Below are 124,965 nucleotides of genomic sequence, written 5' to 3'. Positions count from 1 at the left end.
CTTTGCAGGTGGAGGAGAACAGGGACACAGAACGCGAACGAAACAAATGCAGATGCTGGAAATCCGAAACAAAGGTAGAGAATGTTGAAAGTGGTCGGAATGGCCAGGCTGCATCTCTGGGGAAAGAAACAGTAGACTTTCGGGTCAAGGATACTTCACCAGAACAGGAAAACTGAGAAGACAAACATGTTAAGTTGCAGAGGGGTGTGGACAGAACCAAGGGAATGGATGCATGTGGCAGGGTACAGAGCAAAGGTGTCAAAATAAAATTAATTCAAAAACTTATCGTTGGGGAAAAATGGAGGAAAATGGAAACAAAAATCGACAATCACATGGGTGGAAAAATACCTTACCTGAAACTGTTAAAAGTTAATATTAATCCCGACGTTGTAATACGCCTAGAAGATGAGGTGCTGTTCCGAGAGCTCAAACTAGGCATTGCTGATGGGAGGGTAATTCAGAAGTCAAAGTGGGAGTGGGAAGGAGAATTAGAGGGATCCCTCCTCAGAACTGGTTTCTGACTCAAAACGTTTCCACAGAGGCTGCTAGACTGCCTGAGTTCATCCAGCATTTTGTTGTTGTTTCAGATTCCAGCATACACCTTTTTATTTGTTTTGTAGAAGACTTAGAGTGACCAGTGAATGGAAGCACAGAGATACCCTTGCAGACTGAAAGGAGGCGTTCTACAAAACGGTTACAAAATCTGGAGGAGATTTTGTCCGTGATGAGAAGATGCAATAACAAAACTGGAAGAAATGCAAGTAAATTGCTGCTTCACCTGGAAGGATAATTTGGGGTTCTATGTAACGGGAAGGGAAGTCATAAAAGGGCAAATGTTATGTCTCCTGCAGTTGCATGTTGAAGTGTATTGTGAATGGAGCAGGAAGTGACAGAGGGAACAGTCCCTTCAGATTGCTGAAAGGGGAAGGAAAAATGCATCTGATAGTGAAATCCTGTTGGAAGTGGTGGAATGTGGAGGCTGGTGGGATGGGATGCAAGGACAAAGAGCACTTTATCCTTACTCCAGGCAGGACAGGGGCGAGGGCAGATGTGGGAAAGAGAGAAGATGCAATTGAGAGCCCTGTTAACTATGGCTTTAGGAAAGTCACAGTTAAGAGGAAAACATCTTAAAAGGTACTGATGTGGAAAGTCTCATCAGCAGAGCAGATATAACAGAGAAACGCCGAGAATAGAATGGAGTCTTTACAGGGAGCAGGATGGAAGTAAGTAATTTGTGGACTCAATTTATGAGGGCTGGAATCAAGCTGATGGAGAGAAAATGTGTCCACATCTAGGAATCTCAAATTAAATCCAATAGGAATTGAGGAGGAACTTCTTGTGTGGAACAAGGTAGCTCAATGAGTAATTGAGGGGAATGGCACAGATGCATCCAGTTTGAGGGAGAGAAGAAAGCATCAACTCCACAAAGATTGTTGACAGGTCAGAAGATTGAACAGAATATAAAAGCAAAGAATGACATAAAATAATAATTAGGAAAAAAAATCAGACAGATAAATCTAGCTAGAAATGCAAAGACGTGAAAAATAAGTAGATGACAGATGAATTAAGTGGGTATTTTGCATTGGTCTTCCCTATAGCGGATACAAGTAACATCCCAGGAATACCACTAATTTGGGAATTGGAAGGGAAAAGCAAACTCAGGAAAACAGCGTAGTAGTACTGACAATCCCACATTATGGGGGGGGGGGGGGGGAGAGAGAATAACATCCCTAGAAAACAGTCCATGATCCAATTTTCCATAACATGCACGTGTCAAGAGACAAGTTGGGGAAGAAAAAAAAATTTGTTTGCTTCCCCCCCCCCCGCATAAATATCATGAGTACAAATTTTATTTCATATTTCAAATTTTTAGGGAATGAATTCTGTAAGGGCAAATTTCTGTAACCCAAACAGCTGTAATGCAGGCGTCATCTGTAATGAGCAAATTGTTGGAGCTGTGACCTGATAAAGTCTCCAGGTCTCGATGGACCTCATCCTGAGGATTAAAAAGTGGCCAGTTAGATAGTTGACGTGTCAGTTTTAATTTTGCAAACATCCCCAGATTCAGGAAGTGTTCAAATAGATTGGAAACTAGCAAATATTATTCAAAAAAATGATGGAAGCAAAAAGCAGGAAACAGCAGGCCAGTTTGTTTAACATTTGCCATAGGGGGAATGTTAGAAGCTATTAAAGACATTACAGTAGGGCAGATGGAAAATTCAAGATAGACAGAATTAATATGGTTTTGTGAAAGGTGAGAGGGAGAATAAAATGGGTTAGGGTAGTATAAAAGGGTGCTTGATGGTTGGTTATGGACTGAGTGCGCTGAAGGGCCTGTTTCTGTGTCTCTGGAATTCAAGAAGGAAAAGCAGGATTATTTGTTATCTTCAATTTTGACCTGGAAAGATCACAATTCTGAATGGCTTAAGACTGAAGAAACAAAACTGAGGTGGTGAAAGAGGATTAAACATTTCGACGGGAGGAAGGAAAAGAGACAATATTGTGAGGTTGAAAAATACTGTCAAGAGTAAAAGCTAAATGAAAGAAAGTTGCCCAGCTCATGGTCAATGCTGAACACGTCTTTCTTTATCCTCAAATCTTTGGAGCAAAAGAAACCGATGATAATAATTATCCATTTTGCCAACACAGCATTTAAGTTGTTACTCAGCTAAAACAGGACATTTGAAAGTACAGCGAATTGAAAATGGGAGAAGAACCATAGAATGTCCTAGCAATAAAATTCACAAGAAACCACCCAAAACTTATATTTGAACTGCCAAATAGCCACCCATACTCCCTTTCAAATTTTTATATTGTTTGAATGTGATGAATGCATCAATTTCACATATGAAACTCCTTCTGAATAAAATCTATTCAGAGTCTGTGTGCCTTTGTTCTTAAACAGAATTTGATCAATTAGTTCCTTAGAATTCTTGAGTATTTGGATAATATTCATCCAGCATTGCCCTCTTGGCTTTCGCTCCACCCCACAGGTTAACAACTGCTGGTTCGCAACCTCTCTATGCAGTTTAAGTCATGTATTATGGTATTAATTCAGATATCCAAATATCCACACTATAAAATACTGCAACTAGAAACACACATTATAAAGTATGTCGACTGGTCACATAAATCCTTTCTCCTAACCTTAAGGCCATATAGCCATCTGCAGTTTAAAATGCAAATGAAATATTGCAGTTTCTGGAAATTAGAATCAGAAACTACAGCAAACATTCAATTGATAAGGCAAAATGTGTTGAGAATTTAAGGTGGCAATATTTAAGTGTACAGCTCTAGTTTTCTTTACCTTGTGTGTTTCTTTCTTATCAATTTTCAACATTAGTTCCAACTAGTCTGGTAAAAACCATGCATGTTCAAAAAAAAAACATGATTTTGCTCCAATATTCTTCCCTCCACAATACACAATCTCCATTCCTGTATATTTATCCAGCTTGTGACTTGGTTGAAAATGGACCCCTTCCCACCTGTATCATTTTAATCCCAGGATTTCAGCATTCAAGGCAGGATTTTCTTTTCTCTCTTGACTGAGGTTTACTTACCTATCACTGCATGTATGAAGGTCTCATGTTGAACAAAAGTAGTAAAATGCAAATGATAGAAGGGCAAGAACTAAATGTGGATTTAATTTTTAAAGACATCAATATTTCAAAGACTGAATGATGGAAGATAACAGGAGGACAGCACATTAACCACATTCTACAAAACAAATTTCTTTTGAGAACTCAAAAGATATGAAACTGGCAGTGCTCTTATTTAGCTATTTTACAAGATTGGTGTTGAGATTAGTTGAATAAACAAACATACAATATTATTTTAATACTATCTACAAACCAATAACACCACACTATTCCAAGTGATACGTTCTAGTCTCTTCCATGCTTTAGCTCATTTTCTCTAACTGCTCCTATTGACCCAGCAGATGACTGCTACAACCTTATTGCTATGTCAGGTCTGGCCTCACACGCAATCACAAATGTCCCTTTTGTCCTATTCATCTCCTCCATTTTTTCTGCAACTTAAAACTAACTTGTTTTCTCTTTATTCTGATAAAAGTTTTCAACCAAATACTGCCCAACCTGCCAGGTACTTCCTAATATTTTCTGATGTTATTTCAGGTTTCTAGCAACTTTTTTTTATTTTAGTTCATCTGAATTTCTATATTTCCCCAGAGTCCACCCATCACCTCAAATTTATGTTAACATATTACATAGACTGTTCATATTTGTGTAACCTTTAACATATTTAATATCGAAGCCAGGCAGCCTGCATTGATCTCAATCTCTCATGTCCTAAGTTGAAAAACTATCAGCTACACAAGAACAGTGCAGAAGATGTCTTTAAAATGATACAAAACACATACACTACTGATAAAAAGTGCTGGTAAGTTAATAAATATGATTATAGAATTGGAGGCTATGCTCCATTAATGTCAAAAATCTCTCATTTGAATAAACCCAAGTTCTACTCTTCCCGTATTCAATGATATTGGGGAAAGTAGGTACACCAAATGTTTAATAATTTATTTAATATATCATATATTGGAGCGATGTAGAACAAAAACCATTACTATATTAATGGCCACATTGATTATAAATATAACATGCAAGATTTTATATATTTAGTTTTACACAGCAGTGATTTTAGTTTTGTTTTGAAAATACATTTTTAAATAATGCCTTGAGAGGTTTTGTATTCATTCACCTAATAATGTCAGTGCTGAGAAGAACACTTCAGTTTTCTAACCAGAATTAGCAATTAATCATAATACAGCATTGCTAGCTGTGCCTCGGAAGACAGCTTTCTCTCAAAAAAAAGTTCATTAATCCTCCCAATCAGAAAAGAGCCACCAATGTCAATGGTTCCTCGTTTCAGAGCAGCTCGTCTAGGCAGTCTGAATTGAATTATCCACAGCTTTGTACATAATCGCATATCTGCCAGGAACTGGGGTGAAACTTCCAAATTCATTTTAAATAAGACTCTTAAAGGATTTTCACACAGGCTGGATTCAAGCTGGAAAGGTAAAAAAAAGTGGCATTCTTGCTTTTGCACAAAAGTTTCTGTGACACCATTCCAAGAACGAGGGAATTATCCCAACATTCTAGCCAACATCTATCCCTCAACCAACATCTACAAGCATATCTGGCTGTTATGATATTGTTGTCTGTGGAACTTCGCTATGAATTGAATGGCAAATTTATATTATTGCATGTTATTTCGTTAGCTGCAATATATTCAGAGGTCATATAAATGCCCATGGATGCAAGCTTTTTTTCTTTACACTCACATTGTCAGATTTCAAGGTTTCCAAATTAACACCTTCAGAAAGACACTCAGCAAGATCCCACACGGAAGTCTGCAGGGGACACAAACATTGGGAGTGTCATTGATAGCAAGCAGGATAGTCTTGGGTTACATAATGACACTGAGCAATTGGTAAGTTGGACAAGGCAATGGCATGTGGAATTCAATCCCAATAAATGCGAGGTGATGCAGTTTGGGAGGCCTAATCATATAGCATGAATGAGAAACAACAGGACCTTGGCATAAAAGTACATTGATCCATAAATGCTGCAGCACACGTAGACAAGATGCTGAAGGCATATGGGATGCTGGCCTTCATTAGTCAGGGCACAGAAGATAGCAGCATGGAGGTCATGGTCCAATTTTACAAAACTCTGGTTAGAGCACAGCAGGAGTATCGTGCACAGTTTTGGTTGCCACACCATAGGAAGACTGATTGCACTAGAGAGTGCAGAGGAGACTTACCAGTACATTGCATGTGGTGGATCGTTTCAGTTACAAGGAGAGACTGCATAGCATGGGTTTCTTTTGAGTGGAGGAGGCTGAAGGGCAACTTGCTAGAGGTAATCAAAATTATGAGGCACAGAGATGGGTGGACAGTGAAAAATGTTGCCCTTTGGTTTTTAATGTCTCCATTATTGGGAATAGGCTTAAGGTGAGGAGTCAGAGAGCCAAAGGAATTAGAGGAAAAACTACACCCCCCCCCCCCCCCAAAGGGTGGTTGCAAATTGGAAGGCCTCCCTTATTATACCTCCCAAACTGCATCTCCTCTGCACCCTCTCTAATGCAATCAGAGTCTTCCTACGGCGTGATGACTAAAACTGCGCACAATACTCCAGCTGTAGCCTAGAGTTTTAGGAAATTGGACCATAACCTTCATTCTGTTATCTTGTGCCCAGCTAATGAAGGCCAGCATCCCACTGTCTGAGAAGCTGGTGGACAGGTACTTACAACATTTATAAAGTCTCTGGATTAGCACTTGAACCACAAAGGCATAGAAGGCTATAGCCCAAGTGCTGGTAAATGGAATTAGTACAGAGTGGTACTCGATGGCCGATATGGGCATGATGGGCCAAAGGTCCTGTTTCTGTGCTGTATGATTGTAACCTTTAAACACACCACATTTGAATATAAATAATCTCAATCAGCAGTCCAATTTCAATTACAATCTTTGAAACTAATTTTAATAATACAAAATATTAGCCATTTCTTACTACAAAATGGATGCTACATAAATATTCCATCAAAAAGAGCACCAAAAAGTGTCCCATAGTGAAGGATTAAGATAAGCAGCTGTTGCCTCACTTATAACAGAGAATGAGCAGATCAAAGTCTTTCTGGAAGGCACATCCACTTCACAGAAAGCTTACAGGACCGATTGTATGATTTATGATACATGCACCAGTATCCAATAGGGATCATCTCTTTTACTGATTATACTCATATCTTCTTAAATTTTGTATTAGTCCCATTTTTTCCCACAGATACTGTAAATAAGATTTTCCTGCCTGCATACACCTTGTTTTTAGTAGGTTGTATGATTTTAACATGGCAGGATCAACTGTGATCTTCAGTGATTTTTTTTTAAACCATCTTCCAGCAAGAGTTAAATCCTCATCTCACATTTTCAATCAGCCCACATTAACTGCATCTCTCTCCAAAGATGCTGCTGAGTATTTCCACCATTTTTTGCTTTTTTTTTAAAAAAAGTTTACCTCAGAACTCTTGTTTGAGGATGAACATTGACCACCACCAACTTTTAGAATGAATAGGTGGCTCTGAGAGAAATATGGTTTTGTCAGTCTTCTACTAGAAGATCGAATAATATATTCCCCAGCACCACACCCCTCCCATCCCCTTCTTCCTGACTTGTGCTTCATGATCAGCAACACAGACAAAGTTTGAGCACTGGATTGCTCAAAAGCACACTTGGAGGAAGGCACACACTTCCAGCATGTGCCTGGTTTGCATATATACAATACAAAAATTGATCATCACTTCACTTAGATTTGTGCGTTAGATTATACAATAAAAAAAATTAAGCACTTACCATACCTTAAGATGTAGAGGTTTGAACAATTTAAACTCAAGACCAAATACCAATGCCAAGATTGCACAATTGCTACATTATCCTGGTTTGTAAAATACAGTAACATTTCACTGCAAATTTGAAAATATTGTTCCAAAGGGTTATCGGTAAGGTAGCCATGAATCCAAATCAGATCAAGTTGGCCTGTTCTAACAAGGCTTTAATGCTCAACTATAGCATCTATATGGCACAACAGTTTTCCTCAACATCCAAATTATAATGCAGGATATTCCTCCAGCTCTTTAAATGGATAGATAGCCATTTATAAAAAATTATATTTAGTATGATGTTAGAAAAATATTGTGCCTGATGAGACCAAACAGACTGCAGATTGCAAAACAACTACCAACTGTCACATGGCTTGCAATGGCTTGTCACACTACCAAGGCAAACCAGAAACTGCTGATAATGTACTAAGTCAGCAAGGCATACAAACAGCTTTCTTTGGATTAGTGAAGTTGTTTCAAAAAAAAATCAATACACAAGCACAACATAATTGGTGTTACTAAGCTTTATTTTATCCCATTTGATGTCAGATATAACCTGAATGGAGGAGGATACAGTCCACTGTAGTGCCGTAAGTGGACACTAAAATATGTATTAACCCTCATTGTAGTCTCAATATTCCTCCATACAAAATGCAATGTTAATTTACCATGGATGTAAAAATAGCCCATGGCTACAGGAAACTGAGTGCCTCAATAATATACTTACATAAACCACTGATAGCCTCCACAGTGACTAGTGATAATAACACAAAGTAAACTGCAGAGCCACTGCTAATTAGTGAAATTTATTCACAATTATTAAAAGTGAAGGCAGTGTCTTTATCACCACCAAGGAAACTGATATAGGAAAAGGCACTGTGATGATCTTCGCAAGAGTGGAGCGCATTCAACTTCCAGGTGACACAGGAGAAATCAGCTTCAGCTGAAAATATGGTGGCACTGGGGAAGACAATAAACAAACCTGTTTGTATATGCACTCATTAAAAACAAAAGTAGCTAACAAGTGTCACACTGCAGGTGCACTTTTACAGTTGCTGTCTTTCATGAGATATGGAGGTCCCAATTGCTCTCTCAGTTAGAGAATTAAAGATTCAACGGCATGATTTTGAAACAGTAGGATGTCTCTCTCCTCCCCCCCCCCATACCCGGACCAATACAGATTCCTTAATTGATGGGACTAAAGGAGATTAGTTCAACATTATCGCATTGCTGTCTCTAGGATCTTGCAAATTAGCTGTCATATTTCCTATACAACAGTGATTCAATTCAAAAGTACTTTGTGACTGCTTCTTGCTAAAAATTCAGTTAGTTTGCATTAACAGAAAACTCTACTGGATTGTAATTTAGGTTAGAAGTGTTAGGAAGTACAATTGCTTGCAATGCTTATTGAAATCTCCAAGTTCAAATGTTGCAATTGAAGAAGTTTTATTTAAATACAAGTCATAGCAGAAATGTCTGTAGCCACAACCAAGACAGCTTTCAAACTCTGAAGTGTATATTTTTACCTATAGTGAAATAAATTGGGTGCTCCATCAGAGCAATGAGTAGTCCATTTGGCCCAAGCTTATTCTGCCTTTCAATAAGAACATGGCAATCTTCTACCTCAAGTCCATAATCCCCATAACTCAGTTGATTCAAAAACCTATCAATCCCTGACCAGATTATACCAGGCATCCAGAGCACTCCTGCTTAGAGAATTCAAGAAATTTCTTGTTTCAAATCCTAAATGACACCTTAACCTTGTGCTGATGCACCATCATTCTAGACTTTCCAGCCTTGGGCTATAGTTCCTGAACATCTAACTTATCAACTCCCTCAGAATATGGTACATTTCCGCAAGGTCATGCATTTTCTTCAAAACTCCACTGCAGTGTAGGTCCCTACTTGCTCATTCAGAAGCAATGTATGCTTTCATGGATACAGAGACTAAAACTGCATTCAAGGCGTGATGTCAATGACCCAAGACTTGCTTACATTTGCATTCCAAACAACTTGCAATAAAGGCAAAATGCTGTACATTCTGCTTTTCATGTACCAGAACTTGTATCCTTCATTACACCAGAATTTAATATTTGGCCTTTCTAAACAAAAACTTTGCTGTGCCTTATATCAAGATGAATAATTTTCCCCAAGTTTCTTCCCCACTACTTAATCCAATTATTTGTCCTCTCATACTGTTCCACCAGCAAATCTGGATATATCATCTTCAGTCCTTTCATTCATTATTACTTGAAAACCACTAGGGACTCAACACTAATCCCAAAGGCAGTCCACTAGTAACAGATATTTATACCCTACTTATTTCTACTCCTTTATTTTTTAAACTCTTTATCCATACTACACATGCTATCCCATACATCTTAACCCACAAACTAATGTAGCATTTACCAAAATACCTTTTGAAAATCAGATAAACTACAGCATCCTTATCTACCTTGCTACTCACATCCTTGGGGAAAAAACAATAATCAGACTAAGAGATTATATTCTATCAGATTCCCATGTCAAACAATTTCTTTCATAAAACCATACTAATCACCCCCATTGTATAATCTCCCAAGACCCCTGCTACTATGTTTTATTGGATTCCAGTATTTTCCCCAACAACTGATATCACACTAACATCGCTTGTGGTTCCTCATTTTCCTTCCACCCCTTCCTTGAATAAAATTGCTACATTCTCATTCACTGGGACCACCATTCCAAGACATTTTGGAAGATTACCACTAACGTATCCACTATCTCAGTAGACAACAATTTTATATCCTTATGTTATCAGTCATCTGGTCTAGGGAATTTACTCCGATAACTAATATCAAGATTCCTCTAAGTTGTCCTCAACTTCTCGTATATTCTTTGCACATTGTTATGTCTGAAGCAAAATATGTGTTTTAATACCGCAACCATCTCTTTACTTCACACTGTAATTTCTCCTGCTCTGTCATTTACTTTTTCTCTTAAAAGACGACATTTGAACTATTTCCTTTCTTCATATTACACTTAATAAAGTGCATCAGGTCGTGCAATATTACAGTTGCTCACCTGTATATGACTACTCCTGATCTCCAACAGGGATAATTTCTTCTGTCACGAAAAATTCAACAGTTTCTTCCTCCCAATCATCAACATTACTGTCCAGCTCATCAGTGTCAACACCTACAAGGCAAAGAGGAAGAATTTTCAACTGCAAGGAAATGGATTTTCTCAAAGGAACATTTGAACACCAGTCTAATCTGCTTTGTTCTGGTAAAATGTTGTTTTTGTTTTACTGTTAGAAAATGAAGTATTTCCTGATTTAGAGATGGTATGCAGCATTAAGCATTATCTAATCAAATTAAATTGTGCGAGGCTCATGCACCTTTGTTATAACCCAAGAGTTTCTACCCAAAGTGGTATTTCCATTTAGTTCTAAATGAAAATGTTACACTGGAGTCATCTGTCAGGAACCAAGGCTGCTCATTGCATCTAGGTTTCTTAACCAGACCAAAGTAGCCTCCATTTCATCAAATAAATGCAAGCTATTCCAAGATGCTATTCCAAGGAGGTGCAAGGTGGCTGCAGCCACAGTGCATCTAGTCCACAATTTGTTCCTGCCCCACCTCAAATTTATTCAAAATGTAAAGTTTCTTAATCTCAGAATCAAAACCCCAGTAATTAACCTTTAACTATAAATAGTTAAGGAAAATGCTAATTGTTTCTTTGATGTGGAACGGCCAATTTTCAAATGGAACTTTACATGTTTTAGGATGAACTTCATATTACATATTTCCTTATAATGCAGGTGGACTATTAAGTTTATGCCGACTTTCAGAGCATGCATATCAGCCCCATTTCCCCACTTTTTCCGTGACCCATTCTCTCACACGTGGCCTTTAACACCCTTGATTCTTCTACTGGCCACATACCCCAAGTCAAATTTACAGTAGCAAATTAACTTAACAACCAGCACATCTTTGGGATGTGGGAGGAAACTGGTGCACCCCTGGGAAACCCACATGATCACAGGAAGAATGTGCAAATTCCACACAGATGACACTAGAGGTCAAAATCAAAGTCAGATTGATGGAGCTACAAGACAGCTGCACTACACGACTTAAAATAGACATTTTAAAATGAAAGGCTAGTTTTCCTTTTAACATAGAACAGAACAATGGAAAACTAAATGACCTTCCATATCACAAACACAAGCTTTATCACAAATATTTTAAATAAGTTTATTCAGTACACACAAGTGATCTGTGTGGTTAGTTTGCCCCAAATTGTATATTGCTTCTTAGAAATTTATTTCATTACACCCATAGAAATTTAGTTCTTAAACCTGCCAATGTCAGCACTGAACAGTTTAGCCAGAGATTCATTACCTCCACGGAGCTCTAAACGTTGGGGCTTCTGCTCTGCGTAAATTTGGATGGTCTTCTCACGATACTTATGGAATTCTTCCATCATTTTACGTCGCTTATCTACCAATTCCTTTAAAGAAAAAGGAAGGATCATTAATGTAAGAAATGGATCTTAACAATGGGGTATTTATTGAAAGACAGGGATAAACAGTAAATTTCAAATATTCAGTCTTCAAGAAATTTAATGAGATGGTAATGGTTTTGCTTGGAGACCCATTATATATCCATCTTAATTTTCACGTGAAGATGGGTTAACCAGATATTGTCCCACCAAACTGATACCAACCACTGTTAATTTGACTGTTGACCATTTTGAACACTTACCCGCCTACAACCAGGATAAAAAGAGATTTCTAAATTGCAGCTTATGCAAGAAAGCTAACCAATTCTTAACCAAAAATCTTAATTTTTAATCTTGGCAGAAATATGTTGAAATTGTGAGTGTTTAGTGACAAGCCTGACAGAACTACACACAGCTACTTCTATTAATTCAACAAACTGAAGCTATTATGGTTAAGATTACACAGATATTGACTACATGCTGTAGCAGATGGCATACAGAATGTTAGTCCTCAGACTGCTCAAGGAGAGAACATAAAAGGTTTAACAAAAAACTCCCTTAAAAGCTCTAAAACCTAATGCCACAGCACAACAACAGACTGATTCAATACAACTAAAGTTACAAAGACAGTCATTTCTAAAGGTAACTTTTACACCCGAATCAAAAACAGCACTTCTGGGCTATAATTATTCACTATGGACAGAATACAAGTTAAGAAATAACAAGCTCCTTTTAATAAAGTAAACAATTTTAGAAACTATTTCCTGCAGTGACTAGGTTCTCAGTTTTGGATTTCAATAATGTTTCATTCAATATAAAACACTTACCTTGGAAGCCTTGGACTGACTCAAACGATCTTTCTGCTCAAAGATTTTTGAATATTTCTTATAATCTTTTTTGATTTGCTAGAAAAAGATATACATACACACAATATTACTAGTAAATAAAAATTGTGAAGTGCATCATTAATATGAAGTATTTGCTAACAACTTCGCAAAAATCATCTTTCACATGCAGAAACCTTTACCTGATTATTCTGTTTCAAACAAAAACTTGGAATTCTTAACTTCAATATATATTTTGTACATAGAGGGAATATAATTGAGTCACATAGATAGGAGTAACCAATGGGGACAGAATCACCCAGTTCTAAAGGATGGCCGCCAGAGGTGTGATCTCATCCTAGGAGAGGTTCTCTCTCTCTCTCTCTTCAGGAAAGGAATGGGAAAGAAAAATAACAAAATAATTAGGTTGATAATAGCTGTAAATAGGCTAATGCCATGGAGTAGTGAACTGTTGAAGTCTGAATTTCCACACTACCAAGAATGCTAACAGGAAAAAATTGTTGGCATATCAAAGTACGTCACCTCCATAAAATGCAAATTCAAAGCTAGGTGTATGTATAATATACAACATATTGAGAGAGACGGACAAAGTACTTGTCTTGGTAATTGATCAACTATCAAAGAAAAATCCCTAGAATCCAATTTCTTTTGGTTTTTTAAGATCTATGTTTACTTTGTCTAAAGACATTTTCTTAGCCTTCTCCACAGATACTTCATATCCCATTTCATCTCTCTCCCATGCCTTCTACCTCCCCCACTGTCAAGATATACATTCACACAAAGTAACATCAAGTATCGCAAGATTTAACAAGTAACACTGGGGACTTCGCAGACTTCAAAGCTTTGTTGGTGTACTAATGCCACAATTCATGCACACTACTGCCCTAATACAAACAAGTATCCAAGACAATTACGTTTGAATGCAAGGTTAAGTCAGCAGTTCAGCTGAGATAGAATGGAGCTTTAAGTAGACCAACATTAAATTTGAAAGCCTCTCTTGTATTTTGTTTTGCTGCAATATTCAGATTCTGAATCTGACTAGCAGCACCACAGGTATTAAGCTGTTTTGTAGATTTATCCATCACTTATTAACTTATTTACAGTACAGTACAAGGCAACTTTCATCTGTTTCTCCAAATTAACTCTCACCCAAATGATACAACCAAAGCAGGAATTCAAGGCAATTATTTTATCAGAGAGAAAATTTCAGTCACACCAAGAACTTTTTTTTTGGAAAAAGCAGTTGATACATACCTTAAGCTGATCCTGAGAGAGCAGGGTTGCAGGTCTAGGTCTCCAAAGCAATTGGCAGAAACGATCCTTGGTATTCTTTTGCAAGAGACGTCCTTGGAACGTCCACATCCAGTACGCATTATCCACCTACAGTGCAAAACACATGGCAATATCCATGACTTTACAGAAGTGCCCTGGATGCCACAGAAATACACCCTTCTCAACATAAAGTTTGAAATTTATTTCCTGCAACACCTTGCACAAAAGCAGGTGCGATTTGCTCCTTTCTCTACTAACTGCAACATTAGGAACCAACAGATTCTTCAAGGGAGATCAGCTTTCCCTCTTATACTCCAGGGAAACACTGCATTTTCAGAATGCAGAACTCACAGATCCTGTCACTTATCATCTTAGAGTGGATACAAGATTCCAGTGCCACCAATTCTTGAATACACAATCATATATCAATTACATTACTACACTTCTAGCTCTATGTAATATAAATTCACAGTTAGAATTACTGCTAGTCTACAAGTGCTAATAAGAAATACGACATTTGAAGTAAGTATATCAAGCTTACCTTGTGACTCCACCACGAGACTGAAGTCACTACATAACGTCCAGTTGGGTCCCATTCAACGTCAGAAGCCATGTAATGCTCAGCTACATTCATCAATGTGCAATCTGATGTGTCATAGAATGCTAAAGCACCATTCATGCTACAGATAAAGAATACTTTATATTAACCAATTAACAGATACTTACTCAAGTACAAACAACATGAGTCAATGTATTGCCTTTTCATCAGTTTTATATAGTGGAATTTCCCTCAAACTCACAAATATTTCACTGACCATGAAACAGTTTCTAAGACCCTCAGATTAGAAAAGGTATTATACACAAATACAATTTTTATTCCTTTCGAGGTGGATATGTCAACTTGAATTGATTGGTGCTTAATAACACAGCCATCAATTTAATCTTTTGATGTGACTCTTTGATGCAAAGATTAACAAATGCCAAATAGAGTATTCTGCGAATTACATAACTGTTGTGCGATGGTCAATAAGGTACTTAAACAAAAGTGAAAAAACAACTTCCAGCAGATCTTCCAATACAAGAGTACCTTTCTCCAAGAGTACCTATGAAAACCTCAAAAATCAGCTACATATCTGTGCCCAAGACAAATCTGAATTGTACCACATTTAATCTTTTATTTTGGTGTTGACCCATAACCCTCCCTTCTCCACTCACTCTTCCACCTGGAAAATTTCAATAGCATGACAAAGCTGATGCAGAAGAGTCTTAATACCATAATACCACTCACCTTCTCAGACCAGCCAGTACCACAAATTGGCCTTGTGGACTCCAGAAGATACTGTTAGCTTGCTGTTTATCAAACATTTCTGCAGAAACAGATATTAGCTAAATACATTTTATCATCACATAAATATCTTCCCTTGCTACTTGACCTTTGTGCACAATGCTAGCAGTTGAAACAGATTGACAAAAGCCAATCATTTGCAGCAACCTATTATTAGCAGATTAACAAAATAACCATTAAAAACAGCAACCAATCTTATATTTTATACCATATATCAGTACCTGAAGGTCATCCATCAACAAGTGTTCTTGTGCATTATTTATTATGCACCTCTTTTTTCCCTACAACTTGTCATGTTATCTTTGGTAGGTACCAATGACATAGGTAGAAAAAGAGTAGAGGTCCTGAAGGAGGAATACAAGGAGTTAGGGAGAAAGTTGAGAAGTAGGACGTCAAGGGTGGTAATTTCAGGATTACTACCTGTGCCATGTGCCAATGGTAGAAAGAATAGAAAGCTCTGGCAGATGAATGCATGGCTGAATGACTGGTGCAGGGGGCAGGGCTTCAGATTTCTGGATCATTGGGACCTTTTTTGGGGGAAGCATGACCTATTCACTAAGGATGGGTTACACTTAAACTTCAAAAGGGTCCAATACCCTGGCGGGAATGTTTAATTTAGCTGTTGGGGAGGGTTTAAACTAATCTGGCAGGGGGATGGAAACCAGGATGTTAGGATAAGGTAGGAGGTTTATAGAAACAAAGCCCAAGACTGTGTGCAGTGAGGATGGCAAGGAGGACAGGCAGGTGAAAAGTCAGGATAATTTGCTGAACAACAGAAGTACAACAAGTCAGGATGTTAGGATACAGGATGAGGTATATAGAAACATGTCTAAGATAGTGTGTAGTGAGGATGGTAAGAAGGACAGGCAGGTGAAAAGTCAGGATAATTTGCTGAACAATGGAAGTACAACAAAATCAATAGCAGATACTGGACTAAATGTACTATATTTAAATGCACGTAGCATTAGGAATAAAGTAGCTGACCTAGTGGCACAACTACAGGTTAATAAATACGACATTGTGGCAATCACTGAGTCATGGCTTTATGACAGATGTGATTGGGAACTGAATGTCCAGGGGTACACAGTGTATAGGAATGATAGGCGGGTAGGCAGAGGGGGAGGTGTGGCCATGATGGTTAGTAGTAATATAAAATCAATAGAAAGGAAGGACATTGGGTCAGAAGAGGTGGAATCCTTATGGGTGGAGCTAAGAAATAGCAAAGGTAAAAGGACAATAGTAGCAGTTATATATAGGCCCCCTAATAGCAGTCAGGAAGTGGACGATAAGTTGCAGTTTGAAATAGAAAAAGCGTGCCAGAGTGACATCGTGAAGATAATTATGGGGGATTTTAACATGAAGGTGGACTGGGAAATCCAGCAAGGCAGTAGAACTCAGGAGAGGGAGTTTGTGGAATGTCTACAGGACGGTTTTTTGGAGCAACTTGTTGATGAACCCACCAGGGGATCAGCTGTTTTGGATTGGGTGCTGTGTAATGAACCAGAGGTGATTAGGGAACTAAAGGTAAAGGAACCATTGGGAACTAGTGATCACAATATGATTGAGTTAAATTTCAAATTTGAGAAGGAGAAGCTGATAACTGGTGTATCGATATTTCAGTGGAACAGAGGAAATTAGAGTGGTATGAGAGAGGAGTTGGCCCAAATTGATTGGAAGAGTAAGCTAGCTGGAGGGACGGTGGAGCAGAAATGGAAGGAATTTCTACAAGAAATAAGGAAAATGCAGGATAGATATATTCCAAGAAAAAAAGGTTTTGAATGGAAAAAAGGCACAAATGTGGATAACGGGAGAGGTGAAGGCTAAAATAAGAGGGAGGGCATACAAGGAAGCAAAAATTAGTCGGAAAACAGAAGACTGGGAAACTTTTAAAAACCTTCGGAAAGAAACTAAGAAGGTCGTTAGGAAAGAAAAGATGAATTATGAAAGGAAGTTGGCAGATACAGTCGAAAGGATACTAAGTTTTTTTTTAAAAAGATAAAAGGAGTAAAAGAGAAACATGGGTTGATATAGGACCAATCGGTAATGGTGCGGGAGAGATTATAATGGATGATAAAGAGAAGGCAGAAGAACTAAATGAGTATTTTGCATCTGTCTTCACTGTGGAGGACATCAGTAATATACCAGTTAGTCAGGGGTCTCATGGAATGGAACTGAGTTCAGTTAAGATTACTAGAGAGAAGGTACTAGGAAAACTAAATGGCTAAAGACTGATAAGTCTCCCGGGCCGGATGAGGTGCATCCCCAGGTTCTGAAGGAGGTGGCTTTAGAGATAGTGGAGGCATTGGTGATAATTTTCCAGGAATCGATAGACTCCGGCATGGTTCCGGAGGACTGGAGGGTCACAAATGTAGTTCCACTGTATAAGAAAGGTGGGAGGCAGCATAAAGGAAATTACAGACCTATTAGTCTGGCATCAGTGGTGGGAAAGTTATTGGAAATCGATCCTCAAGGATGAGGTTATGGAATACCTAGAGGTGCAAGGCAAGATAGGTCCTAGCCAACATGGTTTTGTTAAGGGAAGATCCTGCCTGACCAACCTATTGGAGTTTTTTTTGAAGAAATCACAGGTAGGGTGGATAAGGGAGAGGCAGTAGATGTTGTGTATTTAGACTTCCAAAAGGCCTTCGACTAGGTGCCACTTAAGAGATGGATTAATAAAATGAGAGGTCATGGAATTACAGGTAGGATAACAGAATGGGTGGAGCATAGGCTGGTTAGCAGGAAGCAAAGGGTGGGAATAAAAGGATCTTGTTCTGGTTGGTTACCAGTTACTAGTGGTGTTCCGCAGGGGTCGGTGTTGGGGCCGCTTCTTTTTACCTTGTACATTAACGATTTGGATGATGCAGTAAGTGGTTTTGTGGCTAAGTTTGTGGATGACACCAAGATAGGTGGAGGAGTAGAGAGTATTGAGGAGACAGGAAGGTTGCAGAGAGACCTAGATAGTTTAGGAGAATGGGCAAGGAAATAGCAGATGAGATTCAATGTTGAGAAATGTGCAGTTGTACACTTTGGAAACAGAAATAAACGGGCAGATTATTATTTAGAAGGAGAGAAAATTCAAAATACAGAAGTACAGAGGGACTTGGGGGTACTCGTGCAGGATACCTTAAAGGTTAACCACCAGGTCGGATCGGTGGTAAAGAAGGCGAATGCTATGTTGGCATTCATTTTGAGAGGTATAGTGTATAAAAGTAAGGAAGTGTTGATGAGGCTCTACGGGGCACTAGTGAGGCCTCATTTGGAATACTGTGCACAGTTTTGAGCCCCATATCTTAGGAAGGATGTGCTGATGTTGGAGAGGGTTCAGAGGAGATTTACGAGGATGATTGCCAGAATGAAAGGGCTTATGTATGATGAGCGTTTGTCGGCTCTTGGACTGTACTCACTGGAGTACAGAAGAATGAGAGGGGACCTCATGGAGACATTTAAAATGTTGTAAGGACTGGACAGAGTAGATGTGTTCAAGCTGTTTCCCTTGGTGGGCGAGTCCAGGACCAGAGGGCACTTAGAATTAGAGGGTACAGGTTTAAAACAGAGATGAGGAGAAATTTCTTTAGCCAGAGGGTGGTGAATTTGTGAAATTCCTTGCCACGTACAGCAGTGGAGGCCAGGTCATTGGAGGTGATTAAGGAAGAGACAGATAGATATCCAAATAGTCGGGGTATCAAGGGATATGGGGATAAGGCCAGAAATTGGGGTTAGAATAGTATGTATTTTTTTTGTTCTTCCCCCCCCCCAAATTTCTCATTTCTTTGGAGCAGACTCGATGGGCTAAATGGCCTACTTCTGCTCCCTTGTCTTGTGACCATCCCTGGGAAATGTTATTTTATGTGATTAAAAAAAAACCTTGCAGAGTGTTTAATAATAATTAAACTGAACACTGGTTAATAGTTGAACAGTAATTATAATTACAAAATCCAGATTCCACAGGAATAATAAATTGAAATTACATGCCCATGTTGGTTAACATCCTAATATTATGCTCAATACACTTAATGAATGAAGGGAAAGCAAACAAAATGTATTTCATGTAATAAAGCAATGTTTAGAAAAGGACGGAGTTTAAGCTGCAAGTCTCCACTCAAACTAAGAACTATATCCTTATAATGTTGGTGTACGCTGATATTCTAGGGCATGCTGATATCATGGAGGTGGTTTGAAGAACATTAAGATGGACAAGTCTCCAGGACCTGATGGGACGTATCCCAGGTTATTATAAAAGAGGCAACAGAAGAGATTGTTGGGGCCTTGACAGATTTTTTTTGTATCATCTTTAGCCACAGGCCAGGTCCCAGAGGACGGGACAATAGCCATTATTGGTCTTTTGTTTAAGAAGGGCAATAATAAGGAAATAAACCAGAAAATTATAGGCCAAACCTTAGATCAGTGGTAGGGAAATTATTGGAGATCGTTCTTAGGGATAGAATGTATTCACATCTGGAAAAGCATATACTTAAGAATAGTTAGCATAGCATTGTGCGGGAGAGGTCATGTCTTACAACTTGATCTGAGCTTTTGTTTTTGAAGAGGTGACGATGGTTGATGAGGGTAGGGCAGTGGAAGTTGTCTACATGGACTTTAGAAAGCATTCAACAAGGTCCCTCATGGTAGTCTGATCCAGAAGATTAAGACATGGGATTCACGAAGACTTGGTAGACTGGATTCAAAAATCAGCTTGACCAAGGGCAGTCTAACAGAAATATACAAGATTATGACAGGCACTGATTGGGTAGATAGTCAGTTTTCTCCCCCAGGGTGGAAATATCAAATACTAGAGGGCACAGCTTTAAGCCAAGAGGGGGAAAGTTTAAAGGAAATTTACAAGGCAAGTTTTGTTTCAAAAGCACAGAGTGCTAGGTGCCTGGAGCGCACTGCCAGGGAAAATGGAGGAATCAGATTGAATAGCAACATTTAAGAGACATATAGACAGGTACATGAACAGGCAGGGGATGGAGGGACACAGACTGTATGCAGGTAGATGGAATTGGTTTAAACTGGCATCGTGGTCAGCACAAACACCATGGGCTGAAGGGCCTGTTCCTGTGCTGTACCGTTCTATGTCCCTACTTCTATTTGCCGAATCAGAGTAGAACTGTAATATAATTATCTAACCTAATCTTGTTTTCAATAAGCAAAGATTAATACGCTGTAGCATATATCCAGTTAATAGACCTAAGGCGGCACATAAAAAGGCACCCAATGTAGGTCTTAAGAGGACAGAATCAAAAAGCAAAAATGTTAGTCAAACTTAAATCACTTGGCAGAACTCAGCACAGTTCACATGATAGAGGCACTGGAAAATTCATCAGGCTAAACATAGAACTGCAAGGACATACAAGGAAAATTGGAACAGGCTGACACTTTAGATGCGAGAAAACTGAGAAGTAACCCAACAAAGGTCTTCAAGATTATTAATATTTAAATGTGGGACAGGAGAAATCAAAACAGGGTAACATTAAAGCAAGACAGTCAGCAATAAATTCAAAAAGCAACTACTTACTGATGAGCTCAATTTTGCCATTATTCTTCACGTGGTAGAAAGATACCGATATTCTAGGCGTTTCTCCGTGTAGCACAGCAAACTTGCTTCCATTTGGCTCCCAAGCAAAAGCTATAATACCCTCTAACAAAATATGGAATACACAAAGCCAAGTTATTTTAAATAAGGCCTATAAAAGTTGCTTACACCCTGAACAAGGACATGGTCACAGTTAGGTAACCACCCAAAAACTTCCCTCAAAATTGAGATTCTCAAATATTACATTGATATGCAGCCCACTTACATTAATTCTTAAAACATTTCCCACCCAACAGATAAAAATAAATAACTAATGAAACAGACTGCTTTTAAATACCTCCAAATGTTCTTTAGACATACTGACAAATGGAACACTACTAGCTGTTTTCTCCACTCACAACAACATTATCTATTATGTAATTCTCACCAAGTCAGCTAGCATATATACACAAAATGTCAGGGAGCTAAATATGTAATTAACATTTCTGAATTAGTTATGATTGTCCTCTATCAGATGAGCTTCATTAAAACAGTACTTTTACACTCACTGGTGATGCAAACCTATTTGATCATGTGACAAAATGAGGAAAATTCATATAGTGATTTGAACAGGATGTCTAACCATAATCCTCCCTACCCTGAGAAAATTTTCAATCAATTCAGGCAGTGCTGTAGACAGCATCATCCTCAAAGAGGATACAGACATATGCAGATGAAATTTAATGCTGGAGCCATGGAAGAACGAGGAGAATCAATATATATTACATGGAACAAAAGGCAGTGCAGAACCAAAAGAGGAAAGAGAGGGGATAGGTCATTGAAGATGGTAGAACATGTTAAGAAGGTTACTATGAATGATATGACCTCACCAGCTTTACAAAAATACAATATAACTATAAGTAGTAATTCTAAAAGTTCACAAAGGTTGAGTAAGGTGGCAAAACCTGGCCACAGAACTTTAAGAAGTTAAATTCCAATGATGAAAGACTTTGGAAATTTGAATTGAATTAAAGCACAGAAACTGAGATTTGGTAGTGGTGATTTAAAAATCATTGATGGGGTTTGGCATGGAGAAACCTTTTCCACTAACAGATAGTTTAAGAAATTTAGCAAAATAACAAGAGGCAGCAGAAGAACTGTATTCTTAATGAGAATGATTTCTTATGATCTGTAATGCACTGCCTGGAGGCAGATTCAATAACAACATTCAGATGTGAATTGGATAAATGCTTGAAGAACAAACATTTCCATTGTCACAGGGAACAATCCAGGGTGTGGGATCAATTAAATATCTTTCAAAGAGCTGACACAAATAAGGTGGGCCTCCTGTGCTGTATCATTCTATTAACTCATTTCCAAAGAATAGATTATAAAAAAATGCAACACAAATTCTGCTAACAAAACATCAATTAAAATTGTTGACTATAACACATGAATTTCCACAGCAATGTGAAAACTGATGTTTTTACTCAAATGATAAGAACATAAATAAGTCAGTCACAACTCACCTTTCATTTCCACAACATCTACAGGAACCTGTTTTTCCCTCATTCTGAAGATTTCAAAGTTAGTCACAAGACCCTGTAAACAAAAAACTTAAACATTATGCATGCAATTTCTTTCACATCAGAATAGTTAACAGCAGTAATTACTGTCATCCCCCGAGGTGGATTAATTGAAATAAAATGTCAAGACGCTAATCCCTACAAAAAAAAATCTGCTTTACACAAATTTGGACTCTGCATTTGAAAAGGTGTGCACCTTCCAGTTGTTAAAACCATGGATGGGAAACAATGCTTAAAATAATTCCTGAACAAAGAAGTTCCAACTGTGGCTAACTTGTTACATTGTAATTACAAGAGAACATCAGCCACATCACAATCAGAAGTTGCTACAAAATAATCTGGCACAAAAAATCACCACCGTCTGAAAAGATCCACAGTAAAACTCCAATAACCCACATCTGGGCCAACAGCTGCTGTTTCCCTTGTTCCTTTTAAACTCACCAGGTTCTGCTTCCCATAATCCTTTTGAACACACCAAGTCTACTGAAGATTTATTACATTACTGTGTAACAATAATAAAGTAAATCAAAAATGCACTGGGTTATTAATAGGAATAATATCCAATAGTTCAGAAGATCTGCCAGTTCAGCACCACCAACTCCAGAGGATGCCAATTGTCTACTGTGCAAAAACTAAACACACTTATTAACTAGGGAGTAAAGTCACAAGGAATGATAGCCTTTCAAATTGTGGATTAAATTCAGCATTTCAGTAGTCAACTGACTGCCATTTATTCAGTCCTAATCTAAGAGATTTTACGGTAAAGGAGGGCCACATCGTCATAGATGGCTCTTTGAAAAAAATCAATGTAACACTAATCCCATTGATCTGCTCTCCAAACTTCAAGTATATATGCAATTTTGTTTAAATACAGTCTTAGTATTAAACTCTTTGCAAAGGCATTTCCTCCATCCTTTCCCTTCACTCTGAATTACATTTTAAACTGACTACTCAGCATCAATTAACCCTCTCCAACCCCAATTACTGCTTTTCCCAATTTCCTCCTCAAAATTCAAGTTTTTCTTCATATTTATTAAAAGACGTATGCTGTAGATCCTCTGACAATGAGAAGTTAGACCTTACATAAAGTGGCATACAGTTCTTTTGTTGTAATAGTTTTGTAGACCATTAACCACAGGTTAAGCACATACCTGTATACCTTTCAGAGTTCTATCTACTTTCACACAGAGGTAATCTCCATTTTTCTGCCAGTGTAATTTACAGTCCACCACATTGAAAAGATTGCGCACTCTCATTTCTTGCCTTGTTGGAAACTGCATTAGAGTGACTCTGGCTGGAATATCTTTATCCTCTGGTACCCAAAATGCGATAACATTATCACCTGGAGACCATGAGAAATCCCTGATGAGAAAGCACAGTATGGTTAAAAACAGCCCCTGTGCACCTCAGCAAGCCTGAGGAATAACACACAAAACTGACTGCAAAGAAATCAAATAGTAGAGTGGCATCAGAGATTCAAATTCAGCAGAAAGAGAATGCATGAAGGGGAGAAGGAAATAGTAGAGAGAGAGACTGTGGTGAGAGGTATAGAGTGAAGAAAAGGGAGCAGGATGGGTGTGATGCGGGTTAAGGAGCAAACTATTACTCCCATTTGCAGAGTGCCCTCCAGCAGATTATACTGATACAGATACCAGGAGAGGCCAAGAGGGCAAATGCTCAAGAATTTACACAAGGCATCTGTGGCACAGGTACAACTTTGGCAAAACTCACAAAAGCTAGCAAATGACTCAAAGTACTTACTTTATTCCACTAATCTTGAGACTCTTTTTATCTAACAGACCCATTGACTGGAAAAGAAAATTAATTTTGTTAATGATCTTCAAATGTAAAGTAAAAGATTACACACATTCAAGAGAAAGCAATTGACAAAGTGCAGTTGAATTTAAAAAAGAGTACGACTTCCTCCATCGTCGCCAGTTTAACCCAATCCCATTCAGCACTGCTTATACTTTGATTTCTCCATTTTTCTCCACCAATCTGGCAGAGAACCATGACATTGGACAACCAACAGCTCCTCAAATGGCCTACCTTTACAAATTTTGACAATGAATCATAATAGTTCCATGGAAGATCCAAAATGCAGATCAAAATTAATTAATTACATTGTTAAAGGACATGGTGGATCTAGAAATTCACCTGCAACAGTGGAGAAGAGGTAAACATTTGCTGTGTAGTCCACTAAATAATATTCTTTTGCACTAGCTCATCAGCACCCAATTGGGCCTCTTTGTGTCCACATTGCAGCAGGGTTGGTATAGTCTTAGAAGCCCAAGAGGGGAATTGGGCTTGGTGGAGATTAATTTAAAAATCAGAGCCCTAGGACTGATGGGCATCAAAAGATTGAAACCCCTTTTTAATAATGTAGATGGAGGAGAAACAAAAAGGGATTTTTATTGGGGATGGTATCAGCTGAGTGCCAAGATCTTTGGCCAAGAGTATCTGGTAAGTAATTAAAGGGGATCTACCCAAGCTAGGTTCCCAGCATTGGTTGGAACCTTCTAAAAAGAAGCTTCGATTAATCAGCACTATTAAAAAAAATGGTTCCCTCAGGTTCACTTGTCATTGGGCACTCCTTGGAACATCTCTGGGTAACAGTTGATGACAATAACTTAATCCAGGTCATTGCCGTTAATAAGCATTGCACACGAAATAACATCACTTTCTGTGCATCTGATATGGAAATTGCATCATCTACACATAGGCAATTTGTAACCTGCAGAGAACAGGAAGAACAAAGGGAATTGCTGTAATAGGTTGGAGACCAAGAGAGACCAAGTTACACAAGTGGCAGTGGTGTCAACTGAGAGAGGGTGGTGAAGATGATATGCACATGGTTTACCCAATCTGACTACCTTGTAAAGCATCTATACTCAATCTGCAAGGGTGCCCCTATTTTCCAGATATTTGGCACTTTAATTCTCCATCCCAGTTGCATTCTGTCCTTTTTTTTTAAATGGGCTCCTACACTCTCAGACAGAAGTCTAAGGTAAGCTTAGGAGGCAAAGCATCTCATCATCTGAACTGGCAAATTATAGCCCTCAGGACTCAAGTTCAGACAGCCAGCCTTTCAGTAACTATCCAAATTGGCCAATTCTGATCAATTCCAAAAACATTAATTCAAATTTTCTTTTTCCACAGATGCTGCTTGACCTGTTGAGTACTTACTGTACTGCTTTTTTCTCAAAATTGATTTCCAGCACATGCAGTGTTTTGCTTCTACATGTACCTTTTAGTTCCAGCATTTTTTTTTGCCTTGCTCCGTTTCCTCCTATTTTCGTTCATCTTCTACTTGCATCTCCTCCAGGCATATCATTCATCTTCTTCAATCCCCCTCTCAGCCAGCACCACCAGCACTTGTGCCAATCAGTCCCTTTTGGCCTTCACCCTACCATGGGCATCCCCATTCTTCTCTCCACCTCTGCCCATCTTCTACAACACCAATGTTTAATTCTGGAGTTTTCTCATTATGATGAACAGTTATTAACCTGGAACGTTAACTACAAATACTGTCTCACCTGCTGAGAATTCAGTTTTAATTTCATTTGCCAACTAGTCATGTGATTTTGTGGAATTTGCAATATTTAGTACTCAAGCAAATTTAATTATTATTTTCATATTTTGTTGCTGCCTGTACATCAGTAATCAACTTTTAAGTTTTTGTGCTGAAATTACAGGTTTGAAAACAATATGGTCCCCGTTTTTCCCTATCACCAGTTTCCACAGCAACCTTCTTAACATCAATTCTAGCTCATACTTCTATCACTGATTATAATCAAATCCCTCCATTTCTGCTCTTGAGAAACATTCTTAAAGGAAAATGTTGGGACATGTTCACCTCATGATGACTCAGGCATTAAAAATCTAGCATTTAGTACATATACTCACAGGTGTTTCATAAATACTAAGTGTATCTTGTGTCATTCGTGCAAAAAACTTGCCATCATGGCTCCACCTATAGAAGAAGAAACATTTAACATGATATTCACATGAAGCTCTTTACAGTCCATAAACACTGATGAAGGGCCTCCGCCCAAAATGTCAACTATTCATTTCCTTCCATAGATGCTGCCTGACCTGCTGAGTTCCTCCAGCATTTTCCGTGTTGCTCCAAATTTCTAGCATCTGCCATCTCTCGTGTTGCCATAAACATTAGTCTTGATTAGTGAATGCAGTACTATGGTTGGCATCATACAACATTCATTTCAACTTTGTGCAAGAGAAAAATTAGCACTACACTAGAAACACTGCTCTGTCAAGTCAAAATAAAGAGGATAATGCTGAGTTTATTATACCATCTTAATCAAAAGGAAAGACTAATCAAGCTGAGTAATTGGGAATATGTTCTTAATGTGTGAGCACCAGCAAAAAAGGGGTGGAGGATGGGAAAACAAAAAAAAGAGGCAAGGCTGGGTTATATCTTGCACATTTATTTTAATTATTTGTTGTCTTTATGCTACTGCCAACATTTCTGTCCATGCCCAATTGTCCTCTGAAGTGAATGGCCTGCTAACTTTGGTAATCAACCACACTGCCTGGGGTGTGGAGACACATACAAACCAGACTAGACAAAGTTGGCAGAATTCCTTCCCTAAAGAACAAGTGAAGCAGATGAAGTTTCACGACAATCTGATGGAGTTATGGTCATTATTAATGAAATTGACTTTAAATGTTCAAACAAAGTCCAGTTTAATTGAATTGTTTGAGTTTAAATTACCCAGTTGCTCCATAGAATTCAAATACGTTTTGTGAATCAACAACCCAGGCCTCAGAATACCAATCCATAATGGTTTTCTATATACCGGACAGAAGGCTTACGCGCTACAATTGAGAAAAATACAACAATGGAACTTTGTTAGAAACGAAATACAAATCACTCATGGCAAGAGCCAAGGCACTCAGCAAGGTTGTGAAGGCAACAGCAAGTGCAGCAAAGGAAAAGAATAAAAGGATGATTCTACCTTTTCCTGTCCAAAGGTTTAACAGTAACTAGCTTTCAGGAGTGATATAAAAAAAAGCTATTCTTATGGAAACTAAAATAAATGACAGGAAGCAATGCAAATGTTTAATCGTGCACATTTACAAGACTTTAATATTAAAAAAAAACAATTACAGACTTACTTTCTTCAGGATTAATTAACTACCTTCTGGCACAAGACAACAATCTTGAGATCATACTTACTTGAATATTGGCCAATGGGCTGAGCTTTCACAATGAAACCCTCGCTTCTTCTGGCCTGTTAATACATCCCAAATGATAATGGCCTGAGGGTCATCTTTTGTGTCCATTAAAGGACTAAATGACACCATATATCTGTGGGGTAATTAAAGAAAAAAAATTACCGATGTTCAAATACATCCTTGTCCTGTTCATTTTTTTATTTAGCTTTGATGGCACTAACATCCACAGCACTGAAACAATCGCAAAGCGGTCAGAAACAAACTTCAACAATATAGTCAAACAATGCTAAATTAGGGCAGTTACAAGGAGATTGAAAGGAGGAAAGAAAATTAAAAGGATATCTAGTTTTCTGTACTAATCTAGTTATGATGAGTTACAAGTTCAAATAGAGGACACAGACAAAATCTGCTGTTGACTTGTTCATGCAGTCTCATGAAACCAGCCCTAATTCTTCTAATGAATTGGAGATCTAGCTCAGAAATGCCTTGCAAGACAAGCATGGTACTTTCCATACAAAGTTTTTGATTATTTCTTGACAATACGTTTTGCTGGGTAGTAACTTAGCTTGGACTTGTGAGTGCTTGAGGTGGACACAGGGTACCAGAAGCACTTCTGATCCTCATTATAAATCAGTCCTTAGAGTACATTCCACCCTAACCTCAAACTTCACAAAGAGACTATAAAAATCACTAAACTTTTGCCTTCAATTCTTTTATTGATAAAGACTGTATCTCAGCTGATGAAAGAACAAATTGCCTTGCAGAATGGATATCACATATGGCCAAATATACACACCACAACTACATCACCATCGCAGAAATAAATCTTAATTCCATGTGCTCATAACCTCATCCCAAAAAATATTGCGACAGTGTAATCCATATTACTTGGCTGCTCAATAAATAATTTCAAAGCACTGTACATGAAAGTGAAAATTTAGGCATCAATAAAACATAATATCTTTAAGCAGCATCCATCATTAAGGACCCTCACCATCCAGGACATGCCCTCTTCACATTAACACCATTGGGGAGGAGGTACAGGAGCCTGAAGACCCAAACGTTTCAAAACCAGCTTCTTCCCCTCCACCATTAGATTTCTGAACAGTCCATGAACACTACTTCATTGTTCCTCTTTTGCACTATTTATTTTTGTAACATAGTAATTTTTGTCCTCATGTCTTGTACTGTACTGCTGTCACTAAAATTTCATAACACATTAGTGATAATAAACCCAATTCTGATATTTTACTGAAGGATATAATATAGGTAATCTGATTCAAATTTTACAGATAGATTATTGAAAAACTTACACACTTTGTTTATGGAATACAATATAGATAGAATACCTTGAGCACAAATGCAGAAGCATGATTAAGGAAAACAGACCGTGGAGACTCTTAGCCCTACATCTAAATAAATACCTTTCACACGGAGAAAAATCAATTAGCTGGACACCTTGGTGGCTAAACCGCTGAATTTGCTTGAACTTCTCCCCACCCCAAAGAGCAATACCACGTTGATGGAATGTCGCTAAGTATGTGCCTTTGGGAGACCAACGAACATATGTTTCTGTCCAACGCTGTAAACAAAATAAAACATAATTTACGAACCTGAACATTTTATAGCAGGTACACCAAGCTCCGTGATTACTCAAAGCAGACAGGATGGTTACTATTACCAGTTAAAATGTGATTATGATAGGTATGGCTGCTATAATAGGTTATCAATAGTTGAATGTACCAAGGTACACGTGCAATAGCACTTACAACTGTTCATTCTTTGCCTTACTGAATTTCTGATTGAAAGCATTAAAAGATCCCAAAAGGAATGCCTCAAAAACACAACTACAAAAACTAAAGTTTGATAAGAGACTCAAGCAACATTTGTCGGATCTTTGTTTTCCCCCTAAGATCTCAATCACAGATTTCATAGTGTCATTTGAGTCTGATAGGCTGATAGAAATTAATTGTAGTGGTAGTCAACACCTCCTTCATAAATTGTAGCATGCATTGACCAAGATTATGGAAGGGGAAACTAGATGAAGTTGCTAGTATCATTAACAATGAGCCAGTAACACATAAATCTCTACAAGTCATGCAAACATTTATTTTTGACAGGTAGGAATTTGTAAGTTAGCTTTAATCAATCCTTTTCCATAATGTTCTCTTAGGCAATTTTAAATCCAATAGTCCCAGCGTGAATTAATAACTCACTACAAACTATGATACTACAATGCAATGCAACAAAAGAAAATCATTAAACGGGATGTGAATCAACTTCATCTAGTTCCCCTTCCATAATTTTGGTCAACGCACGCTACAATTTATAAAGGAGGTGTTGACTACCACTATAATTAATTTCTATCAGACTCAAATGACACAGTGAAATCTGTGATTGAGATCGTGGAAAACCAAGTCCAGAGTAACCTACTCCTCCCAAAAATATACCAGACTTACCATGTCTCAATAAAATCATATACTGTATTGTTAAATGTTACTTTCTGAAAATATAATTTGTATTGGAATGAATATTAACTTTTTCCACCCAGGAACTTGCTCACACAATATTTTAATTGTGCATGCCCACTGTTATTATGCACTATACAGAGATTATAGGTACAAGTAAAATAATAGACCAACTTAATTATCAAAAAGCAAACAAATACAGATGAACATAACATTTATAACAGGGTTGGTGAATTAATGGCACAAATGGAAACTAATGGGTATGATCCAATAGCCATCACAGAGATGTAGTTGCAGAATGACAAAGGGAATTAAACATTCCAGGATACTTAACTTTTAGAATAGACAGACAAAATGGAAAAGGAGGCAGTTAGCTCTTATATTACGGAATATGAATAGAGGCAATAGTGAGGAAAGATCTCAGCTGGAATTAATTACATAGAACATTACAGCACAGTACAGGCCCTTTGACCCACGATGTTGCGCCAACCTTTTAACCTCATCTAAGATCAATCAAACCATTCCCTCCCACATACCCCTCCTTTTTTCTATCATCCACCTGCCTAGCTAAGAAATGTTCCTAATGTATCTGCCTCTACCAGCACCCCTGGCAGCGTGTTCCACGCACCCACCATTCTCTGCATCAAAAATACTTACCTCTGATATCCACCCCCCCCCCCCCCCCCCCACTTTCCTCCAATCACCTTAAAATTACACCCCCCCCCCCCCCCCCCACCGTGTTAGCCATTTTCACCCTGAGGAAAAGTCTCTGGCTGTCCACTCGATCTATGCCTCTTATCTTGTAAACCTCTCAGGTTACCTCTCATCCCTCCTTTGCTCCAAAGAGAAAAGCCCTAGCTCACTCAACCTATCCTCGTAACACATGCTCTCCACTCCAGGTATCATCCTGGTAAATGTCCTCTGCACCTTTTCTAAAGCTTCCACATCCTACCTATAAGTGAGTGACCAGAACTGAATGCAATATTCTAAATGTAGTCTAACCAGTGTTTTATAGAGCTGCAACATTACCTTGCAGCTCTTGAAATCAACCACTCTGACCAATGAAGGCCAACAACCCTATCAATTTGCGCAGCAACTTTGAAGGATCTATGGACTTGGACCCCAAGATCCCACTGTTCCTCCATGCTGCTAAAAATCCTGCCATTAACCTTGTAAACTGCCTCCAAATTCAACCCTCCAAAGTGAATCACTTCACACCTTATCTGGGTTGAACATCTGCCACTTCTCAGCCCAGATTTGCATCCTATCAATGTCCCATTGTAACCCTAGACAACCTTCTACACTATCTGCAACACAACCAACCTTTGTGTCATTGGCAAACTCACAAACTCACCCTACCACTTCCTCATCCAAGTCATTAAAAAAAATCAAAGAGCAGGATTCCCAGAACAGATCCCTGCAGAAAACCACTGGTCACAGACCTCCAGGCAGAATATGCTCCATCTACAATCACCCCTTGCCTTCTATGGGCAAGCCAATTCTGAATCCACACAGCCAAGTTTCCCTGGATCCCATGCCTCCCAACCTTCTGAATGAGCCTATCACGGGGAACCATATCAAACGCCTTATTAAAGTCCATATACACCACATCCACTGCTCTACCCTCAATGTGAATTCTTTGAGGATGTGACAAAACAATCAGGCTCATGAGGCATGACCTACCCCTCACAAAGCCATGTTGACTATCCCTAATCAGACTATGCTTCTCCAAATGCTCATAAATCCTGTCCATAAGAATCTTTTCCAATAATTTTCCCACCACTGAAGTAAGACTAACTGGTCTATAATTGCCAGGGTTATCCCTACTCCCTTCCCTGAATGAAGGAATAACATTTGCCATGCTCCAATCATCTGGTGGTACTTCTGTGGCCAATGAGGACGTAAAGATCATCATCAAGGGCTCAGAAATCTCTTCCCTTGCTTCCTGTATTATCCTGGGATATATCCCAACTGGCCCCAGGGACTTATCTATCCTAATGTTTTAGGAAAGTTCCAGCACATCCTCCTTTTTAAGATTGACATGTTCTAGCTTATTACCAAGAGGCAGAAAATATCAGTAGCGTTTGTATATATGTTCCCAAAACATAGAATTCATGATGGCCAATCTACAAATCAAGAAATTAGAGGTGCATCTAACAGTGAATTCAATAATCATGGAAGACTTTAATCTACATACAAACAGGGAAAACAAAATTAGCAGTGGTAATGTAGAGGATAAATTTATGGAATGTAGAAGAGATGGCTTTCAACAACGGTACTTTGAGGAACCAAGTGAGGGAGCTGACAATTTTCAGTTTAGCACTGTGTAATGAAAAAAGGGTAAACCAACGATCTGACAATTAAAAAGCCTTTAGGCAATGGTGATCACAATATGGCAGAACTTTATACAAAGATTGAAAGTGACTCAAGTTCAATCTAAATCTAGGTCTTAAGTCTGAATAATGTAAACCACAAAGGCAAATGACATGAGCTGGCTACGAAGACTCCAATCCTACATTGCAAAGATGTGACAGTAAAGAGGCAACAAAGTTCTAAACAATTAACACACATCTTACAAGTAATATTTTATCCTTTTCTCCCAGAAAATCTCTCAGAAGTGGTGAAAGGCTAAAGGTTCAGAGCAAATGAGTTCAAAGAAATTAGTATTAGCATCTAATGGGAGTGAAGCACAACAAATCCTCATAACCTGTTAACCCTCATTCTAGGATTTAAGGAGGTGATGATGGAGACAGTGAATGCACTGACTGTTATCTTCTAAAATTAGATTCTACAATGGTTTCCACAGCCTGAAAATGTAGCAAACCTATAGAACACAAGGAGATATAAACTAGTGAGACCAACAGTGGTAGGGAAGAATGCTGAAATCACATTTGACAAATCTGTCACAGATTTTAAAGCACAGAAATAAGAACAAATCAGCTGATATGATGAATTTTGACCAGAAGGCCTTTGATAAAGTGATATTCAACAAATTATTGAAGAAAATTGTCATCCATTATGAGGGTAATACATTGGTGTGAACTGAGGATTGGTTAACAAACAAGATTAAAAATAAATGGGTCAATTTTAGATTGGTAGGTTGTGACCAGTGGGGTGCCACAGGGATCAATATCAGACCCCAGTTGTTCACAAACTATAATCAGTAACTTAAATGAACGGATCAAGAGTAAGGCAGGGGGTATGGAAGACGAAATATATTGTGGAAAAGTCATCTATATTGGTAGAAAGCAAAAAGGTAGATATTTCTTCAAGTGGCGAAAGATTGAAAGATGGTGGTGTTCATATGGACTTGTGTACTCTTGCACATGAATCATTGAAAGCTAACAAGCAGGTTCAACAAGCAATTGGGAAAACAAATATTAGACTTTATTGTTGGATTTTATTGCAAGATTTAAATCCAAGAGTAGAAACATTTCTCTAGTAGAAACATTCTGTTCTGTTTTACATACAGATCTGGCAAGACTACATCTGGAAGACTGTAAATGGTTCCAGGAAAGATACACTTGCAATTGAGGGTGCATTGAAGTGTCAGCAGATTTATTCCTAGGATGGTGGATTTGTTGTAGAAGATTAAGCAGACTGGCCCCATACTGGAGTTCAGAATAATGAGAAGTCACCTCATTGAAACAGACAAATTCTTAGAGGTCCAAGCAGGGTACATGCAGTTAGCTTTTCCCCTGGTTGGAGAAAATAGAACCCCCGAGTCACAGTCACAAATTATGAAGCAAGGCATTCAGGACAGAGAAGAGAAAAAAATGTCTGCAACAAGCAGATACTGAATCTCTGCAATTCTCTACACAAGGCTGTGGCAGCTCAGTCCTAGGGTATATTCAATAGAGAGATTGTTTTTTTAAGATATTGAAAAGTAATCAAGGGATATAGAGGTTAATGGATGAAAGTGATGTTAATGCAAAATATCAGGCACATTATTGAATGGCTGAGCAGGTGCAAAAGGCTGAATGGTCTACTCCTGCTTCTCTTAATATTCTTAATCAGTAGGCTAGTCACAGAAATTTATTTCTAATCAGTAGCGCATAGTACTCACAATACTCTAAAAGGAGGCATCTGTGATTGGCAACACAAGTGTTTCATACAACATAAAACAGTATAGCACAGGAACAGACCCTTCAGCCCACGACGATTGTGCCGACCATGATGCCAACCTAAACTAATCTCCTCTGGCAGTACATGGTTTATGTCCCTCAATCCTCTGCCTGTTCATGTGCCTGTCTAAATGCCTTTTAAACGCTATTGTATCTGCCTCCACCACTTATCCTGGCAGCACGTTCCAGGCACCTCCCACTTGCCCCACACATCTCCCTTAAACCTTCCCCCTCTCACCTTAAAGCTATGTCCTCTAGTATTTGACATTTCTACAATGGGAAAGAGACTCTGACCATCTACCCTCTCTATGCCTCTCATAATTTTATAAACTTCGATCAGTCTCCCTTCAACCTCCAAAGCTCTAGAGAAACCAGAGTCTGACTTCTCCTTATAGCTAAAACTCTCTAATCCTTGTGAGCTTATTCTGTACCCTCTCCAAAGCTTCCACATCCTTCCTCCAATGTGGCAATCAGAACTGCCCACAGTACTCCAAACGGGGCCTAGGACTTCAACAGGACTTCCTAGCTTTTATACTTAACAACCCAACCAACAATGGCAAGTATGGCATATGCCTTCTTTACCACACTATCTACCCACGTTGCCTTTTTCAGGGAGCTCTGACTTGCACCCCAAGATCCCTCTGTATATCAATACTCTTGGGTCCTGCCATTTATTGTATAGTTTCCTTGTGCATTTGATCTCCCAAATTGTAACACCTCACTCGTTTGGATTAAACTCCATTCGCCACTTTGCCTATATTCCCAGCTGGTCTATATCCTGCTGAATCCTTTGACAACCTTCCTCACTATACACAACTCCAATTTTTTCTTCGGTCTGCAAACTTACTACTCAGCCCACCTAAGTTTTCATCAAAATCATTTAATTGTAAATTACAAACAACAAATATCCCAGCAGAATACTATTGCTTTGACAAAAAAATGTCTAAGATCATCTTTGCAATCAATCCATTTTACTTAAATACATACCAAAGCAAGAATACCATAAACTTGTTATCTTGGTACAACTATTTTATTTTACATATTTGGTTCCCTAAAACTTCCTTCAGCCACCGACAACTTAATGAATATTGAAATCCAAATGATACTCACTGCACGCTCTTCAATGACGACAGGTTCCTTTATATCATTCCACAAAATGGCTGTTCTGTCTCCAGACTCGTAGATGATACTGCATTGATCTCTGCAGTCTGGATCTTCTATCCAGTATCGAAGATTCCCCTGTATAACATACAGGTATTAACAACTTGACATTAACTTTTAATGGAGTATATAGAAAAAATGTCCATTTTGAAATGGGATAATCGAAAACAGAACTTTGTTTATAATTGACATGTTCCTAGTGACAGAATTTGCCCACCATATGCAGTCACTTAAAAGAACAAGGGCCTTCATTAGTGAAAACAGTTGTTTGAACTTCCTGAAATAGCACTGCTGTTTAATATGTTTTAAGTGGCACCTTAGTAGTCAACATTTGATGTATTAAAATCATCAGTACCATTTGCCCAATACAGATGGTTGCTGAGATCTTATAGTTACTTCTAACACATCCTCTAGGTTGGATTTCTATGTTGCATCTCAGTCACGTTACACTTCCCAATACTGAAGGATCCCAAAGCCAAATCTTGGTACATTAAAAAATGAACTTCCAATAATAATGTCATAACAAATATGTCCCAACGTGGTTGATTTAACATATCACAATTACTTACAAAATCTTTGAAAGGCTGTTTCTCTGGAATTTCCCAATCATCACTAATGTTCATGTATCTGGTAAAGAAATACAATTGAACATAGCTGTAAAAAAGTTCTGTACAATATTTAATACTGCCAATGAATGTTTCAGCAATAAGCAGGTTCTTGGCACTTTGAAGTAAAGCAATATTGATAAATTTACTTCACAAATCATCACCCCCCACAGCCCCACTTAATACTCCCAACCTCGGCCCATTTGTTTCTTAGCAGCCCTCTGTGCAAAACAATACAATACATCAAAATATCAAATGCTTTTATTCCCAACAGAAATAATAAATTGACATAAAATACCATAACTTCACACTTACTTATCAAAGTCAGTGAAGAGATTGACACGAAAGGTATGCTGTTTGTCTAACTTGTATCCATCTGCATTTTTTACAGCATCCACAGCACAAGCTGGTGAACTGTATTCCAAGAAAATGTACCTGGAAACAAAATTGAATATTAAGAGTGTTGCCACAAAGTTTATTGGTTACATACAAAGCCTTTTAATACTTAAATACTTTGTTACAAAAGATGGATAGTCAAGGCAAATCACAAAAAACTGAAAACCCAAATCTCAGATCAGAGACAAAAATATATACACAATTCAACAGTTGTTTACAATTCTCTCATTTGAGCACAGGGAAAATGTTATATTTCCAAGGTGAAGTATAATGGCCCCCTGCATAGCATGTCACATCATTGAGCTTTGTGCTGGCATTTTCAGAAAGGATGCTTCTGTACTTCAGACCTCCAGTATTTCGAAAAGATTCCTCAGTTCTACAATTGCACACAAGTTAAATTTTACTTAAAAGAATTATTTTCAAATTTCACTGCAGCTTTACAACCCGTTATCTACATAATCATTTCCAGTATTACAATCCTAAGATATTTGCACTCCAATTATGGCCTCTTGTATGTTCCCAACTTTAAGTGCTTCATGCTGATGGCATGTATTAGCTGCCAGCCAAATTCAAATTGTCTTTCTAAACATCTGCATTACTTTCCTTCTTTAGGATTGTCCCAAAACCTAAAGCAACTGCTCTAACTTCTATCCATGGGTCATGTTAAATACAGTTTCTTAACAATCTTGTGAAACAGCTTTAAAGCTTAGGACACAAGTTTTATTATACAAAACAATAGAAGAAATGGCTTTCTAATAGTACAGAATAACACTTCAATAAAAACTGCAAGTTTGCCAAACTTAGCCTAATTAAAAGGAAACAACCTCAATATAAATTCAGAAAATCTTGGATATGCTCAGCAGGACAGTCTCTTCAAAGAAACAAAATTAATGGCCCAGATTTTCCAGAGTGGAGACCAGCCTCCTCTCCTTGGACTCTCGTTGTCTTGGTGTAGCAGCCAGCATAATCAAAGACCTCACCCACCCAGCACATTCTCTCTTCTCTTCCATCGGGTAGAAGATACAGGTGCCCGAGGGCACATACCACCAGACTTAGGGACAGCTTCTACCCCACTGTGATAAGACTATTGAACGGTTCCCTTATACAATGAGATGGACTATGATGTCACGTCACTTGTTGTGACCTTGCACCTCATTGCACTGCACTTTCCCTGTAGCTGGGACACTTTACTCTGCACTGTTACTGTTTTTACCTGTACTACATCAACGCACTTTGTACTAAGTTAACGCAACTGCACTGTAATGAATTGACCTGTATGATCGGTTTGTAAGACAAGCTTTTCACTGTACCTCTGTACAAGTGACAATAATAAACCAAAACACCATCTGCTCACATTCCCTGCTGTCCCAAATTTGCCTTTACGGCTAGGAACGCCTCAGTTCAGCAATGAGGCCAGATGGTGGCAGGACCTCTATCGAATGGGGTGACATAGGCAAGTCAGAATAAACCCCTTCCAGGAAACTCCTCTGGCTTCTGTAAAAGTTCCTAAGGTTTTCCAATAATTCTGAATATCTATGATATTCAAAATATTTATAAACTTAACAATAAAATGATTTGAAAAAATACAAAACACAGGCAATTAAAAAAAAGTGAACAAAACACAAATAACTTATTTTCACCTTTCACTCCCACAGCCACACAACTGTCATTCAAATGAATGGGCATGTTGATCCTGGGTCCAGTCTAGCCAACGAGCAGCACAGCATTACCAGAAAGCCAGTGCAATTAGACTGCAAGATTGGGACTTTCACATCTGTATGAGTGTTCCAAACTTATGCAATTCAGTGTGGAATTGCCTGCATTTACCAGCAAGGTTCAGGCTCATGTCTCAGTTCAGTGATTTTTTCACCAGAAAGATAAATGCTGCTCAACCATCTGTGAATTTCCAACATTTTCTGTTTTTGTTACTCATTCCCAGCATCTGTAGCATTTTCTTTTTGGACATACAATATCTTGATGCTTTTACTCAATATGCTTTAACAGGAATATAGCTAATGCTCAAGACACAGAAGTGTACATTAAAAGGAAACATACCCTTTAGTCTTCCCATCTGTTTCTGGGTAAAATTCATTTGTAATTTTCCCAAACTTGGAAAAGATCTTCTGGATGACATTTCGAAGTTTCTCTAGTCGATCTGGTCCAACTTGTGGTACATTATCCACAACAATAACAGAATCTATGCCATCAGCTTCTAGAGGTTGATCCTTCAAAATATCACCCAGCAATTCTATAGCAATTAAAAAAATAATAATTACTGTCATAGTATTGATTTGTTTATATGCACAACAAAATGCTCAGAAAGATTTTTTTGGGAATACTGTACTCCTGAAAGGATTGAAAGAAATAAGTACAAATGCATAACATCAGTTTATGTGATGCTTTTAGAGCTTTAATTAGGCTTAAATAAGATGCCACTCAAGAGATTATAAAACAAAATTAGAGTGCACCATATTCGGGGTAATAAACACTAATGGATTAAGGATTGGTTAACAGGCAGAAAACAGAATAAGAATAACCAAATAATTTGCTAATTGGGCGGCTATGAGTAGTGGGGCAGCATTGAGACCAGTGACAGGACCCCGGCAGTTCAAAATCTACATCAATCGGTTCGATGAAGGATTGAATGTAATATATACAAGTCTGTTGATGATACAACGTTACACTAGTATGAGCTGTCAGGAGGATGCAGAGGGGCTTTGGGGGCAAGGGCATGGCAGACAGAATGTACTATGGAAGAATTCAAGACTATGCGCTTTAGGTTTAATAAAAGGCTTTTTTTAAAATGTAGTCAGAGGTTGAAAGAATGGTTTTCAGAGGGACTCGCGTATCTTTATATTCAAATCTCTGAACGTTAGTACGTAGGTACAACAAACAATTAGGAAAGCAAATGATATATTAGCATTTATTGCAAGAGAATTTGAGTACAAGAGTAGAATCATTTTGCTTCAATTATGTACAGCCCTGATCTCCATATCAGTCTTAGAACAAATGCTTGCAAAGGTTCACCAGATCAATTCCAGGGAATGCAGATTTGACTGGGCCTATACCCACGTTTAGAAGAATGAGATTTCTTTGAAACATATGAAAGTTCTTGAGGGACATGCCAAAATAGATGCAGAGTTGATGCTTCCCCTTGCTGTGGTGTCTTGAACCAGGGGTCAGTCTCAAAATAAATGACTGGCCATTCAGAATGGGAATGAGAAGAAGTTTCTTCTTCCCATAGATCTTATGCTGAGTTAAGATGTGGAGCCTTATGGCCTGTTCTGACTACTACTTTTATTTTTTAAATTCAAACTGATGGACAGCAGCAAAAGTAGAAATAAACTACGCACAGCATTATCAATAAATACCACCACAAATTGACATCAGAAACCACTGATGTGGTAACAATGTTTAGGGTACAAAATGCTGTCAGTGCACTGACTATACCCATGAGGCATTAAGTTAATGATAAAAAGGGGCCAAAATTGCGTACACATTAGGTAACTAAAGGGAACAAACAGAAATCATTGTGGCAGATACGCCCACTACACAGGAGCAGGACAAACAGAACTAAGCTTTTGTAATATGCCGATCCCAATAACAGTTAACCACAGCAAAGAAGCCATGACAGAGAAAAGTTATCAACTACATAGCAACAAAACAGAAAGAACAACGCCACAGTTGCAGTTACAATGGTAACTATGATTTGATAAGGAAGTTTTAGTGCTATAGGCATCTGACTGAAGGGTAACAAAAAAAAGCAAAGGGTCTGAAGACATTCCTTCCTCCACAACATAAATCTTGAAGCCAGTAGCAGATGCACAATTTCCCCAAGGCCTCCACCAAAGCAAACAAATGTATGTGTTGTCCAAGAGTCTTTTACTGTGTGCTTATTGGTATGTGTATCACCTATCTGGAATAATAAAACAGGAAACAAATGAAGCTCTAATTAATGAACCACAATATACAGTACATTTGTATTATCCAAAACAGATTTTTCATTTGCTTGATCAATCTTGCTGCAAATTTTAATTAGCTTAGTTCAGATTTTTTCCACTTAAATCTGACCGATTATCTTATAATTGCCCATGAAAAGAAAGGTTGGTTTAATGATAGAAAACTAAATCAACTTTTTCCTCTTGTATCATTGCAGGTATTGTGCATTTATCCCAGTTATGAATGGCTCCCATTTCTAAATTGGGTTACAGAAGAACATATTCCACTTAAAGTGAAATTAGTTGAATAATTGCTTGTGCCTTTGCAATTAAGTTTACGTTATAGCAAATATACTGACAATTAGTGTATTTGACAGTATTCAAGATAGTATTTCTTACCCTAAAGCACTGGTGCTTAAACTTTGAGGATCCTGTGGAATAACACTACAGCACTCCTGTCTCATGCTCTGCACAGCAGTTCACCCACATGCATTCTCTCAGCCTCAAATAATCACAGATGTTGTCAAATATTATATGGAGGACAGACAGCTACAATTTTTGTGAAGTAACAACAATGTAGCCCAAGGCATAGGAACAGAATCAAATAAAACTGACTCAAGACCACATAAGTATTACAGTAATTGACCAAAAACTTAGATTAAGAAATCTCCTCAAAATACATAGAGGAACAATTTACAGGGAGAATTCTAGTGTTTAGCATTTTGGGAGTTGAAAGCACAGCCAACAAATGTGGAGTGATTAAAATTCAGGAATCAGCAAGAGGTCAGAACTAGTGGTATAAATATCCCAGAAGATTAGAAATTTGTAAATTACAGAGACACAGGGGTTAGATCATGGAAGGATTAAGACAAGGATAAGAACAAAGTAGATGAATAACAGGCGGGACAGGGCAGGCAAGGATTACTCCTCAAAAATCACCAGATAACAAGTGCTCCTATCCAGTTCAACAGTTGGGTTGGTATTGTAGGGAAAAAGCAGGATAGCTACTAGATGAGGATGGTGTCAACTATGTCAAAGATTACAGGCTGGTTTAGAAGTTAAAAGTCCAGCTTATCAAAAACCATATATGATTTACTGATCTTAAACAGGTGGCATCTATTCAAGTTATTCAAACACAGTATTCCTGGTAAAGTGAACAAGAATTTGAGAGGCTGGAGATGGGGTTGTGACTTATAAAAGGAAAAAGAATCTATTGTCTTTACTCAAAGAAAATGAGGATCACAGTAAATTTGAAATTTCTGTTTCATTAATGTATAGTGTTATATTTAGATTGGGTGCAGAGGGGTGGGAAAGTTCTGTTTACTGATATATTGAGTAAAGAGTCCTTTATCCAAAAAGGTTTGGACACCAATAAACTAGAATACATTGCAAAAGAACACAGCAGGTGGGTGGTACTAATTTAAAATTACACGTAGTGGGATACAATCAAATGATAATCCAAACAAAATTCATGAAAATATCTCCTTACAGTTCGTCTCTGGTTTAAGAGGAAGAATTCTTATTAGTATCACATTACACATTTTACTAGCGGATCAAACACTTTGCTGCATATGTCTTTAAAAATTAAAGATGCTTCAGTCTAAAGACAGACTAGGCAGTTAGTTGCAACAATTAATCAATGGCACGCCAGATAAACAATGACAAAGGCCACACAGCCTGGTTGAAATAATCTGCAAGCAACCTAGTCAACGTAGTATAAAATCTACAGCAGTTCTGCCTTCCGAAAGCCGGCTCTAGACACACATTAGGCCGCGGGCTCCAACTACTCCCAAACGCACATGGACTCAGTGCTACCAAATGTTCCACCTCTGCGTCAAAATCATCAAACGAAACGGATTTTTTCCCCTTTACCCTCGTCGGAGATATCATCCACGAAGCCTTCGGGATCACTGAAGCCTTCCTCCGGCTCTTCCAACTCTGCAACTTCATCTTCAGCCTCCCGGGCCTCGCCGTCGCTCGTTTCCTTCATTCTCCTCTCGATCGGCGGCCGGAAAAAGAGCGAGACAGCGCGCCCGCGCGTGCACGTGCACGCGTACGCGTACGCACCACCACCACCACCACCACCACCCGGCGCGCGCGACCGAACGACCGCGGGAGCGCGCGTAAACCGACTGCGCGTGTGTTTGAACTTTACCTCGAGGTCAGCGCCGCTCCCAAGCATCCGGAGGGGTGAATCTCTTATCATGTAGTGGGGGAACAAATTCAAAGAGGGGGGAAATCATTATTGGTTACCAGCATCGTCACCGATTGAAGAGTAAAATTGAAAAAAAAACTCTGATTGCGGCTGATGGTTAATGTCATGTAGAATTATTTGTTTTGGATTTTCCGCCCACCCCCCTGAGCGTTACCGGAGGTGGCGGATGTTCGGCCGGCGGTGGGGGCGCGGCCGCTCCGCTGGTTCCCCGCACAGCGAAGGAGCTCGGACGGCGGGGCGCTTGGCCGCAGTATTCGTTAAAGTTTAAAAATTAAAATCGTCGACATTGCCTTAGCCCCGCCTCCGCTGTTGGTCTTCGTGGCAGTGGGTTAAAGTTCGAGGTGGATCTAATCTCTGCCTCAACTGTGTGTTGGGAACTGCTTGACAGAGTCTGTTACAGTTCAGTCCTACATCGTCCGGTAATTCACTTTCTCTTATGTGGAATTAGCTAGAAAAAACAACACAGAAACTGTCCTCTCTCAATGTTCATGCTCCACGGAAGCCGCCTCCCATCCCATCTTCATTCTCACCTTACCACCTGTACACCTTGTTTACTCCTTTTACCTTGGAGCAGAGCAGGGCTGTGAGGGTCCTGATCAAGGTATGCATAATTATGAGGTGCATAGATAGGGTAGAGAGTGAAAAGGCGTTTCTCCATTGCATGGATGCCCGACAGTAGCATGTGTTTAAGGTAAAGGATAGGAGGTTTAGAAGGGATCTGAGGAAGAACTTTTGCACGCAGCTGGTGAACTGGAATGCCTGGGGGAATGGTGTAGGTAGAAAGTCTCACGTTTACTTAGATGAGACTTGAAACCCCAAGGAATATAAAGTTACCAACCAATCGCTGAAAAATTGGATTAGGGTAGATGCGTGCTCCATGATTTGACATGGACGTGGTGGCCGAAGGGCCTGTCACTGTGCTGTATGACACTAATGCTAGTTCTCTTGCAGTTATCCAGTTGAAATGCATCTGCTTTTCTTGTGGTGGTCATTCCACATTTTAAACAATCTTTGAGTAAATGAAATTCTTCCTGAATTTCCCATTAAATTTGTTAGTGAATATCTTGTACTTTCTCCCTTTTGTGATTTTCCCAAAATCTTTGTGTTAAACCTTTTAAGTGGGGGTGGACCTTGGAATCAAGAACACAAGCTTAGCATAGTTGTAAGTCAAAGGAAAGGCATCATTTTGTTCACAACCTGGACAATACAGCATGTTATCAAAATGGTATACTTTGTTTTTGTTTAGAAAATTTGTTTACAGTATGTGGATCTTGCTGCAATGTTGGTATTCATGGTTCATCCCTAACCGCATCTGAGGCAGTTAGATCAATCATCCTGGTTGGTCTAGTGTTGCCACTAGGTTGGACGAGAATGACAGATTTCATTCCCTGAAAAGCTATAGTGAGCCAGATGGGTTTTACAACAATTTGGTGGTTTCATAGTTAACATTATTGAGAGTAGTTTTTTGATACTATCTGTAACAAGTGTTTGAGGCTAATGTTTGTATTCTAAAAAAATGGTAATTGAATAATACAAAACACTGTCTTACAGATATTTTCTTGAAATATGTGCATAACAATTTGGAATGGAGGTCTTCTGATGGAAGCCTTACAATTACTTTCATCTATCTGAGGACATGAGCTGAATTTGTCACGTAACATTGACGTTCTATTTTCCTCTTAGTTACTTCCTAAAATTTTGGCAATTTACCCCCCTACTTAATGCACCTGTTGAAACCACTGTCTCTGCCTTCATCTTCTCTAGTATTTTTTTTCAATTCTCTCTTTGCAACTTCACTGCCTTTGTCTTTAGAAATTTGAATCAATAAAGAACTCTGGTCTGTCTTTTCCTGTACATTTAACACCCAAGCTGATATCAAGCCTCAATAAGTTTGCCCCTTAATGTTCATTCTTTTCAAGTGGTTGCATGGCCACTTCCTTAATTCATTTTTGTTTTGTGTTGTGGGCATTTCTAGAAAGGTGTATTTATTGCTCGTCTCGAATCGTTCTTGAGGAGTGGTGGTGGGCTACTTTTGTGAACCTGTGCAGTTTAGGGGCAGATGATCTCAAAGTGCTGTTGTGGAATGATTTAAACCTGGCAATAATAAAGGAATGTTGAACTATTTCCAAATCAGTATGGTGTGCAACTTGGTTGGTTTGTGAGGTACTTTTGGAGTAACTGAAGTGCATTTTGTAAATGGTGCTTGCTGCATCCATGGGTGGTGGAGAGAGTGGATATTTGGGGTAGTGGATAGGGTGCCAATCAAGGGGGTTGCTTTGTCCTGGATGGTGTTGAACTTGCTATATCCTGTTTGAGCTCCGATCTGTAGAAATATGCTTTGGCCTACAATCTTTGCCCCTTGAACCTGGATTAAAATTTATTACTGTGTTTCTGTCCCAGAAACATCATGTTATCTCACTCATTGTCTTGGATGCTCCATGAAACCCCTTTTCTACCCCTAGGATTTTCATAATTCCTTTCTCCAAAAAACCTCTTCATTTTCCTGCTTATCTACCTATTCAGGGGTGCTTTGTTGTGAGTTTTTATTGTGGCTGTTCTGTATACAAGAAAACATCAGCAATATCATTTAAAAATTAAGCAGAAAATGAAATCTGGTATTGAATATCTAAAATCTTTAATATTCAGCAAAATAGACATAAAATTAAAAAGAGCTAATAGAAGGTATAAAATGGAAGTACATGTATAATGCCTTACTGTATACGAACTTTTTGGAGCCTGTAACTTGTTCTCTGCTATTTGATATGCTAAGTAGCTGAAAGCTAACTGTTGTGAGATATGTAACAATCTACAGCCTATTAGGGAGATTCTTGGGTAGGCACATGATATAATTATATACCAGCAAAAAGCACAAAGTATTATATCTTTGTTTCTTTTTACAGAGAATTTGTAGCATAGTTGCACAATGGAAAGTGACTATGCAGAGCTACTGCCCCGTGTTTGTGCTGTGTTAGGAGACACCAACAAGTCAGTTGTTGATGATACCTGTTTGGAGAAGCTTCTTGATTGTTTCCAAGCAATAACAGGAAATGGTAATCATTTTATTTAACCTGGTTAACGAGGCCAGCATTGGTTATGAAGAAATATGATTCACATAATTTTAATTTTTTGTACATCAGTAGTGAATTAGTATTGGAAAATGTTGCAATTTTTACTAATGAAATTATTGTCATTTATTCTACAGCAGTAATTCCCAGCAGTGACATACACTCCAAAGTGATTTTTCACCCAAGTTCTCACATTAGTCACCCTTGTTGTCCTTGAGTGCACTGTGATGTACTAAGAATGGGTTGACAATGAAAGATTTGATTATTGATGAGATCTGCTTGTCTTACTTACATGAATGTAATTTTGATCTAATAATCTGGATTATTATTCCCAAAAGCAAAAAACTTGCAAAGTATTTGGACTATCAAGATTTTATTTCCTTTTTTTCTGCACTCTCTTCAGAAACTGAGCTCTGTATTCTGCAGAAGAATCCATGTCTGGCAAATATTGTAAGTGCTTCCAAGCATAAGGACCTTAATCCAAGCATTTTGTCCTTCATTATGCGACTGACTGGACTACTTGCAGCTTCAGAGGAGCATTTTTGTAAACTTGAGGTAAGTAATCATGGAGTCATAGTGCTGTATAGCACAGATATGGGCTTTACAGCCCAACTCATTCATGCTCACTGTGATGCCTATTTATACTAAACCCATTTACCTGCATTATGCCTGTTTCCCTCCTTTCTTATCCAAGTACCTGCCCAAATGCCTTTTAAACATTATAATTGTATCTGCCTTTACTACTTCCTTTGTGAGAAACTTGCCCTTCAGAACTCCTTCTAATGTCTCCCCTCTTATCTTAAACCTATGCTCTCTAGTTCTAGGCTCCCCTACCCTGAGAAAAAGACTGAATGTCTATTCTATCTATGCCCCTTACAAACTTATAAACCCCTGTGAGGTCACCCCTCAGCCTCTCTCACACCAGTGAGAACAAACCCAGCCTATCCAATCTCTCCTTGTAACTATGGCCCTCCATTCCAGGCAACATCCTGGTGAATCTCTTCTACATTCTCTAATGCTACCACATCTTTCCTGTGGTGTGGCGACCAGCACTGTACATAATACTCCAGTGTGGCCTAACTGATTTTTTTTTACACAGCTGTAACATGACAGAAAATAATTAATGTTCAACCTATTGATTATTTTATTTAATGAAAAATTGTTTCCATGTGATAATCAAATCCAACCCCTAATTGTAGTTATAGAGATCTCCCAATTTAAAAGAAAGAAATAGTAAAACATGTTGGAAATGTAAAATAAGAGTACAAAATGTTGCAAAGATACAGCACTTCCATGACCATTGAAAAGGGAAATGACAGGTGTATATTTTGGGTAGATATTTTTTTTGGAGAAGTGGAGTGCACCTTAAATGTTTAATTTAGGTTTCCTTTTTTATTTGCTGACCTGCTATGTATTTCCAGTATTTTCCGTTTTAATTCTCCACTTTTCTAATACTTTTGACATTTTGAAATGCAGTGAATTCCATCTTAGTTTTTATATTTGTATTCACTACATGTTGCACTACCCACCTTAATTATACAATGACACTGCAGACTGCTAAATGAGCATGCTATAAAATGAGCAATGCTTTACATCATTGGTGTGTGTGTGCACGTGCATGCGTGCTCATATTTGATAACATGATTAAGTCAAGATGGTATCTGAAGTAGCAAGTATTTTGTGCTGTATTCCATTCTTTCTTAATCTCTCCCTCCACATAAACTCTAGAACTCCTAGTCATTGTCACCCCTTGACAATATTACATGGACACACTAATCGCATCTTCTGAATCATGGACAGTGCCATAATTGATGGCGTCATTGTGTCTCTACCTTTGCTCTCCATTTACATCTCCTTTTCCCTCCAAATCCCACTCGATAAAGCCTATCCAGATAAAAAGAAGTGTGATATCCATCAATATTGAGTAACAATAGATGAAAGATCTAGGCATTGGAACCGGGCATCAGACGTCTTGAGCTAAGACCAGCTTCAGCATTTCTGCAGCTACCAATCTGCTCAACAACTCTATTGCCCCCGTCTTTCAGATCATGACTCCTCACTGCAATCATTATTCTCTTACCCGACTTGCTCTCCCCAATCCAGCCATCATCATTGCTTCATCCAATGGATGAAGACTTTATCCAGTCGGTAAAATGACAACTGCCAAATTCACAGCCAGGTCTGACAGCATGATATAAAGCATGAACAGGTCTTCCTCTCATCTGACAGGTCAAAGCAAGACCCATCTGTACCTAATATGGCCTAGCCAGAGCTGGCCGTGAATTTGATAGCTTCACTTTATACCCACAGGATAAAGTCTTTATCCATTGGGTTTAAGGGAGCAGAGAGAGCAGTTAGGGTAAGGAAGAGTACTCAGAAGGTCAGGAGGCATCTGAGGAGGGATTGGTTCTTTGTCCTTAGATGCTGAATAACATACTGAGTATTCCCAGCATTTTTTATTTTATTTCAATTTAACTTGCAGTCTCTTGAAGTGTATGTGGTAAAATTAATTTTAATTTGCAGAGGGAAAGCCAGACGATAGAGGGTTATCAAAGGGGCATTTGAATTTTTGAATGTAATTTGTCTGAAGTAATGCTACAATTCCAGTACTTTTGTTATTGTAGGCTGATGGAATTATGAGCAGTCTGTTTGGGAATCCTGCAAACCTTGAAACAAAAGCGTGGAAGGATGCAACTGTACGCTGTGGATGGCTCTTGGGTATCCAGAGTATGCTGCAGCATGAAGCTGTGATTCATTTTCTCTGTAAACATGGTAATTACTCAATCTCTCTTAAAAACTATCTGCTTAGTGATAATAATAATGCTAAGGTATAAACATTTTCTATCCTAAGCATCTATTGAGATCATTGAAAAAAAATCAGTTGAGTGCATAGGTGTTCATGCAGCTTAAAAACGAACAAGAATGATGTTTAAAGAGTATGTTCTTTCTGCAATTTTGCATATGTACAAATTATCAAGGCTCCCTTGATATATCTGGTCACATGCAGTGTTCCTTGTTTGTTATTTAGATTGTAAACTATAGCCCACCTTATATTGGGGACTTAGATTAACTGTTTCTAAATGTTCATGAAGACTAATTATTTGGGCTACTACATTAGCTTTTTAGATCAAAATTAATCTGAGTGAAGAAATTTCTCCTCACCTCAGTCCTAAAGAGCCTATCCCTTATTCTTGGACTGTGACTCCAAGTTCCAGACTTCTTAGCTAGGAAAACATTCTCTCTGCATCTAGCCTGTCGAACCCTTTAAGAGCTTTGTAAGTTTCAATGAGATTTCTCATTTTTCGGAGCGCAAGAGAAAAAATGGCAAGTTTGCTCAATCTCTCCTTATAGCAAACCCTCCATCCCTGAAAGCAAACTAGTAAATCTGTACTATGCTCTTACAGCAAGGACATCTTTTCCTAGGCAAGGAGACCAAAATGGTATACAATGTTGCAATTGCAAGGATGCTAATATGATTGTAACTTCAATGCCACTTTTCTGCCTACCTAGGGTGACCTTATGCTCCCTTACTTAACAAAATCTGTCTACTTCCACCTTAAAATAGTCAAATACTTTGCTCCTACTGAGGAAGAGCCATTTGAGGATGAGAACCCAATGAATAAAAGTTTTCTGAGGGAAATTTTTTGTTGCCTCATCCTTTCCTTAAATGGGAAACCAACAACTGCTGGGGGAACTTAGCTGGTCAGGCAGCATCTGTGGAGGCAGAGGGATGGTCGACATTTTGGGTCAAGACCCTGCATCAGGACTGAGAGGGGAGATATCCAGTATAAAGAGGTGAGGGGGAGGGGTAAGATTGTCAGGTAATAGGTGGAACCATGCACAAAGCTGTGCTGACTATCCCTAATCAGTCTTTGCCGTTCCAAATGCAGGTAAATCCTGTCTCTCAGAATCTCCTCCATTAACTTTCCCACCACTGAAGTTAGGCTCAGCGGCCTGTAGATCCTTGGCTTATGCTTGCAACCCTTCTTAAATAAAGGTATAACATTAATCACCCTCCAGTCTTCTGGTACCTCACCTGTGGCTAACAATGATACATATATCTCTTCCCTGACTTTCCACAGTGTCCAAGGATACACTTGGTCAGGCCCTGGGGATTTATTCAACTTTATGCACTTTAAGACCACCAGCACCACCACCTTTGTAATGTGGATATGTTTCAAGACATCACTATTCTCTTCCCTGAATTCTGTAGCTTCCATGACCTTCTCCATGGTAAATACAGGCAAGAAACATTAATTTAAGACCTCTCCCATCTCCTGTGGCTCCACACAAAGGCGACCACATTGATGGTTAAGGGGACCTTTTTCCCTGAAGTGGAGGAGGTTAAGAGGAGACATGATTGCGGTATATAAAATTATGAGCAGTATAGATAGGGTAAGACGAAAGGAATCTTTTCCCCTTATCAGAGGTGAATAAAACTGGAGAACATAGGTTTAGGGCAAGGAGTAAGAGATTTAGAGGAGATCTTAGGGGGACCTGGAATGCTCTACCGGTGAGAGTGGTGGAAGCAGAGTCATTACTGACATTTAAGAGGTGTCCAAATGAGCATTTGCATCGCCTAGGCATTGAAGGCCAGGGGCCAAGTGCTCATTTAGACACCTCTTAAAACATTTCATCGCTTATTTCTTGTATTAGATTCCCAGTAGGTCATGATATAAACAGACATGCCATCCTCTCCCAAACTCAACAGACTCACCCTGTTGTTTATTGCAAGGGAAATTGAGTACAAAAGTATGCTTCAGTTATAGAGCATTGGTGAGACCTCATTTAGAGTGCCTTGAAAAGTATTGGTCTCCTTACTGAAGGAAGGATGTAAATCCTTTTACTGTTCTGATACCTGAATTGCAGTGCTTAGGGTACCTAGATGTGATCTCATTGGTCATTAAAGGATATGATGAAAGTTCTTTGTCCTGAACTGATGTTGTTCATTGTTCCTAGTGTAAGCAGACAAGTCTGTGAGGGCAAAAAAATTGTTACTGAAATATAAGGTTATTTAACTAGAAACGTGTTTCCTATATTAATCTTGTGTTTTTGATTTATCAGAAAGAGTGCTTTTAATGTCAACAGTAGGTTATATTTCCTTACTCTTTGTGTTAACAGACTGTATCTCTGAGATTATATGGCTTCAGAGGGATCCAAGTATATTTGTGGCCTCAACAGCAAGTCAACTTCTGGCCAACATTTTATCTTTCTCTTTACAACATTCTGAACTTGCTGCATTGGAAACTAGCAGAAAAATCCAACTAACTGACACAATTGGTACAGTTACTGGTTTGGACTCTACTGTTTGGTCTGTGTGTGTCTGTGCAATTACTGAACACATTGAAGGTTTTCTGAAATCCAACATCACTTCCAACATCCAACAGGCCCTGAAACTACTATCCAAGGTTTCTGTAACCTGCAATCCAGTTTGTATTGCATCATTGTGGTCCAAGGTAGAAGGAAGTGTGAAATTACTCTTAAATGGTGATCTGACTAAAATTGGTCAACCTTTGGCAGAGCTTTTCTTGAATATATCCAGGTAAGAATACAGGAGCTTTTGGAAGAGCTACTTAATACATGTCTCCAAAGATCTGTCAGGTGACATTCTGATTAAAACGTTTGCTTCACACTATGATGGTAGATTTTCTGGCAATCCACCAGAAGTAAGCTGTTCTGAATTTATTCCAGTTCCAGTTAGGTTATTTTTAGATGTAAAAAGTCTGTAGAACCTAAAACATTATTCTAGAAGAAAATTACCCTGCAGCTGTCTCACCCAATGAGTGAAAATATAAAGCTGTATTGGCACACATGCATACTGTGATACCACTTGGTGGTACTTGAATCCAAATGAGTGTTCTTATGTGAGGTTACAATTTTGGATTATGAGATGTTAAGCACTAGCTGAGTAATTGACAGCGTTGACCAAAACAAGTAACGCTGAGTTAAATTTCTCCAACTAATGCTGGAAATACTTCATTTTCAAGAATGATTCAAGCAAGAGAATGTGCTGCATAAGTATCTGAGAGTGCAATTGAGAATAGTCTCTTTACTTAATAACATCTCTGAACTAAGATAGGCACATTGTTTAACCAATAACATTGTAGCAATTCATTTATGAATGCTAGAGAAGGTTGAAAATTTTTAAAGTAAAAGAATAGCACAGAAAAAAATTGCCCAACATCTATAAGTACTAAAATCATGTAACCTGTATTCTACTGCTAATTCACCTCAAATGAATGGAGTTTAACTCTTTAATAATGATTTCAAAAATATTGCATTGTTAATCCGTTTCAATGTAAATGATAAAACATTGATATTGCTCCTTAATTAAAATGGCATTTATATGCTTGTGCCCTTTGATGATGATTTGCTGTCAATTGTGTGATCTGTGGGAGGTGGAAACTAGGTAGACTGACTTGTTCCCCAAAATAATTGGCCTTGGTAATGCCTCTGGAAATGTGTACAGCCTGAATTCTTTGTGTTCAGCTAAGTTCTTTATCTAATTTAGTCATTTAGACAATGAGGATGGAAGTAGAAGAAGAGCCAATTATTGATAAATTATGGTATAACTCATTAGCTTTACATGCAATTGTCCTTACATTGCATGGAGCGAAAAAAGGATTGTTTTCATTTTATCTTGCAGAACAGTTCCATGTGAAGTACTGCAGTCCAATACCTGGGAATTACTTAGTCTCTTACTGAGGTCACTGAATCAGGCTGAAGCACTGGCATTAGCTTCAGGGGTCGTAAAGCTCCAGAACTGGTATGAATGTTTAGATATTTATTTCTGTTCCAGGGAAATATAAATATTTTATATACATGATCAATGAAAGTACCTAATGGATATATGGCCTGTCCCAACATAAAGGATTTCTCCCATTCCTGGGTGTTGAAGTTATTCTTTAATACAGAAATTACCGGCTCCTATGTAATAGATTCTTAAAATCATTAGAAATGGGGAGCATAGCCCTAGTCATTTCAGGCCCCCTCTGCAGTTTCAGATATGCTGTTCTAAGTAATTTATTGCATTGTACAATTGAAGTTTGAATTTTCATTTAACAAAAATGAGTGATGTTGCTTAAAAATAACAGCAGGGAAGATAAATGTACTTGTATTTTTACAGCATGTTGAGCCTGGTGCTGCTTGCAAGTAGTGGACCCATGCAGTGAGATTACAAGTGCAGATTTGATATCTATTCATGTTGATGGTCTCTTAATGTGCAAATTTGTTCACACTTGGGTGGAATTGAATACACTATGATGTCACGCTACAAAATATAATCGTAGCCTTCTGAGAAAACTTGTTTTTCAACTAGAAGGAAGAACTTTGATACATCCATGAAGAAACATAAGAGTTTTATTTTACTAATTGTCATCAAGAAAAGTAATTTCTAGAGAGTATCATGACTTCTTTTTTGTAAAAAAAAGCTTATGCATTGGTCACGCAGACAAAGCAGTCCACTTGTTTGGCACTCTATCTACTACCGTAAACATTAATTCTCTCCTTCACTGGTGCACAGTGGTTGCAGTTTGTACCATCTACAAAATGCACTGCAGTTACTCATCTGGGAATCCTGAGAGCATCTCTTAAATCTGTGATCTCTACCACCAAGGACAGCAAGGGCATCAAGTGCATGGGCACATCATCACCTGTTAGTTCTCCTCTAAGTCCCACACCATCATAAGTTGGAAATATATTCACCTGTCCTTCATCACTGTTGAGTCTAAATCCTGAAATTCTCTACCCAACAGTATGATGGCAGCAATTCAAGAAGGTGGCTCACCAATACCTTCTCAAGGGCAATTAAGGATGGGCAACAAGCACTAGTCTTGCTAATGATGCTTATATCCTGGAAAATAAGGAAACATACCAAATATAAGTAAGATCTGGGAAAATTGGTCCCTGGGCTATATCTAGGGTAACACTCAACGTTTAGGTTGTAATCTGTCAATGAGACATGTATGTACGGAGTCATATTACTCCTACTCCGTTGATTCTATCCTTGTAGCTGGAGTCCAGATACATGATGGAAATTAGGAATTCCAGCTGAACTCAAGTGCCAAGTTCCAAAGAACAACAGTGGACACATTTGAGCAAAATCTTTTGTAGGGATTTTTATTAATAAGTAACCTAATAAGTCAGGTGAACTTTTTAAGCTCCCTCACCTTGCTCCAAAATTTTTAAATTTATTTTTATATGGGTCAGAAATAAATTTGGTTACTGACGCCAATGAGAATAACTAAATTGAATATCAGAAAAATGTGCAAGAATTAGACTAATTCCTCATTTGTGATTGATCCATATTTGTGAATCATGATCAATAAAGTATGAAGTAATCTTTATTTTTATGCTGTATATATGTGGTCTGGATTTGCTGTGTTGACTTGCTCAAACACTCATGGCTCATATTCTCAATTGCCCGGAAAATGTCACATATACATTATGTATGGTAGCCCTTGGTGGCCCAGACCATCCTGAAGCCAAGAGGCGCGGCCCTTTTTAACTAAGGGCCTCAAGTGACATAATTGGATGGTATAGGCAAGATAGAACAAACCACGTCCATGAAGTTCTTCTGGAAACCTTTGACAAGGTGGCAAAAGCCTATCTACAGCTATACCATCTGTCAAAACTATAAAGCTGTTTCACTGCTTCTGAATGTCTGGAACATAAACATTTAAAAATTGTTAAAAATGACATAGACAATTAAAGCACAATTTACAAACGTAAAAACTCAGTCATTCTATTGCCATTCAAATGAATGGGCTCACAGTTCCTGCACCAGGTCTAATCTGACACTGAACATAAAAGCAGAAATCCTGGAATAAATCCTGCAGTATTTTAGCAATCTTATGCTTCACTATTGGGGTCCATAGGCAGTCTAGTGGTGGATCTCAGCCTGCACAGTTGGAACTTGTGTATTTATCCAAATCTTGTAGGCACTTAACATGGGTACATCTCATAAGTCTGTGCAGAACAGCAGGCAAGGTCCAGCAAAGTATTACCCAATAAATATATGGGGCATGCTAAATGCAAAACTTAATTATGCAGATGCATACAAAATTAAGTTGACATGGACCCCTGCAACAGTAGTTTTATTGAAATCGTATTTTGGTCCAATTTTTAAAGAGAATATAAATTAATTCTAAATGTTTATAGAAATAATCTCGAATTCACAAGATGCACTCTAGTGCAGAATATTCTTTCACTGTCCTTCAGGGACCTGAATTTTATTTCAATGTGGGAGAATAATTGAATGCTCTCCCCTTATAAAGACTATTCAAACATTTTATCTATCTGAATTATCCCTGCCAAACAATCTGGGTAATTTATTACATCTCTTATTGGTATATTAAAATTATCCCTCTTTAGAAAGCTTAATAAACAACGTCAGATTACTTCCACTCCTTTCAAGGGATTTATTCACACGTGGATGATATTATTTTAGAACTGAAAAGACTTTAGCAGTCTATGAACAAATCTTATATATCTTGATGTTCTCTCTTCTCCAAGCAGGTGTAATCAGAATTTACTGGAAATGTTGACTCTGATTCACTTCCCACAGAAGGACTTAACCAGAGTGCTTCTAATATTTTCTCTTTTTGTTTTGGATTTCCAGAATCTGCAGATTTTTGCTTCATTTACTCCAGCTCTTCTGGGTACAGAATTCCAAAGATTCACTCTCTTCAGGGTGACAAAATGTATTCACATCCCTGTGCTGAATTACCATCCCTTATTCTGAGACTGTGATCCTTGCTTAGAGAAAACAACAACTTTAGATCTACCCTGTGAAGCCCATAATAAAACAAACTATGTTCATTTGAGCTCATTTTTTGAGACCTATCATCTTCTACTACTACTTTGTTTTCTGTGAAAACAAACACAAAATATTTGTGTGATATCTCTGCCATTTTCTTATCCACCAACAGAATGACTCCTGTCTCAGTCTGTAAGGAACCACTTAAACTTTTGCTAAGCTTTGCATGTGCTTGAAGGAGTCCCCTGGAGTCTGGAGTTGTAGATGTAATAGTCTTTATTCAGCACAAACATGGAGGGAAATCTGGTGAAAGGATGTTCCGAAACTTGAAATAGATTCAGTTTTTAGACTTTTAAGATGCAAGGATAATAAAAGGTGATCAGATACAATTTCAATAGTTAGAATACATAGTTTACCTCAGTATTTTGGATGTGATCAAATAATTCCGTAGAGTCATATATTTATATTGGGAGCACACCTTCAGTGACAAGGCCGACTTTGAATTTTCAGAACCTTTTTTGAGGCAAGGTAATTCACAATGGTATTCTAAAAGCTTTAAAAAAAAATCCAGGCATGTTTCTTTTGCCACAGTATTGAGATAGGTGGCTCTCTGGATACCCAAAAGCCCAGGTATTGATTGACAGGACAAATATAACTATGAGCATGTTTGATGTGCTAACTAGCAAAATAGCACCTCCTTTGATCCCATTCTGGGGTTGGAAACACAGCGCCCCCCCCCCCCCCTTTAGTTTTATCACAACGGTGCAAAATGTTTTAGCTCAAGATGTCTGATGCCTGGTTCCTATACCTAGGTCTTCCATCCATTGTTTCTCGGTATTGATAGATGTCACAATTCCTTAGTGTAATCGTGGCTGAGGTTTTGATGCAGTTCAATTAATATACTGTAGCTCTGTTGTCTGTACATTTAGCCAATGCTTATGAAATATCTTATGGTAATGTCATATTTGCATTGTGCCAATATTTAATAAGTATCTTATGAATGTACCCGTTGGATTAAGTATTGCTAATTTCCAAAGCATGTTTCTTAAGTGCTTCCCATAATGAGCTGGTAGCTTGCTCCCTTCACAGATGGCGGTGTTTGTTTATGCAGCTGATGTTATAATTATAGAAAACAATTACTGCCGGTAAGTTGTATTTGAAAATAGTATGAAGCTTTTTCTTGCTTGTATTAATGATTACTAGACTACATCCTGTTTCAGCAACACCTTTGAATGCATTTTATTACAGTCCACAGGCACTGAGGATGCAAGCTATGGCAACGTTGTTCCATCCACTGAATTACATCTTTAATGTGACCAAGGATACTACAGGTATGCTTGCATTAGATTTTGCAAAAGCTAACTGATACTGCCTGTGGTAAATTTTATCTTCAATTTGTGGATCTTAAATTTAAAATTTAAAAGAGAAAAGGATGATGATACTGAAAACATGGGTTTATCTGTGCCTCTCATAATTTTATAAACTTCTATCAGGTCTCCTCTCAGCCTCTTATGTTCCAGAGAAAAGAATCCAAGTTTGTCCAACCTTTCCTTATAGCTAATACCCTCTAATTCAGGCAGTATCCTATTTCTCAATTGTTAAATTTTTAAGTGCTGTAGTTATTGCATAAACGCATGCTTTTCCTAAAATAACCACAGTTACATCTGAAAAATAATATTTCTCTCCATTTTGGATTACACTTCTTCAATATTGCCTGTGTTTAAATAAAATCTATGTTCTTTAATACTGAAAGAATTTATTTTGCTACAGTACTGCTGGATGAATCTTCAAATTGCAGGGTTGATACTGAGCATCATCTTTTCAAAAAATCAACCTGCATCAGCTTGATCTGTCAGACACTTTCGCATCTCTGTGAATTCTTACAAATGGTGAGTAGTTGCACTGTGCTTTAAATTAGACTGCTGTCTTCTCAGCTTTGGAATCTGAATGATTTGCCAGAAAATAAATAGAACATTTTATGGCTGTCAAAGGAAATCCTATTCTATCTTTGGTTTTACTTCACAGGGATTAAAATAACATGTCTTTTTAAACCTCTGGAAAATGTCCATATTTCTCAAAAGGGGCTTTTATGTATTGAACTCCAGGAAAAGAGAATAAATGTAAATTAATTTCATCATGCAACTTGTAAAATAAATCTAAAATTCTTGAATTTCTTTCTTATTCAGCCCTCTCAGGTGATAGATTTGCCATACCAAGCCTTGACTAACTCAGTGCTAACTATCCTACAGTTGTGTATTGGCACTGCAGTACCCACCACTTCAGCTGGTGTCAACATTAGCAGACATTTGATTAGCTGCATCAAAGTTCAGAGAGCAGGAATGGATGTTATCGGTGCAATCGCTCAATGGACAGGTATGAAACAAAACAAAAATACGGCACTGAAATATTCTTCGCCTGTAATATCACTGTTTCTGATTCAAGGTCGATAACAGCTCATACTCCCTCCTGATTACACCTTTAGCAATTTAAAATGGTCTTGCCCAGTCAACCATGCAAAACCATGGTTTGGTATTTGAGAGCCTTATGATATTTTTATGTCTTAACAGTGGGAGCTTGGCATGCAGAAAAAAAATAATAAAAATATTCAAATTAGTTTTAAGGTCAACATTATTTATCCTCAGAGAAATGCCTCGGGACATTTTATTGTGGTAAAGATGCCATATTATAAAGGAAGTTATTGTTGTTTAATAAATAACCAATGATCCAAATAGTGGTAATCAGTTAACTGCTCTGTGGATTTATCTGTGACTTAGTATGCAGGATGCCAGGTTAGGAAACATATTCCTCTGAAGGCTTATTGGTAAAGATTAAATTCTGTTTTGTTAGAAATTTTTGTTTGGTATAAGGTGAGTAAACATTTTTTTTGTTATAAACATAGTAAATTCAACCATCTCTTCCACACCCCTCTCTCTACAACCCTCTGCCATTTTCTCGCTATAACTATTGCCTGAATCTACTTCCTTCGGAGTCCTCTGTTCAGGATATGAATTTTGCTGCTGTGTACTTTTGAACTATAAAATTGTCTGTAGCGATGGTGTTGAGACGGGTGTAATTTTTGTTGAAAATAACATATATTTAATTACAGAGGGAATCAAGGAAGTAGAGAATGCATTAAACCTTCTCCTTGATTATGTCAGAAACCCAGATACAGACTGTACTGTGAGTATTATCTTGTATTTATATACCAATACATAAAATTTCAGTGTAAATCTGTTTATTCACATGATGCGTAGTGGAAGAACAATGATAATAACATATATGACTGCAATGATAATCAAACTAAATACACTACAAATCTTCCCATGCAGTCTACTGCTCAGTATGTAATTTGTACCAATTGCACGTAAACTACATATCACATGTAAAAGCATGAGTAATTATTCAAAGTTGTAATGTTTAGGTTTTGAAGAAAACTCTCCAGGCTTTACTTCAATGGATTTTATCCTGTATTAAAGCTGAAGATTCTCACATGCTTGAAAATAAGTTGCAAGAGTTTTTACATGGAGGTAAAGAACTGGCATATATTGTGGCTATATTCTAGGCAGCATATTCCTACCTAAGCATTTTTTATAAATTTAACTTAAACAAAACTATATCGTTAATTTGTATCCACAAAGCTAATGAGTCTTATAGACCATAGTTTAATGACCAGCTACATTTATATAATTGCATTTATGCCTTAAAACAAAGAGCATATAGGATTAATTCCTACTGAATGTGCTATCTTTCAGTATTATACAGTAAACTAATTTTAAATTCACTAAAAATGTAAAATGACAATTTAGTTTTTATCATCTTTAATATACCAGATTCTTTGTGTTTTTGTAAACCATGTTAAGCACATAACATTTGTAAAATAGAATACAAAGTAATAATTCAAATTTAGTTTCTTAGTTTTTGTTGAATTAACAGTCTGGCAGCATTTGAGATAGTAAAATTTACACTTGTTTCTGTACTTGGGATGATATTCTTGCTGACTATAAGAGTCAATATGGTCATTAGATGAGGGCAGGACAAGGCTTGACTCCAGTTGCTAAATAAACTGTTGAAACAAATAAAAATGAAAAACTTGAATAAGGTATGGAAAGGTTCATGGTATTTGGGGAATGGTATCCCATGTTCAGGAGAGGTAAATAAAAGAGACTGGTATTAAAGCTGAAGCTGAATAATTCAATATCTTTTGAGTGTTGTTGATTTCATTGAACAGACCTGGGTCTAATTTGTCACGAACCAGCAACAAAAGAAACACACTGAGCATGATTCAGTGTTAAAACTATTTTATTAATCACTACTTATGATAATACGTAAAATAAAAGTAAAAATGTTAGTATGTTAGAATTCAAAAATGTTAAACCTCGAACGTTAACCCCAAAACTAAACTCTTCGTGTGTGTGTGTGACAAAGTCCAAAACTCCCAGTTCCTGAATGGTTCTTAAAGTTCAGTTCCGCAAGCCATAAGGTGAAACGTGAGCAAGGGCTTCTTCAACAACCACCGTTGTCTGAAGATAAGATGTAGATGTAGAAAACATAGAGAGAGTACATACGAAATCCAAATGTTCCACGATGGAACCCAAACGACACTTCAGTGTTTACTCGGTAGTGACTTCCTCACCCCGAAAAGCATCCGAACCGTGGTCGTCCACATACAAATACCTGTTTCCTTCTACAGGTCAGCAACAAAGTGAACTCCACCGGATTACTTCCAACTTCCATACATGGATTTCAGTGGCAAACACAGTTATTGTTTCTCATCCATCGATAGAGAAAACAAGCAGGCTGGTGTCTCTCTCCCTTCTCTCTCTCTCTTCTTCTTCTTCTTCAACAACGTCATTACGTCCTTTATCTTCTATTGACGTAAGCACGCCCCACACACACATACACACACACTCTCTATCTTAAAGGGACTTTCACTGAGTCCATAACACCTCCCACCTAAAAAAAAATTTTCCCAAGAAAATTTTAACCGCGCATAGAGTTAGTAATGTTAATAATTATCATGCTACACAACTACAGACTATCAGATTAGTACAGATACATGTTTCCCATTTAACATCGGGAAAGACAATCAGCAATCACATTATCTTTGCCTTTAATGTGAGTTATCATGAGATCAAACTCTTGCAAAATTAAACTCCAGTTTAACAGCCTTCTGTTCTTGTTTTTGACTCGGCTCAGAAACACCAATGGGTTATGATCTGTATACACAGTCAATGGTTTCTGAGCGGTGCAAACATATACACTGAAATGTTGCAAGGCTAAAACAAGCGACAGTAATTCTTTCTCTATGGTGGAATAATTCTTTTGATGCTCATTAAATTTCTTTGAAAAGTAAGCTACAGAATGGTCAATATCATCAAGGTCACCCTTCTGCAACAACACAGCTCCTGCAGCTTCATCACTGGCATCTACTGCTAATGAAAATGGCTTTTCAAAGTCAGGTGTTCTGAGCACAGGATGGTAGCATAAAATGGCTTTCAGCTTCTCAAATGCTTCTTGACAAGAATCTGTCCAAACAAACTTTACTCCCTTCTTCTGAAGATTAGTTAGGGGAAGAGCAATATCAGCAAAATTTTTACAAAATTTTCGATAATATCCAACCATTCCCAAAAATCTTCTAACAGTCCTCGTACCTGTGGGAATAGGGAACTCAGATATTGCTTGAACTTTTGCCTGAACAGGAGCTTGCTTGCCTTGACCTACAACATAACCAAGATACGTCACAGTGGCATGGCCAAATTCACTTTTAGCCAAGTTAACTGTAAGGTTAGCCTTGGAAAGTCTTTCAAACAACCTTTCTAACGCAGAGATGTGATCCTCCCATGTATCATTCCCAGTCACTAAGTCGTCAATGTAGGCATCTGTATGTTTTAACCCATGAATCACTGAATTAATCATTCTTTGAAATGTTGCCGGAGCATTTTTCATTCCAAATGGCAAAACATTGTATTCATACAATCCAGAAGGGGTTACAAAGGCTGAAATCTCCCTTCCTCTATCTGTTAATGGAACACACCAGTACCCTTTTAATAGGTCAATCTTTGTAAGAAATTTTGCCTTTCCCACTCTGTCTATGCAATCATCCACTCTAGGAATAGGGTAAGCATCTGACTTTGTTACAGCATTCACTTTCCTGTAATCTGTGCAAAATCTAATAGTTCCATCAGGTTTAGGTACAATAACACAGGGCGAACTCCAGTTTGAAGTAGAATGTCTAATAATATCATTTTCCAACATGTATTTGATTTCCTGATCAACAAGTTTACTTTTTTCCACATTCATTCGATATGGGTGTTGTTTGATTGGTTTTGCATCCCCAACATCAACATCATGGGTAATTATCGATGTTCTGTTTGGAACATCTGGGAACAGATTTTTAAATTTTAAAATTAATTCTCTCATCTGTTGTTTTTGTGAAACTTGTAAATGGTCCAACTTCGTTTCAAGGTTCTCCAGGATATTTTGGTTTTTTAGTTTCGATGGAACAATATTTGGTCTAAATTGGCCTTCCTCAACATCAACATCAGGCATTCTAGAAACAACCTTTTCACCATCCACCAAGGCCACAACTGAATCCCTCTCATAATAAGGTTTTAGCATGTTTACATGACAGAGTTGTGTTTTCTTGCGTCTATCTGGTGTTTTGATTATATATGTTAGATCAGTCACTCGAGATTCAATAACATAGGGTCCAGAAAAACGAGCTTGCAAGGGATTATTTTGGCTAGGGAAAAATACCAATACCTTTTGCCCCACTGCGAATGTCCTAGGCCGAGCACGTCTATCAAAATATGTCTTCATTCTTATCTGGCTTGTTTTCAGATTCTCTCTCGCTAGCTGGCAGACTCTCTCCAACCGAGTTTTAAATTTTTGGACATAGTCCAACAGACTCAAGTGAACTTCCTCATTAACCCATTGCTCTCTTAATAACTCCAAAGGTCCTCTCACCCTATGTCCAAACACAAGCTCAAACGGACTAAATCCGATTGACTCCTGGATCGATTCTCTAACGGCAAACAAAAGTAAATGGATACCTTCGTCCCAATCCTTGGTGTTTTCAAAGCAATAAGTCTTCAGCATATTTTTGAGAGTAGAATGAAATCTCTCCAGAGCTCCTTGAGATTCTGGGTGATATGCAGATGATACAATCTGCTTTGCTCCCAGCTCATAGACTATTTGTTGAAAAATTTTTGACATAAAATTACTACCTTGATCAGATTGGATTTCTTTTGGCAAACCAAACAAGGTAAAAAATTTTACAAGAGCCTTTGACACCGTCTTGGCCTTAATATTTCTAAGGGGTATTGCTTCTGGAAATCTAGAAGTGGCACACATGATGGTTAACAAATACTGATTTCCAGTCTTAGACTTTGGTAATGGACCAACACAGTCCACAATCACCTTCGAAAAGGGTTCACCAAAAGCAGGAATTGGTTTCAAAGGAGCCACAGGGGGTTTTTGATTTGGTTTACCTACCATCTGACATGTGTGGCAGGTTCGACAAAACATCACCACATCTTTTCTCAAACCAGGCCAATAGAATTGTTTCAAGATCTTCCCTACAGTTTTATTCACACCAAAATGACCACCCAAAGGCATACTATGGGCCAGGTTTAAAATCTCATCCCTATAAACTTTTGGAACAACAACCTGATGAATAACTTCCCATTCCTCAGTAACAGGAACATGAGGAGGTCTCCATTTCCTCATTAACACTCCATTTTTGACATAGTATCCAGTTGGCACTTTCTCAATCTCCTCACATGAGAGAGCTTTTTCTTTCAATTCTGTCAACTCAGGGTCCTTTGTCTGTTCCACCATAAAATCCTTCCTCGACAAAGACAAATCTTTAAATTCAGGCTCACTATAAGGATGTTGATCCTCCAGTGAAGACAGAAAAGTCTCAGATAAGGCATCAAAATTTTCTTCCTGTTTAGGACTGTCACAAGGAACTACATCAGACTGCACCGGACTGTCTGTCTTGGCTAATTCTTTAGCTCTAGCTCGAGTCACCGCACATGATGGGTAAACATCTGGATCATCCTCAGACTCATCAATCCTTGGTTTGGTTGTTAACCGTACCACAGGATCACTTTCTCCATCTGCAAGGTCATTTCCCAATAACAAAGAAACTCCTTCCACTGGCAAACTAGGTCTTATCCCTATCTCGACTGGTCCTTCTATGAACTTTGACTTTAAAATCACCCTGTGAAAAGGGACAGACATGGTCTCACCTGTAACGCCTCGTACTAGATTTACTTCACCAGTGTCACTTTCTTCACCAAAATTTAAAACACTGTCCAGCAAGAGAGATTGACTAGCCCCAGTATCTCTAAGAATTTTCACTGGCACCTGGGGTGACTCATCATTCAGTGAAACAAAACCCTCTGATACATAAGAACGGAATTCTTTTCTCACCTCCTCCAACTTTTCCGCTTTTCCCTCTTGCAAGGACTGATCTTTAACAGCATCTCCTAAACCTTTTTGATTTTTAATTGCCTGAAAACAAGCATTGGGCCCAGCTTCCTTCTTTTTCTTCAAAAGGGCACAATTAGATATCACGTGGCCAGGTTTCCTACAGTAATAACAAGTACGCTCAACAGGTTTCTCCAGCCCTGGCTTCTTTTCATCCTTCCCTTTTTGATTACCTCCCAATTTAATCTCTGGTTTACCTGGATTGTCTTTGTAACTACTTTGAAAGGTTTTAGGTTGTCCCCATTTGGATTTATGGGTTAAAGCATAATCATCTGCCAACCTAGCAGTTTCTTGTAAAGTTTCCACTGCCTTTTCATTTAAATATGTTGTTAATTCAGCTGGAACACATCTTTTAAAGTCTTCCACTAGTATCAATTCTTTCAATTTATCAAAATCCCCATCTACATTTTTAGCCATGTACCATCGTTCAAAACATATTCTCTTTCCATTGGCAAATTCCATATAAGTCTGATCTGCAGATTTCCTCAAGTCTCTGAATTTTTGTCTATAAGCCTCAGGGACCAATTCATAGGCCTTCAATATAGCTTGTTTTACCTTGGTATAATCAGCTGCATCCTCAACAGACAAAGCAGAATAAGCTTTTTGAGCTTTACCTTTAATCACACTCTGTACCATAAGAGCCCATCCTTTCCTTGGCCAGTTTGAACTCACAGCAACCTTTTCAAAATGTTGGAAATACTGATCAACCTGATCTTCTTCAAACGGAGGGACTAATCGAACCTCCCTGCTGGCTGAAAAACCATCATCAGAATCAGATTCCGAACTCCTACGCTTCATTTGTAACTCATGCTGCCTCTGTTTCTCCTTCTCCTCACTATCCAGCTCCATCCTCTTCAATTCCATCTGCTTCATTGCTAGATCAGCCTCTATCTTCATCTGAGTTAGCTTTTGTTCGGCCTCTAATTTCTCTCGCTCGGCCTCTATCTTTAACTGGGTTTGCTCTCGTTCGGCCTCTAATCTCTTTTGTTCTCGTTCAGCTTCTAATTTATTTTGCTCTCGTTCAGCCTCTATCTTCGCCAGCTGCACCTGTGCCTCAGAAATTGCTATTTCACTGCCAGGAAACTGTTTTAACACTTCCTTCTCAAACACCTTCTTTTCCACATAATGGCCAGCTATCAGTCTCTGAATATCTGCCTTTCTCATAGACTGCTTTACTTCTGTAAGGTTTAGCCTGGTAGCAATCTTTATCAGATCATCCTTTTTCGCCACCTCCAATCCCTTTTGGGTTGGTGACTCCAAAAATGCCTTAATATCCATTGCTGCTGGTTTCCACACACACAAGCCAATTAAAAAAGAATTTATCAGACCTCCCTCAAAAATCTTTGGATTGAATCTCGAACAAATCTCGTCAATCTGGGGTACGATCCCAGACGACACTCGTTAACCTTGGGAACTATCCCGGACGAGCCCCCAATTTTGTCACGAACCAGCAACAAAAGAAACACACTGAGCATGATTCAGTGTTAAAACTATTTTATTAATCACTACTTATGATAATACGTAAAATAAAAGTAAAAATGTTAGTATGTTAGAATTCAAAAATGTTAAACCTCGAACGTTAACCCCAAAACTAAACTCTTCGTGTGTGTGTGTGACAAAGTCCAAAACTCCCAGTTCCTGAATGGTTCTTAAAGTTCAGTTCCGCAAGCCATAAGGTGAAACGTGAGCAAGGGCTTCTTCAACAACCACCGTTGTCTGAAGATAAGATGTAGATGTAGAAAACATAGAGAGAGTACATACGAAATCCAAATGTTCCACGATGGAACCCAAACGACACTTCAGTGTTTACTCGGTAGTGACTTCCTCACCCCGAAAAGCATCCGAACCGTGGTCGTCCACATACAAATACCTGTTTCCTTCTACAGGTCAGCAACAAAGTGAACTCCACCGGATTACTTCCAACTTCCATACATGGATTTCAGTGGCAAACACAGTTATTGTTTCTCATCCATCGATAGAGAAAACAAGCAGGCTGGTGTCTCTCTCCCTTCTCTCTCTCTCTTCTTCTTCTTCTTCAACAACGTCATTACGTCCTTTATCTTCTATTGACGTAAGCACGCCCCACACACACATACACACACACTCTCTATCTTAAAGGGACTTTCACTGAGTCCATAACAAATTTCTCATGCTGTCTTCTCAAATGTTAAAACAAAATTCCTATTGTTCTCTCTCCAAATTAGTAACAGGTTATATTTGGTGGCGTAGTTGCACCAGATTGCAATATAATTTGATTTATGTGGCTGTAGCAGTACAAGCAATGAGGTGACATTTTACAAAAGCATCAGTTTTCCATCCAAATTTTGCATGTTTAAAACACTGTTTTGGGGCATTTTCTATGGTTTCATATTGTGTGAAATTGGGGCTGTATTGGAGCTCCTCCTTGAACCGATCACTGCTATGCCCCAGGTAGCTCAGTTCTTCCAGGGAAAAGGGGTGAGAAAAGAACTTTAAAAAATGTAGCTCCTTGTCTTCAATCTGTCCTGGCAGTTTGGAGGTTCTCCAGGGGTCAGACTTTGTGGGCAGGTTTCCCAGCAATCAGATCCAAGAAAATGTTACAGAGGACCAGGTTTCTTAAGTCATTTTCATTATGCATTTGGTCTAGTATTGGTACCTCTCCCTGTCTCATTTGATGAATTTACATTACCCTTTTCTGATGATTGTATCTTGGACAATACTATTTCTCTTTGGGTGCAGGTCAAGGTAATCATGATAAACTTCTTTAATTATACTGCTGGTTTCCTTTGATATTAGGCTGGTTAGGTGCAGCACTTGCATATTTCGCATAATATTTGCATCAGCCAGAATTCATTGTATAGAATTGCTTTACTAACATTTTTGTTTGCTGACTTAAACTATAAAAAATATTCCCCTTTGTACTTCTGTAAATAGTATGTGTAGGGAAATGGGTTGTTTTGTTTTTCTGCAAAAAAAACTTTCCTTGCAGACCTTTTCTGGTTTGATTAATTTTAAACTGTAGTCAAGAAGAATTTAGAATGAGAATTATTATTTTATTTTTAACTTCACTTTAATCGTTGTACCAAAAACATTTACAATTGAGAACTTGTATGGTACTTTATATTTTGGAAGATTTCAGTAGACTAAGCGCAGAGTATTTTCACATTAGATCCTCGGTCCTTTTACAGAGGTACAGAAATTTTGTTTGTATATGGTACAGGGCTGTTGGACGTAATCTATTTGAGGCTTCCAAAGCTGGTGTCATTTGTTTTGGATGTGTATCTTGATGAATCTCAAGTTAATGGCAATCTTTTTCACTATATCACAGACTTCATATCAATAATGAAAAAGCGACTGTTTGATGTTCATTGGGAGATTCGAGACTCCACAGTTGAATTCCTTGGTGAACTGTGCTTCCAGTTTAAAGGTATTAGCCTTCTCACTAATGGAGAATATTTTTCAAATAAAACTAACATTAACTTAACAAGAGTAACATGAGCTTAACCAATAAATAGTAGATCAGCCAGTTAATAGTTCATTCATAGGTCTTGGTTAACTTGCTATTAGCTGCATGATGAAGAGTGCCCCATTGGGAAGATTCCTGCAGAAGTATAATCTCTAGCCAAGTTCTCATCTCTTTTTATGACCACTGTTGTGACTAACAAAACTGAGCCACACAGAAGCCGTAACTTTGGAGATATAGAAGTCTTTATCCAAAACAGTAGATCTTCTGGAGAACATCTAGTATCTCCTCTCCTCACAATATGTTTTATACTTTTTAAACACAAAGATAACAATAAACAATTAACTACAGTTTCAATGGCTATAATCACCTACTTAACTTTAACATTTTGAATGTAGGCAGGTAACTTTGCGGAATTACATATTTACCATGGTAGCACATCCCAACTAGCAGAACACCTTTGAATTTTCAAATACTAGTAGCTGGTCCAAGAGCTTCTAAATGTAAACTCCGGACTCCCAAAATATACCTCTTCTGTTACAGTGTTGAGGGACAGCTCTGTGAATATACAACTAGCCTCAATATTAAGTAACAAAACAGACCCTGTCCTGAACTGTGCATTAAGTGGCAAGGATACAGTTTTAACAATATGTTAATACAGGAGATGGCCACTTAGTGCCTTCCCTGATCTCATCCTGAAGTTTTCAATGAGCACAATTAACATGAAAAAGAGAAATAAAGGATTGCAGATACTGGGATCTAGATGAAAAACACTGTGATGCTGGAGAAACTCAGCAGGCCAGGTAGCATCCGTGGAGAAAAGCAGGCGGTCAACATTTCAGGTCAGGACCCTTCTTCAGGACTGAAGATAGGAAAAGGGGAAGCCCAATATATAGGAGGGAAAATCAGAGCAGTGATAGGTGGACAAAAGAGGGGAGGCGGTGTGGGCTCAGGGAGGTGATAGGTAGATGCAGGTAAGAGATAGTGATAGGCAGGTGTGGGGGAGGGGTGAGTAGATCCACCGGGGGATGGGTAAAAGGTAAGAAGAGAGAGGAAAAGAAAGGGGGCTAGGAAAGAGAAGAAGCTTGGGGGGGTAGGAGGAATTACCTAAAGTGGGAGAATTCAATATTCATGCCATTAGGCTGCAAAGTTCTTTCAATATTCATTCAATATATTCTTTAAGTATACATTCATCTATTGTCTTCCCCTGCGTATTTTCAATGGTACAGAATCAGAGTGTCCCACACCCAATGATTGGTTTCAGTAGCCCCAATGTGTCAGTTGAAGTTAAATTGTGAACAGGTTTTATTTGCTGAAGACTAGTTCTCATTTTAATTAATATCTGCTGTCCATTATTTCATAACTCCAGAATCATCCCCAACAGCCACATCTAAGGATGAGTTGAGATTAACACAGTGCAACCATTTTCTCAATTATAATGTTGAAGTGTTCACTGAAATGTCGCAGAACAGGCTGAAATGTTTGTAGATATAAGTTAGGATGGGCAAAATAATTGATTGTGCTAAGACTTGTATTATCAGTAATAGAGTGTGCTCATTTGTGCTGGATTTTAATTTTGGCTTTCTTGTATTTATTTCAGAAATTCAGAGTTTCTCTCTGTTAATTGGGACCTGTGGACTCCCTCACCTTGTTTTGGAGCTGCTTTCAGATTCTGAAAGTTACGTCCGTGCAAGTGGCATTATTGCAGTTGGAAAGATGGACTACCTCTCTCCTAATTGGCAAACTTTATCAAATGAAAGGAATTTCACAGCGGTGAAGGTGCGTCAGATTTTTGAATTATATTTTTTGTCTGCCTATGTTTTAGTTAAATTAATAGTTCTACTTCAGCTGCGAATGAAATTGTTCTTGGCTTAGGATACCCACCAGAATATGTGCAATGGATTGAGACTGGGTTGTGTTGCATTTAATACTAAGCTCTGAAGGACTTTGGTTCTGCTTTATCCTACTGATCTCACTATACTTAAACTGAGAGCTTACTTTGCAGTGAGGTGCCATTTCTCTAGCACAAGTTGAGCTCAACTGGAACAAGGTAGGAACCCAAGGACAGGTCAACATGATGGGTGAACAAAGAATTAGAGTCCCAGTTGACTGGAAGTTTGGGTTATGTTTATAGATTGAATGGAGGTGTTTAATGAAGTGATCAGCCAATCTGCATCTGGTCCTCACAGCACAGAGATCACATGGTATGTGCAAAAAATAGGACACTAAATTGAAAGAAGTATAATTACATGGCTGTTTCATTTTGAATGAGTGCTTGTGCCTCTTCGCAGTATGTAGAAACAAAAGAAGGCATGAGATATAAATAAATTTGCACTTCCCATACTAGTGCTCGTTGCTAGGGATGAATGCAAAACCCCAACATTTACAGTGGTTTGGGAAAATCATGGCAACTACTGATGTCATTAATATTTTATATCAAAATGTCTCATCACTTTTTCGAATAATTCGAACTAAAATGTTTTACTTTGAAGTATTATTTGCTGATGTAATCCACAGAAGAAAAATGAAGATTGTATTTATTTACAGATAATTAAATTACAATTTTGGATATTTGTATCTTATTTTGATGTAAGCACTAAATGTTTGCCTGAAAAGATTTACCTCATTTACACAAATCCAAATTTTTGCATTATTATATGGCATAGAAAACATTTAAAAACAAATAAGTTATATATTTTTTGCCTTCCAGGGAAATATTCTTTCCCACTTGTTGGATATTTTGAACCAGGATACGGAGGGCTTTCCTCGGAGGGCTGTGGTTAAAGTGTTTGTTGATTGGGTGAAAAATAGCCACAAGTTCTGCTCATGTGAAATGTCGGATGTTGTTCCTGTTGTTTTGAAGATCGGAAGCTATGATTTGGATTGGGAGGTCAAACTTTATAGTCTGGAGCTGGCAGAAGCTTTCATAGATTGGTCAGCATTCAACTTATCTTTAAATCCATACGCTATTGCATTGCCAAATAACATATGTTCAACGCAAGTGAGAGGCTTTGTGCAAAATCTCTGTGATACAGGAATTTTTGATATCTTATTTCATGCTTTGTGGGACTGTGATAGACCAGTGGCTCAGAAAGCTTGCAAGATATTAATGAAACTAAAAATGATTGTTTCACATGCTGACAACATAGAAATTGCCAAGAATCTGAATGGATACAAACCAAACAGTGAAAGTTTCAACAGTTGGCTTTCCCACAACGACCTAAATTTGAAAAATGTGAATGACGTCTTGGAAGTTTTGATAGCACTAGACTTGGAGTGCCAACACCAACACCTCGCATGTAGCAGTGATCATATTGAGAGTAGCCTTCGATCTCTGCTACAAGACATATTGGCTGCGGCTGAGAACTCCGAGGAAAACGATGCAGACTGCTACTGATCTGCCAAAGTTGCATTAAAATCGAATTGTATAAGTATGTAAATTTTATATAAACAAAGCCATATGCAGCTGGGACTTGAATATCCAGCTTTAGTCAAAAAATGTATTTTATGTTTGCTACTGAAAATAAATAGACTCCTTTTTCTAACCTTGTTTGTGTTGATTGTAATAATTTAGTTTTTTCATATGTATCACCAAACAAACTTGTGCTCTTTGTGTGTCTGTGAAAGACGGCTGGGTGGAGTTTCTTTTTCAGGTGCAAACTCCATTCAAAGTTGTACTAGCTGTTCAAAATGAAGTGACTGTTTGCCTTTCCATTGAAATTCGTGTGCTTACCACAAATATAAGGCTTCTTTGAGCTAGTGTTTTTGAACAGCTTTTTAAAGCACTGCAATTTTTATTGCAGGATTAAAAGAGAAGTAGTTATGAATGGTAATGGTACAGTTATTAATGCAGGTATTGTGTGGACTGGTTATTAGATTTGGCCTACCAAGAGTTTTCCTATCCCACTGGAAAGTATCCATCATGCATTCTGGACAATTAAAAAACAGCTTTTTTTATGCTCAGGCTGTACCATTGATTACAACAGAGTCCATCAGAACTACCATCTGACAAATCAACAGGGTGAAACAAGAAAACAAAGTTGTTGAAACCAGCAAGAAATTAGACATTTACAGGTGAATGGTTGAGTCTGCACAGATTGGGAGTGAGGTTTTCAGTAGATTCAAGTTTCTTATGAAATCATGGGGCTTTACCAATGGACTAATGTGTGTGCCAGAAGAAGAAATTCATCAATTATTCCTGGGGTGCCTTAAAGCACCAAAATGAAGCTCAACTTGGAAAGCCTCCACAAAGAGGAGCAGCGGCCATTTTTGCTGGAATCTCACCTAGCACTTAATTCGATCAGGGAAGTGGCCAGCATTGTGGCCAGGCCTGTTTAAGGCTGATGTTTTTTTTTCAAATGGCATAAAAGATTGTGAAAATTTAATTAGCAATTGTTGTAACTTATGCTTGAAATTCCTTGATTGTTTGAGGTGATTTGACAGTTAGTGGTGAGCTGCAATGACAAAGCCAACTTCAGTGCTTATGTATGGATCCAAAGACAAGCTTAGTAGGCTTTGCTGTAACTGCATTGACATTTTTTCACAACGTTATATTGGCATTGTATTCAAATATATTTAGTTCCTCAGATTAACTTTTCTATGTAAATTAAGCCCCCAACCTATGAAAATAGCAATTAAAAAAATAACAAAATAAAAGGCTGGAAATACTCAGCAGATTAGACAGCATCTATGCAGAGAGAAACAAAATTAACATTTCAGACTGCTGGTTTTTCATCCAGATTAGGAAAAAAACAGAATTTGAAATCCAGAAATGATTTTCCATTTCAGATTTCTAGTATCTGTAGTACTTTGCTTTTGAGCATATGTTCTTCCACTCCAGCTCACAAAAATCCTTGCCAGATTCAACTGCGTGTCTTGCAGCCACGCTAGGGTTTCATTGTATTTATGCCATATATGATTTAATTAGATTATGTACCACACTGGGATCTGAACTGAACTTGTTACAGTTGATTAATTTATTTTTTTCTTCACACATTTCACAGTTATAAAGCAATAAAGATAATTGTATTGATATATCATTTATTTATTTTTCTTAAGCTCTTTGAAAATTAATTGATGTTTTTATCTTGTCTTGTGCAACACAATTTGTATGTAGTCTGTTCATTCAGTTGCATTCTTCAGCTCATTAAATTTCAAATCTCATAAAAGTCAAGCAAAGCTTTACATAGAAAACAAAAGAACATTAGAGAATAAATCAAGAGTCTGAGAAAATATAGTCTGGGAAAATCATGCCTCTAGTTTGAACTGAGGTGATTAAAGTGCTTTAGGGGGACAGGTAGGGACATCAGCAGGGAATATTCCAGAGTACGAAATATGGGGTCTTGGTGAAATGGAAGGTTTAAAGAGTTGATTTCAGGGACAAAGGAAATGTCTGATTGCACATTAACCTGAATGGGCAGCCAGAGGGTGGATAAGGTCTAAATGAAATGTACAAAAATGCAGGCTGGAGCCAAAACATTTAACAGCACCTTGACCCTGTGGCACTACTGTGCCTAAGCTGAGAGTGCTTAACATTTACACAGTGGTCACAATAAAATTGTAGACTAAGCGTATCAGAAAAGCTGGACCATTATATGAACAGATTTATATTTGCTGGCATCAGCATTTCAAGGTTAAAATGTCATTTAGCATTCTCACTGATATAGTTTAACAACCTTTTGAGCTATATTATGTTTTAAATTAAACAGCTGTTTTTTATTGACCAGAGGACATTTTTCAAATGTAGACTACTTGAAAGCAGAACCAAAATTGGTGGATGCTCATCGCTGTTTTGAATCAGTCTGATTCACTGGCGACTCCAATTTCTGCTGTTTTTGGCTGTAAAATTCTGCTTTCAATGAAGAGTATAAATTATCAATGAGATTTATTTCAGTTGAGTTCCCTCATAATTTTGTTGAAAGCTTGTTAACTATAGAGATAAACATGCCATTGTATTTAGTGTAATTATTATTTCACTAAAGAATATTCCATCCTCAGACTTAACCATATTTCAGTTCTGCCACAATTTTGGTTGTATCCAGCTTTGTTTCTGCATATTGATCTTTAAGGCTCACAAAAATTGTTGCTCTTTATTCTCCTGTGGATGGTAGAGAACTTAATTTTCATAAACTGCTACTAATATTCTAATATTAACTTGCTTTTTTCCTCCCCGCAGACATTGCATGATATGTTGGACATTTCCTGCATTATCCTTTTATGTTTTAAGTTCAAACAATCACTCTGACCAGCATTTCACAACTTTCACATAACCACCAATTTGATTTTTGATTTCAGTTTGATTTTCTCCCTCTTGAACTTCCCTCACTAATCTTTAAACATAGGGATCACCTGAGCAACCCTGGCCTCACTCTATCAGAGATATTCCCTTTGTCCTATCCATCTGTTCCCTGCCCAACTTAAAGCTAACTTGCTTTCTCTCCCAGTTCTGAAGAACAGTCTTTGACCTGAAACATTAACTCTGCTTCTCTCAGCATAGCTTCTGCCTGATCTGCTGAGTGTATCCAACATTTTCTGTTTTTATTTCTAATATTGAAAATTTGGTTTAAAATGCTAGCTTTTTAAATAAAAACGATCATTGCACCTCAAAAGTAATTCATTTTGTGAAACGTTTTTGGGGCAGTTTGTTGTGAGATCCTATGTAAATACAAATCGTAAAGAAGCGAGGCAGATGCAGACTGCATTGAAATCAAAAATATTAGACTTGTTATCGCTATTAAGTATTGCTGCCTCCCTGTGCCAGCTCATTTTATCAAGTGAACCAATAAGTAAATTTATGTCAGTATGGTAGTGTAGAATGTTGAATGCTGAGGACGTCACTGAAGAATTGTGGAGAAGGAGTTATTGAGCATGCTCATATGAGAGAGCTAAATCAACACAAATAACTTGAATCCAGAGCGTTAAACATTTCCGTCACATATGGTGTTATCTTCCCCTCAGAGAATGTTTGGCCTCAGTAATTCCTGAGAGTCAATGTTCCTACTGCTATAAATTAAAGCATCATTGTGCCAAGGTAGTCAGAATTCTTTTCAAGTGTTTATTTTTACTAGCAGATTCAGGTATGAGAATTTCTTTATATGACACCAATGTAGATTTCTTTAAATAATATGTAATCAGGATAGTATTAATCTATGTAGTTTTGAATGGCATGTATATAAAGTAATATCACAGTGGAAATTCATTGGAAGATTTCTGCTAAGCATTTTACTAGTTAAAATTTATTTATAGAACATTGTACATTGATGTTTGGCAGTGAAATGAAGATTTATTAACATGAAATTGCCAGTTAGTCATCTGATCAAGCAAAATTCCGGGGAATGAAGTGCTTAAGCAACATAAGATTCCACATCTGTTTCTTTTCACGTTTTAAGTGTGTGCTTGTAAGGAGGTAGGAGGTTTTTATTACTTTTAATTATGATGTAAATTTACTTTTCACCACTATGGACAGTGCAACTGAGGGAAAGGATATATCTGAAGTAGCTGATTCCATCTGAAATGAATTGAGGGTACCCTTTCTCTTCCAATAAAACACAACGCTTGTATCAAATTTTCACTTGATAAGAACTACTACTTCAGCAAATTCCAGTAAGATATCTCCTGCCAGGATTCATTATTCAAAAGTTTAAAGTCATGAAACTTTTATTCCTCAATTATATATTATTTTGTACCAAGTAATTTAACATGGTGTATCAAAGAGGTAAATACAGTGTTGTGTTGTAGGACTTTGGTTCATGGCCAGCATTTCCAAAGCCACTGAACTGCTGAAAAGAACTTTTTTTTGTGTTGAGGGACACAACAGAAACCTCACTCCATTTCGTGCTTGTGATAAAGGCTGAGAAACTTGTTAGAAAAGGGCAATGTAGAAAATATCATAAATGGGGAGACTCACATTTTTAAAAGATTATTAATTTCTTTCCTAAATGGAGCAGCATTTATCTTTTAAGATTGTTTTGTAGCGGTTGCTACCACGAAATAAAACAAGACGCTAGTCGAAGGATTGTCAAACGAGAACTGGTTTATTTTCCCGCCTTGCGTGGGCCTTTTAAGGGAGACTGTTCCCGCCCAATGCAACCGGCAATGACGTAAGTACTACGTCATCAAGTCTTTCCCACGTACGGGTTCTCCCTGTCGCTTGGGAAAGACGAGGCCCGCCGCCACCTTGGGCCTCGTCACTCTGACGCCGCACGAACTGACTGCCGAGCCGGTTCGCCTGACCGGACGGTGAGTCGCTACACAACCCCCCACCCCGAACCGGCAATACAGTCCCCAAGGTCTGCGGGCTATGCCAGCTGCCGCTTAGGGGGTCGGCCTCTGCGTCGCGGTGTTGAAACCTCGACCGGTTGTTGCAGATCTAAATGGGCCGGTTTGAGGCGGTCCGTCGTGAAAACCTGTTCCCTGCCCCCAATGTCCAAAATAAAGGTGGATCCATTATTCCTGATGACTCGGAACGGTCCCTCATATGGTCGTTGCAACGGCGCCCGAGGTGTGCCCCTGCGAACAAAAACAAACTTACAGTCTCGTAGTTCTTTGGGCTGGCAGGATGGGGCTTGACCGTGCCGCGAGGTGGGAATCGTGGCCAAGTTGCCGAGCTTCTCGCGCAGTCTTTGTAGGACTGCTGGGGGTTGTTCCCCTTGGTCTCGAAGGGCAAGTATGAAATCCCCTGGGACAACTAGGGGCGCCCCGTACACAAGCTCAGCTGACGAAGCACGGAGGTCTTCTTTGGGGGCAGTGCATATGCCGAGCAGGACCCAAGGCAGCTCGTCAACCCAGTTAGGACCCTTCAGGCGGGCCATCAAGGCTGATTTCAGATGGCGGTGAAAACATTCCACCAACCCGTTTGATGGAGGATAGTAGGCCGTGGTGGTGTGCAGCTGCATCCCTAGCAGGTTCGCTAATGCCGACCAGAGACTGGGAGTGAATTGGGTGCCTCCGTCTGAAGTGATGTGGGCCGGAACACCAAAACTTGAGACCCAAGTTGTGAGTAGCGCCCGGGCGCAGGAATCAGTTGTGATGTCAGTCGGGGGGTTGCCTCTGGCCACCTCGTGAACTGGTCCACAATGGTAAGGAGATACCGGGCTCCTCTTGAAACCGGCAGAGGGCCCACGAGGTCGACGTGTATGTGGTCGAACCTCCTACGGGTAGGCTCGAACTGCTGTGGCGGGACTTTGGTGTGTCGTTGGATTTTCGATGTCTGGCAGTGCGGACAAGTCCTGGCCCACTCACTGACCTGTTTGCGCAGGCCATACCAGACAAACTTGCTGGCGACCAGTCGGACGGTTGATCTGATGGACGGGTGCACCAACCCATGTACCGAGTCGAAAACGCGTCTCCGCCAGGCTGCAGGGACTATTGGGCGGGGCTGACCTATCGCGATGTCGCAAAGTAGAGTCTGCTGACCTGGACCAACCAAAAAATTTCGGAGCTGCAGGCCCGAGACTGCGGTTCTGTAGATGGGCAGCTCGTCATCTGCTTGCTGTGCGTCAGCTAGGGCCGTGTAGTCGACACCCAAGGACAGGTTGTGGATGGTCGGTCTGGAAAGTGCATCAGCAACGACATTATCCTTTCCGGAGACATGTTGGATATCTGTTGTGAATTCAGAAATGTAGGATAAATGTCTCTGCTGACAAGCTGACCAGGGATCGGAGACTTTGGAGAAGGCAAAGGACAAAGGCTTATGATCGGTGAAAGCGGTGAAAGGCCTGCCTTCTAGAAAGTATCGGAAATGCTGGACCGCCAGATACAGCGCTAGAAGTTCCTGACCAAAAGCGCTGTATTTCAGTTTGGGTGGTCTAAGGTGCTTGCTGAAAAATGCCAAAGGTTGCCAACGGCCTTTGATTAGCTGTTCCAGTACCCCACCCACCGCGGTGTTGGACGCATCCACCATGAGGGCGGTTGGGATGTCTGTCCTAGGATGTACAAGCATCGTGGCATCTGCCAGGGCGCCTTTGGCCTTAACAAAGGCAGCCGCAGCCTCGTCATTCCAGGTGATGTCCTTGCCCTTACCAGCCATCAGTGAGAACAGAGGGCACATAATATGGGCTGCTGCAGGGATGAACCGATGGTAAAATTTGACCATCCCAAGGAATTCCCGTAGGCCTTTGTCGGGGCGGGCAAAATGGCGGATAGCGTCTACCTTGGCGGGTAGGGGTGTTGCCCCGTCGCTGGTGATTTTGTAGCCGAGGAAATCGATAGAGTCAAGTCCGAATTGGCACTTGGACAGGTTGATCGTGAGGCCGAAATCACGGAGACGGGAATACAGCTGGCGGAGGTGGGAAAGGTGTTCCTGGCGGTTACAGCTGGTGATCAGTATGTCATCTAAGTAAATGAACACGAAGTCCAGGTCTCGGCCTACCGCGTCCATCAGCCGCTGGAAGGTCTGCGCGGCGTTCTTAAGGCCGAACGGCATTCGAAGGAATTCGAACAGGCCGAATGGGATGATAATCGAAGTTTTGGGGACGTCATCCAGATGGACCGGGATTTGGTGGTAACCCCGAACGAGGTCCACTTTGGAAAAGATGCGGGCCCTGTGTAAGTTCGCTGCGAAGTCCTGGATGTGAGGGATGGGATAGCGGTCTGGCGTGGTGGCGTCATTCAGCCTGTGGTAGTCGCCGCAGGGCCTCCACCCTCCGGCGGCTTTGGGGACCATGTGCAGGGGGGAGGCCCAGGGGCTGTCTGACCTGCGAACAATCCCCAGCTCCTCCATGTGACGGAACTCTTCCTTTGCCAGGCGGAGCTTGTCTGGAGGTAATCATCGTGCTCGAGCATGAAGGGGTGGCCCTGTAGTAATGATGTGGTGTCGTACCCCGTGTTTGGGCCTAGAATTTGTAAACCGAGGTGCCAAAATTGATGGGAATTCGGCTAGGAGCTTGGCAAAATCGTCGCCAGAAAGGGAAATGGAATCCAGGCGCGGGGCTGGTAGGCTGATTTCTCCCAGGGGATAGGTCTGGAAAGTGCTAGAGTGGACTAACCGCTTCCCTCGCAGGTCGACTAACAGGTTGTGGGCCCGGAGGAAATCGGCTCCTAGGAGTGGTCGGGCGACGGTGGCAAGGGTAAAGGTCCAGGTAAAACGGCTGCCGCCGAATTGTAATTGAAGTGTATGGGTACCGAAAGACCGTATCATTGTACCGTTGGCGGCATTGAGTACAGGACCTGGTGGCCTGTTACGAGTGTCGCAGCCGGTCGGGGGCAAAATACTGACCTCTGCTCCAGTATCAACGAGGAAACGCCGTCCAGATTTCTTGTCCTGAACGAATAGGAGGCTCTGTTGGTGGCCAGCCGCCGTAACCATCAGCGGTGGCTGGCCCTGGCACTTCTCTGAAACTAGCAGGGTGGGCGGCATCGACGGGCCTCCACGCCCCACCTCTGATGGTAGAAACACAGCTGGTCACCCGTGTCGTCGTCTGTGTTCCTGGGGTGTGGCTGCTCGGTTGCTGGGACTGGGCGAGGCGGGCGTTGGGTTTGCGGCCTGGTGATTTGGCCGACGGATGAACCGCTCTCGCGTTTGGCCTTCCACAGGACATCTGCCCGGGCGGCTACCTCACGGGGGTTGCTGAAGTCGGCGTCAGCTAACAACAGGTGGATGTCATCGGGGAGCTGTTCAAGGAAGGCCTGTTCGAACATCAGGCATGGCTTGTGTCCCTCGGCCAATGCCAGCATCTCATTCATTAGGGCGGATGGGGATCTGTCCCCCAGGCCGTCCAGATGAAGCAGGTGGGTGGCGCGCTCACGACGGGAGAGGCCGAAGGTCCGAATCAAAAGGTCTTTGAAAGCCGGGTACCTATCTTCCTCCAGAGGCGACTGGATGAAGTCTCCGATCTGGGCGGCTGTCTCTTGGTCCAGAGAGCTAACCACATGGTAGTACTTCGTGAAGTCGGAGGTGATCTGCCAAAGGTGGAATTGCGCTTCGGCCTGGTCAAATCAGATGCTGGGACGAAGTGTCCAAAAGGTGGGCAGCTTGAGGGCCACTGCGTTGGCTGCTGCGTTGTCGTCCATTGCGCGGGTCCAAAATCCGTTTGGACCGTCGGGGTCACCAATGTAGTGGTTGCTACCGCAAAATAAAACAAGACGCTAGTCGAAGGATTGTCAAACAAGAACTGGTTTATTTTCCCGCCTTGGGCGGGCCTTTTAAGGGAGACTGTTCCCGCCCAATGCAACCGGCAATGACGTAAGTCCTACGTCACCAAGTCTTTACCACGTGCGGGTTCTCCCCGTCGCTCGGGAAAGACGAGGCCTGCCGCCATCTTGGGCCTCGTCGCTCCGACGCCGCGCGACCCGACTGCCGAGCCGGTTCATCTGACCGGACGGTGAGTCGCTACAGTTTGAATGCTTGGGGGCAAAATTCCTTCTGGGCATTAGGGCAAACAAGTGATAACAAACAGCCTCTTTTACACTCCACCTCATTTGTGTCCTTGTTGATTGAAGTGCAAGATGGGCTATTTTGTAGCATCAGTTTTATGTAACTGGCCAAATCCAATTTCATCTTGTCCCAGCATCAAGCATCTTTCTACATTCAACATATGTATCCTCTCTATTGATACTGTTATAGAGGATAAGAGGCAAAGTAGCCAATCTGCTTTAATTTGCAGCTATTTTGTGGAGACAGGAACTTTATTGTGTCCAATTGCATGTTAACTGTAAAGAAAGATTAGTGGGGCTGGTTTGTTTTCAGTAGATTAAAGGCCTGGTGGAAATTTAACTGAGTGCACTCGCTATAGTGAATAGATAGTTTTTAAGGATATGGGTGTTGTTGGTAAGGTCAGCATTTATTACCCGGGGACGGTGTTAGTGAACCACTTTGAACCGCAGCAACCCTTCTGTTAAAGAAAGATACTACTACAATGTTGTTGGGTCAAGAGTTCCAGGATTTAATGACAATGAGGGATCAGCAGTACATTTCTAAGTTAGGATGGTATGCTGTTTTGGAGGAAACGTGCAAATGGTGATGTCCTTGATGGTAGGGGTCACTGGTTTGGGAGGCACTGTTAAAGTAGCCTAGACAAGTAACGGTATGTCCTTTGTAGATGGTAGTGGAGCGAATAAGTATTGAGGTTAGTAAATGAGGTGCCAGTCACGTGAGCTGCTTTGTCCTGGATGGTATCGAGCTTTTTGAGTGTTGGAGCTGCCCTCATCCAGGCAAGTATTGGAGAATATTCCTTCACGCTTCTGACTTGTGCCTTGTAGATGAATGAAAGCTTTGGGTTATCAGGAGGTGAGTCAATTGCTGCTAGGTACCTTGTCTCTGACCTCTTCTAGTTGAGTTTCTGGTCAATGATGACCCCAAGTATATTGATGGTGGGGGATTAGGTGATGTTACTGATATTGAATGTCAAGGTTAAGTGGTTAGTCTCTTGTCAGAGTATGTTATTACCTGGTACCATGGCGATGCCAGCTTTCATTTCTGCTTTTCAATCCATGCCCGATTGTTGTCTGGGTCATTTTGCATACAGGCATAAGCTGCTTCATTTGCTGAGGAATTGTGAATGGAATTGAAAGTGGTGCAATCCCAGCAAAGATAGCCACTTTTGAAGGTTTTAATGAAACAAGATTATTAATGAAGCAGCTGAAGGTAGCTAGGCCCTGAAGAACCCCTGAAGTGATGAAACTCCAGGTGTGGGATGATTTTTAGATATTAAAATGTTTTCACTTGGATGGCCATGGATCATTTAACAGAGCTCCTTGATTACTTATTTGATCAAATGCCTCCTCAATGCCACTTTCACTGCATTCCTACATGCCAATAACACTTCTACTCTCCATTATATTCTCATGCTTATGGTCGTATTTTTGTCCTCCCAAGTAAAAAGGTGGAAAACCTTTTGTGTATCAGATTTAGTTATCCATTACTACATCTGGTAAAATTCTTTAGGTCTTATCATTCCACCAATATTTCCCATTACTCAGGGGTAATTCCAGGTGTTTTCTTCCACCATCAATTTCCCCCTGAACCTCTCCACTCCAGCCTCAGCGATTATAACTAAGCTTTTATACATTTTCACTGATTGAGGTCATTTGTTGTGCCTCCTTTGTTGCTTCTATCCCAGTCCTGACTCCCTCCCAACTTCTTTGCCCAACAAGTCATCCTTGTACAGGCTCTCCCCCGCACCTATGTTCTAGCTGTGAAGCCACGTCTCTCTCTGGTCCCTTCAATCCCTCTCTAATCTAAATAACCACCTGCAGATGCTGTCAACCCCATTTCTAATAAATTGTGTATGCTTTGCTTTAAACTCCACACAGACCCAAAAAAAAGCACCTAGGGTAAAAAATTGGTGTTTGAGGTGGAAGACTTGCCATGATCTTGTTAAATGATGACACAGGCTCGAGAATTGCCCCCTTGACAAAAGTTAATATGCATTGTGATATAACAGTTCACATTAGAATGCCTAAACTCGTGTCAATTCTGCAATCTTTCAAATCTAGACAAGATTCCAGAACATCTTGGAACATCTACATTTGTTCATTTTTCTTTCAGCAACTAAAGTGAACTTAGAGGGTGTCTTACTTGGTGAACCAAAAACGTGCCTGGATGTGCTTTGTACAGCTTTATACTGAGGGCTCTGTGTTACACCAGTGATACAAAGAGGGATTTGAACATAGCAGAGTTACAAAGTATATAGAAAGAATCAAATATTAGCCAAGACTAATGGGATGTCTTTCATTTCAAGTAGTTGGTGTATCCAAGCACTGATGCTCCTCATAATGTGCACATGGATGTTTATGTCATTTGAAAGGTATTCTGTACTGTGTGGCTTTATTTCTTTTAACTCTTATGATTTTCATGAGATGTTGTTGGGAAGAATATAAAATACAGTGGAAAAAGAGCCCTGTTAGAATTTAGCAGTTGTCACTAGTCAATAAACCAATATGGTCTTGTGTGGAAGCTAGTCTCATTGATAAAGCATTGGAAGAAAATTCTAGCCTGATAGCCGTTTGTTGCTATGGAACATTTTTCAAAGTGCATCCTCTTCCATACTGAGACTCTCCTACAATTTGCATAGCCATTTTGTGCTACTCTGTGTTCTCAACAATCCTGTGACCTCTCAGAGCGTAAATGCTATCTTTGTACACTCTCTTATATCCCTCGTTCCTTTACTTTTCCTTAACTCTCAGCAAGCTGTAACTAAACATAAGTGAGTGCGGAACAGCAGAGCCAGTTATAATTTTATTTATCCTCCATTGATAGTGGGAAGTTAGTTCATGTGTTTATCAATGTAGGCACCAATGTCTTCACCTAAGCTCTCTGTTCTTGAATTTCCCATAACATTGGACCCATTTATGTAATATTACCTCACACCCCTACTGCCAAGATGTATCACTTCATACTTCGCCACATTATTTTTGTGTCCTTTTCACAGGTCTGTTTATGTCCATCTAATGTTTGGTACCCTAATTAGTAGAAGTCCAAGTTTTGTCAAATGCAAACCTTAATATTGTACTCATCATATCTAAGCCTTTATCAATAATGAAAACAGACTATGCTGGAAAAATTCAGCAGGTCAAGCAGCATCTGTGGAGAGGAAACAGTGTTAACATTTCTAGCAATGACTTCTCATCAGAACAAGCAAAAGTTAGAAATCAAGCACCTTTTAATTTGCGGAAAAGGGAGAGGGGGGTGAAAGTAACAAATTAAATGTCAGTGATGTGGTGGAGAACAAGAAAGACCAAATATTCAGAAGTTTGTGATACAGGCTGAAAGAGGGTGAAGAAGATACAACATATCTTTCTGGGGGAGATGCAAATATACATTTCTGGAAATCTGAAATAAAGAGAATGCTAGAAACACTTGTCTTCTAACTAGACACTCTTCGGCCCTCAGGATTTATTACTGAATTCCAGAAATTCAGGTAATCACTCTTCCTTTTTCTTATAGAACTGACCTCTTCTAATGAAAGTTCATTAACCTGTAAAATTAACTCCATTTTTTCTCCCCAGAAATACTGTCTGATGTACTATTTCCAGTATTCTTTTATTTCAGAAAAAAATCTGTTTGCTTTCCGGTTGGATCTGATGCATAAAGCCCAATTATTGTGCTCTGCTTCAGCTGCAATGTCATATTAACAACCTTATATTGACAGATATACCACAGCAGCAGAGATACAAAGAAGCAAACCAGAAAATCCACTACTTGACAATGAAGGACTGCCTCGATTTTCTGCCATCACTGCAGAACACATCATACCTGGAATCACAAAGTTGGTTCAGGAACATGGTGAGGGACTTCAGGAACTAGAAAAGAATTTGGAAGCAATGGGTAAGCATTTCCTTTAAGTGACGTTAATATAGTAAATGGTTTAATTTTATGCTGGAAGTCCAATGCTGTAACAAGTCAATGCTGCACAATTAGAAGTGCTGTCCTTCAGTTAAGATTGCTCTTGGGGAGTCATTTTCCATTTATCATAAGATGTGTCATTAGATGTTCCTTGAAATGCTTTAAGATAACATGGGAGTTATAATTTCCCTCAGCTTTTGACAAAGCAGACCTCATCAGGAAGCGTCTAGACAATCACATCTCTAACGAGTACGTGGATTCAACTGGTCCTTAACTGTGATGAAAAACAGTGCAGGTTTCCTGTTTCCCATTGGTTTGTGATGTGCATTCATCCTCATTTACAACAGATTTTGTAATGGATCAGTATGAGGTAACTGCTTTCAGAGGTCACTATCACTGCATCCTATGTGAGAAGGCATGTTGAGTTATATTAACTGCACTAAATATAAAATAATTGCTGAGCTTAAGGTTGAGATTGTTTACTTTTTCCTTCACTTCGTCTTGCAAATATTTTCAACTTGTTTGAATTGGATTCATGCTCAAACATAAGTGCTAAAAAGCCTCTATCCCAAGACAATCTATCACCCCTGGTCTGTCAAAGATGATGATGGATGGATGGGAGCATAACATTAGCAGACCTTGATCTTAGTTTGAAGCCACTAATCCATCATTTTGTAATAAATCTATGAACATGAGGGATTAAATTATATCATGAACTTGCACTTAGAACTCCCATGTAGAAGAATGTTACAAAAATGTTGAAAATTACAAGGAAAGACTGCTAAAAATACAATAATTTTGTTACATCAGGAAAACTACAAAAAACATGGTCATCCGTCTTTGACAAACTGGAAATCCTGCAGTTTCCAATTCACTACAGCTGGGGAATCGTGGCAAATCTAAATAAAGTAAAGAATAGTCCAGAAGTACGAAAGGCTTATCATCAGGTTTGTATGGTGCTTTCAGACAATCATCGAAATTTCAGTGTAGGTTTTTATTTGGCCTTTGTTTCCTGTAAAAATGTGAGCTCTTTCTGAATGAATGAGCTGAAGTGGGTCAAATGGCTTTCCTCACCCATAATTATCTTGTGATCCAGTAGCCAGTGGAAACAATGTGTCATTATTTATCACTCCAATCCCCTTCAAAATGTTGAATAATTCCATTTTACATTCCTCAACTTTATCTGCTCCAGGGAATGCAAGATTATTCATTTTTGACAGACAGGCACCTTTGAATTTTTTTAGGCTCCTACAATTTTCTTCTGCAAGAGCAGGTTGTTTACCATGGGCAAACCATAAAAATGGTTCGCTTTTTCTACCAGTGACATGGTTGGATAACTCTGCCTATTGCCCACTCGATGTCTGTCAAAACCAAAAATTGAGTCCACTGTTTCATGGTATAAGAATAAATGACAAGGAAATGTACCAACATGGAACAAGTCAGAATCTTTAAGTCACAAAAGAGATATTTTCTAATGTGATGGAAACCCATTAATCCCTCTGTGTTCTTTGACTTAAATCTAACCTTGTTAATTGGTCCCTTTAATGGTTCAAAGAACAATAATATTAATGATATTTGCTACATACATTACTTTGGAATTAGAAGCCATTTCATTGCTTCAGATGAAATAATGTACAAGGTTTTTCTTTATTTGTGGAATATTGTGATTGGAATCTCCTTAGTGAAATTAATCCATGAATACTTTGAATTGCAGGTAGAGCCATTGATTGTGAAAGAACATAATCGACTTTCCCAGAACGTTATATTTTACAATGCTTACAAGGTGAATGGGAACAATGTTTCTTTAAATCTGAGCTTGCTGGGAATTTTAGATGCAAACCAATGTCAAGAAGTACCAGATGCAACTACATATCAACCTTCTTAATATTTCAGTGCAGTTTTAATATTGTCAATTGGATGTTGCACAGAAAAATTACAGTGTGGTACAAATACTTTACAATGACATCTGTATCATTTTAAAGTCAAAGTAGAGTTTATTGTCATGTGCACAGGTACATGTATGCGCAGGTGCAATGAAAGACTTACTTGCAGTAGCATCACAGGCACATAGCATCATATAAGCAGCATTCTCAAGAAAAACATAAATTAAACATATTATACACAATTTTTATAAGAAAGAACATCATTAGAACAAAAAGACCAAAGTCCATTTTAGTGCCAAGTGGTCATAGTGTTGCTAGACTGTAGTGATTAGGGTTTTGCTGGTTGATGCAAGAACCGAATGGTTGAAGGGAAGTAGCTGTTCTTGAACCTGGTGGTGTGGGACTTCAGACTTTTGTACTTCCTGCTCAATGGTAGCTGTGAAAAGATGGCATGGCCCGGATGGTGGGTCTCTTTGATGATGGATGTTGCCTTCTTGAGATAGTGCCTGCTGTAGATACTTCCAATGGTGGGGAGGGATTTGCCCATGATGTATTGGGCAGAGTCCACTACCCTGTACAGCTTCTTACATTCCTGCACATTCAAATTGCTGTACCAGACCACGATGCAACCAGTCAGGATATTTTCAACAGTACATCTGTAGAAGTTTGTTAGAATGTTCAGTGACAAGCCAAACTTCCTTAACCTCCTATGAAAGTAAAGGTACTGGTGTGCTTTCCTTATGATTGCATCTATGTGCTGGTATAATAGTTGGTTCTGCAATCTCTTTCAATTTTGTCTGTAGGTATCTTAATGTTTTATATGTTGGTAATCATGGTTAAATAGGAAAAGAAAATTGTCAGTGAGGTGTTAAACTCTTATGATATCACAGTTGAAGGCCTTGAAATTGATGCTGAGCACCGGTACAGAGGGTGATGGAACGTTCTTCCACCAGTTCAATGCGTGCAGCTCCAGATATATTTAGGGGGCTTGAAATTATCCAGTCTGTTTAATTGACAATCCAAATAGAAAAGGAGTTATGGTTGAGACTAAGTGGATTGCATTTTAAAATTTGACACACACTTGATGGGATGAATGGCCTCTTGAGCTTGTTTTGTCCTCTGGTTCAAAGACACAAGAGATTCTGCTGATGCTCGAATCTGGAGCTACACACACACACACAAAATACTGGAGGATGAGCAGGTAAGGCAGCATCTATGGAGGGAAATAAACAGTCAACGTTTCAGGTGGAGACCCTCCATCAGGGCTCTCGACGCTTTGGGTTGAGACCCTTCGAGGGGTCTCAAGCCGAAACGTCGACTGTTTATTTCCCTCCATAGATGCTGCCTGACCTGCTGAGTTCATCCAGCATTTTGTGTGTGTTGTTCTCCAATTCAATGGCTTTTCCAATGTTTGATTGAAAACATGAAAAAAATAAGTCAGTAGTGAGCTTTTGCTAAAACATTAACTTATTTACTTATATTGTAAGTCTGAATGTGGTAATGAATGTTCCATGCTTTTTACTTAGAAAATTTTTATTCACTACATTAGAACCTACAATATTTTCATACAGTTCTGAGATAGGGAGACCAATTCTTTGCTAAATGAATAGTCAAGCATTTTTGTGAGTTTCTAAAATATAATAACTTTGGTTCATTTCACTGTTGCACCTTCATGGAAAAACATTAAAGGGAAGATTCTTTTCAGTTTCAATTTGCAATATGTAACCATGGTGACAAACCTCCACATTCAATATGTCTAACAATTGTAAGAAAAAATTAAGAGAACACATTTTCAATGTGGCATAAGAAAATCAAGAGGAAATCATCTGTTAAATCTGCTCATGTCTTTGGGCTGCAATTATTATTTTTCCCTAAAATGAACTTTTGAGCAACTATATGCTTACTCCTGAAGGTCTGAGAGAAAAGGTATAAATATTCAGATGATTGTAAAATAAAATGTGCAAAGTACAAGCTTAAGTGGGGAGATAAAGAAAGTAATATCTTAAGAACATTTCTTCCTTGAATACAGCCAAAGGGTTCTCCATTACTCATATTCAGAGCTCCCCCTAATGGCTTAGTTGCTAAGAACAATTTAAGAAACAAGGGATAGGAGCAAACCATTTGTCTCTTGCAGCTTCTACTGCCAGTCAATGAGATCATGGCTGATGTACTACATCAACTCCACTATTTTCACTTCTACTAATTCCTTTACTTTTCAAGTATATTTTGATATTCGACAAGAATATATTCAATGACCAAGCATCCAAAGGCCCTTTGGGATAGCAAATTCTAGAGACTGACAGCTCTTTGAGTGAATAGATTCCTAATTTCAAGCCTAAATATCTGCCTCCTTATTCTGAGACTGTGAACCCAAGTTAGTCTTTCTAGCCAAGGGCAACATCCTTTCAGCATCTGTTCTGATAAATGGCTTTATATAGACCTAGACATGTAGACCCGATGTACTTAATATCTCCTCATAGAATAATTCCTATACCTCAAACCAATTTAGTGAAATTCTGCTGCAAAGCTTCTAAGGCAAGTGAGCCCTTCTTTGTGTGAGCAGACTAAAACCTCAAACTACTCAACACTCCAGGCATGACCTCACCAACACCCTATAAAATTGCAGTACGATTACCTTATTACATCAGTTATGGTTTAGAAATAAAGGCTAAAGTACCATAGCTTTCCTAATTGCTTGCTCTAGTTACACATTAAATTTTATGCTTCATGTATGGGATGCCAGGTTTCTATGAAATATCTCCCAATGCCCCATCATCTAAAAATCTGCTTTACTATCTTTCCAACCAGTGTGGATAACTTCATCTCTCCACTGTATTCCAGTAGCATTATTTTCCAAGTCTTCTGTGCCATAATTTTAGTCAGCTGAACTCAGCAGAGAAAACAGTTGAGACGTTGTAACTGAGGAGTGGCTGGGCTAGACTAGAGGATAAAATAAATCAGGATTTATATTCTGTGAGAGAGTGCACACACACTGATATTGAGTCAGGATGGTATTAGGCTGAATTATTACACCTCCCACAGTTGAATAACAGTCCAACACCCTCTACCTGGCCTCAGACCTAATCTATGATATGAATCAGTTAACACCTGCCACCTACATAAGTCAGTGCCATCAGAAGGGAGAAAGATGGATCACAGCAACCTATATTACATCCTACTGTTGAAATATATTTCATAATTCCTTGATGAACAAAGAAGGGGATGGCTAACATGGCCTACAATTGCTAATTATAAACCAAGCCATTTACGGTAAGCTACATGGCCACAATTGGCTGAGACTGATGGAGAACTCTGGAGTTTAAAGAGCTGAAATGGGGGGTGGGGAGGAGGTGGAAACAGGCCTTTTGTAAATTGTGAAACTGCTGCCACATGCATATTTCCTACTGTGCATTATTTTTGGCAGGAGCTGATTGCAGGAAGCCAGAAGCTGAACGGTGCACAGCTCCGTATCATTAATTTTGCTCTACATGCAGCCAAGAATGGCGGAGCTGAACTTGAGGGAGGAACTAAAAGCCATTTCAATGACATTCAGCTGCAGTTGGCAAACCTCACTGAGATATTCAGGTGTGCAGAGAATTGAAAGGATTCTGTACAGTAGGTTGCATTCCACTCGAGTCTTCTAGACTGTTGGCCTCCAACTGCTAATTACTTCTGACATTTTATGGTTTAAGATGTTTCTTCACATGGGGCTGTATAGAAGATAGAACTTTTTTTGAATGATTAGCATATGAATTATCAGAGTGAAATTTCTTTGATTTATATAATTCATTTTATTAAAGTGGACAAAGATCTGTAATACTGTGAAGTTGATTGCAATAGGCATTTGTCATGAGATCTGCAAATGTGGCAGGATAAGATAAGATATCTTTATTAGTCACATGTACATCAAAACACACAGTGAAATGCATCTTTTGCATAGAATGTTCTGGGGGCAGCCTGCAAGTGTTGCCATGCTTCTGGTGTCAACACAGCATGCCCACAACTCCTAACCCGTACGTCTTTGGAATGTGGGAGGAAATCAGAGCACCTGGAGGAAACCCACGCAGTCACGGGAAGAATACACAAACTCCTTACAGACAGCAGCCAGAATTGAACCCAGGTCGTTGGTGCTGTAATAGCATTATGCTAACTGCTACATTACCGAGATTTGCTGTTTTCATATTTCCAACACCTTGTCTTCCAAAATTAAAACACTTGTCATTTTCCTTGAAATAATGGGTAAACAAAGTCTCCCTGCCATGCATGAAATGTAGCACACACAGCCATAGGAGACTTCTTCCCACTGAATATATACCTTCTTCCCTTCAAGAAATGAAACAATTTGCTTGCTCAGGAGTTTACTTACTGGTGGGCAGACCTGAGATTGACATCAATTTTTAGGTTAGCTATCCTCATAGTTCACATCTGTGAACTGAACTTCTAAATCAATGTGCTTCATGTTAAATTAAAACCTGCTGGGATTTGCACCTCTAAAGTCTAACAGCCTTGCAGTGTCAATAGAAGGGTCCAAATATTGTGACCCTAAAGTCAATTCTTTGCACTACCCCTGTTGGAGATAATTGACATGCTCCCCCTTCCCTCCCTACAGTTAGCAAAATGACATGGGAGCCATGACTGGTAGCATTGGCTGAGGTAACAGCGACAAAAATGGCTGAGAAAAAATGCCCTTCCTCTAGTCCAAGATAAATGTAGTGTGTGTGTTAATTTGACAATGAGCACTTATAAGGTGTTGGCAGGATAAATTTGCACTCTTGAATTCCATTGTATCCATGCCACTACTATGTTGGACTTCTGTGATTAGTGGGGAGGGTAGCTATGTGATGCAGTTACATTTAATTGCATTAACAGAGTTATATGAATGTTCTCCATTTTTTCATATAAAGGTAGACTTACAACAAATAATCATGCAGTAAGATATGATGCACATGAAAATTTGCATGCTCTTTGTTCACAGTTTGAATGTAATATTGGCTGTGCATTTGGGACAACAGATGTTGCCACGGCCATTGTAGGTCAGGTAAAGAACTGCTTTAAACAAAAAGTGTTTAGAACACTTCCTAATGTTAATCCATGTGCTGTAATGATTACCCTGCAAAGAGCTGCCATAAAATCCACCTCAGAAAGCAACGCTGTGGTTACAGAGTATAGCCAAGTCATCAGATTGCCTTCTGGCAGTATGTGTGCATTGTGCTGAAAACTGCAGAGAGAAATTCCTCAGAAATATATTCCTGATGTCACTTATTTAAAAAACAAGAGATTTGCCACACTGTTTCATTAGTTCCAATAATAAAAATTGACAATTATGAATAGCCCTGCAGAAATAAGCTAACATATAAAATAACTGAGAAAGGACTGTGATGAGCTTTTTTTTTCCCCTTATCAGAAATAACGCTATAGATTCTACAAATGCTTACTCACTGCTTCTCACGGACAAGGCTGGAATTGAAGACCTTCCCCAATCAGCTCGTAGACTCCTTGCCAGTAATGCAGTGGTTGGTACAGAGCGAAGGTACGTCATTAAAAATACACCAGGCATGCAGTAAAACCATCAGCCTGAATGTATAACAAAGCTTCCTATTCAGATGCAATAGCCAAGTTTGGGAAAAGTTGCATTTTTTGACATCTGTAATATAGAACAGTGGTACCCAATCATTCCACGTCAATTCACATCAGTTTTTAATCATCAAATTGTAATGATATTGCCACTCTTGCAGAAATGAGTTGTGAAATACTGCCAATCTGCTTTCAATCTTCCTGTATAATGCACTGATCCATATCCATATTCACATATCATTTTAGAGATTTTCATTTTTTGTGCTACTGTGCTTGTGTTCAGTGATCTGTTTAATGCAGCAATGTAACAACATGCAGAGAAGGAATTAGAAAATGCTGAAAAATTTATAGTTGTCATTTTGTTTATTATTATTTTTTCCCCTTCCTTTCCCTTTCAGTTCTCCAGCTCCCTCCCCCAGTCCTGCCTCCCCACTATCTAGCTGCCTGTCACTCAGCCTGCAGCCTAACCCACACCCTCAAATCTGTCCCTCGTAAAGCTTGTAGTAAAACTGCCCATCTGGTCTTCGAACATCTTACTGCTGGACTAAGACCTTGTTCTGTCAAATTAAAGTCAAAGTCAAATTTATTGTCATATGCACAAGTACATGTATGCACAGGTGCAATGAAAAACCTACTTGCAGTGGCATCAGAGGCACATAGCATCATATAAGCAGCATTCATAAGAAAAACAAACACAATTTTTACAAGAAAGAACACAATTAGTGGTAGCTAATCCTGTGGTAGCTGGTGTGCAACATCTACCCCACTTAAAAATAAGTCCAGCAGAGGCACCCTCCACTCCTTGCTGACTATAAGGACCATCAAGGACAGTCCCAACAGTGACAGACTTGTATGTTGCTCCACCATTATAGCCTGGGAACTTAGGCACTTTGGCAATAACATCAATATCTTCTGTAACAAATGAAGGGCAAGAGACAACTAGCTCAAAGAACAAGGTAGTGGGTAGACCCCTTCTGGAAGGGCAAACCTAAAGTGGAATGCAATCTTCATGGGGTGGGTTTGAGGTCAAGAATGAGCTAGTCTGATGAAATATAGAGCAAGCAATTTGCAGATATTCTTTGACCCTTGATTTTTGATCTTTCTGCCAACAGGAGAAGTTTATCTCCATCTGTTCTGTCTATACCTTACGCAGTTTCAAATTCCTCTATTAGATCCCACAAACCCTCATCCATTTCAAGGAAAACAACCCCAGCTTCTCCAATCTGTCTACAAAGCTAAAGTCCATCATCCCTGGGATCATTTTAGTAAATCTCTTCTGTACCCTCTCTAAAGCCTTTACAACTTTCCTAAAATGTGACATCCAGAATTGGACATAATACTCCAGTTGTTCCCAAGCCAGTGTCTTTTAGAACTTTGTCATGACTTGCTTGCTCATGTACTTTATGACAATATAAACCTAGACACCCATGTGTTTTTAACCACTTTCTCAAGTTGCCCTGCCACTTTCAATGGCTTATGCACATACACTCCCAGATCTGTTGTTGTACTCTTAGAATTGTTCTCTCTAATTTATGTTAGTTTTTTTTCCATTCACCCTACCATAACACTTCACATTTCTCTGCAGTAAAATTCATCTGCCACCTATCCATTTTCCAGTTTGCCTATAGCTGCTGAAATTGTGCTGAGCTCAACTCTAGTCATTATATTAAGAAAAGCAGTGTTTTCTATTTTACTTTTTTATCTCTTCTGTTTTACTTTTTTATCTCTTAGTCATCCAGGGAACTCTGGCTTTCATTGCCCTACCTTTCTCCCTCATGGAAATGCACAGATTGTGTTGGAAAACATTTGCACTTTTAAGGTCTCCCTTTGTTCAATTGCAATTTGCCTGTCCAGTCTCAATTCCATTTTACCCAGGCCAAATCTATTTTCATCCCACTGAAATCCCAGTGCAAATTATAAAATGGGAACTAGTTTGTCATTGCTGCTGGATTGTGAAAGTTGCCACATTTAATCACTTATTAATTTTCAAATTAATTTTATTAGCTTTATTAATGTTAGGTAATTATAGGCTTTGCATAGTTACTAATTCAAAATTTTTCATTTTGTCTGTGGCAGCCCAGATCCAGAGAATGGTCCCTGGAAGGCGACATTAGACAGCCCTAGTTTTAAACCAATCATGTTGTATAGTAGAAACAGACAGTTAAAAGAACATCTTTACAAAGCCTTTATCTCTCGAGCCAGAGGTGGACCGTATGACAACAGTGTATTGATTGATAAGATTAGACAGCTGAGGTAATTTGTACTACTCTGTGTACACATAATTGATCTGTTTACTATGTTTTTTTTTGCTACTTGTCCAGAGAACAGAAAATTTCCTGCAGTGGCATCCCAGACATTTAAGTTCTTTAGAATACGAGTTGCAAACAGAACTAAATTATCCCCTGCTTTAATCATGCCCAATTGATTCATAGACTTCTAATTTCTATCCATTTGACCTCAATAAGATAGATTTTGACTGTTCAGAATTGTGTGATAGTGATAGGTAATGGCAAGTCATCAATCTGTTTTTCATCTCTCCCATCGATTTTAGTGGAGTGAGAATTGCACACTGCGATTTGCTATCACCTATTAAACACGATCAGACAGATAGATCTGTTCCAAAGTTAAATGAAATCATGAACATACTTTCAAAGGAATTATATTCTAAAATAATGTTGGAAATTGTAACTTTATAATTTGTATTAGAAGGTAAAAATTAGTGAATATTCTCTTTGAATTGTTGCTCCTTTTTCTTTAATTATTTTTACGAAATAGGGGACTCAAAACTGAGACTATAGGGATGATCACAAATAAATCCAGTGGGGAATTCAGGAGAAACAGTTTTGCAAAAGAAATACTTGCATTTTACAGTGCCTCTCACACCCAGAGGGCTCCCCTAAGCATTTTACAGATTATGATTTACTTTTGAGATGCAATCTCCATTATAGCAGAATATGCAGCAAGCATTTGTAATGCTGCAAGTTCCCATAAATAACAATGAAATAATGGCCAGATAACTTAATTTAAGGACTGTGGAGATCTGCCCAGCCCTCCTTCACAGTTGGATCATGGGATAATTTACATCCACCAAAAGAGTAGATGGGGCTTTAACTGAAAGATGTTGCCACCAACAATACAGAACTACCCTACCTCTGATTTGATGCATTATTTTAGATTTTTGTGGTAAAGTGTATGAAGAGTGATGAGAAGGTGGAACTTGCTATCACATAGAAGGGTTGATACCATTAAAATGACATTCACGTGAAGCCAGGTAAACATGAGTGCAAGAAAGGAACAGAGGAAAATCCTTGATAGGGTTAGATGAGGAGAGGTGGGAAAAGGGTTGTGCAGACCATAAATTATTGCATGAATTAATAATGCTCAGTAACCTGGTTGTATACTATAAATTCTATGTAATTAGAAAATTAGAGTCAGTAAAATGTATTAACTATTTGTTGTGAGAAAAGGTTCTTTCAGGTCTTAAAGGCAGAGGGCTTCAGACACAAGTCTTTGTATTTTAAAAAGGGAAAATTTATTTACAAAGACAAACACAGGGACAGAATGGATGGGAACAGATGCACACTCGCACACACATGGGTGATCGCGAGACGTGGGGGAAATCACAGCAGGGGTGAGATGCGCGTACACACACACACACTGAACTGGTTACAAATGATCAAGGAATAAACAATACAATGTCTGAACACCTTGAATCTGGACAAACATTGGCTTTAACACTCCCCGAGATCTTTAACTATCTACCCTGAAGTAGTGCACAGCTTACCTCAACATCCTCAGGGAGAGAGAGAGGCCACAAGCCAACATGCGGCACTTTTTATACTGCTGGAGAGCTGGGGGGTGGAGCCAGCCCAGGTGATTCATAAGCCAATCGCTCAGGGCCGGGTACAAAGGTGTTTTACAAAAGCCAATGGTTAGGTGTGCCCAGAGGGACAGGGGTGGAGCCAAACCCTGATTGACAGTGGTGTTGCTTCTGATCCAATGAGCAATGTTGTCATCCGACTAGAGGGGTCAGTGTTGTCACTGTCACATGACAGCCATGACCTTTCACACTACACTATTTCTTGAGAATGATTTATTATTGGCATTTTAACACTTTCCATTGCTTTTCAAAATTTCTGGAAGTCGTTAATCCTGATGTGGAACTTGGCCTTTCAAATCACAAAATTCCTAGGTTTGCTATTCTTTTCACATTCAGTTCATTTCCCAGGTAGCCATAGTGGTATAAAAAGTTGAGTTTAGCTCCTCAAGTACAGGAAAGTTGATTGAAATATCCTGCATTTGATCAATGACTACTGAAAGCTATATGTCAGTTACAAACAAGTTTGGGTTCAGGTGATACCGGGATCATTGCATAACCTTTTGATACTCTCTGTTTGGGTGTGCACATGAAGAGTGACCAGTTAAGAGAGCTTTAAGAAGCAACCATGTAACCATATCCCAAAAGGACTCAATGCCTTTAGAAGGGGTGCTACTGTTACACAATCCTATGGTTCTGGATAATGCAAGGCAATTCTGCAGGATGATCAATGATCCCTGTTAACAAATTGCCCCATAGCATCTGCTTGGCTCACATGTCATTCACTAATGAAACCAGATATCAAAATGGTCCTGTTATTCTTTCCATTAGCTGCTGACTTAATCTCAGTAGTGAAAGTCTATCCTGTCGAGTGGAAGGACCACCGCATTAAATACAACCTCGTTTCTGCTTTCTTACAGGCATGAGATTGCTAGAATCCTCGGCTACAAGAACTTTGCAGAATTGGCTGTGAGTAGAAGCATGGCAGGAAGTGTGGACAAGGTCTGGGAGTTTATTAATGTTCTACGTGACAAGAGTTTTACAGGTAAGGTAGGGAAGTAGAGAGTTACAAATACTGTTGGAATTGGATGAGTGAGTGCATTTTGAGATTAATGATTGATTTTCAGAACTTCAGCAATAAAACTTGATTGTTATCTGCTTTATTGTTCCTTTGTGGGCAGCCCTGCTTTCAATTACCTTGGCCCAAAGCTCTAGGATTGGTATCTTAAACCTATCTATGTATCTCTCCTCCTTTGTGAGGCTTCTTAAAATCTATTTCTTTAACCAAGCTTTTGGTCATCTGGTGTAGCATCTACTTATGTGGCTCAGTGCCACCTTGTGTCTGATAACCCTGCTGTGGAGCACCTTAGGAAATTTAGCTACACTATATAAGCATGAATATTAGCTGTCACTGTTTTATATCATGGCAACATAAAACTCTTTATTTAAAGTTACTTCTCATCTAGCAGCATTAAACAAGGGAGAAGGTGGATAATGAAAACGTAATGTATGTATACAATACACATTGTTTTATATAAGAGATTTATCAGGTAACTGAGCTCAATTGTCAAAACAGTGAAATATTCTCTTCCAAAAAATTGCAATGGTTCCATGTAGGCCAGATCCAAAACTGCCTGTGCTGGGTGATCTTGGGATGATCTTAACTATTAATAGGGTGACCACAACCCTTCTGGCAGGAGGCCTGGTTAATTTGAGGGCAGTGCCTCAATGTCATTCTGTCAAAGGACTTCAAGCCCTGGGTGGGAATTACACTGAAGTTTGGCCAGCCCAGTGTCAGTGTGCAAAGTCCACCATAGCTGGCAGGCAAACAGGTATGTGAAAGAGGATTGGGAACTCCAGATCAGCAGCAGCCCATGTTATACTTGTGGAGACCAGGCAAAGACTCTTGTTCCTGGCCTTTTCCTTCTTGGTTGACTGACGATACCATGCAGAGTATACATATATTGCTCCACCCAATAGGTCCTAAAATTGCATTGCGATCCCATGTTTATCATAAGAGCTCCACCTTGATAGATTTATAATGTTACCTGTAATCCAGATGAGGGAAGGGCCACCCAGTGGAAAGCTTGAGTCACACAACAGCCAACATAGCCAACCCTATTTTAATTCAACTCTTACCCATTGCTGCTGGATAAAGATGAAATTAAAGTCACCCTGCATCACTTATTGTAGAAGTCTTAATAAACCTTCATTATATCTCAGTATTGTGTTTAATTATCATTTGTGGGGCACTTTAATTATTGTGATGGCTTCTTATACATAAGATAGAAATGCAGAAATATAAATGTTGGAAACATCAAAGGGGAATGAAGGGATATGGGGTCTGGCACAATGAATTAGCAGGACCATTGATGTGGAAGATAGACACTAATTGAATGCATGTTCTCATGTTGTAAGTAATTCTCGGTAAGATAATTGCAAGTGATCCATACCTGAAGGTGAGTGGTTTGATTGACATTTTGGGTGTGATTCATCACAGTTCAGGTAGGTGATAAAGACATTATACAGTACAAGTGGACTGACAATTCCACATTGTGCTTTACATTTGCTCAGGTCATTGCAGGATATTTCACGGCCATCGAATTAATGTTGGTCTGTTACCACTGTTTTGTTAACTGTTACTGTCAACAATAATTTTATCATAAGAGTTATTCTAATATATGTATATAGTTGGGTATTTAGTATTCAGATTTGATTGGCAGGCAGTGCAGCATTGCCAGATCTAGGTTGGCATGTGGAAGGGATATTACAACTTACCTCAGTGCCCTGGTTAAGAGAAGATTACAGTGCTATATATGCAGACGTCAGGTTAGAAGGTCAACAACAAGAGCCGCTGTGGTAGAATTGTCAGTTAACTTTTACTGTATAACGTCACTGTGATAAGGTACTTAAAGGAGAGTGGTAGCTGCAGATCTGCACCCATATAAGAGTTTGTTCCCTTCACTGGAGGAGAGCAAAAAGTTGTTGACAAAGAATGAAATGTAATGAGATTGTCTTGGATGCACAAGGAGAGTTTCTTCCTTACATTTTGTGGGTCGAAGGTTAGTATTCTCCTTTCTGAGTCAGCAGGTTGTGCAGTCGAGGAGTACTTCAGAGTTCTGAGCATACGATTAAGGCCCATACTCCTAGTGCAATATTGAAGGAGTATTGGAAGTGCTGTCTTTCAGATCAATTCTTAAATCAAGGTCTTGCACATGGACGTAAAAGATCCCATGGCATTTTCTCAGAGAGTAGGCAATTCTCACTGGTGTCCTGGCCAATCTTTATGACTCAACCAATTGATAAAATGCTGATTATCTGGTCATTCTTTTACTACTTTGTGTGATAATGTGTGAAAATTGGCTGCTAGACTTTCTGCTTTAGTGAGTAGAACTTTAAAAACTGTCTGATTTGGCTGGAAAGCACTTTAAGCTGTCCTAAGGTAATTTAAGGTACAACCTGGGTTCTTTGCTTTCCTTGATGCACATTCTTCTTCAATGACAGTGGCACAGCAGGAACTGAGGACTCTGCAGCAATTTGCAGAAAGCCATGGCCATGAAGGCGAGCTGAAACAATGGGACAGAGATTACTGGGATGAGCAGCAAAGCACAAAGTTGTTCAGGTACAGAGAGGCATGCTACTTTGGACTTTAGCAAGGCTTTCAACATGGTCCCACATGGTAGGCTGGTCTGGAAGGTTAGGTCCCATGGAATCCAGGGAGGTCTAGTTAGATGGATTCAAAATTGGCTTGAAGGTAGGAAGCGGAAGGTGGTGGTTGAAGGTTGTTTCTCAGAATAGAGGCCGGTGACAAGTGGTGTGCCGCAGCAGTCGGTGTTGGGACCCTTATTATTCATTATTTACATAAATGATTTGGATGTGAATGCACAAGGCTTGATCAATAAGTTTGTGGATGACATGAAATTAGGAGGTATTGTTGATGGCGAAGAAGGTTATCGTAGATTACAGGGGGATCTTGATCAGTTGGGGAATTGGGCCGAGGAGTGGCAACTGGATTTCAATACAGATAAGTGCGAGGAGATGCATTTTGGAAAGTCATACCAGCATAGGACTTGTACTACGAATGGTAGAGCATGAGGGAGTGTAATGGCCAGAGGGACCTAAGAGTACAAGTGCATAGTTCGTCAAAAGCAGCATCACAGGTAGACAGGGTGGTGAAAAGGGCATTTAGCATGCTGACCTTCATCAGTCAGGACACTGAGTATAGGAGTAGGGACATTATGTTGCAGTTATGTAAGTCATTGGTGAGGCTGCACTTGGAGTACTGTGTACAGATTTGGTTACCCTGTATAGGAAAGATGTGGTTAAACTGGAAAGAGTGCAGAAAAGATTTATGAGGATATTGCCAGGCCTAGAGGGCCTGAGTTATAGGGAGAGGTTGGCCAGGCTAGGTCTTTATTCTTTGAAACATTGGAGAATGTGGGGTGATCTCATAGAAGTTTATAAAATCACGAGGGGCATAGATAAGGTGGATGGTAGCAGTCTTTTCCCCAGGGTAGGGGAGTCCAAAACTAGGGGGCATTGGTTTAGGGTGAAAGGGAAAAGATTTAAAAGGGATTTGAGGGGCAACTTTTTCACGCAGACGGTGGTGAGTTTATGGAATGAGCTGCCACAGGAAGTGGTCGAGGCAGGTACAATAGTATCATTTAAGAAGCACTTGGATAGCTACATGGAGGGGTGGGGCTTAGAGGGATATGGACAGAACGCAGAAAATAGGGACTAGGTGTGTGGGCATCATGGTTGGCATGGACTCATTGGGCCGAAGGGCCTGTATGCGTGCTGTATTGCTCAATAACTCTACTATTATGTCAAAACCAAGCATCTCCACTTGGGGAAGAAGGCAAGCTTTGTGAGAGTGTGGAAACCTATTTGCACTTGGATAATTAAGTATTAATCCCATTTTTAAAAATTGTAAACAAAATGCTGATAAATACAGACTTGGTTGTTTCCTTTTGTTTATCTATTAATTCTGTGTTATTGAAGTTGTTCAATCGTAATGGTCCTCATTTATCCTTTCGCCGCAGTGTAACAGAGGATCAGCTGAGACCATATTTCCCCTTAGAACGGTGAGTTCACCTTTTTTCATGTTGGTAACAACTCAGCAATGCACATAGTTCTGTCAATTTGTTAATATCTGCAAAATACATGTATTGCAGCCTTGGTTTAATAGGCTACATCTTGTATATAGGCCAACTATACCTGTATCTATTTACGTACATTTACTGACGATATGAAACTAGATTGAAAAGCAAGTTGTGAGCAAGCTACAAAAAGTCTGCAAAGGGATATAGTGGCCAGTAGTGAGTGGATATGAATATAAATATGGGGAAATGGAACATAAATATGTGGAAATGTGAGGTCATTCACTTTAGCAGGAAGGATACAAATATACATATACCACTGTTTATTTCAGTGACTGAAAAGGACGGTGAAAAGTGATGACTAGCTCCTTTTGTCATCGCACCCTAAATTCAACTAGGTGTTTCCTTTCATAAATTACATCATACATCTAGCTCAATTTCAGCAGCAGAAAAGCATCATATGTCCTTTTGGAGCTTCACCAGGGTAATTAGACTTTGTTGTACCAGAAGCACTCCTGGGACAATCTTGTTCTCACTGTACACTGCTGGGCGGGGATCTCACTAAGGTAAGTCCCATCCTTACCTTCTGACTTTCAGAACACCCACCATTGATTTCAATCCCCTTTCCCCAGATGGGATTGGATCCTTGGTGGGCCTGACTTTCCCTATTGGCTAACCTTCTCCATTGTCCCCCTCAAGGTCCAATCCTGGCCCCATTGCTCTAACCATCACACTCTCCCCAGAGCTGATCCTCTGACCATCTTCCTAACTCCCAGGGGCCCCTCACCCCATTCCTGATTGGGCTTTGGATCACCAGCCCCCTCTCTTGTTGCACCTAGCCTTGGACCCCTTCTTTTGATCTGAACCCTTAAGAATTCAGACGACTCAAAGCAAGGTAATTTCTCCATTCTGCCTTGACTGCCTCAACAGTCAAAATAGATGTATGACAAGGTAAGCGTTATGATGTTCCATCATTATAATGTAAGAACATAAGAGATTAGAAGAAGGAAGATGCCTTTTGTCCCTTTGAGCCTGCTCCACCATTCAGTAAGACCATCACTGATCTGAATGGTGGCTTCAACTGTGCTTTCCTACCCATCCTCATAACTCTCGATTTCCCAATAGTTCAAATATCTCTCTGTCTCAGCCTTTAATGTACTTAATGACACAGCATCCAGCGTTCTCTAGGGCAGAGAATTACAAATGTTCTGTCAGTAGAAGTTCTCTGAATTTTTAAATGGCTGTCCCTTTGTCCTAAGGCTATGTCGTCTAGTTCTAACTTGCCCCAAAGGGGAAACATCCTCACAGCACATATCCTTTCAGAATCTTACTTGTTTCAGTAAGATCATCTCTCATTCTTCCAGTCTTCCAAGAGTACAAGTGCAATTTACATGATCTTTCATCACGAGATGATCCCTTCATCCCTGAAATTAATCGAGTGAAACTCCAATTATATCATTCCTTAAATAAGGAGTCAAAAGTTATGGCAGGACTTCCCTATTTTTGTACTCCATCTTTGCAAGTAAGTAACTTTTCAGTAAGTAATTACTGATGTCCCATCGTAATTACTTACTGAAACTGCAAGCTAACTTTGTCTTTCTCGTATGACGTCACCCAGCTTTATCCCATTAACCTCAAACTAATTAAACAATGCTCTGCTTTTCTATTCTTCTTGTCAATGTTGACAAACTCATATTCCTCACATTAACCTCCATCTGCCATCATTTTGCCCCCTCTAACAGTGTATGCTTCTTTTGTGTCCTCACAACTTACCTCCCTTTGTATCACCAGAAAAGTGGAGACTATTCAACTGATACCTTGATCTGATTCATTGATTTGAATTATATACAGCTGAGGTTCCAGGACTGATCCTTTCAATAGTCCACTAGTTGTAGCTTTCCAACATGAAAAGGACCTTTTATCCCTACCCTTACTTTTTTTTTCCCTGTTGAGTAACCTATCTTTCAGCCATGCTAATATATTATCCATTTCATCATGAGGCCTTACTCTATCTTATGGAATGACTTGTATGTGGTATTTTATCAATTGCCTTGTGGAAGTCCAACTACTCTGCATTCACTTGACCTCCTTTTCCACCCTGCTAGTCACACACTGAGAGAATTCCAACAAATTAGTTAAATCTGATTTCCATTTCATAAAACCAGTTTGCCTATTTGTACTGTAGTTCTTTTGGGTGTCTTTTCCCTCAGTAACAGAAAGCAGCATATTTACAATATGTTAGCCTAACTGACCTATAGTTGCCTGCTTTCTCTCTCTTTGAGTAACGGTGTTACACTTATGGCTTTCCAGAATCTAGCAAATTTTGGATTACAGCATTGAATCACAGAAACCTTGCTATGTTCACCCTAGTTGATTCAAATCACAGTGCACTTTCAATAGTTGGCACTCGCTTTCAGAGTCAGGGAGAAGGATGTTTGTGCAGTTTATTTACTACAGTATTACTTATAAACCCTAATAACTTGTATTATTTATGGTATTCATAAACTGTTCCAGTAGCACCATATCAAACTGCTATCAACAGGTCAAGCCTAGAACTAACTCACGCAGTCACGCGCACTCTCTCGCTCTCTCGCACTCACTCTCTCTCTATCCATCTGCTTACCGGAATTATTTAGTCACGGACGCTGGCTAGGACGGGAGTGGATCAGGAGGAGGCTAGCAGTTGCATAGGGCACCTCCCACCACAATAATCAGTAAGTACATTAGGGGCTTATGTATAAGTATGTGTAATATGTATCTAATTAAGTGACTCTGACATTTAAATGCTTCCACTTTCCCTGAAATTATGCAGTGCACCTGATACTGTCACCTGAGCTGCATTGGATGGAGCTGTAAGACGGTACAGTTCCATGCAGCCACCCTTCCTCATCTCCTCTCTGTAATTATAAAATCCAAGTACAAGGTGATTGACAGGCCTACCTTCTGCAGCCTGTTGGGCTCAAAATCAGAAATATCCTTTCTTTCTCCCAGTGTTCTATCTGGCCTCTTTCAACTGAGTTTGGATTTATTTGGGATAGTGATCAAGCCTGCAGACCTGGAGGTGGAAGTCTGGCACCCGGATGTCAGGGTTTTCAACGTCTATGATAAGAAAGGTAGGCAGTGTATTTATAATTTACGTCAGGAAGAGTTAGCTGAATAACTGACATGAAGAATATTGCAATCACTTTCTAGGAATTATTACTGAACAAGCATTCACACTGCTGTCTTGTGATGATGGGGATTAAGTAAGTGAGTGCTGGCAGGATGGTGTAATAATGTTAAAAATCAGAAAATTGTCTACAAATTGCCTCTAAGTTACTCACCTCTGACAGGTCAGAGGCTTGTGTGATCAATTGATCTTAAATCTTGACTACCAGCAGGTTCGTTAGTTATTTAAATATGTTGGAGATGTATGCCCAGGCACGGTCTCCTTTTACCTATGCTTCAATAAATCCGACAGCTAAAGAAAAGAAAGAACTGTTGGATCCAGACAGTATGCTGTGCATTTTCACTCAACTGCTGGTCCAGTTTAGCAGTTTCCCACCTTCCCCGTATTTGGCAGTTCTCTGAGTACCAGTCTCACCCTTCCCCTCATCCTTCCCAGTTTTGAGTGGCTTCTGCGTGCTCCCAATGCAAATTCCCAGTGTCATTCCAAATGCTTCTTCTCCACTTTGCACAGTCACGGGGCAGGTATAACCAGGAGCCAGTGACGATGTTACACTTTTTCAAGGAGGCTTTGAAACTTTGAATCTATTCTTGATTCCTTCAATCTTTTCCTCTGTCCACCTGGTAACCCTTCCCATGACAGAGCAGGTGAACAGGGTGTCTGTTTCTGGAGTTTGGGAGCAGACACATGGAGAACATTGCCTGGTCAGCAGAGCCATCTGAGTGAAATTAGGGCCTCGGTGCTCGGGCGTTGACCTGGGAGAGAACACAGACACTGATGTTCTTATCCTTCTGATGAAATTTGGAGGAGTTGTAAAGGCATCCTTGGTGGAATCTTTCCATTGTCTTGAGGTGCCTGACGTTGGGAGTCCAAGTCTCAGAACCAGATCGGAAGGGAGAGATCACTGCTGTACTTGATGTCAGTGCTCTTGGTTCCAGTCAACAGCAGTCTACAATCCAGCCTTGCCACTACTCCTGACCAACAAGAAGCTGAAATGGCCATATCCCAACTAAATAATAACAAGGCCTTTGGGTGGTATCCCTGCTGAAGTTCCAGTCAGGAATCCTCAATTTCACTGTCCACATCTGGGTATTGGAGGATATACCAGGGGACCTCAGGGATGTCATAATCACAAGCCTCTTTGGGAAATGAGACAAGTCTAACTGTGGTAACAACAGAGAGGTCACCTTACTATTTGCCACTGGGAAAGTTATTTGCTCCCTCCGGATGGATGAAGAGCTGTTCTCTAAATTACAATGTTCACCCAGAGGCACAGCGGACATGACCTTTACTGTGTGACAACTTCAAGAGAAGTGGGGTGGCACAGTGACATAGCCAGCAGAGCCACTGACTCACATCTCTAGTGACTCGGGTTCAATCCTGCTCTCGGATACTGCCTGCATGGAATTTGCACGTTCTTCCTGAGACTGTGTGAGTTTTCTCTGGGTTTCCGGTTTCCTTCTACATCTCAAAGATGTCCAGGTTGGTGGGTTAATTGGCCACTGCAAATTGCCCCTAATGTACAGGTGAGTGGCAGAATCTGGGGAGGAGTTCATAGGAATGCAGGGAAAATAAAATGGGATTATGTGGCATTAATCTAAAATGGGTGCTTGATGGTCAACATGGAGTTAGTGGACTGAAGGACCTGTTCCTGTGCTGTATGACTCTATGACTCTAAAGGCAGGGAGCAATGCCAACCATTCTATAACATGCCCTTTTAAAAAAATCTTATTAAAGTCTTTGACCCCATCAACTATGGGGGTCTGTGGAAAACCGTCTACAAATTCACGTGGCCATAGAAATTTGTCTCCTAATGTTTGCTTCATGATGGCATGCTAGCCACGATCCTAACCAACGGATCCACAACAAAGCCAATCTCAGTGAAAATCAGTGTCAAACAAGCCCCTGATGCTTCTTGCACTCTTTCTCACTGCAATGCTACACCTCACCTCCAACAAAATTAATATGGGAGTGGAGCTAATTTTCAAAAATAAAATTGCCTACACTCCAGAACCAAGATCACACTAACTTCAGTAGATAACATTTTTGATTGTGTATGTTCAGATGCTGATCTCGAAGTTAGCCCATCTACTTAAGCATATGAGAAGATGGGCCTCATACTACGTGCAAAACTCTGCCAACCTACCCCAAATGCACCTCACTGCCCTCCAATAATAAAGGTTCACAGCACGACCCTGGAAAATGTGAATCACTTCTTGTTTCTCGACAGCCACTTCACAACAAGGGGAGGATTCAAAGATGAAATTCGCCATCACCTTCAATGCACCAGCACAGCCTTTGGATATTGAGGAAAAGGGTGTTTGAAAATCATGAAGTTCAAACTCAATATTAGAAGGATTAAGGAAATCTAACTTGCATTATATTTACAATTAAAATAACTTACTGGTATTTGATGTTATTTCAGAAATGTCCAGCACTAAGTCTAAGATAGTGGTAAAGGGAAGAGAATGGAAAGTGTGAGAAGAGAAATTTATCTTTGGTTACACTAGTCTTTGCATGTTTGGTTACATTGAAGTCAAAGATGAATTTTTGTCCCAAAATATCTTCTATTCTGCAGTAATTTTCAAGAAAGCTTGCAATAACTAACATGTCAATAAAATCTGCTAAACCAAACAATTTTTTCCACAGGTTCCCATGTTGCTTCATTTTTCATAGATCTTTACTCACGTCCAAATGAAAAGGAAAGAGGATCTTGGACTGCGCCCTTTATCTGTGAGTTAGCTTGAGGCAACTTTGGAGATGGACTATAACTACGTTGCTTGAGATTGGTGATTAAATAGTGTTGGAAAATAATAGAGGAGTGGATATGGAAATCTGTGTTCTTCCCAAGGTTTCCTACTCAAAATATCCCAGATGCTTTTGCTGACTTTATTGCGTGCTCCAGACAGTTAAGACAGTGAGTAATAGAAAACCTTTTTGATAATTATATCTCTGATCCTAATATTGTTCCACTAAATTTAGACTGCATCTTTTCCATGGTTCTGATATCATAACGTTTTTCCTATACTTTATTTAAGTGATAAAGCAGGAGTCAAATCAAGAATATGATTCTGTTCTTCTGTTTATTCTTTTAATAGTCTCTTCTATTTTGCATTTTTGAGTTGGAGAGCTATTCCTTATTCTGTGAATGCTATAAAACATTTTTCAGGAGCAACATATTACATAAGCACACTAATATTACCATATTAAAAGACATGCATGGATATTTTCTTTTCATAGTATTTTATAATATTATTTATATGAATATGAGCAATCGATATACTCAAACCACTAAATAATTGCTTCTTTCCTTACTTTATTTTTCATTGAATCATAGTGTAATAGCCCGGTGTGTCTGTCCAGCTCTACTAATTCCATTCTCCAGCCTTTCCCCACTGTCCTGTGAATATTCCCTTCAAATAGTTATGCAATCTATTTTAAAAGTTACTGTTGACTCTGCCTCATTTCACTTGTAGACAGAACATGCCAATCACGCCAACTAGTATGTGTTTTCTTAAAATAAAATAATTTTTCATTTTGCCTCAAATGTTTTGTTGCCAATCACTCTAAATCTATGTTTTCTGGTTACAAATCCATACTCAGTGAAAACAAACTGCCTTTATTTACTCAATCAAAACTGTTCATAATCTATCAAATCTCCACTTAACTCTCTCTGCTCTAAGGAGAACAGCCCCAACTTCTTCAAGTAATCCTTCATTCCTGGTACCATTCTTGTAAGTTTCTTCTGCACCCTTTCCAAGGCTTTGACAACTGAACACAATTCTCCAGCCAAGAGTGAGCTGGTGTCAAAGGTTTATCATAACTTCCTTGTTTTTGTAATCTGTTTCTTTACTAATGAAGCCAAAGAGACCATTTTTTTTTTAACAACTTCTCAACTTATCTTGCCGGTTTCAAAGAACTGTAAGCAGACTTTCCCAGGTCTTTTTATTGCTGTACCATCTTTAAAACCACACCTTATAAAATGTGTCACCTTTCCTCATTATTCATATGCCATCTGCTATATGCCTATTAACCCTACCAGCCTATGTCATTCTGAAATCTGTAGCAACCCTCCATGTTTGCTACATTTCCAAGTTTTATGTCAACCAGAAATTTAGAAATTGTGCCACGTATACCCACATTTAGTTCATTAATATACATTAAAGAAAGAGAACAAATTTTGACTCCTGCAGAACAATAATAAGTGCTCCCTTCTGGTCTGAAAACTGTTCACCGCTTCTCTCTGCTTTCTGACCCTTAGCTTATTTTATATCCATGTTGTCAGGGTTCCTTTCATCTCATGGGTTTTTTTAGTAATATCTATTATGTGGAGTGAAATAGTGATTTATCATGCATCCCACATAGAATCTGCAGTGTATTATTATCCATCACATTGTTTTATTATATTATTTATCACTATTACTGCTTAACAGTATTGAAAATATTCTCAAAGCATGTCAATTACATTCATATACCGTAAGTGGTATGCTGTGTTGGTTGCAGTGCCACTGTAATGAGTATGCTTTGTCAATTACAAATAGACCTGTGAGTAAACTTTGTATACTAAAATCATACTGTAACATTAATTTTTGTTAGTTACACTAAAAAACTAGGAAGCATGATTTGTCTGTTACAAATTACACACTGCAGTAATTACACCATCAGTTAGAGTCAAATTCTGTACTCTAATAAGAATGCAGAGTTGTTTACAACCACACACTGTAATGTAAAAACTGAGTCAGTAACAATAACACATACTATAATGTGTAACATTTGTACACAGTAATGAATAATCTATTCAATTCATCCTTTGAACAGAAAGCCATGTTACTTATGACAATTTTCTGTAACCGATAAATCTTGTCATTGACAAAGATTGCAGAAGCTACTTTATATATATTTCTGTTATTACACTTTTTGTTATTATTTTGTCATGTTCTTCCCAACAGCCAAAAGCAATATATTACACAAGAAACCTGTTGCATTTCTAGTGTGTAATCAAGTTCCACCAGTTGGTTCTATACCATCACTTATGTCATTTTCAGAAATCAAAGCCCTTTTTCATGAGGTAAGCCAACTATGTGGAATTGCAGAAGTAACATTCAAATAAACTTACCTAGTTCTGATAAATTTGGAAATGGTATTCATAGAACCTTTGTCCCACTCAATAATCAAATGTGCCACTTTCTCCTTACACAGAGCAGAACTCTCGGTCATACCAACTAAATATTGGCTGCTGACAATGGTATACCTTTTGTGCAGCATGGTTCATTTTCTTTTCCAATGAATTTAAATGAGCAGCAGGTTTGGTAGTCAGCATAATAAATCAGTATCCTCCACATCAGTATTCTAATAGGCATCTCTAGTCTGTGTTGCTCTGTGCCAGATACTACAACAGTGGAAAAGTCTCATCTCAGACTCAGACCTCAACTGCTAAATGGGCAAAATAAGTGCAGAGGCAGCAATGTGGATCTTGACCTTTTATGCATTAACCTTAAATGGAAAATGACAAACTGACTGGAAATATAGATTGAGAGAGAAGTAAAATGGACTGTCACGGCTGTCCACGTTACACCAAGTCAACATCTGCTCCAGGATTCATGACATGATTGGACATTATCCTTCCAAGTTCATTTTCAAAGAAGTGCAAAGCAATCTCCTTGACATGATTGGACATTATCCTTCCAAGTCCATTTTCAAAGAAGTGCAAAGCAATCTCCTTGTTCAGCAGAGTTATTTAGTGACAAGAAATGGCCCCGCAATGTTTACTGTGCCCATTGAGTACCATTTTGTGTTTATTTTCCTTGATATTTCTTAATGAATAGAATTGATGCAATTAATTTTTTTGGAAACCATTACAATAATTTTGAAGTTTTCACCCCAAGATGTCCATTAGTACATTTTTGAATGGTGCTTAAATTAATAATTTGCAGGACTTAGTCAGACCAGGAATAGGAGAGAAAAGAAAACACATGTAAGGTAATTCTTCCAATGCCAGTTTTCACGGGAGCTTGCCTTTCAACTGCGGGACACAGTGGCAGTGCACAATTGAAGATAAATTTTACAGTGTGGGTTGATTCATAGAACCATAGAAACATATGGTACAGAAGGAAGCCATTTGGCCCATCATTGTTCTTGCCAGCCAAAAAATAACTTTAAATTAATCCCACTTACCAATTTTTGGTCCATGACACTGTAAGTTACGGTTCTTTAAATAGTCTTTAAAAGTATCTTGTTTTTAAATGTGGTGAGGGTTTCTGCCTCCATCAACCTTTCAGGCAGTGAGTTCCAGACCTCCACTATTCATTTTTCATTAACATTTTTCTTAATTGTCTGTAACTCTTCTATCAATTAATTTAAATCTGTGCCCCCTAGCTACTGACCTCACCGGTGAGGAAAATAGGTCATTTCTGGTCACCTTCTCAGAATTTTAGACTTCAGTTAAATCTCTCCTCAGTCTCCTTTGTTCCAAAGAAAACAACCCAGATAGCCTCGCCTTAAAAATATAATTCTCCAGCCCTGACAACCTCCTAGTAAATCTCCTCTTATGAAAGCATTTCATGGTTGAAGGCTCAAGGCTAGCATTTGTCATCTGAGTGAAAATTTTGCTGCCAGTATTCATCATGAATTCACTCCTATGTGCTTAGAAAGTGAATGCTCCTACATCTGACTTCCTGTGTGTGCTTGTTTGCTTCCTTATTTAGGGCTGGTAATGATGACTGTCTTTTGGTAGGTTCGGGAGCTAGCAGTACCAAGCTGGCCAATGTTGTGTGACAACAATGGCCAGTTTGGTACTGAGGCACACAGACACAAGAAGTAGCAGATTCCATAGCCAGCCTATGTTGAATTAATTGATATGCATAGGATATTCAATTGGCCCCATCACCGTTGGACTGGGGGATGGAAAAATCAGAGTTGCTACTGCTTATCACACTAAAGGCCCTCTTTGTGGAGAGTCTGCTGTAATTGTTTAAGAACAGGATAAGGCTGAACTTTAACACTGTCCACAATGACATTAACTTACATATGAAGTATGGGCACTTAGGAATGGCACTAGGTGATTGTTAAGTTTGAAGGCCTGTAACCCGCTTCAGGAGATGATGAGCAGATAATGACCTCTGATTGAAACACATCATCATAATGGGTGAAACATACTATCTTGCAAAAGAATGTACATATCAGGAGGTATTTTAACATATGAAAGGTCTACTCTAAAAGACTAGAAAATATAAAAATTTGCCCATAATCTAATGTTTATTGAAGTACCATTAATGGGCTTTATCATTTGTTCACTGATTTAACAGTCCAGTTATGTGTTTCTCCATAGTGGCTAAGGTCACTATCTGAGGCAAAATTTGTGAAACCTGAGCAGGTAGCAGAATCTCTTGTCAAGCCTGCACACAAGGGAAAATCTCTTCACATGCCCATGATCTTCACTGATCCTCAGACTGTTGGCAAGGAGAGATACCAAATGTTTCTCTGTGTGTCTACATAATTCACTCTACACCACTGTAATAATTTTATTCAGTCTTGTGTTTGTTGTAAATTCTGCTTACAGTTTGGACATGCACTCCAGCACATGTTGACCACAGTGCCATATGTCATGGCAGCTGGACTCAAAAACATTGAATGGGATGCTATTGAATTCCCTTCCCAGTTTATGGAGAACTGGGTCTACGATAATAACACAATAGCACTGATCAGTGGCCACTACCAGACAGGAGAACCATTGCCGCAGAGTATCTTTGAACAACTACTGAAAGGTATATAGTAGCATTCCTAAAACCCTTCATTTAAATATTTTTCAGTTGCTCAAATTAAACATATGCCTAATATGGAAAGGGCCTGGAAGCAATGGTGTTTCCAAGCATCTACATTCCTTGTCCTAGATGATGGGAGTTGTTTGATGAGGAATTGCTGTTAAAAATGCTTTGCTTGCCCCATGTATTTTATAGATGGTACGCATTGCAGTCTTGGTCTGCCGAGGTAAAGTGAACGTGTGTTAAAAGTAGTGGATGGTCTGCCAATCATGCGAGCTGCTTTGCCTTGATGGTGTCAAACTTCTTCAGCTTTATTGGAGCTGAACCCATGCAAGCAAATGGATATTATTTTTCCATCACCATCCTGACATACTTTGGAAGTAGTTGTGAAGATGTGGGGAGTCAAAGACCACTGGCTGCTGATACCTAGCCGCTGAATGTATTAACTTACAATATTGCACATAATTTGGTGACAGTTTTTATTTTTGCAGGGTGGAATATATTGATTTGCTGAACAATGTACACAACAGGAAGTTTTTGCATATGTTAAATGTTTACTTTAAAATGCTAGAAAACAAAAGACAGGCTCCATTACCAAATTTTTCTCAGTTGGCTGGTCTCCAAAGCCCCCTAGATAATAGATCTTATAAATGTGTTCAGTTACAACCACTCCTAAAATTGCCCCAACACCATTGGAGAACAGTGTCAATTTATATAGCAGATTAACATTTTAGACACTTACATAGACAAGGCATAGAAGGATACAAACCTAAACGGGCAAATCAGATTAGTGTAGGTAAGCAAAAACATTAGTGGGCAAAAGGGCTCATTTTTGTGTTATATAACTGTATGAATTTAGATATTCTTCACAATAAAACTATGCAAATAATGCTAAGGGGGAAACATTAATGAAAAGTGAAATGTATTTAGAATTATAGATGGTTGATTGACTTTGAAACTATGTCAAGATAACCTGAGAATATCAAATGGTTGCAGTAATTATCTCTGGTTTGCAAAGACTGCCCAAGAGACCAGGATATTTTCTGTGTCCCCTGGCATCACACATTATAAAATCTACACTTCAAAGGAATAGTCATAGAGCAATACAGTACAGATACAGGCCCTTTGGCCCAATGAGACCATGCCAACCACATTGTCCACCCAGCTAGTCCAAATTTCCTGCATTTGGCCAATATCTGTCCACGCCCCTCCCCTCCATGTGCTTCTTAAATGATGCTATTGTACCTGCCTCAACCACTTCCTCTGGCAGCTCATTCCATATACTCACCGCCCTTTGTGTGAAAAAGTTGCCCCTCAGGTCCCTTTTAAATCTTTCCCCTCTCACCCTAAATCTATGCCCCCTAGTTTTGAACTCCCCTACCCTGGGGAAAAGACTGTTACCGTCCCCCTTATCTATGCCTCTCATAATTGTAAGCACTTCTATAAGGTCACCCCTCGTTCGCCAATGTTCTAAGGAATGAAGACCTAGCCTGGCCAACCTCTCGCTATAACTCAGGGCCTCCAGTCCTGGCAACATCCTCATAAATCTTTTCTGCACTCTTTCCAGTTGAACCACGTCTTTCCTATAACAGGTGACCAAAACTGTACACAGTACTCCACGTGTGGCCTCACCAACGACTTATACAACTGTAACATAATGTCCCAACTCCTATACTCAGTGCCTGACTGATGAAGGTCAGTGGGCTAAACGCCTTTTTCACCACCCTGATTATCTGTGATGCCACTTTCAACAAACTGTGCGCTTGTACTCCTAGGTCCCTCTGTTCCATTACACCTCCAAGTGCCCTACCATTCATAGTATGTCCTACTCTGGTTTGACTTTCCAAAATGCATCGCCTCACACTTATCCGTATTGAAATTCAGTTGCTACTCCTCTGCCCACTTCCCTAACTGATCAAGATTCCCCCTGTAATCTACGATAATAATCTTCACTATCAAAAACACCTCCTAATTTTTTGTCATCCACAAACTTACTGATCAAGCCTTGTGCATTCACCTCCAAATCATTTATATAAATAATAAATAACAAGGATCCCAACACCGACCCCTGCAGCACACCACTAGTCATCATTCTCCATTCTGAGAAACAACCTTCAACCACCACCCTCTGCTTCCTACCTCCGAGCCAATTTTGAATCCACCTAACTAGCTCTCCCTATATTGCATGGGACCTAACCTTCCAGACCAGCCTGCCTTGTGATACCTTGTCAAAGGCCTTGCTAAAGTCCAAATAGGCAACATCCACTGCCCTACCCTCATCTACCCTTTTGGTTACCTCTTCAAAAAACTCTTTAAAAGAAAAACGCACAAAGCCGTGCTGACTCCTCCTAATCAGACTCTGTCTATCCAAATGCTGGTCAATCCTGTCCCTCAGAATTCCCTCCAGTAACTCCCCCACTACTGATATCAGGCTGACCAGCCTGTAGTTGCCTGGCTTGTCCTTGCTACCCTTTTTAAACAATGGAACAACGTTAGCCACCTTCCTGTCTTCTGGAACTTCACCAGTGGCTAACGATGAAGCAAATATCTCCACAAGGGCCTCCACAATTTCTTCTCTAGCCTCCCACAAAGTCTGAGGATGCACTCGGTCAGGCCCTGGGGATTTATCCACCATAATGCACTGTAAGGCTGCAAATACCTCCTCCCCGGTAATCTGAAAAACATCTCCATTTGTTTCCCTTATGTCTTGAGCAATCATGATTTTCTCGGTAAACACCAGGAGAAATAGTCATTAAAAATCCTGTGGCTCGAGACATAGGCAGCCCTGCTGCTCGCTCCCCAGCCATTCCTTTACTCTTAATGTAGTTATAGAACCTTTTGGGATTTTCCTAAGCCTTACCTGCCAGATCCATCTCATACCCTCTTTTTGCCCTCCTGATTTCCCTCTTAAGAGTATTCTTAATCTTTTTATAGTCATCCAGGGATTCACTCATTCCTGACCTCCTAAACCCAATGTATGCTTTCTTCTTTTTCTTGACCAGACCCTCAATATCTCTCATCAGCCATGGTTCCCTAAACCTGCCAGGTTTACCCTGCACCCTGACAGGAACATGCTGCCCCTGAACTCTTGATACTTCACTCTTAAAAGCCTCCCACTTGCCATTAGTTCCTTTCCCTTCAAGCAGGCTCTCCCAATCAACCTCTGTTAGATCCTGCCTAATTCCCTCAAAATTAGCCCTGCTCCAGTTTAGGACCCTAACATGTGGGCCTGTCCTAATCCTTTTCCATAACTATTTAAAAACTAATGGAATTATGGTCGCTAGAGCCAAAGTGCTCCCAGACTGCGACTTCAGTTACTTGCCCTGCCTCATACCCAAGAGGAGGTCCTTGCACCCTCCCAAGTAGATCCCTCTATATATTGGTTCAGGAAACTTTCCTGGGCACGTTTCACAAATTCCATCCCAAGCAGGCCCCAACACTCTGTGTGGCCCAGTCAATATCAGGAAAATTAAAATCATCCACTAATATGACCCTGTTATTCTTACAACTATGAGCAATTTCTCTACACACCCTCTCCTTAAGTTCCCACTGACGACTGGGGGTCTACTGTACAGTCCCACTAGAGTGACACTCCTCTTCTTGTTCCTAAATTCTACCCATATGGCCTCACTGGATAATCCTCCAAGGATGTCGTCTCTAAGCACTGCTGTTACGTCCTTCCTTATCAAAAAGGCAACACCCCCTTCTCGCTTATCTGCATCTCTGTCATGCCTTTAGCATCTGTATCCTGGAATATTGAGCTGCCAGTCCTGCCCTTTTCTCAGCCATGTTTCTGTAATGGCTATAACATCCCAGTCCCCAGAGCCAATCCACGATCTGAGTTCATCCTCCTTGCCTGTTAAACCTTGTACATTGAAATAAATGCAGTTTAACTGAGTACTCCTTTCCCTCCCTTTACTGTGCCCCTGGGTATCCTGATTAGTAAACTTGCTTCTGCAGGCTACTGTCATGGGACTTGCTCTTGCTCAGAGTCCCACCCCCCACCAATCTAATTTAAATCCTCCCATGTGGCTCTAGCAAACTTCTCTGCAAGGATATTGGTCCCTCTCAGGTTCAAGTGCGACCCATCCCTCTTATACAGGTCACCTCTACCCCACAAATGATCCCAGTGGTCCAAGAAACTGAATCCCTGCCCCCTGCACCACATATTCATCTGGCCTATCCTCAGCCACAAATTCATCTGGCCTATCCTCAGCCACAAATTCATCTGGCCTATCTTTCTATTCCTGACCTTGCTAGTGCATGGCACTGGGACTAATCCAGAGATCACAACCCTCGAGGTCCTGCTTCTTAACTTCTTACCCAACTCCCTATACTCATTCTGTAGGACCTCATCCCTTGTTCTACCTATGTTATTTGTACCAACATGTACAACAGCCTCTGGCTGTTTGCCCTCCCCCTCGAGAATGTTCTGCACTCGTTCAGAGAGATCCTTGACCCTAGCACCCAGGAAGCAACACACCATCCTGGCGCCTCTTCTGCGGCCACAGAATCTCCTGTCTGTCCCTCTAACTACTGAGTCTCCTATCACTATTGCCCTGTCTGACTGCACTTCTTCCCTCTGAGCCTCAGAGCCAGTCACAGTGCCAGAGACCCGACTGCTGCTGCTAACCCCTGAAAGATCATCCCCCTCAACAGTATCCAAAGAGGTATACCGTTAGTGAGGGGAATGGCCACAGAGGAACCCTGCACTGACTGCCTACTTCCCTTGCTTTTTTTTTCCTGGTGGTCACCCATCTATCTGAAGCTTGTACCTTGGGTTGTGACCACCTCAGCAAAGGTCTCATCTATAATGTTCTCAGATCCCCGGATGATCCTGAGTACATCCAAATCCAGCTCCAGTTCCTTGACCTGGTCTGTCAGGAGATGTAGCTGGGTGCACTTCCCACAGATGTAGTCATCAGGGAGACCATGAGGTTCCCTGACCTCCAACATCCTGCAGGAGGAGCATTCCACTGCCCTAACTGCCATCCTGCCTGCTATATATAATTTCACAATTTTATTTTGTGCTCTTTTTGCAGCACGTCATTACCAGGGAGGGTCTGTTTTACTGAGACAAGTGTTCCTTTCAGCACTAGACATGAAGTTACACACAAGGTAAACCTTCTCTCGTGTATACAGGCTGAACCAGACTGCAGAGTGAGAAGGATTTCAGCCACTTTCTGCTGCTGAACTCTTAAGATCATTAGATATGCACAGAAGGGGAGATGATACTCCATCATGGCATTCAGATCTAGCTTAAGTTATTCACAGCTAGAAGCCTGGTCGGATATTGGGCAGTACATGAAAAGGAAGAAATTGCAGGTGCCTGATATCTGAAATAAAAACTAGAAATACTTAGCAGATCAGGCAGCATCTGTGCAGAGGAAAACAGGGTTAACATTTCAGGATGATGACCTTTTGTCAGAACCAAGAGTAAATAGAAATCAAATATGCTTTAAGTTGCACAAAAGGGATGGGGTGGGCGGGTAGGAGGTAGGGAGGTGAGGTGGGATTGGGATTGGGGTTGGAAGGAACAAGGAGAATGTCCGTGATAGGGTGGAGCCAAGACAGACTGAATGACGCAAGTGGTGTTGGTGTCAGCTGGGAGAGTGTGGTGAAGGTTTATTGATTAGAATTGATCTTTCTGGAGGAGATGCAGAGAGTAGGAGATGAACAGAATTGTGAAATATAAAACACTGAAGTTGCTGGAAATCTGATCTAAAAGTGAATTCTGGAAATGCTCAGCAGATCGGACAGTGTCTGTGGAGAGAGCAAAATGGAGTTAACCTTACAAGCTGATAACCTTTATTACAAATCAGTACTTGTTTCAATAACCGTCATTAATCCTACATCTGGCATTGCTAGTTTGAATCAGTGCCTGCAAACCTAATAAAGCATTACATTTTAACTTGCTCTGGGTTTACCTTTTAAATCTGATTTGCTATTTTAAATGGTTCTGCAGTGTACCCCAGCCTTCTCCCACCATGCTGAGTTGAGGTGCTGAGTTTTTCTGGTGTAGAAATGGCCATTTAAATGGCAGCATGAATCCTAAGTATCCCATCATGCCTCGGGCCTGGACTAGCAGCAATGCAAGGACTATACTGGAGCATTTCGTTCGGATAAACAGGTCTGGCTAGCAAAACATCCAGACAGTGTAACACACTCAGATGAGCACTGCAAATAGTTTAGAAAATGACAGGATGAAGAGTGGGAGACAAGAGTCACACTCAGATGTGCATGAAAGGTCTTGCCAAGGACATCCTATGTACACTTGTGACTTGGACCCAACATCGAACATCCATAAAGCAGGCACAATTGTGTTGAAAGAATTATTTAAACAAGACTGATAGGTCCTGAATTCAGCAACAACTCCAGGGAGCAACCCCTACTTCTGAGATGAGGTGGCGGGAAAAACCCTCTTGAGGACCTGGCCAGTTCAGAAGCGTACGGGTAATACAGCTGAGTAATAAAGTTAATGTATGGGATAAAGAAAGAACCAAAATAAAAATAGTGAACTATTAAAGAGAAAGCATAGTGTCTCTTTGTCAATCTGATGTGTTGTGACTATTTCGAAGGAATGGGCCAACACTGATCTTGTCTCCTATCCTTCCATTGCTTTTGGACCTTTATTGATCTTTGGTTCCTGTGTTTCCTGCTGCCCTCGAGCACCTGTCCAAGTGGCCATTCTTTGTGAGTTAACACAAAGAGCAGCCTACCTAGCACAACTCAATCAAAGTTTATGATCGCAGGGAGATCAATGCAGATAAAAGGCAGCGGTGGGAGACTCAGGTGAATTTGTTTTCTCCTTTCTAACCCGGGTAGATTTAAATGTTCCCTGTAGTGAGCTCATCTAACCCAGCACAACCTGGATATCAAAACTTGGAGTACCACATTCCAATACAATTCTGCTTAAATCCCACTGAAAGTTTGAAAGAAAATGTGTAAACTCAGAAGAAAAGATGGAAATTGCCTTCCTTACCATTTCTCTGGAATTCTGCAAATCTTCCATCCAAGTTCCTGCAAGAGCTTGGAAGCCCCACAGCCAACCAGTAGACCCACCTCTCTTCTCCAAACTCATGTCCCCCTGCGCTCTGATCAAACTTACAAACTGATAAAGACAAAGTCAAGTTTATTGTCATGTGCACAAGTACATGTATGCACAGGTGCAATGAAAAACTTACCTGCAGCAGCATCATAGGCACATGGCATCGTATAAGCAGCATTCACAAGAAAAACATAAATTATACACAATTTTTACAAGAAAGAACACAATTAGAGCAAAAAAAAGTCCATTTTAGTACAAAGTGATCAAAGTGTTGCTAAACTGTAGTGATTGGGGTTCTGCCAGTTGATTCAGGAACTGAATGGTTGAAGGGAAGTAGCTGTTCTTGGACCTGGTGGTGTGGGACTTCAGGCTTCTGTACCTCCTGCCCAATGGTAGCTGCAAGAAGATGGCATAGCCTGGATGGTGGGGATCTTTGATGATGGATGTTGCTTTCTTGAGGCAGAGCCTCTTGTAGATACCACTTATAGTGGGGAGGGATTTGCCCGTGATGTATTGGGCAGAGTCCACTACTTTCTGCAGCTTCTTATGTTCCTGTGTATTTGAATTGCTGTACCAGACCACGATGCAACCAGTCAGGACACTTTAAACAGTACATCTGTAGACATCTGTTATAGTGTTCGGTGACAAGCTGAACCTTCTTAACCTCCTAAGAAAGTAAGGACACTGGCATGCCTGCTTTGTGATTGCATCTATGTGCTGGGCCCAGGACAGGTCATCAGATATATTAACACTCAGGAATTTAAAGCTGCTGACTCTCTCCACCACCGATCCCCCATTGTAGACTGGTGCATGTTTGCTCTCCTTCCCCTTACTGAAATCAATAATCAGCTCATTACTTGTACTGACGTTGAGCGAGAGGTTGTTGTTGCAGCACCACTCAACCACTCAACCAGTTGCTCCAGCAAGCTGACTCATCACCACCTGTGATTTGTCCAACAACAGTGATGTTGTCAGCGAATTTGTATATAGCATTGGAACTGTGCTTAGCACCACAGTCATGTGTGTATAGATAGTAGAGCAGTGGGCTAAGCATGCAGCCTTGAGGTGTACCTATGTTGATGGTCAGCATGGAGGAGATGTTGTTACCAATCCTCACTGAATGATTGATTAATACTATAGAAGGTCGCATGAAAGTCAACTATATTGTGGTTAATGGTTTGGATATAATCTGCCAGTGCCATCCACACTCAATGGACACTCTGCTGACTGTTTACTAATACATCCTCACAATGGCAAGGCCTTCTGTAACTGAGAGATAAAGTATACAATAAACCTTGTCGAACTACTGCACGTATTTCCAGCCATATCAGAGCAGAGAAGTGCAGTTGATGGGGATGAATCTACTCTCTCTGCACTGATCTTCTTCATCAAAAGAGACAAATTGGGTTCAAAATAAAATAAACTGATGGAAAATTGCTGGGGATTCTCACACATTATGGTCCCTTTTCAAACCATTGTCAAAGTGATTGCAAGATAGGAAAAGTTTAATCCTATATATGAAAGCTACACAGTACGCAAAGATTTGAACGAGTTACCTACAGTAAGTTAATATGACATACTAATTTTTCCATGTTTCTACAGTTCAGATTCATGGAAGTCTGTTGTGGAAGAAGTTGCTGAAAGATTTACAGTGATGAAGCAACTCCCTGTGAGTATATACAGTCATAGATATTTGTACAGTTCTCCCTTACGCATCTGACAAGAGGCTTCGAGGAAGGGAGGTCATGTGGAACTAACTTGCTAGAATCATTGTCAAGGTTATTGGGATTGATGACAGGCTGATGGCTGGAAATATTGGCCACTTGGTTTTCCAGCAAGCTTTGCCAAGGCTCCTCTTCAGTAAATAACAAATAAGGTTTGATTTCTTTGGGAAAGGGGGAGGCTTTGAGGTGAAGTAACGTAAATTTTCAAGAATTAATAATTGCTTTCTGTGATGAAGGTATCAGAGGATGCAAGATAAAGTTAGGAGTTTTGGAATAAGCAAGGAAATGACATTTGTTAATAAATTGACAGAGAAAATCACTAAATCAGACAGAGTAACTGTTTTCAGGTTACAATTATATGTTTTGAATGCTTTTTCAGAACCTACTGACTTGTCTTCTCTGAATGTAATTTCTCTTTCTGGGTACAGCACCTACAAGGCCATTATTGTTCATGAGTGAGCATTGATACCAATGGTGGCTGCTTCATAATGGCCAAACCTCCCCCCAGTGAACATCAGTATAAGTGGATCAGGACCAGTGGTTTTCTATTCCTTAGGCCAGTTGCCACTCTCTCCAACATCACAGAATTCACTCCAGATCAGAAGTCAGTACACACAGTTCCAGATGCTTTGCTGGAAGCAGATGGACCAAACGAGAAAGTGGTCTCTTAAGAAGAGATCTGGTTGAGTTAAAGTAGAAAATGTGTAAAAACCTCAGCAGGTCAGGCAACATCTGCAGAGAGAGAAAAAATTAGTATTTCAGGTTGATAACCATTCATCAGAATCATTAAAGAGATTACTGAGATTGGGGACAGGGTCATGACTGGCAACTTTAGGTTCTCGTAACACCAGCAAGTTTTGACCAGACACGTGGGAGCTAATTACTTGTTCCTCTTCCCACTACTTCTCATGTTGTTTAGACTAAAGTCCTTAGTGAAAAGCATCCAGTTGGTGTGATTTTTGATTGTATAAATTTCCACTAATGATATATTTTATAGGTTTTGAGACAAAACCTATAAAAGATATCATTAGGGCAGCCATACAACCTGTAACATCTGGCAGTTGCCACTCCCTCCCAACGTCATAGAATTCACCATGGACTCTGAAGTCAGTAGATGATCAGAGGTAATCTGGTCAATTGTATATTTAGTTTTAAAGCAATTTAAAGGCTTCAGACAGATGTGGACACACACACACACACACACACACACACACACACACACACACACACACACACACACACACGACTGCTGATGCTGGAAATCTGGAGCAACACACCGGGTCAGGCAGCATCTCCGGAGGGAAATGAACAGTCAACGTTTCGGGTCAAGACGCTTCCTCAGGACTGGAAAGGTAGAGGGGCAGAAGCCAGAATAAAGAAGGAGGGGGATTAGCACAGGCTGGCAGGTGATAGGTGAGTCCGGGTGAGAGGAGGAAGGTACGTGGGTGGGAGAGGGGGGATGAAAGGGAATGATGTGAGAAGCTGGGAGGTGATGGGTGGAAGAGGTGGAGGGCTAGAGAAGAAGGAATCTGACACTAGACCATGGAATAAAGGGATGGAGGTGGGCAGGTTGTAAGGGTGAGGGAGGGGAAAGAGAAGGGGCCACAGGAATGACGGAAAACTAAGGTGGGGGGAAGGAAAACAGAGGGGAATGGTTACTGTAAGTTAGAGAAATCGATGTCGATGCCGTCAGGTTGGACACTGCCGTCAGGTGTTGCTCCTCCAACCTGCATCTGGCCTCAATAAGGTAGATATAGCAGTGGGTTATCAGTCTCCTTCTGCCTCATGTGTTCTCACTCTCCCTCCCTCTCTCTCTCAGGAGGACTGTGTCCCTTGCACATTTCTACACATCTTCTCTGGTAATTATGCAGCTACGTATTATGCCTATGAGTGGGCAGAGGTGCTTTCCCTGGATGCTTTTGCAGCCTTTGAGGAAGCTGGTTTACAAAATCGAACTGAAATATCCAAGAATGGCAACAGGTAATAGAGCATGGTAACTCGGAGGCTTCAGATGAACAACAGAGTAAAACCAGAAACTTCACAGCACGGGAAACATCCACATCTGGAGTTTCACTGGGGTTTCTCCAGCTGCTGAGAAATGGTCTAACTGCCCAGTTGTCCCCTTTCCCAGAACCTCCCCTGTCCGCAGCCACAGGATAAACTTAGAGAACAGATTCATCTTAGGAGAATTTTCACAGCACTGGGAGAATGGAATGTATTTAGTGTTGCTTCATTTCTCCAGTAACGTGATTTTTAAATGACAATGTCTCCTCTGAGCTCCAGATGGCTGTTGTAAAATTGGAGACAACCAGACAGTATAAAACGGGGAGAAATCTCAGGATGGCCCAAGGCATTTACCAGCCAGTGAAGCATTTTTGGAGTGTGTCACATGTCAGCCCGTTTGCATACAGCCAGCAATGTAGTAATAACCAGACAATCCATTTAGATGATATTGGTGGAAGGTCGGATATTGTAGAGGACAACAAAGTGTCCCTCCTGGTCAGATTAGTTATAAGGAGGGGGGGGGGGGGCTGGATGGGAAAGCAGCTGAGGCTGGCTCCACTTGACCCCTCTGCACCATGTTATGCTGCATATTCAATAGAGGATTAGCTCTGAGACATTCTGAGTTCTCTTTGTTTTGCTCCAGTTTTCTGTCACATCATGGTGGGGTTGGAAATGCCTGGTGTCTGACTGAAACATGGACGGTGAGAGCTAGGGCTTTGGTTTAACCTGTGTGCAAGATATCCTGTACAGGGTCATCCATTGCACATTTTTTACCCTAACATTGCAGCAGGGCTATCATGTACCTTTCATATATTGTCCTTTCTGAATATCTGTTTTATGTAATGTCTTTTCCATCTCATCCTTACTACAGGTTCAGAGACACTGTACTAAGTCTTGGGGGCGGAACTCACCCAAAGGAAGTGTTTCGAATGTTCAGAGGTCGTGACCCATATCCTGAATTCCTCCTCAAAGCTTATGGACTTGTATGAATCCCATTAAGAGTGATTTCAAAAACAAGATTTAGCTTAAACAGCAGCCAGCATCATGGTCAACAGTTTATTTCTATGAACACTCACAGTAAAACTGAAAAGCTTTGATTTTCAAATTCTCTTGACTGTCTCCAACAGTTGTCTGCAGCTAGTTCCATTTTTGGATTTCCTAATGATCATCCTTTTAGAATCTTTAGGATGAATACTTCACCTATTAATCTTTCAAACCCTTAAACTGAGTTGTGTAAACTTCTATTCACTTGAAGTAGTTTAGTTCATCCATTCAGAATCTTAGTTGAATTAATATTTGCTTCTCCTAAGTATATATTTATCCTGTAGGATATTCAAATGTACTTTCAGGTGTATACCATTTGTTTCAGATATCAATAAACAGTTTTCCCCACTTCATCTATTCAACCTGTTCCTTATTATTTTTGAGACTGGCTTTCATTTATTCTACAGATGTTCTCAGTCCAGAACTTCATCTTTTGTTTGGAATATTATTATTTTTGCACTGATTCATGGATTTTTTTTCCCTCCACTTAGCAGTAGACAAAATGTTAGTGCTTGCAGGAGCTGGTTTAAAGTCAAACCCTGTACGATTTAATTAAATAAAAATTACTTGGAGAATTTCCACAATGGTCCAAAGGGTGAATGCCTCTCCTGGTAGAATGGTATCAGGGCTCAGAGGGTTAAATTATAGGCTCTCTGGTATTGAAACTCAAAGGGTGATTTGAGAAAGATATTTAAAATGTTTGACTTTAAAGCAGTCACTACACACATGAACACTTTGTCTCCTTTGACTACTGCTAGTTGCAGTGAATAAAAATTTGGGTTGGCCTGAGCATGGTCTGAGATGATATTACTTTAATGGATTGTTTCCTTAGAACGTCATTGATAACAGATCAGAGAAGATATATCTGAAGATTTCAAGCTCATGGTGAATATTGATAAAGTAAACAAGTAGAAACAGCTCACAGGAGGGAAGGTAAGCAGAAGACACCATTTTTAGGTAACTGGCAAACAAAGCATTGGAGAGATGAAGAGAAATCTTGCTCAGTGAGCTGTTAAGATCAGGAATGCACCAGCTGAAAGAACAGTGGAAGAAAATTCAATAGTGATATTCAAAAGGGAATTGGATAATGCTTGAAGGGAAGACATTACAGAACTCTGGGAAGGAACAAGGGAGTGGAACTGATTGGATAGCTTTTTCAAGGATCTGGCATGGGCAAGGAGGGCCAAATGGTCTCTATCTCTACAGTAAGATTTTATGGCTCCTTTAACTGAGAATGTAACATTTTAGCCCAGCAAATGAATGCTCTAACCACATTGCTTTTTCAACTCTGCTTAATACCTGTGGGACACCATCTGCATCACATTATAATACAAGGTCCTTTGGACCACATGTCATTAAGCTCGAGTCATAAAATATTCTTCATATTTCATTCTGAGATGACAGTGTGATTGAGAACAGATGTAGAAAAACTGTTGGAACCAGCCCATAAGCTACAAAGCAACATTCTTTGTGCTGAAAAATATTATTTACATCCGATCCTTCTAATTTTATTTAATCAACAGGCGATCAAGACAGTGACGATGAATTACTTTGGAGTGTAATTGATAGACTATTGACGCTGCTGACTATAGTTCACTTATCAGGTCATGCCTTTCACAGAATATAGATTGAACCCTGTGACCTCCCATCATATATCCTCTATTTATCAACTCAGCCTGCACCTTTTATCCCTTAACAGAGTGTTTCGTCATCATTTCGACTGCTCAGTTACAGGACTGAGGTGCAGTCAACAGAGACTATTACAAAGCTGCAACAAATGAACATATAATTGAGGCAGCCACCATTTTAACTTGCAAGTTATGTATTCGGAACAACAGGCAATTGCTGATTTTTCCATACAATGATTCTTATTTCTGAAAAACGCTTCAAGGTTCAGTTTTGTGATGAGAGCTTTTAGACAAGCAGACAGTGCTTGAGGCTGACCAAAGATACTGTGCCTGACTAAAGCTGTGAGCTGCAAATATTTGGGAAAATGTAAGCGCAGAAACATTTTATCCATTACCATTATTTTCCCCTGAGGACGCTCACCACAATTGCAAAGCTAACAGAATTGTTGGCATTTTATTTTGCAAATGGCTTCTGCACCGTTCTGCTGCTAGCTTTTGTTTCTTCAGCCACCGCAATACCAACACAGGCACAGCACTCATGTTCCCAGACAGCATCACAAAGCATTTTATTCACAGCGCAGAGAGAGGTCTCCTTTAATATCAGCATTCCTGATGTAGCGCTTCACA

The 124,965-nt window shown here is 39.6% G+C and overlaps 3 protein-coding genes across 5 annotated transcripts; 2 read left to right on the top strand and 1 right to left on the bottom strand.

Moving 5' to 3' along the window:
• Nucleotides 1-6,478: 6,478 nt before the first annotated feature.
• Nucleotides 6,479-42,430, bottom strand: eif3ba (eukaryotic translation initiation factor 3, subunit Ba). Its single transcript, XM_052020916.1, has 19 exons — nt 42,210-42,430; nt 38,455-38,647; nt 36,319-36,438; nt 35,968-36,025; nt 35,348-35,476; nt 29,070-29,227; nt 27,647-27,778; nt 26,353-26,419; nt 24,208-24,254; nt 23,598-23,808; nt 22,390-22,462; nt 20,864-20,986; nt 15,286-15,364; nt 14,539-14,677; nt 13,980-14,105; nt 12,708-12,785; nt 11,781-11,889; nt 10,462-10,575; nt 6,479-8,358 (listed from the first exon to the last, which is right to left on the bottom strand). The coding sequence occupies exons 1-18, from the start codon at nt 42,325-42,327 to the stop codon at nt 10,472-10,474; spliced, it is 2,064 nt and encodes a 687-aa protein (XP_051876876.1). The 5' UTR covers nt 42,328-42,430; the 3' UTR covers nt 6,479-8,358; nt 10,462-10,471.
• On the top strand, nt 39,968-70,851 carry brat1 (BRCA1-associated ATM activator 1). Of its 3 annotated transcripts, none has more exons than XM_052020913.1 (14): nt 39,968-40,097; nt 45,453-45,602; nt 46,021-46,172; nt 48,242-48,389; nt 50,739-51,159; nt 52,264-52,383; nt 56,623-56,705; nt 57,145-57,263; nt 57,561-57,747; nt 58,481-58,554; nt 58,796-58,901; nt 67,175-67,273; nt 68,910-69,088; nt 70,020-70,827. In XM_052020913.1, exons 2-14 carry the CDS (start codon nt 45,476-45,478, stop codon nt 70,704-70,706), a joined length of 2,502 nt encoding a protein of 833 aa, XP_051876873.1. In that variant the 5' UTR covers nt 39,968-40,097; nt 45,453-45,475; the 3' UTR covers nt 70,707-70,827. The 3 variants fall into 3 exon arrangements, with proteins under 3 accessions (XP_051876873.1, XP_051876872.1, XP_051876875.1); XM_052020912.1 differs by lacking the exon at nt 39,968-40,097 and adding an exon at nt 42,567-42,971 and having other exon boundaries at nt 70,020-70,851; XM_052020915.1 differs by lacking the exon at nt 39,968-40,097 and adding an exon at nt 44,194-44,206.
• An 8,634-nt stretch (nt 70,852-79,485) lies between these two features.
• On the top strand, nt 79,486-122,655 carry LOC127573281 (uncharacterized). Its single transcript, XM_052021332.1, has 17 exons — nt 79,486-79,490; nt 83,398-83,573; nt 84,402-84,538; nt 85,306-85,374; nt 88,899-89,059; nt 90,879-91,004; nt 93,125-93,301; nt 95,786-95,910; nt 98,370-98,487; nt 102,956-103,077; nt 105,780-105,863; nt 108,080-108,198; nt 110,689-110,893; nt 115,933-116,008; nt 119,541-119,607; nt 121,482-121,642; nt 122,538-122,655. The coding sequence occupies exons 1-17, from the start codon at nt 79,486-79,488 to the stop codon at nt 122,653-122,655; spliced, it is 2,046 nt and encodes a 681-aa protein (XP_051877292.1).
• The last annotated feature ends 2,310 nt before the right edge of the window (nt 122,656-124,965 follow it).

The sequence above is a fragment of the Pristis pectinata genome, chromosome 8 (genome assembly GCF_009764475.1).
Source record: "Pristis pectinata isolate sPriPec2 chromosome 8, sPriPec2.1.pri, whole genome shotgun sequence".
NCBI lineage: Eukaryota > Metazoa > Chordata > Chondrichthyes > Rhinopristiformes > Pristidae > Pristis > Pristis pectinata.
The sequence above is the reverse complement of the archived record's forward strand: the minus strand, read 5'-3'. Positions and strand labels throughout refer to the sequence as shown.

What these genes read in the sequence shown, in the direction of transcription:
- LOC127573281 (XM_052021332.1), top strand. An exon ending in TTGGACTGCGCCCTTTATCT is followed by an intron (nt 105,864 to 108,079) that starts GTGAGTTAGCTT and finishes TCTTCCCAACAG; the next exon opens with CCAAAAGCAATATATTACAC. An exon ending in CTTTGAACAACTACTGAAAG is followed by an intron (nt 110,894 to 115,932) that starts GTATATAGTAGC and finishes CTCTTTTTGCAG; the next exon opens with CACGTCATTACCAGGGAGGG.
- brat1 (XM_052020912.1), top strand. Translation starts at nt 45,476, where the DNA reads ATGGAAAGTGACTATGCAGAGCTACTGCCCCGTGTTTGTGCTGTGTTA. An exon ending in GTCGTAAAGCTCCAGAACTG is followed by an intron (nt 52,384 to 56,622) that starts GTATGAATGTTT and finishes ATTTTATTACAG; the next exon opens with TCCACAGGCACTGAGGATGC. An exon ending in ACTGTGCTTCCAGTTTAAAG is followed by an intron (nt 67,274 to 68,909) that starts GTATTAGCCTTC and finishes TATTTATTTCAG; the next exon opens with AAATTCAGAGTTTCTCTCTG.
- eif3ba (XM_052020916.1), bottom strand. Translation starts at nt 42,327, where the DNA reads ATGAAGGAAACGAGCGACGGCGAGGCCCGGGAGGCTGAAGATGAAGTT. An exon ending in AACAGCCTTTCAAAGATTTT is followed by an intron (nt 35,477 to 35,967) that starts GTAAGTAATTGT and finishes TATGTTATACAG; the next exon opens with GGGAATCTTCGATACTGGAT. An exon ending in TCTCGTGGTGGAGTCACAAG is followed by an intron (nt 14,106 to 14,538) that starts GTAAGCTTGATA and finishes TTTGCACTGTAG; the next exon opens with GTGGATAATGCGTACTGGAT.